Source organism: Myxocyprinus asiaticus, chromosome 30 (genome assembly GCF_019703515.2).
Source record: "Myxocyprinus asiaticus isolate MX2 ecotype Aquarium Trade chromosome 30, UBuf_Myxa_2, whole genome shotgun sequence".
Classification (NCBI taxonomy): domain Eukaryota; kingdom Metazoa; phylum Chordata; class Actinopteri; order Cypriniformes; family Catostomidae; genus Myxocyprinus; species Myxocyprinus asiaticus.
The window spans coordinates 29,316,600-29,460,778 of NC_059373.1; the positions used below are offsets into that span (position 1 = coordinate 29,316,600).

General features: G+C 39.9%; 4 protein-coding genes and 1 pseudogene across 6 annotated transcripts; 2 read left to right on the top strand and 3 right to left on the bottom strand.

The window, feature by feature from the left end:
• Positions 1-26,926: 26,926 nt before the first annotated feature.
• LOC127421151 (sclerostin domain-containing protein 1-like) lies at positions 26,927-29,427 on the bottom strand. The gene is made up of 2 exons (XM_051663960.1): positions 29,199-29,427; positions 26,927-28,101 (listed from the first exon to the last, which is right to left on the bottom strand). The coding sequence occupies exons 1-2, from the start codon at positions 29,401-29,403 to the stop codon at positions 27,692-27,694; spliced, it is 615 nt and encodes a 204-aa protein (XP_051519920.1). The 5' UTR covers positions 29,404-29,427; the 3' UTR covers positions 26,927-27,691.
• Positions 29,428-29,750: 323 nt separating this feature from the next.
• LOC127421035 (ankyrin repeat and MYND domain-containing protein 2-like) lies at positions 29,751-55,316 on the bottom strand (annotated as a pseudogene).
• Positions 55,317-55,748: 432 nt separating this feature from the next.
• On the top strand, positions 55,749-84,691 carry LOC127421131 (eIF5-mimic protein 1). 2 transcript variants are annotated; one of them, XM_051663922.1, is made up of 12 exons: positions 55,749-55,801; positions 59,367-59,437; positions 63,915-64,091; positions 70,036-70,139; positions 71,701-71,766; positions 72,004-72,139; positions 77,089-77,198; positions 79,094-79,264; positions 83,023-83,169; positions 83,860-83,998; positions 84,095-84,217; positions 84,306-84,691. In XM_051663922.1, the coding sequence occupies exons 2-12, from the start codon at positions 59,374-59,376 to the stop codon at positions 84,332-84,334; spliced, it is 1,266 nt and encodes a 421-aa protein (XP_051519882.1). In that variant the 5' UTR covers positions 55,749-55,801; positions 59,367-59,373; the 3' UTR covers positions 84,335-84,691. The 2 variants fall into 2 exon arrangements, with proteins under 2 accessions (XP_051519882.1, XP_051519881.1); XM_051663921.1 differs by lacking the exon at positions 55,749-55,801 and adding an exon at positions 59,029-59,157.
• A 1,465-nt stretch (positions 84,692-86,156) lies between these two features.
• Positions 86,157-90,944, top strand: LOC127421130 (histone-binding protein RBBP4). Its single transcript, XM_051663920.1, has 12 exons — positions 86,157-86,318; positions 86,956-87,103; positions 87,368-87,513; positions 88,108-88,281; positions 88,455-88,570; positions 88,743-88,903; positions 89,041-89,167; positions 89,279-89,356; positions 89,443-89,519; positions 89,655-89,712; positions 89,962-90,072; positions 90,298-90,944. Exons 1-12 carry the CDS (start codon positions 86,303-86,305, stop codon positions 90,358-90,360), a joined length of 1,275 nt encoding a protein of 424 aa, XP_051519880.1. The 5' UTR covers positions 86,157-86,302; the 3' UTR covers positions 90,361-90,944.
• Positions 90,945-99,511: 8,567 nt separating this feature from the next.
• LOC127421128 (syncoilin-like) lies at positions 99,512-116,978 on the bottom strand. Of its 2 annotated transcripts, none has more exons than XM_051663918.1 (5): positions 116,776-116,978; positions 113,509-114,253; positions 102,176-102,598; positions 101,940-102,064; positions 99,512-100,978 (listed from the first exon to the last, which is right to left on the bottom strand). In XM_051663918.1, the coding sequence occupies exons 2-5, from the start codon at positions 114,238-114,240 to the stop codon at positions 100,921-100,923; spliced, it is 1,338 nt and encodes a 445-aa protein (XP_051519878.1). In that variant the 5' UTR covers positions 114,241-114,253; positions 116,776-116,978; the 3' UTR covers positions 99,512-100,920. The 2 variants fall into 2 exon arrangements, with proteins under 2 accessions (XP_051519878.1, XP_051519877.1); XM_051663917.1 differs by having other exon boundaries at positions 99,512-101,713.
• Between the last annotated feature and the right edge of the window lie 27,201 nt (positions 116,979-144,179).

Below are 144,179 nucleotides of genomic sequence, written 5' to 3' on the forward strand. Positions count from 1 at the left end.
GCTCGTGCAAGAATAAAAATTGTATTGCTGATAACACTTGCTAAATATGTGGTGGTTAAAAGTGAGGAGACTTGTTGTCACTTGCTCAATTTCATTTGTATGTTCTCTTGGCTGTTTTTGATACTTGGGTGGTCAAATTCAGACCAGTTTATTTACAAATTTTTTCAATCAAAAATGTTTGCTGCATGTTGTTATCATTTAAAAAACAACATCTGGATGTTTGCAGTGACTTGGAGGGCAACAATTGGAAGACATCCTCCATTGTTGTTCTGTCCCAACATTCTGGTATACAGTACAAAAAAGCAAACTTTTTAACCCCACACTCTGATTACTAGTGATTAGTGGAATGATTAAGGCATCATTACAGCTATGCAAACAATCATGTCACCACTAGTAGAAGAGTTTTTCTCACTGGAAGTGTTCACCTTGTTTCAGAAGTGTTGTCTAGGGCATACGCAGGCATATGCCATATGCCCACCTATCTTTCTTAGGATTTTGCGTATGCCCACCTAAAATTAGTGATGATACGTATGGCCACCAGAACAACGACTAGTCTTTTGACCTGAAACTTTTCAATCTACTAACGTGATGCCGCAGCACCATTGAGCTAATGTTTTTTTTTTTTTTAAGTGCACAGAGATTCTCTTTAAATGCACACGGAGCTGCGAAAGGCGGTAGCACAACGGATGGCACGGGCAAGATAGACAGTCCGACTAAGCTGATCCAGCAATCAGAACCTTCATTTCAGACGTGACTGGATATTTGCTAACCAATCATATTTTCCGTTTCAGTAAGGGGCAGGACATTTCCAGTGTCTAATGATGATGCACAAGCATCCCTGAAGTAACCATAATTTGCTCTGTAAATGTATTTCCCTGCTAAATGTATATATACTATATATATATATATATGTATATATATATATATATATATATATATATATATATATATATATATATGGTAGCCAAAAGTTTGGAATAATGTATAGATTTTGCTCTTACCGAAAGAAATTGGTTCTTTTATTCACCAAAGTGGCACTTAACTGATCACAATGTATAGTCAGGACATTAATAATGTGAAAAATTACTAATACAATTTGAAAAAAAAATTCAGAACTACCTCAAAGAGTTCACATCAAAAATCCTCCACGTGCAGCAATGAAATAAAATAGTGATGGTGCTGTATTTTACATCAGTAATGCCTTGACTATACTTTGTGATCAGTTGAATGCCAGTTTGGTGAATTAAAGTACCACATTCCTTCGTAAACAGCTAAATCTGTATATTATTCCACACTTTTAACTGCCAGTGTATACTGTATATTTAAATTGAACTTATGCAGGTAAACCTTTTGAAAATACTGCATGTTACTGCACCCATGCTAGTTTTTGATGCTCTTTGCTGGACAACTGTGTCCTGTAATTATATAAAATGTATTTTTCTTGTCTCTTTTTTGTCTTTATTTTTTTGCCTTTTACTGCTGTTGGTGGTGCCTTTTCTCATGATATCAAATCATTTCAGTTTATATTTCTAAGTAGGAAAACAATTTCACTATACACAGAAACTCAAATTATAGTACACAAATAAAACAAATATCCATTAATTCTTATATAGGCTATATATGGTAATACAAGACAATGTGTTAAGTTAATGTGGACATTACTACACTCATTATTATCTATACAATGCTTATAATAGTTTATTGCATATTATGAATGTATAAGTTTATTAATTAAAGCACTTGTTAAGTATTAACTGTACTGTACACCATACCAGCAAGAAACTTACCCTGATATACATTTTGTAAGTTCATGTGGGACTGAAATTACAACAGTCTTTTTTTTTTTTTTTTTCATGTAAAAGAATATATTTCTTACACATTTTACATATGTACTTTATATAAATGTAAATATATGAATTTTAGAGACCAGGTGCATGTTTTATTTTTATTTTATTTATTTTTTTGGTTCTGTTCAGTGATATTTTGTTATGTGATGCATAAAGCTATTATGTCCATAAGTCCTGCAAACACAGAGTCTGATATTCATTTGTTAACAGCTATGAGCTGCTAGTAAATTCTGCTCTTGTGCCTTGCTTGGATCTCGCAAAGGATCCAAGGACAGCGTTTCCACTGCCAGTTGAAAATAATACACGCATCACCTCAAAATACTCTCAAAGGAAACCAATATATTAATGTGATATTTTCTTTTCTCTCAGTATTACTGCCAACTGCCATACAGCACTGCATGCTAAATTTCTCTTAATGCTACTGCCAGCTGCCATACCAAACTCCAAGTCATATTTTTTCAAATGATGTGACAGAACCAACACATCTTCTAATGATGGAAAAATACACTGTAATGCCAGAAAAGCATCAATCAAGACATCAAAGGAACTGATCATAAACTCTGCATTAATAACACGAATTAAGTGTGCACACAGTCTCAGCTGTCACAAAAAAATGATGAATAAAACACGAATATGCTAAGAAATAGTAGTTGGTCTTGGGCTGACAGTACAGTGACTGTTGTGCCCAGCAGTAACAAAATAAGACATTATGAACTTAAGAAACATTATTTGCCAAGTACAGAAAGTATTAAGTATATTTCTTGGTGCAGCGTAATCGCACTGTGATTCTGGCAACAGTAAGTCGAAAGTTCTGCTGCTGAAATTGGTCTTTGGTGTTTACTGAAATTCAAACCACTGCCCCCCACTGGACGAAAATGGAAGTTTTGATGGGCACATGTGAGCTTCAGTTTCCAGGTTAATGTTCAAAGAGTGGCACCAGAAGCAAGCTGTTTTTTTTTTTTTTGTTTGTTTTCTTTTTTTTGTAAATTATGTAATACAGTAAACAGGAATGCATGTTTTATTAACTCTACACTCTAAACCTAACCATCAGTGGAGTCAAATTTAATTTGAGAGGGAAAATGCAACCTCTGAATCGCGCTCATCATTGTGAATGTCTGTGAACAGAATTACTTTCTGATTTCCATTGGACCAAAACCAGAGTCTTTATATGCTGCTCATGCAATACATTATCAGCAGCACCACAGGAAAAGGTAAACACATTTAATTTCATGCAAAAATTACTTATTGGGGATGGTGGTTGTCAGTGATTTGGCCGAATGGGATTTCAGAGCACATGAACATTTGGAACATGTTGATTTCCCGTGTGATCATGTACTGTAACTTGGTGCAGGTGTCAAAAAAGCAAATGGGAGAGAAACAAAAGTGAAGACCACATTGATTAAAAAATATATATATTTTACCTGGAAATAAACAGCTTTGGGATTTTAAAAACAAAGAAGTTCCCTTTCAAGTATGGTAACTTTGACACTGCATCAGAAGCTGAGGCTATGGGAGAGCCCATCAGGGTTAATGTTGGGCATTAAATTGCCGTGACTTCATCACGGCAATTTAATTGGCTGGTGAAGCTTATTTCACCGAGCCATCGCAACGAAGTACCACTCTGCCCGAGGCTGTTTTTCCCCGAGCTGCATGACCAGCTGGTTCAAGACGGCCTTTAAATTTCAAATATTACTAAAAGTGTAGCCCTTTGCAGACGATACTCCCTTTTATACAAGAGCATTTGGATGCAGAACTCACTCCATCAACACTCAAAATATATGTTGCTACCATAGCAGCTTTCATAACCTCATTGAGGGCTTGTCAGTAGGCAAGCACCCTCTAGTCAGTAGATTCTTGCGAGGTGCAAGACGTCTGAGAACTCATCCCACTTCTGTCCCAGTATGGGACTTAGCGCTGGTACTAAATGCACTTACAGGTCCCCCGTTTGAGCCATTAGAGGTGGTTAGCTAGCGCATATTCTCACTAGTGACTGTGCTGCTACTAATTAGTCTAATCAGTCAAACTTATTGGGGACCTTCAGGCCCTTTCGGTCAATAACTCCTGTGTAGTGTTCAGACCTGGCCTGTCGAAGGCCATTCTTAAGCCCAAGGAAATTTATGCGCCCAAAGTGCAGGCAACCCCCTTTAGGGCTCAGTTTGTTACCCTACAAGCATTATCTCCTCATCCCTTTGAGTTGGAAGAGAATAATAGATTGCACAAGTGAGGGCATTACGCATGCACATTGACCAAACAAGAGAATTCAGGGTATCAGAACAACTGTTTGTTTTCTTTGGAACCGGCACAAGGGGTTTGGCTGTGTCCAAGCAAAGAATATCCCACTGGGTTGTGGATGCTATTGTGCTTGTATATGACTCACAAGGTATACAATACCTCATGGGCATAAAAGATCATTCAGAAAGGAGTATGGGCTCCTCCTGAGCATGGGCAAAGGGTGTGTTTTAGAAGACAAATGTCTGGCTGCAGGTTGGGCTTCCCTTAACACCTTTGCCAGGTTTTATAACCTGCCTGTATCTTCACTCTCCTCCCACTTATTCATGAAGGTACAGGTTTTATCACTGACCAATAAAAATGGTTTATAATTGTGTTAGACTTAAAGCTATGGTCTCTCTATTCCCACTGGTGTGAATGAGAGAACATGTACAATGTTTCACTACCCTGTAGGCTAGTGTCATTATGCCAAAGCCAATGTTTCAGCACCCAGTCGGCTAGTGTCATTGTGCCAATGCTTTGGCCAGGCGATCGCTCTGCTCTCCTCCTTCCCACTAACCAGAAATATGTGTTGAGACATTGCTCTGCTACCTAGCATGGCTAGTGTCTCTGTCTTGGCATTGAGCTGTTGGTTTATTGTTCCACCTCCCTTCCTATTTCTTAATACGAAGGTGTGGCTACAGCAATACTTTTGACTACCCTGTAATGGCTAGTAGGCAATCAGTGCTACAGCATTATTATCTGACTCAGCATCAAAGTTACCTTCTTGAAAGGAAACTACATAACCTTGGTTCCCTGAAAGGAGGGAGTGACACGCTGCATAGCTGTGCCATAGCTACTGATTTTTCACTGTCATGGGTATATGAGATATGATCTCCTTCCCTTCAGTTGAAAAAATCCTGAGTATCTGAAGCTGGCTTCCGCTTATGTTTCATGATGATATAAGCATAGGCAGAGTGCTAAGCTTCACCAGCCAGTCAAATTGGAGTGATGGTATAGAGTGTTATAGTTCCGCCACCTGACGGGTTCTCCCATAGCATGGATGCTGGGCCGCCTTCCCCTCACACTCGCCATGGCCCTCGGAAAGACAGGCTGCCAGAGAGTCAGCCCCTCGCACCACAGACCACTGAGGGGAGCGCGTGCAACCGTCAGACACACCCACATCCTGGACCATTCCTGTGGACACTACCCCTTCCTATGCCATTGCCTTTGTGTTTCTCAATAAGGTAAACATTGTTTAATGTTTTGAATTCAGGTAAACAGTCATAATATTAAAGAAGTAGCCTGAGTATAAAGTAAACTGAGAACAAAGTAGGCTTATAAAAAAGAAATAAATAAAGAGCAGTCAGTGGCTTTCTTTCAGACTTTGTTGTTTGAGATCTATTTGCCTGCAAATCTACCTTGCCTGTTTGCATTCACGTAAGACATAAGCAACTATTTATGTTAATCAATCGCGGGACGGGCTTTAAACATGAAGAACATCTAACCATTCTGGCAATTCCGCATTCACAAATAGTGCTCCTCACAGTAAATGTGGTTATATGTATATGTTGTTTCTGGTGCAGCCAAAACAACCTTGAGCTGAAAATGCTCAAAACGGTGGAGATGACCCCCCAACACTGACCCCCCTCACCATTCTAAACAGCACTGTGGAAGCAGTGGAGTCATTCAGGTTCCTGGGCACTACCATCTCACAGGACCTGAAGTGGGAGACACACATTGACTCCATTGTGAAAAAGGCCCAGCAGAGGTTGTACTTCCTTCGCCAGCTGAGGAAGTCCAACCTGCCACAGGCGCTGCTGATACAGTTCTACTCAGCAGTCATTGAGTCTGTCCACTGCACTTCAATAACTGTCTGGTTTGGTTCAGCTACGAAATCAGACATCAGAAGACTAGAAAGGACAGTTCAGACTGCTGAGAGGATTATTGGTTGCCCCCTGCCCCCCCTTCAAGAACTATACACTTCCAGAGTGAGGAAAAAGGCTGGAAAAATCACTCTGGACCCCACTCACCCTGCCCATTATTTTTTTGAACTGTTGCCTTCTGGCTGACGCTTCAGAGCTCTGAGCACCAGAACCATCAGGCACAGGAACAGTTTTTTTCCCTCAGGCTATCCATCTCATGAACAGTTAAATTGCCCCATTGAGCAATAACTATTTGCAATACACAGTTTTGTCTTTTTTATATTTATCCAACACATCCAACCTCTTCTGCAATTTCATTCCTCTTAAAAAAAAGAAAGAAAAAAAAGAAAAAAACATTTGCAATGTACATAATGGATTGTATTTGCACTGTACATAACAGATTACAGATTTGTATTAGATTTGCACTAAGTATGTGTGTGTATATGTATGTATGTGAGTGTCTGTGTATGTATGTACGTATGTGTATAATTATTTTTTACTTTTTATTATTATCTATGTCTTGCTGCTGTTTTTGTATTGTTGTATGGAAGCTCCTGTCACCAAGACAAATTCCTTGTATGTGTAAGCATACTTGGCAATAAAGCTGATTCTGATTCTGATTAGTGTGGACGTGGCCTGTGTCTGTCTCTTGCTCACCCCGCCACAGTGTGTATAACTTTTTCAGAAAGTGCAAGCATTATTCATGATAACTGAAGTTGTCTTTATGTCCTGTTCTAAGATGATTTTACCTAAAAAATTATAAGACTCTGTTCTACTGGTGTGGAATAATATATTTGCAGATAAACCAAAGGTAATATATACAAACCTGCATTATTTGTTTTATTGTAAAATAAGGCTGTTTTCCAGACAGCTTGCATTTTAAGTATGTCCATCTGTGCATGCCAAATTAAATAATATTTCTTTACACAATACAGAAATCTGTTCTTGTTTCTTTTCTAAGTGAATTCTCCAGAACTGCTGATCTCAGATAACTGTTTTAGATGTTTGATTTAAATAGGATGTTTTACATGGTAGCTTATTATTATTTACTCTTCTAAATTTATATTATGATTTAAAGGAGAGCAACAATGTTTTTATGTGTAGTGCTAATATTTTACTTCAGAGGACAATAAAGTATTTCAATTTCGATTCATTCATTACAAGTCTCCATCCAAAACAAAATACAATATTTCTCAGACCAGTCCAGCTTGCAGTTCATTGTTTCATCATATTCTGCATCTCAGTGCTTAGCATTCCAAATGTCATTTTTACTTCATACTGTTTCTGCTCCTGTGAGGTCCAAACTCAAATAACAGTAACAGTTTATAATTGGATGTATTAAAATAGGAACCAGGGGCCCCTGAAACACTGAGGGTCTTTGTTTTACAAAAGATGGGGTTTAGCTGGAGGATGAAGCCATCTATCAACAGCATTTTGGTTGAAAGAGAAACAGGTGTGGCTGCATTCAGACACATTTATTCCATTAGCCAGATGCCTTCAACACCCATCATAAGGGCCTTTTCGTGTCAGGGCTTCAACGCACGGCGGCTTTGACCTCCACATGAAAAATGTTGCAGATAGCGTCATGGAAGGAATTTAATGAGGTTGCTCTGATAGCAAGAAAACAGGAAGTGGACACAATAAACACTGCAAACATGTATTAGAGCTTAGAAAAGAAGGAAAGTTCTGATGATGGTTTTGATAAATCACAGAAAGAATAAAAAAACATGGATTCATGAAGCTTCAAAGTCTTGAGATGCTCATGGTGAATTTAAACTAGTTCAAGAACTGAGGCACCATGACTAAAAATAAACAAAAGATAATACCGTTACATTTAACACATTTAACACCTCTTCATAAAGTTTAACAGTTTTTAAATATTTGAAAGCAATCAATTTTAAATATGGAAGTCAACTGCTATTGATGACATACAGTATATAATTTGCATCTTTGCATGCTTTCTTCGGTCACGCTTCTTTGAATAATTGCCTTCAGAGAGCAGCTTACATTCATCACATCTCTTGCAGTACATCCCTGGCAGACAAATGGAAATTTGCATGTAAATCATAAATGTAGGTGCAAAGCTGGCCTTATCATTGCAACACCTGTTGGTAACGCTGTACCTGACATTACTGAGGTCATTACTTCGGGCAAATGTGATGAGTCATGTGAAAGGACCTTTAGAAGATACATATTTATGGCTCATATCCGTGTGAAGTTCATTTTGTGTGAATAAACTTTTAGTACCCAGCCTCAGTGTAATGCAGGATGGTGCAGTTGGTAGTGGGTAAAATCATTTTAACATTGTCTTGTGTTGTTTTAAATGAAGCACATTTGCTTGTCTTATTCGATCCAGTTCTCTGTTACAGCCTTTTGTCTGCACAATCACATTCATACAAAAAAATACATTGTGGTATGGGGGGCATTTTCATGTGTCGGTCTGTGGGAGAGGGAGAGCGGTAAGGCTCGTCACCTGCGTCGTAGTTATCTCTAACACCTGTCTCTCATTATAGTGATGGCAGAGGGAGACTTGAAAAGGCACGGCTGAGCATCAGAGAGGAGAGATAGTGACCAGAGAGAACGACAGCCCTGAACCGAGAGAGTGGTTATTATTTGGAATGCTTTCATTTATTTAAAAACTATTCCTTTGTTATCGATGTTTACCGTCGATTGTGTGTGCAGGAAGAATAAAAGGACTGACCTTGAACCTGCTTCGTTGCCTCCTGACTCCTCCATTTCCCACGAACTAAGATCTTTTACAGTGGTGCCAAAACCCGGCTTTGGAGGAGAACGCCGTTATGGAGTGCTCACCGCTGGGCGAAGTCTTCAAGACTCTCACCAGCATCCAGCAAAACCAGCATCAAGCCCTCATGGACGTACACAAGCGGAGGACCGGCAGGTGCTCCGGAGCCTGATCGCCAGGGAGGGGGCTGGCGCTGCGACCTCCCTGGAGCCTACCTCACCGGTGGTCCTAATGAAGATGCGACCAAATGATGATCCAGAAGCCTTCCTCGACCTGTTCGAGAAGACAGCAGCGGTTTGGAGGTGGCCTCCCGATCAGTGGGCGGCCCGCCTGTTGCCCTTATTCTCCGGGGAGGCACAGCTAGCGGCACAGCAACTTCCCGCTGCCAGCCACCTTGATTACAGCCACCTGAAGAAGGCCATCCAGCAACGGGTCAGTCAGACCCTGGAGCAGAGTCGGCAGCTTTTCCGGTCCCTGAGCTTCAGGAAGCACGGCCGCCCATTCGCTTTTGCGCAGCAGCTCCATGATGCCTGCTGGAAATGGTTGCTGGTGGGGGGAACCCACGGCGTCGTGGAAGTCGTCGATCTGGTGGTACTGGAGCAGTTCATCTCCCAACTTCCTGAGGCATGTCCGAGTGGGTCCAGTGCCACCGCCCGGCATCACTGGAGGAGGCCATCCAGCTGGTAGAGGACTACATGGCAGCATTTCTAGGAGGCAGCGAAGCAGTGTTTTCTTCTCTCTCTCCTCTCTCTTCTCTCTCTCCACCCCCTGTGTCTCATGTTCCCCCCCTCCCGTTCCCCTCAGCCCCACCCAGTTCCGGCTCCTCAGAGGTGGGGAGGAGCCCCGCCCAAACCCCACCCATGGTCGAAAGGACCCTTCTCCTTGTCTGTCCCTCCTACTCCCTCTGTCTCCCTCTGCTATCCACCCCAGGTTGGTGAGACCGCCCCCATGAGTGCGGAAGGAAGACCTGGTTCAGTCTGCTGGAGCTGTGGGGAAGCCGGACACAGTCAGGATCGGTGTCCAGTGATGGAGGTGGGGACACTGGTCCGGAATCCCGACGCTCTACAGGCCGCCCCCGATTGGGCGGTGGTGTATCGGATACCAGTAAGAGTAAAGGGGATACACATCAAGCTTTGGTGGATACAGGTTGTTCTCAAACCACAATCCACCAACACTTGGTGCAAGGTGGGGCATTGGATAAGAATAAATGGGTGAGGGTGAGGTGTGTGCATGGTGACATTCACAAGTATCCAGTGGTTACCATTGAGATACAATTCAGGGGAAAAAGGCATAGAGTCAAGGCTGTGGTTAATTCCCGCCTCACCTATCCACTAATTCTGGGAACCAATTGGCCTGGCTTTAAAAATCTGTTGAGGGTAATGTGTGTTGATGTGTCCTGCAAAGTAGTGTCATGGTGTGTGTCGTGTGACGCTATGGCTGGAGAGGTGGTGCCAGGGCTGTCAATGTCGGCTCCACGTCAAGATGATGCAGACGAGGAAATTCCTGTTCTCAGGGGCTTCCCTGAGGGTGATTTCCCTCTGGAGCAGTCATGTGATGAGTCTCTCAAGCACGCCTTTGACCAAGTGAAAGTAATTGATGGTCAACAGCTCCAGCCTAATGTTGCGCTCACATACCTGTACTTTTCTATTATCAAAGGGCGGTTGTATCTAGTGATGCAGGACACAACTCAGCTGTTAGTACCAAAGAGCTGTCAGGAAACACTCTTCCAGGCGGCTCACTATAACACAATGGCTGGCCACTTATGTCACGAAAAGACTGTGAACCTTATAATGGTCTGTTTCTTTTGGCCGGGCATTCACGGTGACCTATGCAAATGGTGTGCGGCATGCCGTGAATGTCAATTGGTGAATCCACCAGCCACCTCAAAAGCTCCATTGCGCCCTCTGCCGTTGATTGAGGTCCCCATCGACAGAATTGGCACGGACCTCGTCAGGCCATTAAAACAGACTGCATGCGGCCATCGCTGTGTATTTGTTCTGGTGGACTATGCAACGCGATATCCGGAAGCAGTGCCTCTATGCAACATCTCAGCACATAGTGTTGCGGAGGCACTCTTTGGAATTATCTCCTGAGTGGGGATTCCAAAGGAAATCCTCACTGATCAAGGCACAAAATTCATGCCACGTACACTTCACGAACTATACGAATTATTAAGCATTAAATCGATTCGCACCAGTGTTTATCACCCACAAACCGACGGGTTGGTCGAACGATTTAATAAGACCTTAAAAAACATGATTCGTAAGTTCGTACACGAAGATGCTAAGAACTGGGATAAGTGGCTCGAACCCCTGCTGTTTGCAGTATGAGAGGTCCCGCAAGCCTCCACAGGGTTTTCCCCATTTGAGCTACTGTATGGGCGCCGGCCGCGCGGCATGCTTGATGTCATACGGGAAGCTTGGGAGGAAGGACCTTTGAATAGTGAAAACCAAATTCAATACGTTCTTGACCTTAGAGTAAAACTCCACACTTTGGGGCAGGTAACACAGGAGAATTTGCTCCGACTGTACGACAGGGTCACTCGACTACGGGAATTCGCACAGGGAGATAAAGTGCTTGTATTGCTGCCCACCTCAAGCTCCAATTACTCACCAAGTGGCAAGGACCCTTTGAGGTCACACGACGAATCGGAGATCTCGATTATGAGGTTAGGCGAACAGATAGGAGAGGGGCACGTCAAATCTACCACCTCAACCTCCTCAAACCATGGAGGGAGGTGGTGCCTGTAGCCCTGGCGACGGTAGTTCCGGAGAGGGCAGAGCTCGGGCCAGAGGTGTCTCCCAAATCAAGTTTATTCACCGACAGCCCCGAACCGAGAGAGTGGTTATTATTTGGAGTGCTTTCATTTATTTAAAAACTATTCCTTTGTTATCAATGGTTATCGTCGATTGTGTGTGCAAGAAGAATAAAAGGACTGACCTTGAACCTGCTTTATTGTCTCCTGACTTCTCCATTGCCCATGAACTAAGATAATAATTGGACCTCTTGTTTGGGGCCTTGTTAAAAAAAGATTAGTATTGTGCCTGAACTTTACTTCCTAAGATCCCACTCTGGCCCTCTGCCTGGTTATAATTAGAGAGTGTATTATGATTAATTGTGAATCTTTACTGTGAGACTTAGAGTTGGGGTACTCGAGTTTGGACTCAGACTCAAGTCTGAGTCACGAGTCCAATTTTAATGGACTTGGACTTGTCACAGACTCGGATGTATTTTTACTTGGACTTGACTCGGACTCGAGCCTTTGAAATTTTTGAGTCCATGACATTTTATGATTCAATGAAAAAAATAAAATAAATAACAAAACAGAAATTAATGAAGGTATCTCTGTCTGCATGCAGCTGTATTAGCCCCTGAAGTTGTAGATGTAGCCAGAGTTGTTTCACTGTGTTTAAGCAAACACAGGCACACTCATACCAATACGCTTGAATGTTACTACAGAGACTACTGTATAACATCGACTACCGAGGTGGCTGGCAGGACGAAAACATAAAGACGGGTATGTATCCAATGTAATAGAAACTGGTAAAATTGCGTGTGCTGTTTGTGCAGCCAAGACGGTGCTCACATTGCTGTTTCATTGTGGTTAAAAACTTAAAATCAAGAACTTCATTGTGTCAAGTTACCCACATCATGTCTCTCACAGTTTACTAAAAACAGCATATCGAAATAAAAATACATTAAAATAGTATTATTATTGGATATGAAGTCTTTTTAGGCATAATGTATCTACACATGTAGGCTTCTGTAGTCTCTTGTGGTCCACGCAGTGTTGTCAGCTTGAACTGGTCCATAATAGCTTGATGAATTAACTGTGTAACTTTTTAAATAGTCGAGGGGGAAAAAGCATTATTGCTAAAGCAGACAGCGACTCTAAACAGATAAACAGCACCTAATTATTATTGATTGACTATTTTCAAAACATTGACAAGCTGCTTAAAATACAGTCTTTTACAGCATTTGTCCACCATTCACAACATTCAATAAAATATTAGGATATTTTGGGCAGTGAAATGTTTTGTTTATAATTTAATTATAGACTATAGAATAAATCTATTATTCGATGACAGAGTTTGTGTATGAAGCTAAACTTCATGTTACGAGTTGAATTTATTTGGTTATGAAGTTTTCATTTTAAATGTTTATTTTATTTTTATTGTAAACCACCGGGTAACTTATGCACATCTTCTTTTAGCCAACATCTCTGACACATTTGGCCCTAATATTATCAGTGGGCTTTTCCAGTGTTTTTGGATGTAGCATTTGCAGTCAAATTGTGAGATGTAACTTCTCAGCGAGTGCTAATTACTACTATGTTGACTCATTTGTATGTACTGTATTTTCCCAAATCAGTCGGCAAATAGAGAAAAAAGAAATATTCAGAAAGAAATCTCAGTATAGACTATTATTTCTTTAGATAGATATAATTTTAAATAAAACATTTAAATTGAATTGACAAATTGAAAATAAAGCTGAAATAAAAACTAAATTCAAATTTGAACATAATAACCTTGGTTGTAATTACTAACGCAGCTTTCACTTTCTTTATTCTATGTTTGAGTGGAGGGGAAAAAGCAACAAATAATTGAAATGCCAACAGAACTTACTAAGAATTGTGTTGAAGGACAGTTTTGTCTTCATACACCTAAAGCATATGCTTTCATCCACTTTGAAGTTTGTTCAGCAGGATACTAATCATAAAATGTATATATGAAATACAACAGAGGTGTATTTGTTACATTTATATTGAAAAACTGTTTTTCTTAGTAGTGAAGTTTAAAATAAGCTTAACATATTTATGTTGAGTTTAAGGTTACAATTTTAATTTAGATTCTTGAACAGATTCATTCGGACTCGACTCGGCCTTTTATGGACTTGGTTTTGAGTCTGACTCGGCCCCTTTTGGACTCGGACTCAACTCGGACTCGACTGTTTAAAGACTCGGACTTGACTTGGACTTGACTATGTGGACTCGAACCCAACACTAGTGAGAATTGTTACCACATGTACACGTCTAACACATGTGTGCAGACCTGAGAGGAACAAATCAAATACAGTATACCCTCATTAGTGCATTTCACAGGTGTGCTACACTGATTTACAACATGAAAACATGAATTTTGAAGAAGTTGCTTTCTAACAAAAAAATCGCTATTCTAAAATATAAAATAAGGCAGGTGACAGGATGTAAAATAATGAAGTTCATTGGCTTCTAGAGATCGTCATGTTACTGAGGATGTTGAATTTTTTATGGTAATGGTCAAAGCAATAAGGGTGGCAGAGTTACGGAGCAGCAGGCATTTTTGGCACATTGTACTGCGCTGACATAGTGAGTTATAAATTGCTTGCTTCAGGACTTAGCTGGAGCTAAATGTTGCCCAGGACTGTATAGCGTATGGTTATAAATGGATGGTTTAAACAATGAGAGTTTGTTGAGAGCTACCAATTGCTGTGAAATTATACACAGCTGCATGAAACTATTGGAGTGATTAAACCCTTTGAGGAAAAACAAAATAAATGGTTTACAAAGTTCCTACGGGCCTGTAATGGATTTTTACTCAAGCAAAACAAATTGCTTTAGGTATGTAATTTCTGTGCCATTAGTGGCACCAAATGTAATTGCAAAAATTAAACATATTTTTACTGGGGCTGTCAATCTATTAAAATTAGTATGTTAATCAATTACATGACATGCTGATTAACTATTATATAATCACAATTAATATACTGTATCAATGTCTGCAAAGAAAGGCCCCCAAGTTAAGATAATTAAATATTAATAATACACAATAACTCATATATATAATAATTATACATTTTATAATATAATAATTAAAATATATATAATAATTATAAATGTAATATATATGTAGCCAGCTGGTTGAAAATAATCACCACAGGATACAAAAATATCTTTTGGGGTTTTATATTCGGCTGTTAAACAAAGAAAAAAAAGTGGTCAATGGGGATGTATAGAAAAAGAGAATTAAAAAGTAAATAAAATATTAAATATGTTTTTGTACTTATTTGAAGACTTAAAAATTGGATTACAATCCAGGAGTTTTCTGACAATTTCTGACTCAAAAAGAACAATGCCCCAAATGAGAGCAAAAAATAAATAAATAAATAAATAAATAAATAATTATTATGCAGTGAATTTCAGCACAATTAAAATCAGTACAATGAAATGAGGTACAGTGAAATGGGGTACAATGAAATACGGTAGAGGCTAATGTCCAAATCAAAGGAAAAACAGGGCATTAGCTTACCCATAGACTTCAGCATACATCATCTTAATACTTGCTTATATCATTCACAGCATTTTATACATTTTACACGTTTAAACACTCACAGTATTTTATGCATTTAAAACATGCTTAAATCTCTCAAAGCATTTTATGCATTTCAAACCAGACTTTAAGGACATGCATAACAGTTTAAAATAATAAAATTCTCATTATACATGTTCTCATTACACATTTTCATTCTGGACTATAAATCGTTAGATAAGATATGATTAATACAAAATTTACATACCCAGTCCTCACTCACATGTGTAGCAAACATGGTCAAACTCCATATGCATCCTTCAAAAATAACCCATGACAAACACTCAGTTTTAACACACAGCTCTTCTGAACACATTTTCAATGCAATTTAACAACATTTTGTGTAGAATTTTATATTTAACCAAAGAATTCTCAACCGATGAACAAAACCTGGAGCTCTCTTGCACCATGCATATTCTCACGTCTCCAACATGAGAGTGTGCTGGAAAGCAGATGAATATAACACATCATAAGAAAGTGTTTCACCACTGTTCAAATGCACTTTGGATTGCATCATTTATATGTATAAATGTTTTCCATCTGAAAGGACTAAATATTAAATGAAACAAATGACAATAAAATGCAAAGTAATCTCTTCAGTAATCAAAATACTTTTTGAATGTAATTGTATTCTAATTACCAATGATTTAAATTGTAACTGTAGTGGAATACAGTTCCCTATCTGTCACTCACTCGACGTTGGTGTCAATGTAGTGACACTAGGGGTCACTCTTGGGAGCCCGAGACACCTCTGGTCTTTGATAAAAGGCCAATGAAAATTGGCGAGTGGTATTTGCATGCCACTCCCCCGAACATACGGGTATAAAAGGAGCTGGTATGCAACCACTCATTCAGATTTTCTCTTCGGAGCCGAACGGTCATGCTCACTGAGCTGAATACTACTGTTCATTCACCTCTGCTGGATCTGACGGCGCATTTCAGCGGCTTCTCCCTCCTCTACACTGGTGCACTGCAGAGAATGCCCCTGGGCACTTCGGCAGAAAAACTAGAGAGTATATTTTCTGAAAGAGCATTTTTCCCCTCTAAAAGAGTATATATTTCTCTAAAAGAGCGCACACACTGAACGTCTTTTTTAAAGACGCGTCTTTTTAAAGATGCTTTTCCGATTGTGTGTTATTCCTGGTTGTGCTCGTTATCTCTCGCCTTCTAATGGTCACGATCACTGTCTTTCGTGTCTTGGCACTGCTCACGCGGAGACAGCGTTCGTGGATTGTCATGTTCTCATTGCCAGAATATGTCCATGGCAACATTGCGGTCGCGGCTCGCCTTCGTAAGAAAGCGAGACACCCCAGAGGCTCCCGCCTCGGTCCTTTTACCCACGGGGTTGAGGCCAGCGCGACTTGCACTGGGGGCGATTTGGGGACCCCAATGGGACCGCCTCCGCCGGGTATCCCCCGCGGACCTCCCATTCCCCAGCACGCTCGTCTGCCCCGATCGGGCTTCCGGGTGAGTCCGCCGGCTTGTCTCACGGCGAGTTCGACCTCTTATTCGGAGCCCGCTAAAGTGATGAGCTCTCGAGCGCAGCATCGGAGAGCGGGCTCGTCCAGTCGGAAGCCTCAGCTGGGCTCCTCCCTTCGGGGTCGATCGCCCAGTCACAGGCTGACGCGGAGATGACGACATGCTTTCCCGGGCAGCCGCGAGCGTCGGTTAGAGTGGATTTCACCGCTCTTCCCTGAACCCTCGCGGCTCGGTGATTGGTTCCTGGGCTCGCAGCGCCGCTCAAAGCCACGACCCGCCCCGTTCCTTTCTTCCCGGAAGTGCATGAAGAGCTGACAAGGTCGCGGGAGGCACTTTTTTACTGCCCAGTCCCGATCTTTTCAGCTTCCCCGCTCTCACTACCCTCGATGGTGGGGCGGCCAAGGGTTATTCGGCAATCCCCCGGTGGATAAAGGCGCTCGCGGTGCACCTATGCCCGCAGAGCGCCGCCACCTGGCGCGGGTGCCCAAAGCCCCCATCCAAGGCCTTTAGGTTTACGTCGTCTCTGACAGCCAAGGCCTACGGTGCCGCTGGACAAGCCGCCTCCACCCTGCACGCCATGGCTCTCCTGCAAGTCCGCCAAGGCACTAAAGGAACTGCACGAGGGTAGTTCCGCCCCGGGATTGATGCAGGAACTGCGCTCGGTGACCGACCTTGCTCTCCGAGCGACGGAGGTCACAGCGCGATCTCTCGGGTGGATGATGGCCGCACTAGTGGTCCAGGAGCGCCACCTTGGGCTCAACCTGGTCGAGATGGGTGAGGCCGACAAGACACGATTCCTTGCTGCCCCCATTTCCCTGACTTTGCCCAGCAGTTCTCGATGGTAGAGCACTAGATGGATGCTAGTCGGCATATCCTGCCCCGGCGTGGCTCAAGATCCCGCACCCCATCTACTCATCGCCAAGGGCGTCCCCCTTCTGGGACTGCACCGGCTCCACCGCAGCCCGCCCCTTCGGCCTGGCCCCGGCGTGGAGCCCACCGCAGGAAGCAGACGCCACCCGTCTCGCGGCCGCCCAGAACCCGTGAAAGGTTTCAAAGCGCCCTTGAGACGGGCGACCCAGGGACAACGAAACCCGCTGCTCTGTAGCTGGTAAGCAGATCTTCATCTTTTTGTTACCTTTTGCATTTAATTGCGCTGCATGCCCAAGTGGCTGCAGTACTCAAGAGCTCAGCAAGAGTGGTTTCCTTGTTCCCTGGGTCACGTATCCGGTGTGTACGGCTGGCATCACGACCACCGTCCACCACTCCATTTGGCAGGATGGTGCTCCAGCGGCGGTCTCCTGCCCTGAGCGCCCAGCTGTGGCACAAATCTGCCCACGATGTGACAGTCTCCACGGGTCACGAGGACAGGCCTCTTCCTCCCCCGTCGCAGGCTGTTCTGGGGGTGGTCACAAGGAGCCAGGTAAGTGCTTCGATGTCCTCGGACTCAGCACGGCCACGATGGTGGTGTGGCACCTCAAGCTCTGCCCCGCCATGAGGCCCCACCTGCCGGTACATCCGATGACGTTGCCCCTTTGGTCCCCCTTGCGCGGAACTTGGACACATGGCTTGCACCTTCCAGTCCGTCACGAGGGCTGGTCCGGACCGTCCGACTCGGCTGCCCGATTCACTTCACCGGGCATCCGCCCAGGTTCAGCGGTGTCCTCTTCACCTTGATGAAAGATGAAAACGCTGCTACCTTGCACGGAGATCGCAACCCTCCTACGGAAGGACGCGATAGAACCTGTCCCTCCAGCCGAGATGAAGAAAGGGTTTTACAGCCCCTACTTCATTGTACCGAAAAAAGGCAGTGGGTTGCGGCCAATCTTGGACCTGCGAGTACTGAACCGGGCTTTACACAGACTCCCGTTCAAGATGCTGACGCAAAGATACATTCTAGCGAGTGTCCGGCATCAAGATTGGTTTGCGGCGGTAGACCCGAAGGATGCGGACTTTCACGTCTCGATCCTTCCTCGACACAGACCCTTCCTGCGGTTCACGTTCGAGGGTCAGGCGTATCAGTACAAGTCCTCCCTTTCGGCCTGTCCCTGTCTCCTCGCGTCTTTACGAAGATCGCAGAGGCTGCCCTTGCCCCGTTAAGGGAGGTGGGCATTCGCATTCTCAACTATCTCGAGGACTGGCTAATCTTAGCTCACTCTCAAGACGTGTTCTGCGCACACAGGTACCTGGTGCTCTCACACCTCAGCCGACAAGGGCTTCGGTCAACTGTGAAAAGAGCAAGCTCCTCCCGGTTCAGAGCATCTCTTTTCTCGGTTTGGAGTTGGACTCAGTCTCCTTGATGGCGCACCTTATGAATGAGCATGCCCAGTCGGTGCTGGCCTGTTTGAAGGCGTTCAAATAGAAAACGGCGGTTCCACTGAAATTTTTCAGAAGCTCCTGGGGCATATGGCATCCTCGGCGGTGGCCACCCCGCTCGGGTTGATGCATATGAGGCCGCTTCAGCACTGGCTCAAGACTCGAGTCCCGAGACAGGTATGGCACCATGGGACACACCGCGTGGCCATTACGTTGGTCTGTCACCGTCTTTTCAGCCCTTGGACTGACCTCTCGTTTCTACGAGCAGGTGTTCCCCTAGAACTGGTCTCCAGGTGCGTCGTGGTCACGACAGATACCTCCAAAACGGGCTGGGGCACTGTTGGCAACGGGCATGCAGCCGCCGGCCTCTGGACGGGTCCGCGGCTGCGTTGGCACATCAACTGCCTCGAGTTACTGGCAATTCTGCTCACCCTGTGGAGGTTCCGGCTGTTGATCCAGGGCAAGCACGTGCTAGTTCGGACAGACAGCACGGCAGCGGTAGCATACGTCAACCGCCAAGGCGGTCTGCGCTCCCGCTGTATGTCACAACTCGCCCGCCGTCTCCTCCAACAGAGTCAGCAGCACCTCAAGTCGCTGCAAGCCACTCACATCCCGGGCAACCTCAACACTTCGGCGGATGCGCCGTCACAACAGGTTACCCTCAAGGGAGAGTGGAGACTCCACCTTCAGGTGGTCCAACTTATTTGGAGTCGATTCGACAGGCACAGGTGCACCTGTTCACCTCCCAAGAATCCTCCCCACTGCCCGCTCTGGTACGCCCTGACCGAGGCCTTCCTCAGCATAGACGCACTGGCACACAGCTGGCCCCCTGGCATTCGCAAATATGCGTTTTCCCCCAGTGAGCCTGCTCGCACAGACCCTGTGCAAGGTCAGGGAGGACGAGGAGAAGGTCGTCCTGGTAAGCACCCTACTGGCCCACCCAGACGTGGTGCTCGGACCTCACGCTCCTTGCGACAGCTCCCCCCGGGCAAATTCCCCTGAGGAAGGACCTTCTTTCTCAGGGAAGGGACACCATCCGGCACCCGCACCCAGACCTCTGGAATCTCCATTTCTGGCCCCTGGACAGGACGTGGAAGACCTAAGCTGTCTCCCACCTGCGATGGTAGACACGTTCACTCAGGCTAGGGCTCCCTCTACGAGGCGCCTGTATGCCTTTAAGTGGCGTGTGTTCGCTAAGTGGTGTTCTTCCCGTCGGGAAGACCCCCAGATATGCGCAGTCAGATCAGTGCTTTCCTTCCTGCAAGAGAGGTTGGAAGGGAGGCTGTCCCCTTCCACTTTGAAGGTGTACGTTGCTGCCATAGCAGCACACCATGACGCAGTCGACGGTAAGTCCTTAGGGAAGCATGATCTGATCATCAGGCTCCTAAGAGGCGCCAGGAGGCTGAATCCCTCCAGGCCACGCCTCGTTCCCTCAGCGGACCTCTGTAGTTTTTCAGGGTCTACAGAGAGCCCCCTTTGAGCTTTGCAGTCAGCCGAGCTTAAGGCACTCTCCTTGAAGACTGCCCTCCTGACTGCGCTCACTTCCATCAAGAGGGTAGGTGACCTGCAAGCGTTCTCTGTCAGCGAAACGTGCCTGGAGTTCGGTCTGGGCTATTCTCACGTGATCCTGAGACCCCGACCGGGCTATGTGCCCAAGGTTCCCACCACTCCTTTTAGGGACCAGGTGGTGAACCTGCAAGCGCTGCCTCAGGAGGAGGCAGACCCAGCCCTGTCGTTGCTGTGTCCGGTGCGCACTTTACGCATCTATTTGGATCGCATGTAGAGCTTTAGGATCTCTGAGCAGCTCTTTGTCTGCTTTTGGTGCACAGCGGAAAGGAAGCACTGTCTCCAAGCAGAGGATCGCCCACTGGCTCATTGACGCCATAACTATGGCTTATCTCGCCCAAAACATGCCGCCCCCGGTAGGGCTACGAGCCCATTCTACCCGTGGTGTAGCGGCTTCTTGGGCCCTGGCCAGGGGTGCCTCTTTAACAGACATTTGCAGAGCAGCAGGCTGGGCAACACCCAACACCTTTGCAAGGTTCTACAACCTCCGGATGGAACCGGTTTCGTCCCAGGTAGTGGCACGCAACACAAGCGGATAAGCCCGGGATAGCTGGCCGGGTGTATCGCTTGCACATAGCGCCTTCCACCTCCTTTTGAGCTGAAGACGTGCGCTGTTAATTCCCAGTAGTGTTCACAAAAGTTGTTCCCTGGTTGACTTCCTCCGAGCCCTGTGGCAGTCGAGTTTTCGGAGAGACTCGCTGCCGGCCCAGTACACGCGCTAACTAAGAGTCCGGTTCTGGGGTAGGTGCTCTGCATGTGGCGGTTCCCTGTAAGGCTAAACCCATGCGATCTATATCTTCCGCTAGTTCATTTCCCTGCTGGCAAACTGCATCTTCCTTGGGCAGAGCCCCTCTGCCCCAGTCTCCATGTTGTAGTAACTCCTCCCCCATTGGGCAGGATCTATCTTGAAGGCTCTCCACATGGTTGGAAAGACCATGTGATGTATTCTTCCACTTAAATATCCCCCCTCTCTTGGGGCGAGGTGTGGTCTCCGCGGTGTCCTCCCCTTGGGAGGGACACCCCCCGACTAGACCTGGCGGCCCAGTCGGATAATCCCCCTTCTTTTTAGGGAGTGGAAAAAGAGAAGGGGAAAGAGGCCACGACTGGGTTAAGCCTGTCTCTATCTCTGGGAAGTCGACTTGTCCCCAAAAAGGGCCGTTCGACACTCATAACTGTGTTGGGGGAGGTTACGTGTCGACCTGGTGTGCTGGCTATGAGGCACACAGCAAGTCTGCCCACCACACACCGCCAGTTCACGTAACACAGTTCAGCCTTGTGGCGTTTTGTATAGGGACCCCTAGTGTCACTACATCGACACCAACGTCGAGTGAGTGACAGATAGGGAACGTCATGGTTACTGGTGTAACCTCCGATCCCTGATGGAGGGAATGAGATGTTGGTCCCTCCTGCCACAACGCTGAACTACCCGCTGAAATGGCCGGACCTTATATCGGCTCCTCAGCGTAAAACCTGAATGAGTGGTTGCATACCAGCTCCTTTTATACCCGTATGTTCGGGGGAGTGGCATGCAAATACCACTCGCCAATTTTCATTGGCCTTTTATCAAAGACCAGAGGTGTCTCGGGCTCCCAAGAGTGACCCCTAGTGTCACTACATCGACACCAACGTCTTGTTCCCTCCATCAGGGAATGGAGGTTACACCAGTAACCATGACGTTACTTATATTTTGTATTTTAAATTCATATTCCCGTTACATGTATTTCGTTACTCCCCAACCCTGTACGCATGCTGCTGCTGCTTGACATTAGTCAATATGCTGCTGCTGTTAGCACGGAAACATGATGCTGCTGAGACAGAAGAGACATTCTGCTGCTACTGTACAAACATCAAGATAAAGCCCCCATAAAGCAAATCAAGGCAGGTAGTGCTGGGGAGGTGGAGTGAGAATGCTAACTGCAACGGCGCTGCTGTAGCCGGTTGCCGGTGTATTGCTTGAGGTAAGTACCAGTTTTATATATATTTTTACTGGAGGGAAAAAGCTTCTGATTGGGTGCATAGAGAGATGTGTGCCTGTTCGATCTCTCAGCCCTCGCCATGGAGAGTTTCCTAACTGAACTTAATGGTCATTTCAGTTAGGACAACTCTCAGAAATGAATTAAAGATTTTTATTGATGGTAATGACAGTGGAGTAGGTTTGGTTTTGGTGGACTAGATCTGCTTTACGCATGCTGATGCTGCTGCTGCTGCTGCTGCTTGACATGAGTCAATATGCTGCTGCTGTTGGCTCAGAAACATGCTGCTGCTGAGACAGAAGAGACCCCCACCCCCAACCCAAGCAGATCTGACCTCCAGACATGTGAGCTGGATGTGAGGTGGATTTCAGTTGTGTGTAGCTGGCCATGTATCCCTAAACGTGTTGATTATGTGTTCCCGATGGGTTTATCTAGTGACCCGAATAACTAAGTGTATGAGTGATTAAAAAACTAGGTGACTACGCTAACTATAAGCAACAGTAGTCATGTAGAGTTTTCTAACTGAACTTAATTGTCACTTCATTTAGGTCAACTCTCAAATTATTTTAAAGATTTCAATTGATGGTAATGACAGTGCAGTGGGTTTGGTCTTGGCAGACTAGATCTGCTTTATGCAGTCTGCTGTTTTTGCTGCTGCTGCTGCTTGATATGAGTCAATATTCTGCTGCTGATGAGACAATACAAGCTAAACAATTCCCCCCTAACAAAGCAGATCTTACCGCCAGACGTGAGCTGCAATTACGTGAATTTCAGTGGTGTTTAGCTGGCCATGTATCCCTAAATGTGTTGATTATGTGTTACCGATGGGTATATCTAGTGGCTTGAATAACAATGTGCACAAGGAGCCCTGCTGAGAGCAAGGGTTTAGACGACGGACCATCACATGTGGCCAACAGCATGATCCGGCAACCACCTGAGCAACTGTGTAAGTGACTGAGTCAAGACTCGTGAGCATAATGTTACGTTCGTAAGCTGCTTAAGACCAGTGACCCATTTATTTTAAGGTGGCCAGGTAACCCTGGGTGCTGCAGTAGTAGAAAAAGTGGCTTGTGTATGCCTAAAAGTAACTGATTACTTTGTAATCCAATTACACCCAACACTGCTGGAAGCACATATTATGGACAAGTTTGATGGTAGAGGGAGAACAGAAAAAATCACAGAAAGATAATTAGCTATAAATAAGCTCACGCAGAGTCATAGATTTGAGTTCAGATTTGCCATTCCTGACCTCATATTTGCTGGTGGTAGTCATGAATAAAAAAGAGGTGTCAGAGATCTTATTTTATAAAACTGGAGTTTAGGTAGCATTTAGAATTACATTTAAATGATACAAGTCTAGCTGAGTCTACAAACTAAACGACGAAACGAGAATGACCTTTAATAATAATATTAACCGAAGCTTGGTTGTCACATAAGAAAGTGATCCGTTACCTTGCCATACCTCACCCCACATAAGGCACGTGGTTAGGATGGGGTAGAGATCAAAGAGCACAATGATTTAGACTCTTTCGGATGGCCAATTTCTGCAAACCACCTTTTCCGAATATTACACAGTAGAGGGAGCTGCATCTGTCAAATTTAGAGTACATTTAGTTTCGAATTCATCATAGATCCCATTTACATGCACATCAATGCACAGACTACTTCCAAAAATCAGAGGCGAGCCCAGAAAAGCATGTTTGACTGGCAGCCCTGATCGAGAATTACGAGGTCCTGAAGATCTGGAACTGATTTAAACAGCTTGAGAAGTCTGAATCTAAAAGTGCGCCCGTTGGTAATAATTTGCGTGCAAATTTTAGGTGCCTTAATGAGAAAGTAGTCGCACTTATACAGATTTGCAGAAACAAAAGAGGACATGCACTGATGAATGCGGCAAGTTTCTTGGGAGGAAGAGAGGCTACCGTACGCTGATTTCTAGGTTAATTCTTAGGAACTCTTATGAAGTGGTGGGGCTGTTGTTGTTTTTTTTTTGTTTTTGTTTTTTTTTTTTGCTTTTGTATTTTTCTTCAGAGAGGGGCAATACTGCAGTCTGCCAGGGAACCAGGAAAATCAACTGCTTGATAAAAGTTGTGCTCAGCAGTTTACATTATGATAGATATGCTCAGTTATCATTAGTGGAGAAACACTCTGCATTGCTGAAGTTTCTTAGTAGAATTGTAGACAAGCACATTTTAATAAAGGTTAATTAGACTTGTTTCATTAGTAAATGACTCTGTGCTTTTGGTTTATTAAAAATGTACTTGTTCAAAACTTAAAAGAAGGTAATTTGCCGCCAACTATTGGCACAAAGGCGGAATTTGCAGAACTGGTCAATGACCGTATCTGAACGAGTCTCCAGTCACTGAGATTAATTAATTTCACCACCACTACTCTCCACCTCCTTTTGAATTAGGTTATTTGCATCTAACATCATGCTCCTTAAGTACTGTCAGCTTGTATCCCTATATGAAAAATGAAATTCTGCTAAGATAAGACTTTAGAAAACCTGGGGTTACACTCTTTAAGAATGACAGAAACATGCCACAATCCACTATGTGCCTGTCTATGAAACCAGAACAGCACAGAAAGATTTTAATTAAATTGATGTCGTTACCTGCTAATACCTGGCTGTGGAGGCTAGGTTGTATTGCTGCTGCAGAAGGGATGGATGGTGCACCACTGACGAAGCCTGGATAGCTGAAGCCAGAGAAAAACGCTGAGTGACCTCATTTGTGACATCACGGGTGTCCGTTGGGGAAGCCTAAGCGGCAATGTGGTCCCCCTCAATAGTGATCTTGATTGCCTGACAAAGTTGAGAAAAGTTCAACTTTATGCAATTGATGAGCGACATTTGGGTGCGACTACCAATAAAAGGGAAGACAGCGGAGCTCACATCATTCGTCTCCTGTGACATACTTGTGTTGAGTGCAGGCAAGACAGAGAAGTAAAATATGTTGTGAGGGATTTCACTGTTCTATATAATTTCCCTGTAACCAAATGCATGGATATAATAAAAGAATGATGCGTGGAAAACCGTGTCAGAAACTGGTGGCTGTATTTTATTTTGACGTCAATAAAAATGAGGCTGTGAAGGATAAACTTACAGTCTCTTCAGTGTCATCCACTGACTAAAACTGTATCTCCTACATCACATTTCATTTTTACCAACTCATGTTTTCTGGAGTTTTTGTCAACTGAAATTTCTTGGAAAGATGTTTTTTCAACGTTTCATCAGTGGAACGATCCAAAACAACATTACAACCTATCCCTCACAGCCTCGTTGTCATTCCCATAAAAAATGGCACTATTGTGAACAAGGCCCATGGGGGTTATTTCAGGGTACAAAAACATGTCAATTTCCTATGTGATCATGTTGGTGAACCAGTGTTTATACTGTAAGGGTCAGTCAACTTACAAATGGTTATAGTTGTTACACAGTATTTAATTGTATCTGCACAGTAAACTGGGTTCGGAGAGGGTATTTTAACATCAAATAAATTACACACTTCACCTTTAAAGTGTTTGGGTTACACTGATGTTTATGCTATCAGTTCAGAATCTTGAGTAAACACATAAAACATTACCAAGCAGGAACTTGTGTTTGAAATACCGTAGTATGTGGGAGTAGGTTGATTTTTTTTTTGTGCAACAGAGCAACCCTTTCTTTAGGGAATGTATTTAGTAATTGAGCTTATAAATAACAGCAGGTGGTCCTTGTACTGTATCTCAAGCTCTCTGGAGGCAAATGTGTTGTCAAGTATAATTATAAAGACAGAGAATCAGATTGTGCTTGCTGTGACCACATCTGACTGTACATGTCAACACTCCATAAACACAACTAGACATCTTTTAAATGCTTCCTCTCTTTGACTCATGGTCTGACCTACCTTAGTTTGTCAGTGATATTTACACTCTTTTCGTAAAACTGTACTCAATGCATTATGACAGAGATGGAAACTTGATTTGAGACTTGACTTAGACTTGTAAACAATTCATTTGAGACTTGAATTTGACTACATATTATTACAATAGGGCAAGTAAAAAGTTTTTTTTTTTTTTTCCCCACATGATTGCCTCTGATTCTCCAATGACTAGCAGTGCAATCTGTGAGGTGTCACCTTCCTCTTTCTGGATTCCTGGATTAATAACATAAGGAATCTGATTCATAACTTCAAAATATAACCTGAGGCACAGCAACATGACTTTTAGAATGGCAAAATGAAAGGATACAGGATACAATAACGTAGCTTTAACATGTTGCCGCCAAAAAATTGCTGATGTGCCTGCAGGTGAGGGCAGCCCTTCACAACAATGCAGTGTAGAATTACGAACACAGTGAGAAAAGATTCACTTCTTGAACTAATTCCTCATTTGTTGCATAGTTACTGTCTGTCCATGTAATTCTACAACTTTGCCTTCAGCTACAGTCAGTGGTCTCCACTTAATAAACATTGCCAAAATAATGATACAAACCAGCTTATGTCAACAACTTGATTTATTGTACTCTGTACATGAAAGTTGCAGCTTTATATATGAGAACTTAAAATGTTCATCAACTAACTATTATATAAAAATATATATATAGATGTAATTCTTTAAAAGAAAAGTACTGAATATGAAATGCAAATATTCACAAACAGTGGCTCCAAAAAGATTTTGGACACCAGTAACACATCAAAATATCAATTATCACAAATGACATAAGACATTTCCTCAGAACTAACTTCACTTTTCTTCACTTGACTTTATTTTTAACCAACTGATCCCATTTGTTTTGTGGATGTTTCTATAATTTACCCTTAGGTGCTCTAGCAGAGTAACCACAAGTGTAGTTCATCACATTAACTACAGACATAATATAAATTATTTAAAACCCAACAAACCTTTTTGTTTTGTTATCAAATGCAAAGACATTGATACAATTTTAAGAATGACTTAAATGTTCAAATACTTTTAGGGCAGCTGTAGTAATAATGGTTCATTTGTAATATTGCTAATATGATGGAGATTTAACTTTTTTCTGTCACATGTAATCATTGTTTATATATTTTGATAATTTTTCATAAATCATAAATCATTTTAGACTTACAAAGTGCACATCCCAATTTACACTCAAAAATGCTTTTGCATATATGTATGCACAGTAACACAAGAGTCCACATCTGAAACCAAGGAAAAACAGCTGTACATCTTGTCGCAATCCAAGTCGCTGTCATTGTAGTTCAAAGTCACTTTCCTTCAAGGAGCAGTGTTGTTTTGGTCAAGTCTGAATCGTTATGGCTCAGATCTGTTAATTTTTAGGCTTAAGCTTTGCATTTTTATTTTTGCTCTTTTTCTTCCCAGGGTCCTGGAGAGAATGCTCTTTTGAGGGACTCTCGGATGCATGAGTGGACTCGTTATGTTGGCGCATGTATCTTTTGCATTTGCAGGATGTAACAGCAGTGATCTTATAGGTGCGAGTGCTGCCGTCCTGGCACTGGAGTTTAATGCGCTGGGTGCGTGTGCGGTCTGTGACGCAGCGCCACTCCTGTGCATCCCGTCTGCTCCAGTAAAGACCTCCACCGATCCAGTTGGGCAACAGGTGGGTGGGGAGACATTCCCCGGCACAGACTAGCTCCTTCACAGGATTCAGGCTAGTGCATTGGCCATCTGATATGTATTTAGTGGATCTCAGCTCCCTGCAACCGACCTGGTGCTGTTCTGCAAAAGAAATGTCACGCTTTAAAAAACTGTGGATGGACAAGAAGTTACATTTTACACAACATGTGCACTGTAAAAAAAATTCCCGGCAGCTGTTGTTGCCAGAACAATTATGTAAAAAATACAGTAAAAATGTAAACATCTTTACAGAACAACTTGTACATTTTACAGTTTAAAACTGTTGTAATTTACATGACCACAGTGGCACTGTAAAAAAAAATAAAATAAAATAAAATTAAAAAAAATTCTGTTAACTTGATATTGTCCGTCTAAAACTGTAGAGACAGTGCTCAGTGTCACACACAAACACTAAACACCGTCAGGGTAACACATGTGAAATTAAAATTATGCAGTAAACATTAACTAAACTACATCAGATATAACACAGAACACCCCAAAGTACATAACTGATATTAAAAATAAGAAGAAACATAACTATTACCATTAAATATAATCAAATATGATGGGCCATGCAGGGAATTGTGGGAATGCCCAATTATTGTTTTTTACTGTAATTTTAACAATAATTTACTGTAAAAAGTACATGTACTCTCTTGTTAAACATAATGTAAATTTTTACTATTAATTATACAGAAAATCATACTTTTTACATCTAAAAACATTAATTTTTACAACATTTATTGTCTTTTAAAATATATTTTTTACAGTATGTTTTGCAGTTAATATTTGTTAATCAATTAACGTTTTATTTCTGCATTTTTACAGTCTTTTACAGTTAAAATTACAGACATTTTTTACAGTGTGCACATTGCACAAATTACATATCACTATAATTAATTACAAACGTGATGACATTTGAACAAAATTTACAAATTACACAATTATGTAAATGTATTAGATTATTAGTAAGCTTTTAAATGTATTTTTTGTATTTATTAGACATATATTTAGTGTAATTTATTAGTAGGCTATTACGCAGTACTTACATGTGTAATAACATATGAACAAAGGTAAAGTGCGAATGGAGATAACTGCGCGATTTGGATCATTGGTTGGACAAAAGTATCATTGGATCATTGGTTTTTACAAAATAAAAGCAGTAGCATAAACATAATGTGAACTTGTCAGATACGCACCGGTTGGGTCTCGGGTGTCGGCACGTCTTCCCCCATTGCGCGCTCGATTTAAAGAGGCATTATTCGGAGTCTCGTCGGATGATGATGATGATGACACCATATGCCCGCTAAACACTTCAGTGCCGTCGTTTCTGAAAGCATGACAGCTTTTCAGCAGAAAACAGATCAGAAAGAGCAGCTGGTATTCGCATGTGTTCAGGGGCATTGCAGATGAGTTTGGTTCAGAGTCCCTTTGAAAATTCAGGGAATGATAATATTAGCCTACCTGTTACACATCTATGTTTATATACCCGCCCACTCTTTGAACAGCAGCAGCGCGTGGAATGAGTGTGTGCTGGAAATGTGTGTGCGCTTCGGCACGGATACACGTTATTCTGCACTATGTAAACAATACTACTACTACTTTTAATATGAGGTAATTGTTGATGAAATATTAATGATTATTCTCCTCAACAAAACTAATTTCGTGGTATGATTTATTTTTTTAGTTCTTTTTTATTGCTCTTTATCTTTTTCTCATGCATTGAAATGCAATTTAAATCTTGATTTGTGTTACCCTATTGGGCTTTTTTTTTTTTTTTTTTACTTTCCCAGCAATACAATTGTTTTATTTTTGTTTTTCTTTAAATGTAATTTATTTTTGTGTAAAAATGTATAAATAAATAAAAATAATATAGCACAAATAAATAATGTCATTCCTGCAGGTACATCTGAAAAAAGTATTTATCGACAATGATGAAAATGATTACATTTTTAATATTTTACTATATTATATTATTTTAACTAGAAATTTGAATTGAATTTTAAATTTGGGTTATTACTGCTACTGTCACACAAAATAGAAGAAACAGGACACACCAACATCCTCTTTGAAAAAAAAAACAATTTATTTAAATTAACCACATGAGGCACATTTTTAAGTTATATAACAAATAAATTTGTCAGTATACTGAGATGGGAAATAATCAAAACTTGAATAAATAGTATTTGAAGCAACTCACGTCACAAACGGAAAATATTCTGGCATTAATATAGGAATTTGTCATTTATACAAATACAAAGGATGTTTCATCATATGATCATTGTATTATAGTGCTGGTTTTGGAGCCATCACCTTTTGTGTACCCCATGAGATACATGTTTCTGTTCATGGAAAAAGTTTAATCTTATTAGAGAAACACTGTACTGCAATGCACTTATTAATACACATTGCATTGAGGATGTTGCAGTCTTCAAAATGACTTTCAATGCAGAATTATGAGTTTTCAAGTACATTTGAGCCTGATGCATTCAGCTCCATGCATTCAGTCTGTGCTGTATGGGCATGCATGGCAAAACCCATGAAACGGGATATACCTGGATTGTTTTACCCCAAAATTATCCAAACAGGTGCCTCCGATGAGCTCACCAAATGAATGTGCATAACACAAATGACATGGAGGAAACACAAAAGCCCAATGCTCACTTTCTTCAACCGAAAATGTGTGGCTCTCCCAAAAAGTGTCCAGTTTCACTCTCTCCTCGGGCATTTACGATTAATTCAATTCACTTGTCCACAGGTACATTTTCCTTTGATTCAGGCAAAAAAAAAAAAAAAAACTTTAATATTGTGCAGGACTTGCCTTACTGTGCAAGTTTTTTTTTTTTTTTTTTTAGTTTTTTTATGTGTTTTCAAAAGCCACTGCTGTTAAAATGATCTCTTATTACCTAAAAAGCACTGTTAGTCATATTGGTAAGGTGGGGGGGGGGGGGGGTTATTGGGGATCACTGAATATGCAACCTTAGGGCTTGAAAGACAAATATCAAAGTCATGCGATACGATGCGGCATTCGCTAATTTCTGCATCTGAAAACCGGATATTTGAGATAGTCCTTTTATGCACCTGTAATGACTGTGACATGCTCATAGATGGAGACAGGAGAGGGATGAATCTCAGGGGAAACAGAGAGGTTATGGCACTGAGTTATGGGTAAATTGACATGCGACGTGACAAGTGTGTGCTAAATAGACCCTCATTTGGCCTACAGGGTGTGATAGTCCCCTGGGATGAGGGGATGTGGAGACAGGGAACAAAGCGCTCAAGAACAGACAGAAGCCTCTATAGAATTCTGAGCGAGTGCCTTAGGATGTGTGCAAGAGGACCAAGTGTGGGAAAGTCCACAGAGGAGATCCCTGCTTTCACAAAACTGACGATACTGTGTCACACAGCCTTCTTTTTAAATGGGAGATTCTCCAAATATTTCTGAACAAATGTTGAAATACAAGCCTACTGATTATGGTGATGATGATTACGATGATGATCCATACTCATTTAAAATGTTTAAACTTTTTCCCTTCATACATTGTATGTCACCTATTTGGACATTTGACTCTAATAGTGCCACCAAAGCTTCACCTAAAAAAGGCTTATGTGTGCATTGAACTGCAATGCTGTTACAGTAGAATAAAGCATGCATGATTTGATACACATTCAAAGAAGTAAACAGTACACAGTCTCAGTCTGCTGACAGAGTATACAGTAGGTCACATCTGACCCTAAAAAGATGGACGCTGCCCTCTAGTGGCAATACTGAATCTCTTTATTCAGGGTTCCCACCCTTTTTGACCAATGAATTTCATGACTTTTCAATGATTTTTCCAGATGTTTGTGATTTCTGGAAACCATTTTTTTAAATTATTATTACTATTCAGAATGATTGGCTAATGAATCATTCAGACCGATTTGTGAACCATTTCGACCAATGAACTTAAAAAACAACCTTCTCAAAAGAAGAATTCGCTCACAAATCAGATGTCACTTTGGCTTGCGAGCAGGTTCTACACTACACAAGGTGTAAACAAGAGCAATATTTAGACTATTATTTCAAAGCAGAGCATAACTATAAAAACATATATTCACTAAAGAAATTTTCTAGGCCTGGAAAACACAATTTTGAAATTCCCTAATATTGCCAGGTTTTTTATGACCGTAGGAACCCTGTTTATTTCAAGGGTTCTTAATTAACAGTTGGTCCTGCCTCAAACAAATGAAATAAACAATAAAATAAACAAAAAATTAAATAAGCATTAAAAAAATCTGTAACCAAAGATAAAGTTAAAAAGCTTAAGGTTAGCTTAGTTTTTATTGTGCCATATAGAAATCTATTAAGTAAATTTAAAATGTACTGTAAAACTATAAGTCTCTGTACATTAATGGTAATTTTCATGATTATTCTAATCTTAATACATTAATAATATGGTATTATACACTAGACCTGACTTAAAATGCAACACTCAATTTAATACCCTATGTAACAGAGGTTCCCTGCTCTGTCTCCCTATCCACTAAGAGGTCCTTGGTCTGTAAAGGGCTTAAGACCCCTTCTTTATTCAGTCAATGCTCAATGTTTAGACAGACTTAAGCTTTCAGAAGATTATGGACTAATCAAGATTCTTTTATTTTAAAGTAAACTATCATAAATTATGCAGGATGAATAATAAAATGAAAGTAATTAAACACTAAAATAAATCTTATGAAAAGAAAAATAGTAAATAAAATATGGGCTCATCTTGAACAAATGTTTGACGTTTGATCTCTGAGCACCCAATGTGAAGCCACAGCAAAGGAACATTTTCAATGCCTTCCTCTATGAGCATAAAACATCTGCTCAGTATCCAAAAAGGACATCCTTCATTTAGCATGCTTGCTTGCTTGCACTCAACAATACTTGTCCTGTTGTCTGTGTGGCACTCACACAGCTGAGAATGGGTTGAAAGTGTGACACTGTTGTACACTCAGCAATGGCTCACAAAAAACAGAGCACCAATCACATCACAAGCATGCTAAACCTGAACTGGATGCTCATGGACATTCAGTTATCAGCAGATCTTTATGTGCTTCAGTCCTGCCCAGCACAAGGAGCCTTTTCAGAGGTATCATGGTGATCATCAGAAGAATGCCGTGGAAGTGCACACCCTGAAAAGCCCAGACAGAGAGCCAGCATTGCGCTGGCAGTCTCTTCTGCATCACTGCCATCAGCTGGGAGGAAACACAAAAGCACAAATAATAGTCACATAAGAAGATCATAGTAAAACTGTCATAATTTCAAACAAGGCTGATGAAAAATCTAGTTCCCTAAAATTAAAGGAATAGTTCACGCAAAAATGAAAATTCTCTCATCATTTACTCACCCTCATGCCATTCCAGATGTGTATAACTTTCTTTGTTCTGTAGAATACAAACATAGATTTTTAGATGAATATTTCAGCTCTGAAGGTCCTCACAATGCAAGTTAGTGGTTAAAAAAACATTTAAGCTCCAAACAGCACATATGGGCAGCATAAAAGTAGTCCATAAGACTCCAGTGGTTTAATCCATATCTTTAGAAGCGATCCATTCGGTTTTGGGTGAGAACAGACAAATATATAACTCCTTATTCACTATAAATCTTGACATCAGCAGTCTCTAGGCATGATCATGATTTCAGGCTCGATTACACTTCCAAGCGCCATCTAGCGCCCTGCGCATGCATCAAGCACTAGGAAGTGTAAACGAGTTTGAATTCATGATCATGCCTAGAGACTGCAATGGCAAGATGTACAGTGAAAAAGGAATTATATTTTGGTCTGTTCTCACTCAAAACCGAATGGATCGCTTCTGAAGACATTGAGTAATCTTACGGATTAATTTTATGCTGCCTTTATGTCTATTTTTTGTCACCATTCACTTGCATTTTTTAACCCACAGAGCTGAGATATTCTTCTAAAAATTTTAATAAGTGTTCAACAGTAGAAAGAAAGTCCTACACATCTGGGATGGCATGAGGGTGAATAAATGATGAGAGGATTTTTGTTTTTAGGTGAACTATTCTTTTATTATGCTTCCACGAATAGGGTACAAATAAGGGCCTGAAATTATTTTTCAAAAGATGGTCAGTGAAAGGAGTTGCTAAACCTTAAACCCCAGTAGGTTAAAAAAAAAGAAAAAAAAGAGCTATTTTATTTTCAATTAATTTACTGTAAGGTTTGAAATCTTGCAACCCTGTAACCAAAATTTGGGAAATGTCTAAAAAGTTGTTAGATTTATGAAGAAAAAGAAATATTTTAATATTTTTTTCTTACAATAACTTGGATAGCAGGGTTGAATAGCTGAGCTTGATGAATGCAGTCAACATGGAAAGTGCCAATTTTTCATATTAAAGGACTTTGTTTCGTCATCAAGCAAGACTTCTTCTCAGACCTTCAATGCCATTGGTGAGTTAATAAAGAAAGCAATTCGATACAAATTACTAATAACTACTCTAAAATTGTAATCATATTACTGACTTAATGGATTACTTTATAAAAAGGAATCACATTACTAATTACTTTTACATTATTTTCTACATCACTTTTCACAGAAAAGTTTGTTTTTACAACACTATTTCAGAAATATGTGTACTGTAAACCAAGTAATTAAAAGTAATCAACTTATTTGAAATTCAGTAACTGTAATCTGATTACAAGAATTTGAGAATGTAATGCACTATACTACTTTAACTTTTTTAGTACTAAAAAGTTTTTAGATTACAGTAACTAATTACTTTGCAATTAGATTACACCCATGACCAAAAGCACCAGTGAGAAGATCTAACTCCTTTAGAAATCTGCCAACCAAGGATGTCTTGAACTTTACCATTGCTAGAGAGTTCTCCGAGTCTGGGTGGACTGTTGTGTCGAGCTTCTCTATGTTGCACAATGGCTCTGCATTGCCTCTTATGGGTGAACCAGTGGAGCCTCTGACACACTTGCCCACAGTAGACCACCTGCAAACAAATAATAATGAGAAATTATGAAATTGAGTTTGGTTGAGCCAATGTTGCTTTATCAGACTGGCAGGGATGCTCATACAAACAGCAATGATTTCAAAGCAGTTAAGGTACTTAATCACTGAACATATATTTAAAAATTCATAGCAAACAGTGATTCAGAACTGTGAAGAATAATCCCTGCATTGATAGTACAACATATAGTAAAGTGTTTCTTAACTGGGTCGCAGGTCTGTTCGGAATGGGTTGTGCTTTATTCGCGCTAAATATGCTTCTGATCTGAAAACGAGATGCGATTGATGCCTGGTTTAACAGTGAGTGTGCAGCGTGAGCCATCACTGAACCACTTGTGCCAATTAAATGGTCTGCTCCATCCTATTGTATCTCTGGAGTATGAGCCTCAACCGGGCTTTCCTTGATATCACAGGCAGGGTGCAGACCACAACACAAATGCAACTCAGTTGAATTCTTCTTTGAATTTTCTAGTTTAAAGCACTATGGAGGACCTCAAACCCAGGGGTGTAAAGTAACTGAGTAAAAATATTATTTTTTTGGATTTGTACTTTACTTGATTGCAATTTAAACGGAATACTTGCACTTTTACTTAATTATGTTTCCAAATACTGTTTTTTCACTTTTTACTCCTTACAATTTTGTTTAAACTTAAAAAGTACTCATTACATTTTTGCAGATCATTTTCTTTTGTCTTTCTGGACTGATGCTGCCTTTTTACTGCATCCGACAAATGACAGATGACAGACCAGATTTCAGTCATTTTCAAATAGAGTGTCACACAGTGGCTGTGTGGCGTTCCGACCATCTGCAGAGGTGGAATTTCGGATCTGATTTGAGCTTCGGATAATTTGAAATATTTGTGCGACTAGGCCGTATGTGAAAGCCTGACTGAATGTGATGTATTCATTCAAAACTATGAGCACGAAGTGAGAAACGCTGACAGTTTTTGGCCTGCTACTTCTACAGATTGGACAGTTACGAAGTCAAAAATTATCATTCACGTTGCATATATATATATATATATATATGTATATATAAACAAAAGGCCTTTGTAATTAAATGTGTACATGTCATTAATTTCTACACTTGCCTTCATTTTAAATCATATCTATGAATTTCTATTCCCGATTTGCTGAATTATTATTGTTGTCGTTGTTGAGCAACTATTAATTATAATAATAACTATAGAACCAGCAATGATAATGATAAAAATAATAATGATAATAAAAATAATGGAATCTCAGCAAATAATAATTATGAATTTTAGTGAATTTATCCATCTGCTCAACAGCAAGGTTTGGCAGCAAACCTCAGAAAACAATTCACAATACCAATAACATTACTAACTTTCTTCAAAGCTTATTTTTTATTTAATTATTTAAAAAAAAAAAATTTATCTTTCTCTGTGTCTCAAGGGGCTGGGTGCTCTGACATCGCAATTCGTGAGTGCCTTCTCCCATGCAACGAATATTGTGTGACTGTGGCAACGTTGTTGCAAAATAAAATTATGTGATTCATTACACGTCTCAGGGCAGTTCCGAAGTGAAAAGTCCACTGTGTGGCGCTAAAAGCGAGTGAAATGTTCTCCCGAACAGATGAAGTTTTAAAGGTTAATGTTTTATCGAGATTTAAATCAACAAAACCGACCTCCCTACCCTAAACCTTAAACCTAAACCTAACTGATAGTGTCATAAAAAGCAAATGTGACGTGAAAAAACACAATTTCTGAAGCAACCATGTCATTTTGTAGTGCTTCTATGACACTTTTGGCTCACATATCGTCTCGCATGCTCTTCAGGACTTGTACCCCAGTCCTTTGTATTGCAAATGCAACACTCTATCAGTTGAGCTACCGAGAAATTTGATTACACTCAAATAAGCTTGTAAATCTAGTTGGTTATGTGATGCAAATGTTAAAATTAGTCATCCACTATAGTAAAAGTGTTTATATGCAATAAGACAGCACTGTAGGAAGAACAGGGCAATAAGTACGTGTTTATGAACTAATAATCTGTTGTTTTACTCATGATTTGAGTGAAAGGGGATAAAAGTCATTGTTGTTTTAGCGCCTCTAGTGTTCATTCCTGCACCAGGAAACTTCTGTGTTATGTACAACAGGCCACATAAAAATCATTTAGCAAAAATGTAGTTATTGTAACATGATTCTATGACCAGGTTGTGAATGCCACTGGGGGAGTAATATGACAGTCGTCAGAGACAGTAAAAAGGTGACTTAACAAACCAATTGAATTTAACAACATCTCTTAACTTGATTTCATTCTAGCTAGGGAAAAAGTTACTTTTTACTTTTTTAATACTTAAGTACAATTTAATGTAAATAATTTTTTACTTTCACTCAATTATGTTTTTGGCTAGATACTAGAACTTTTAATTGAGTAAAATTTTCACTATCCATACTTTCACTTCAGTATAATTTCGGAGTACTTTTTACACCCCTGGTCAAACCTCTCAAACAGAAGACAGCCCGACAGGACTGAGGAGGAAAAGCGTAACACTGTGCATGCGCCAAAATAATGATTTTTTTAATTTTTTTTTTTCATCCTTATTAAAATGCATCACAAATTAACAATTGTAACATTAACTGTGGTATTTTGACAAAAATGTTATAGTAAATAATCTATGAGGTGGAATCTATTGGACCTAATTTTTTTTTTATTACAACTGAGTCATTTGTAGTTTACATTTTTAAATGTGTTTATTTTTATAACACAATACTACATACTGTATATATTTGTACATATTTACACTACACACACACACATATATATATATATATATATATATATATATATATATACACACACTATATTGCCAAAAGTATTCGCTCACCCATCCAAATAATTGAATTCAGGTGTTCCAGTCACTTCCATGGCCACAGGTGTATAAAATGAAGCACCTAGGCATGCAGACTGCTTCTACAAACATTTGTGAAAGAATGGGCCGCTCTCAGGAGCTCAGTGAATTCCAGCGAGGTACTGTGATAGGATGCCACCTGTGCAACAAGTCCAGTCGTGAAATTTCCTCGCTATTAAATATTCCACAGTCAACTGTCAGTGGTATTATAACAAAGTGGAAGCAATTGGGAATGATAGCAACTCAGCCACGAAGTGGTAGGCCACGTAAAATGACAGAGCGGGGTCAGCGGATGCTGAGGTGCATGGTGCGCAGAGGTCGCCAACTTTCTGCAGAGTCAATCGCTACAGACCTCCAAAGTTCATATGGCCTTCAGATTAGCTCAAGAACAGTGCGTAGAGAGCTTCATGGAATGGGTTTCCATGGCCGAGCAGCTGCATCCAAGCCATACATCACCAAGTGCAATGCAAAGCGTTGGATGCAGTGGTGTAAAGCACGCCGACACTGGACTCTAGAGCAGTGGAGACGCGTTCTCTGGAGTGACGAATCACGCTTCTCCATCTGGCAATCTGATGGACGAGTCTGGGTTTGGCGGTTGCCAGGAGAATGGTACTTGTCTGACTGCATTGTGCCAACTGTGAAGTTTGGTGGAGGGGGGATTATGGTGTGGGGTAGTTTTTCAGGAGCTGGGCTTGGCCCCTTAGTTCCAGTGAAAGGAACTCTGAATGCTTCAGCATACCAAGAGATTTTGGACAATTCCATGCTCCCAACTTTGTGGGAACAGTTTGGGGATGGCCCCTTCCTGTTCCAACATGACTGCACACCAGTGCACAAAGCAAGGTCCATAAAGACATGGATGAGCGAGTTTGGTGTGGAAGAACTTGACTGGCCTGCACAGAGTCCTGACCTCAACCCGATAGAGCACCTTTGGGATGAATTAGAGTGAAGACTGAGAGCCAGGCCTTCTCGTCCAACATCAGTGTCTGACCTCACAAATGCGCTTCTGGAAGAATGGTCAAAAATTCCCATAAACACACTCCTAAACCTTGTGGAAAGCCTTCCCAGAAGAGTTGAAGCTGTTATAGCTGCAAAGCCGACGTCATATTAAACCCTATGGATTAAGAATGGGATGTCACTTAAGTTCATATGCGTATAAAGGCAGATGAGCGTATACTTTTGGCAATATAGTGTATATATATACTGTGTAACATCTGAGGTTGTTACCCATCCTACCAACCACCAGAGGCCCTCTCCCAAATAGTGATCTTCACCCATTTCTTCACTGCTCATTTCCTGTTTACCACATGTATATATAGCCATGCAGTTCCATTGTTCACTGTGAAGTATTGCCAGTTTACCCTGCTTTACTGAGTGTTTTGCCATTGCATCTTGAGTCATGTTATGACCATTGCCTGTTTTTCTGGATTTACTGCTTTTTGGATTACTCTTTGTTTTGTTTGCCTGGGTGCACTGTCTATTTGGTTTATTGGATTTATCTGCCTGCTTTACGACTGCCTGATGTTTTGGATTGTTTGCTTGTCTCTTTTAATTAACTTCCTGCACATGGATCCTAACACCATCTCCATGGCCAGTTCGTTACAGAATACTTTGCCTACCATGGATCCAGCGGAAGTCTCACAGCTCCAGGCTGCATTTGCACACCAGTGCGAGGTTGTAAAGGGTTATTAAGACCAGCTGAATAACATACGAGCCACCAACGAATGTCTGGCTCGCTACATTCACTCACTGCTAACTCCCCATGCTGAACTGGTAAACTTTGCTCTTCCTGACAAGTTTGATGGTTCTGTTGAGAAATGCTGGGGTTTTTTATGACAGTGTAAAGTCTATTTCTCTAATTAACCTGAATCATTTTATCAAGACGCCAAGAAATGTACCTTTTTATGATGTCTCTGCTTACTGGTAAAGCCCTCAATTGGGCCGCTGCTGTTTGGGACAAAGATCCTCGTTTGACTACTTCATTCAACAGATCCACGAACTCTTCAAGTATCCATCGGGTGGTCAAGATATCTCTGTTCAGCTGCTTCATTTATGCCAGGGCCATCGATCTGCAGCAGACTACACAATTCTGTTCAGGACGCTAGCGGCTCAAAGTGGGTGGAACGATGTCACTCTGAAAACTGTTTTCCGTGAGGGGCTTCACCAAGAACTCAAGGTGAAACTGACATGCAAGGGGGTGAGGGTTCTACTCTGTCAGAATTCATTACCATGGCTATCAAGATGGATAACCTGCTTTGTAATGCTCCACGGCCCCAGTTTTAACTCTGCTTCTAAGTCTACAGTCTCAGTATAGGCACAGGCATCCACTGAATCACCCGAACCTATGCAAGTTGTTTACACCTGTGTTTCTATGGAGGAACGCCAACGTCGACGTAACAAAAAACGTTTCTATTACTGTGGTGAACCAAATCATCTCCAATGCTGCATGCCCACACAAGAAATAAAAGTTCCCATGAATCAAAGCTGAAAGTGAGTACCACAAACTTTATCACCTATCCTTCACAGTTTTTTGTTGCCTGTAGATATCTCCACTGGTGATCATATTTTTTTTTTTTTACAGCTTTAGTGGATTCTGGGGCTGCTGGTAAATATTTATTGATGTATGATCTCTTTATTTGAGAGATCATAAAAGAACTCAATATACCCACCATTCAGTGCATTCCAACAATTAATATCACCACAGTTGACCACGCTCCCATTGGTACTGGTATAACCCAACAGAGTGTTCCCATAACCATCAAGATTGGACTATTTCATGTGGAGAACATTTCACTATATGTCTCACTCGCTCAATCCTGGGTCATTCTTGGCTGGCCATCCACAAACCTTCCATATCCTGGAACCAGGATGAGCTCACGCAATGGTCAAGTTTCTGTCATGAACATTGTCTCCATGTTGCTGTCTCCATGCCTTGTCTTACCACCAGCACTGAAAGCCCTGAATTCCAAACAGTAACCATGATTCCCGAGAAGTATGCAGAATTCAATTAAGTTTAGTAAAGTCAAAGCTACACATCCTCCCTGTCCATGGGACTGCACCATTGAACTTCTGTCTAATACAGCTCTACCGAGAAGCAAGGCTTCTCCGTTGTCATGCCCCGAGACCCTAGCTATGGAAACTTACATTGAGGAAGCCCTTGCCTCTGGTTACATCCATCCCTCCACCTCTCCAGCAGCTGCAGGTTCCTCCTTTGTGGAGAAAAACGATGGGAGGTCTATGTATCGACTATCGAGGCCTGAACTCTGTCACCCTGAAATACCGTTACCCACTGCCACTTATCCCCTCAGCTCTTGAACAACTCTGTGAGGCTAAGATTTATACTAAACTCGATCTAAGAAGCACTTATAACCTCATCAGAATCAGAGGAGATGAGTGGAAAACTGTTTCACCACCAGGGGGCACTATGAATATCTGGTCATATTGTATGGACTTGCTAACACCCCCTCTGTTTTCCAGTCTTTTGTCAATGAGATTTTCAGAGACCTACTGAATCAGTGTGTGGTGGCCTACATTGACGACATCCTCATCTACTTCCAAAACAAAGAACAACATATCCATGTCAGGACAGCCCCATCACGTCTTCAGGAACACCAGCTATTTGTCAAGGCAGAAAAATGTGAGTTTCATATCTCCCATATCACGTATCTAGGATACAATATCAGCCACCAAGGTGTAGAAATAGATGTCTCTAAAATCACAGCAGTTACCGAATGGCCTCGACCTTCCACAATCAAAGAACTACAGCGGTTTCTGGGCTTTTCCCATTTCTACCGCCGCTTCATCAGAAACTACAGTAGCATTGCAGCACCATTCACATCATTGCTCAAGGGAAAACCCAACAAGTTGCCACTGAATGATGCCGCATACCAAGCCTTGGTCTCCCTCTAATCAAGCTTCACGACCGCTCCTATACTGAAACACCCTGACCCCAATCTTCCTTTTGTCACTGAAGTAGATGCCTCTGATTGTGGGATTGGAGTGGTCCTGTCACAACGTCACGGAACCCCAGGCAAGGCTTACCCTTGTGCATTTTTCTCCAGAAAGTTAAATTCTGTTGAATGAAACTATGATGTGGGGAACAAGGAATTACTTTCTATGAAGGCAGCACTCAAAGAGTGGAATCACTTGTTAGAGGGGGAAGTCCAGCCGTTCCAAGTTATCACTGATCACAAGAACCTTGAATACATCAAGGCAGCCAAGAGACTGAATCCACGTCAAGCCCGATGGTCATTGTTCTTCACCAGGTTCAATTTTACCGTCACTTACTGCCCTGGCAGCAAGAACAGCAAAGCAGATGTGCTTTCATACAGGCATAATCCACCCCACATCCAACCTCATCCTGGATCAATCCTACCACCTGTCATCATTGCACCGATTAGTTGGGATATCATGGAAGAAATACAACGAGCACAACAACACAAACCATCACCACCTGACTGCCCCCCAACCAAGCTCTTTGTACCACAAGCTCTACGTCTGAGAACCATCCAATGGGTCCACACTTCATTGAGCACAGGACATCCTGGCATCCAAAGAATAATCACTCTGGTACGTAATTCCTTCTGGTGGCCATCTGTAATTCGTGATGTTACTAACTATGTGAAGTCTTGTCAAGTGTGTGCACAATCCAAGACCCCCAGGGAACTGCTTACGGGATTATTCCAACCACTGCCAATACCCCAAAGACCATGGTCCCACCTGTCCATCGATTTCATCACTGACATGCCAAACTCCAATGGATACACCACCATACTGGTAATTATCGACCGTTTTTCAAAATCATGCAGAATTGTCCCTCTCAAGGGTTTACCCATGGCTATGGAAACGGCTAATGCTCTATTCCACCAAGTATTCAGAGTCTATGGATTACTAGAAGACATCGTATCCGATCGAGGTTCATGTCCCGAGTTTGGCAGGCGTTCTTTAAGCAACTGGACATCAATGTGAGTCTCACCTAAAGGCTATCACCCCCAAGCCAACGGACGGGTGGAATGTTTAAACCAGGAGATTGGCAGATATCTTCGGAGCTACTGTAGCCGTGAAGAGAAGTGGAGTGACTTCTTGCCCTGGGCCGAATACGCACAGAATTCCCTCACTCCTACCTCTACAGGGCTAACCCCCTTCCAATGCGTACTGGGCTACCAACCCCTGATGTTTCCTTGGTCAGGAGAACCATCTAGAGTGCCAGCGGTGGATGATTGGATTAGGCAGAGCGAGAGGGTGTGGGACAGCGCACGTGTCCGGCTACAGCGAGCAGTCAGAGCGCAACGCTTTTAGGCTGACTGGCGGAGGTGCCCTCACCCCAACTATCAGCCTGAACAGAGGGTCTGGTTATCCACAAGGGATCTTAAGCTGTGGTTACCCTGCAGGAAGCTCAGTCCAAGATTTGTGGGTCCTTTCAGAATTATCCATCAAATAAACCCAGTTACTTACCGATTAGAGCTTCCTGCTAACTACCTCATCTCTCATTCCATGTGTCCTTGCTGAAACCGGTCCACCCGGCATCTGGCCCTGGAATCATCTGAGGTTGTTACCCATCCTACCAACCACCAGAGAGAGCCCTCTCGTGTGTGTCCGTGTCCGTGTCCGGCCGTGTGGCCGGCCATGCAGTTCCATTGTTCATTGCGAACTATTGCCAGTTTACCCTGCTTTACTGAGCATTTTTCCATTTGCAATTGTTTCTTGATTCATGTTATGACCATTGCCTTTTTTTCTGGATTTACTGCTTTTTGGATTGCCCATTGTTTTGTTTGCCTGATTGGACTGTCTATTTGGTTTATTGGATTTATCTGGCTGCTTTACGACTACGTCTCTCTACCTGCTGTTTTGGATTGTTTGCTTGTGTCTCTCTTAACAAACTTCCTGCACATGGATCCTAACACCGTCTCCATGGCCAGTTCATTTTATATAAATTGGACTAAATACATTGACCTAACCTCAATAATGAGGAGCCATCCATGGTCTTACCTGTGATTCTATGGCATTGTACTGTAAATATTAGGGCAAGTACATGAAGTCTGGACCTCCAAGATTTATGGACAAATTATAGACAGTTTTCCTCCAGTGTAATATGTTCTGTGTGAATGATGTTTAATATTAGAAAATAAACTGGAAAATAAATATAATAGGCTCATATAAATACATTGGCTCATCAAGTTTTAAAAGGGGGTAAAGAAAACATTCTGTATCTTTTGACAATGATATCAAAAACAAATGTCACTTGAAAGGGACATGTATGCCCTTAAACTTAACCTTGAACAAACCTCTTTTAAACATCTTCTCTTATGCAAGATAAAAGAATGCGACACCAGCTACATTAAATACAGGTTACATTTTTTACTATGTTGGTCGCTACTTGATTTCCAATGTAAAATCTGGGTCTGGAAGCAAAACCAGTTGGGAACCACTGTTATAGTACATGATATCTCATGATAACATGGAAACACATGGTACCATTTTGCAGAAGGAGCACTTCTTGTCGGCACCCTTCTCCCCACATGTAGCACAGTACTCTGTGCCCATAAGCACCATCTGGCCCGTCACTGCCTGGGTCAGAACCGAGAAGGCTGTTGTGTCGTTCCTCTGGAAACATGAGAGAGACTGTGAGACATGTTGCATTGAACCATTTTAATTTTCCCTGGTTTGCATCATGTTATGTGCATATAAACAAAAACATATGTTTGCTTTGTTTTTTGTTTTTTTGAAGAAACGTTAATATTTTTGTAGGGTAATTATCAATATACAGTACTGTGCAAAAGTTTTAGGCACTTGTGAAAAATGTTGCATAGTGAGGATGTCTTCAAAAATAATGACATAGTTTTCATTTATCACTTAATGTCTTAAGTCCAGTAAACATAAAAAAAAAGCTAAATCAATATTCGGTGTGACCACCTTTGCCTTTAAAACAGCACCAATTCTCCTAGGTACACCTGGACACAGTTTTCTTGGTTGTTGGCAGATAGGATGTTCCAAGCTTCTTGGAGAATTTACCACAGTTCTTCTGTTTAGGCTGTCTCAATTGCTTCTGTCTCTTTATGTAATCTCAGACTGACACGATGTTCAGTGGGGGGCTTTGTGGGGCCATGACATCTGCTGCAGGGCTCCCTGTTCTTCTATTCTAATAATTTCTATTTGCAAAAGTAATGTTTGGGAGTCTAACAATTATATTTCCTTTTGACACACTAAAGCTGAAGATATAAATAACCATCTTAAGGCCATTGCTTTTGTGAAACATCTTATCTGCTTAAGACTTTTGCACAGTACTGTATTTATGCAACACTTTAATTATTTGTAACGTCTGAAATTGGACTGCAATGAGACAAATAGATATATTTCCCCAAGAGTAGCTCACAAATGCAACCTTTTTACAAATTAAGTAAAATAAGAATACAATTATAAAAGAAAAAAAAATATCTATACTATAATTTTTATTTTATTTTATATATCTTTAAATCAATATTTTCTTTGGTAGTTCACAAAGGCTATACTGAGGGTAATTAAGTTTGTTAAAGACCTATGAAATCAAAATGTGTGTCGTAGTCTGTATGTTCGCTTTGAGTTCATCTATATGCTAGTGCACTCAAAAGTTGTCTACATTTACTTTTTGCAGATGTGCACATTTAAAATATACAGTTTTTTCTCTTTCAGAAAACTCACAAAAATATTGATGACTCATCTAGCAATACACAGAATTTTGTCCAATTAAATGCTCTCTAGAATGAGTATGTCCTTCCCCTAATACCAGCTGCAACTGACCACCAACAGCAAGAAGCAAATCATGGCTCATGGCTGTACGAAAAGCCTATGGCTATTAAAAAATAAAAGAGAGAGAGGACTCCTTGATATGTTCCACCCTAACTTCCCATTTCAAAAGGAAATATGGTAAAAAAAAAAAAAAAAAAACTGTGCTCATCTAGTGATTTCATGGCATCTTCAAAAAATAAAGCATGTTATGTATTTTATAAAGGTGTACTAACAATCTCCACAGGTGCTATGCTTCGGACAAGCTGTTGCAGCAGTGTTGCCTCACAATAAGGAAATTTCAGGATACAATCTCGGATGAACTTCTCCTGGTACTGAGGGAAGCCATCACCATCTCTTCCTTTCAGAAGGCTTGGGAAGAGTAAACAAAATAAAAGTTGTTTTAACTGCATTTGCAGGACCATATAAGAAGCCTAACGATGATGTCACCTCTTCAAGAGGGCGTCCAATTTGTCATCACGTTCCTGCAAGAAGGCCAGACACTTCTGCAGCACGCAACTGATGTAGTGCATCTTCATGGCCAGAACTTCATTTATGTCCTGCTGTTTCACACACTGCTCACACAGCAGATCCATCACACGGTAGCACTTCTCCAGGGCAGCTATATCTACCAGTAAAGGGTTCTCCTTTACCAGCATCACCATCTGAAAATACATAGAAGATGGAAAAAGTTCCCCGAAAATGGGAAGTTAATACAGCAGAGACACCAGCTTTCCTCACAATGCAAGTTTCACGGAGGAAACATGTTTATTACACTGCAAGATTCTGTTAACTGAACCCTGCTGAGTGTGGAGTCAGACACCTTACTCATCAGAAATCTGTGTATGTGAGACAGCCGAGATAGCGCACATAGATGCCATTCGGGATCTGCCACAAAGCACACATGCAAGTGTACCCAGTGGGACTAAATATCATATTACTCTCTGCTCCCATTAACATTCAGCTTTATTTATGTACTTCAGTGGTTATAGCGATACAGTTATAAGCTGTAAGAGGCAACAAAGATTGTTAATCAGGGATAAACAGTGGGGTCCACTAGACCACTATAGTGAAAATGCTTCTATTTTTCATTTTTGTAATTTAACATTTTCTCATTAAAAATTACCCTATCAGCATAATCCTATATTTTCAGTGTGGTCTCAGACTTTAGGACCTCACTGTCAGTGTAAGAGATATGCAGAACACTGAATTCCAGGGCTGTATTCAAAGGGAGGCCATGTTACTGCTCTGTTCTGTAATATAACAAGGATATATTTAGATGGAATAAAAGCAGGACGAGTGTTGGTTAGTGCAAACCGATTCTTACCCTAGTCATGTTACCTTGTATGGTATTCTTATGGGTCAGTGCTATAAAACCATAGACCACTGTATTCCAGTAACATTGTTAGGGTCAATCTGGCGATTTATTGATGCTTGAGTTGTTCCACTGTAATAAGAGTTATATAAACACGCTTGTTTGTTCACTTGGAACATCCTACCTTGACAGGGTTGAGGTTAGTACTCATAATGATTTTATGTAAAGGTCCCGCTAGTTTAGGGGGTAGTTTGGGCTCTCTTTCTGAGCCCTGGGGTCTGGTATAGTATTCCAGCCTCGCAATAGAGAAGAAATTGTTAATCACTGTCACACAGTCATGCTGACCTGCATGGACAGGAAAGAGAAGTAGAAAAATTGAGTTTAAGTGTTCATTTATTAGAAAAGAAAGGGTGAGGATGTGAGTATAGTATGTATCTCTCACCCACAAAGGCAGCCATCTGAGCGGCAGTCCGTCCTACAGAGTTGACAATGTCTGTCTCTGCCCCTGCGTCCAATATCATCTCCGTAATTTCCACATTACCTGTGGGATTATTGCAGATGAGCTGTAAAATTTTTGTGAATGAATTTGGACTGGTTCACCTAAAAAATGAAAATTCTGTCATAATTACTTTCCAACATGGTGTTCAAAATCTGAAAGACTTGACAGCTTGGTGAATGTCCAAGCTGTTCTTTTTCATTCAATGAATGTGACCACAGCTATCCCCATTCTTCTAAATATCTCCTTATGTGTGTGTTTAAACACTTTTTTGTTGTTGTTGTTGTTTAACTGTATACTACAGATGTGCCATTCTAAGGTTCCCTTGAGTGACATTATGCTCTATAAAATGCTGCCATCAAACTGCAGAATGTTTCACGCACATCTTCAATGCCGTTACCAGATTCATAATCTTCATGTTTTGTTATTTAATGCCGGTTGGCATAGGCGCCACCAAATATGCCGATATGTGTAGCAGGAGCGATATCCCAGCTAACAATTTTATGTTCTAATCTGTGACCCAAGATCAAATCTTTTTGGTTGCGCGTTTTCATGGCTAGACAAATAATTCGACAAATATTGGTTTGTTGTCCAAATCTTGTTAACATTTGGTGTGAAAGGTCCTTAAAACTTACAAATATATGTGTTATCAGTGCTGGGTAGATTACTTTGGAATTGTAATCAAATACTGATTAATAATTACATGACTAAAATTAAATTAGTAACATAATCTCTTGGATTACTGTTTTTAGTAATCTAATTGGATTATTTTTTGATGACTTTTGGAATATTTCTGACCAAATTTTTGTTAATTTGATGCCACATGCATTTGAGTAGGATAACATTGTACCATTTTCACAAAATGTTGTTTAAATGCATTTAAGAAAACTTAACTAATGAATGAAAATATGAGAATTGATATGATTTTTTGGGTATCACTCACTATTTGTCTGTTAATGAGTGAAATAAAAAGGTAGTTAAAGGGGCATGAAATACAAAAACATATTTTAACTGATCTGAATAATTCACCAACATACATATATAGAAGAAGAAAAACATGCATTTCTCATGGGAGAGTTTCTAGTATTATAGAAAGGTTATCCAGGGCTTGTTTAACAAATGTGGTCCTAATCCAGCAATTTCAGCATTACAAACACCATCCATGTGAGGTAACAACACAAATGTAATTTACTCCAATTACAAGTACTTGATTATTTAAATTTGATTACGTAATCCAGAGTACATGACATCAGTTACTACCCAGCACTATGTGTATTTTACCTATCTGTGCTATCTGAGCTTATATTTTCTTCCATTTACGCCTCATCCCACCAAGAATTGATTTACCTCATGCCAGGCCATCGTTGAAAATACATATTCATTCTTAAGTGACCTTCCTAGTTAAATAAAGGCTGGATAAAATGAAACTTTCTCACATCACTATTTTCATGAGTAAGGTTACCTGAGAGGCTAGCAAACATGAGGGCAGTATAACCGTAATCATGCTTATTGCAGTTGACATCAGCTCCGTGCTGCAGTAGAAGTCTGCACATGTCTTCTTTACCCTTATAGGCAGCGTGCATTAGTGGGGTCATGCCATACTGAGAAGACAAAGGAAAAAGTTTTTTTATAATGGCTTTACAGCTGCATCACTCAAATCTACCCTTGTACAAATTTCTCACAAATTGTGGATATCCAGGAAATTTGTCCGCAAAATGGCAATTTTGACAAAACACTGGCACTTGTTGAGAGTGACATGAGCTGGTGAGTCATAATCTTTGTTGTTCCTTGGCTGAAGTTGAAAGACTGCGTTGGTGGGACAATGAACGTACAGCACATCTGATTTTGACAGGCTGGATACACTTCTCAACTGCTGTTTCTAACCATTCTAGCCCCAGATGACCTCAAGTAGTCTGTAGGTTACATCTAGTGGCAAGTCTCCATTGTTACACCTCTTTAAGTACCACATACACTACTTAAAAGCCTCTGCCATATGCCTGAATAACAATGAGAAACATATGCTGTTTTTGTTTTATTTTGTTCCAGCTTGGTAAATCCCAATCAGCCGTAGCAGGAGTTTAAATGGCCTGTAAATTACTGCACAGATTTGTCATCTTTATGTTCTTACCTCATCCAGACAGTTAACTCTCACATTTGAATTGCCGAGCAGCTGAGACGCCTCCTGCACATCACCTATTGGCAGAGCACAATCTCAAGTTTATTAGTATTGTATTAGGCATCATGCACATCTCTTGATAATCTGCTAACCACAATTTTATCTCCTGAGTCTGTCTCCATGCAATCTATTCTATATAACAGCACATTGTAAGTAAAACACTGCACGCACAGAAGGGTATTTTCAAGCCACCTTTTTCAAATTATGAGAGGATGTAGTACATATCCTAGCAGAAAAGTTAATTTATGTGTTATGTGATCAAGGCAGATTTGTCAGGGTCCTGTCACTCCGGTTCCACCCTGGCCTTATGTGTCAACCTGGACTAAGCCATCCCTCTGGTTTCCCCCACCCTCCCTCCCTTGGGTGGTACCTTTTGTTCCTCTGCTCCTGCCCTGGTCTGTGCCTCCAGCCCCACCCTAGTTTGTGTTTTTGTCTGTTATGTTTTGTTTTCTGTTTGATGTTCCACTCATGTTTTGTGTTTTCATGTTTGGAGCGTGGTGTCTGAGTCCTGACTCAACATAGTTCCGTTTCTGTTCTGGCTCAGGATCCGTACACTCATGCTCCATGTCTCGTCTTTTGTGAGCGCATGGCTTCAGGTTCGGTCCTCTTGCCATGTGCTTTTCTGTCTTGTGTGTTGTGTGAGCGCACATGGCTGTGTTTGGTCCTTCATCACCATGTGCACTCGTGTCTGTTTTAGTCTCGTGTGTTAGCACATGGCTTTGTGTTTGTCTGCCATGTGCTTCACTGACTCCGTCTCCTCGTTACCCTCATCACTCTGCCTCATTTAGTCCTTGTTATGTTAAATGTCTTCACCTGTTCCGCAACTCATGACATAATGATCCAATCAGCATGGACCCAGCAGGAATTAGTTTTTCTTTTTGTTCACCACTTACCACATGTCGCAGAGCCAAGCAGGCCATGAAACTCCTCAGACTCCAGCAGGAGGAGAAGTTGTGGGGGGGCTGTGTGGGTATGCATTGGAGTTTTTGGCACTGTCCTTGGGTCTGGGGCACAATCAGGCAAGCTTTATGCAATTCTTTAGGGCTGGTCTAAGGGAGCCCATCAGATCTTGTGTCCCAGAAACAGGTGAAGGGGGAAGTCTTGCCGCTACGATCAAGTTTGCATTGAAATGGGAGGAGTTTATCTCCGTCTGTGCCTCAGAGGACTTCCTTCCTTCATCCCAGCCCGAGGTCAACAATACTCCCTCACCGGCAGCAGACACGGCTGACCGGCAGGAGGCGGAGGAGGCTGCTGCTGACCGGCAGCAGGCAGAGGAGGTGCCTGCTGTTGACCGGCAGGAGGTGGAGGAGAAGCCTGCTGTTGACCACCAGGAGGTGGAGGAGGAGCCTGCTGTTGACCGCCAAGAGGTAGAGGTGGAGCTTGCTGTTGACCGCTAGGAGGTGGAGGAGGCTGCTGCTGACCGCCTGGAGGCGGCAGTCATTCCCGTGGTCGACCCCCAGGAGGTGGCGGCCATTCCTATTGCAGTGTTTCCGACTGTCCAGAGGAGGAGGAGAGGGAAGCCGAGTAAGATGCCCGATCCCCAGTCACTGCCAGCGCTCCCAACCACGGCAGCTGTCAAGTTCCCTGAGGCCATTGACAAGCCTGTCTTGTTCCCTGAGGCTGTCGACGAGCCCGTCCTACTCCCTGTGGCCATTGACAAGTCTGTCCAGTTCCCCGTGGCTGCTGATAAGTCTGTCCAGTTCCCTGAGGCTGTTGATAAGCCTGTCCAGTTCCCCGTGGCTGTTGACAATTCTGTCCAGTCCCCAGTGACTGTTGACAAACCAGTCCAATCCCCTGTGACCACTGATGCACCGGTCCAGTCCCCTGTGACTTGATGATCCTGTTCAGTCCCCTGTGACTGCTGACAATCCTGTTCAGTCCCTTGTGACTGCTGACGATGCTGTTCAGTCCCCTTTGACGATCCTGTTCAGTCCCCTTTGACCGTTGACGATCCTGTCCAGTGCCCTGTGATAGTTGACGATCCTGTCCAGTCCCCTGTGACCATCGACGATCCTGTCCAGTTTCACTATCCAGTCTGCCCAGCCTCCTGCGGCCATCAAAGACCAGCTTGCTCTGTCCGCTGTGGACCGCCAGGAGGCGGAGGAGCCCGCTGCTCTTTCCAACCACAAGAGGAGAAGGAGGAGGAAGAGGAGAGTGGTCCCCGCATCAGGGTCTGCTGCAACATTCTAGGAGGGGTCCGAGCCCACTGCAGCTACTGCCCAGCCTGACCCTTTGCCTGCAGCCGTCCAGTCTGACCCCTGTCCAGTGGCCGCCCAAGTCAGACCCTAGTCCGGTGGTTGTCCATGTCCAGTCAGACCCTACGCCAGCGACCGCCGCCCATTCTGATCCCATGCCAGCAGCCGCCACAGACCTGACCCTCTGCCCAGCGGCCACCATGGACATCACCCTATGCCCAGCTGCCAACGAACAGTCTGCCCAGTCTGTCCAGCCCTCTGGGCTCCTTGCCCAATCTTTCCAGCCCTCTGGGGTCCCTGCCCAGTCTGTCCTGTGCAGCCACTGACATAATCTGCCCAGTGGTCAAGGATTATCCGTTGCTGAACCCAGCTGCTCAGACCTTGCCTCAGGCTCCAAGTTCTCCTCTGGCTTCGTCCTGGCCTCCCGGTCCATCCAGGCCTCCGGGTCCTTCTCCGGCTCCGCAATGGCCTTCCAGGCTATCTAGGCATCTGGATGCTCTTCCGGTTCCACACTGGCCTTATGTGTCACCCTGGACTAAGCCATCCCCCTGGTTTCCCCCACCCACCCTCCCTGGTCTGTCATCTGCCCCTCTGCCTGACCCATTCCATTTCCCCAGCCTCCCGACTCTGCCCCTTACTTGGAGCCATCCCCCTGGTTTCCCCCACCCTCCCTCGGGTGGTACCTTTTGTTCCTCCGGTCCTGCCCTGGTCTTTGCCTCCAGCCCTGCCTTATTGTGTGTTTTTGTCTGTTATATTTTGTTTTCTATTTGATGTTCCCCTTGATGGGATGACAGGTGGCGTCCCTTTGAGGGGGGTAGGGTCAGGGTCCTGTCTCATTGTCAGTCATGTTTTAAGTGGTGACAGGATCCTGACACTCATTTTCTGTGTTTGTGTTTTCATGTTCAGAGTGTGGAGTCTGGGTCCTGACTCAGCCTAGTTCGGTTTATGTTCTGCTTTGGGATCCGTACACTCATGCTCCATGTCTCGTCTTTTGTGAGCGCATGGCTTTGGGTTCAGTCCTGAGTGTTGTGTGAGTGCACATGGCTGTGTTTGATCCTTCATCACCATGTGCACTTGTGTCTGTTTTAGTCTCGTGTGTTAGCACATGTCTTTGTGTTTGTCTGCCATGTGCTTCCCTGACTCCGTCTCCTTGTTACCATCACCACTCTCCCTCGTTTAGTCCTTGTTTTGTTAATTGTCTTCACCTGTTCCTCATGTGCCCTACCGGTACATATTGTGCTCCTTTTCCTTTTGTGTTTATCGGATCATTTTGTTCTCATGTTCAGTCTGTGTTTTGCTGCTGTCCAGTCCGGTTTGTAATTTGTTTTTCAGTAAGTCCTTTGTTGTTTTTTCTTCTTTAGTTGTTTTCTCCCTTGAGAGTGTTTTGTTTTCCCTGTTTGTATTGCATATTTAATAAATCTTTTTCCACATTCCTGCCTTTGGGTCCTCATTCCTGATGCAATTTGTGACAATATTATGTGACTGAACCACACATCAGCATCCCTATTATATCAAACTTAAGTCTTTATCACTTGAAACAATAACTTTTTTACATCTAACCCCCCCCCCCCCCACACACACACACACACACAAGTACATATTAAATGTCACAATGCTGAATATAGAATGAATGAATGAATGAACACCTTTCATTCATCCATTCATTCAAGTTCAACTGGAATTGTGTTCCTAGTGTTTCTCAATCCTTTCCTGGAGTACCACTAACACTACATATTTTGGATGTCTCCTTTATCCTACACACCTGATTAGCTCATTAGTAGAATGCTCCTTGATCTGAATTGAATGTGTCAAATAAGGGAGACCTCGGAAATGTGTAGTGTTAGGGGGCTTTCACACTGGGCACGTTTGCTGCCATCCGATTCCGAGTGTGATTGTTCCCGGTGCCCCCCGCAGTATTGGTCTGGTTTCACACTCACTTGATTCTATTGAACCCTGGTCCATTTGCGTTCATTTATGTCATCACAAACACGCATGGAGAACACAACGCGACTCATCATACTTTTTGTTTTTTGTTTTTTTGGTGCCATTATGCACAGCGTAACTCATCAGATGTCCAGGGAAGGGGGCTTGCTGCTGCTCGCAAATGGCGTTTTTTGAGGAGACAGCTGATTGCAAGGAATTCATTTACATCTTTGTTTACACTGCACGCTTACTCACGCTCGTGTCCAAGGTGAAGTTATCGCCACTGTCATCTCCTATTATACCCTATATTTATAACCTATAATAGTATTTATATATAGTATTTATAAGGTGTATAGATAGATAGACAGACAGTATTTATAGTGTTGATTGTACTTGTATGTCATTGTGGTGTCATTACTTTTTTGGGACTTTCAGGAATGTGTGGATCCTCGTGTGTTGTCGAAACTAATGATGTCGTCATCGGTTAAAACGCATGCGCAGGTTACTTTACTTCCTGAACGAGTGCGCATCCGAGTCCGAGTTGCTTTCACATTCACGCGAATCGCACTACAGGTCCAGTGCAACCGAACTCAGACCACCTTCTACAGATAGTCTTGGGTTCGGTACCGCGGTGCGCTCCCCGGTCCGCATGACAGCTTTCACATTACCAATTTTTCATGCGAACCGTTCTCTGTTTCTAACTAAACTGCCCTTAGGGGGCTTTCACACTGGGCATGTTTGCTGCGGTCCAATTCCGAATGCGATTGTTCCCGGTGCCCCCTGCAGCGTTGGTCTGGTTTCACACTCACTTGATTCTATCGAACCCCGGTCCATTTGCGTTCATCTTACATCATCACATACATGCATGGAGAACACAATGTGACTCATCATACTTTTTGTTTTTTTGTTATTTTGGTGCCATTATGCACAGCAGAGTGAATGACAACTGCGTATATGTGCGCTTCATGGTGTAACTCATCAAATGTCCAGGGGAAGGGGGCTTGCTGCTGCTCCCAAATGGCATTTTTTGAGGAGACATTTTTGCAGGGAATTCATAGGCATCTTTGTTTACACTGCACGCTTACTCACGCTCGTGTCCAAGGTTATCGCCACTGTCATCTCCTATTATACCCTGTATTTATAACCTATAATAGTATTTATATATAGTATTTATAAGGTGTATAGATAGATAGATAGATGTCGTCATCGGCTAAAACGCATGCGCAGGTTACTTTACTTCCTGAAGGTGTGCACCCGAGTCCGAGTTGCTTTCACATTCACGCGAATCGCGCTACAGGTCCATTGCAACCGAACTCAGACCACCTCCTACATGTAATCTCGGGTTCGGCACCGCGGTGCGCTCCCGGTCCTCATGACAGCTTTCACATTACCAATTTTTCACCCTTTAGTGGTACTCCAGAACAGGATTGAGAAACACTGTTTTAGAACATTTAAACAAGATGCACTGAATGTAGAACTGAAAAACAGTAAACTAAACAGTGATTTCTAATACCTGCAGCAGCCACCTGTAGCATCTGTCTCTCTTCAGGTGCCAGTTCACCTTTCTTCGGATGGGACATACTATGCGTCGTCATGTTCATAACAATCATTTATTATTAATTATTTACGATATTTATTTAGAATATTTATAAGAAATGTGCTTCCTCAGAACACAGGGTACCTTGATCGGTAAATGTAACTGCAGGGAAATCTGACCAATTTATAACACTAAAGCGCTCAACATTTTTAGTTGATACCACTTGGAAATCAAAAGGGGGGATGGGGCGGATATCAGAGTGGCAAGATGTGAAGGAGTCATGAAAATGTTACAATTTCAATCTTCCCTTTTATTATTAATGCATTATAAGTAAAAAAAAAAATAAAAAAAAATTTTCATTAAAATAAACTTAATAGCAAGGTCCATTATTACCATCATTATTATGTCGCACGAATTACCCCTCTTGAAGATAGACTCGTCCAGTCTTATTTAACTTGCCTGTTCAATTGGTGGTGTGAGATACTGCGCAGCGGTGCTCTAACTCGTTACTGAGTGAATCACAGACAGGTAAATACAATCACATGACGGACTGTTAGGATGCAAAGATTACTCATTTTAATAACAAGGTTTTGATTCGAGTCTCATCCGGTTTTTTTTTTTTTTCATACCTATGTATGTTAATTAGTTTCATACAAAAAAAAAAAAATGTACATTTGTAAGGATACGGAAGATTTTAACTGGTGGAGCAGAGACACGTCAGATTGCCGGCTTTCTATAAAAGTGGACTGGATCCTTATGACTTGAAACTTTTGACGTGTCCAGTGACATTTCTGTAATTTGCAATAATGTTTTTATGTACAAGTAATATAGAAACAAGTTGACAACAAAATCTCCTGTTCTTCAGGTACAAGTGGATCAACATTTTTAATTTTGCCATAGTCACTGATCTTCTCTGTTTGCTAAAATCAGACATGTATTAGTGCCTCATCCATATTATTGAAAATATATACTGAAAGTGTACTGCATTCAATAGACATATTTGTTTTTATTTTGAACAGTATATTTATTGTTTTATCTATATTGTATATCCAAATATAACAAATGTCTTTTGTGGGATGTTTTGCTTTGACAAAGTGTGCTTTTGATATCTTTCCTTAAAATAAGTGGTACTTGGTTTGATATTTTGCTGTTATGTGTTATGATGTAATAATCTTATAATGAAAGTTACTTTAAAGTATTTATTTATGAATTGACTGATTGATTGGTTTACTGTAATATGTTTATTAATATTTGAACAGTAATATTTATATCCTTTCAAAACTTTTTGCCCTGTGCAGTGTCCCAACACCTCATTCCGGCTTTGAATCCAGGTTCTCTTCCTGGAATGCCACAGCTGGTGTGTTATTCTTGGCTATGAAGCACTAATAAATTGGGACCGGCAACAGATAAAGAGTGTGTGTTATGGAACATAAACATTCAGCTATGTGACAGCTCACACAAGTCTCATCTGGCGGCCTAGAAAGAATATCATTTGTGGTCGGCAGAGATTTAAGGTGATGTTGGTCCATAGTTTAATTAGACCGTGTTTTATGACTGGGAATGTCACCTACATATTGGCAGCAAATGCAAGAATGGTGAGGTTAAAAAGAACTTGAATGCGTATTGTGAGCAAAGAGCTGAGTTGCATGGTGTAATGCATTAATTGGAGGGTGATTTCGAATGTGAGAGGACGGAATGGCCAAGTTCGGAATGACATACTACTATACTCTTACTATTTCTGTCATATACAGATATGGCAGAAGTAGTAAGAGTAGTATGGGTGGTGCTGATTCGAACTCAGCCAGTGAGTCTGATGTAAGCCCCTCTCGCTCCACTGGGACTCCCGCCTGCTGTAATCTAATTAAGACCCGATTCTGACTTCTGACTTGCATCAGCGACTCTCTCACTCTCTCCTCCTCACTGTGTTTCCAGTCACACTGGTACTAACTGGTCCTGTCTGGACTCGTGCTCTAGACATCATCCTTCTGAGCTGATCTAAGGGCAGTTTGCTATGTTGTCTAGTGTAATGGTTTAGTGTTGTGTGACATTCTGCTTAATCATTCCCTTTTGTGGGCTATTCCCTAGTGAGTGTGGTTGTTGATATTATTTATAATATAACATGGGACTTGCACATGAGTACATATTCTTCAAATCTGCAAGAAAGGATTCAGGACTCTATTCGTGACCACGCTATTCGCAGTGCAATGCTCAACGACCGTGCACAATGCCTTATTTGATTTTTGTGATAGCATTAATTCTAAGGGCAATTTTCGTGCCAGGGCAAAGTGCAAGGGGGTAGCGTATAAACAGCTGTGAATGCTTCACATAAACCCCTACTCTGGCGCTGCAAGAGAGTTTGGCTCGCGAACATTTCAGCATTTTTGAATGTGGAGCTTATTAAAAACTATTGCCAAATACACACAGGAACGCAAAGGTCTTCACTCCGTGTTCTGCCAAAATAATAGCTCGATTCAACTGAATGCATGGAATTGAAAATTATAACATAAATATATTACTACTGTATAGAAAAATTTACTATTCAATTTAGTGAATTTAGTTTTTAAGCAATAACACACAAGCAAGAGTGTACCGAATCAGCACGATGTGATTCAGCCATATAGCAACCTGGCTCGTGCCAAAGGTAATCACACATTTTTTCATCAATGTTTTTACATTTTATTTTTATTTATATTGTACATCTGATGTGCAGCCCTTTATTTGAGCAAAAATAACTGCAATCTTTTGTTTGAAAATTAATGATTATATTTTCATTTGATTTAAAGTTTGATCAGTTAACTTGATTAGACACAGTTTTGATTATTACATTTAATTAAAAATTAAAACAGATTTCATGGGGCCCTAAATTAGAGAGAATCTCTTAAAACCATATTAAGCAACTCTGTGTTCTTTTAATCTCCAAACATACTGTAATAGTGACACCAAATCGAAAATGATATCATTATTTGTTATTTAGGGAGTTGACATGCCCTGTGGTGTGACATGCTATACGTCTTCTAAAACTATTTTAAACGTCATTTTGCTAATTATTTTATTATTATTGTGCATGCACCTTTTGTGACATAATAATTCAGTAATTACATGGGGTATTTGTATGGAAAAATGTAGAAAAATACATGGAAACAATTATTAGTCACACTGTAGGACCATTTAAAATAAAAATAAATAAAATAAAACTACTCAAGGTAAAAAGGCTTATATAAATATTTTATATGTATACTGGATAATATAAATAATATAGAATAATTTACAAGATATGTTTAGCATTTCAGGTCCTAAGATATAGAGTTTCCCTTATACATTCATACAGTATACATTTGAACCTAAAATCTTGATTTTGACTATAAAAAAGTCCATGGACACGTTATGCATAAACTATGCAGGTACAGTATGCCAATAATAGCCATCATGTGACATCTTTTAGTTTGCTGTTTATGCTGGGCTCAACTGCCTTCATTGACCTCACACTGTTCTGTAGAAGAAGTGTACAAAATCTTGACCTGCACAACAACATTCTGAGGATCAGAGCCAGCTGATGGAAAACTATGTATTTGTTTGTGTATGTGTACTTTGCACATGTACACACTTGCTTTGGGAGTCTGCATGTATCTATACACACAGAGGGCTGTAAGCTGTGATCAGACATGCCCTTGCTGTAATACGACACGTGGCCTGGGCTTGGGTGACTGAAGTTTACACAGTCAGGGATGAGCCCCTCTATATTTAGCACAGGCCAGCGAAAGGCTCGCCAGAGCACTCGCTTTCTGCTGGAGCACTCACTCTGTGCTGGAGAGGACCTCTCAGCTGCTGAGCATTTAGATCGCAAGCTTTTTCTTCTCTTAGTACGGTGCACGATTATCAATAAGGTGTGTGATTGGGGAGGGTGTTGTGCTGGGTGAAGAGTACAGATTACTGAGTCAGGAGTTGCTGGACTATTTTCGTAATGTGTCTCTTTTAATGATGCATCTGTTTTCATGGCACACATTTCATTGGCTTGAATGTACTCTTTGTTTGTGAATTTGCATTTGGTTGCTCATTTTAAGGTGCCTTGTTTCTTGTTTCTTTGCATATGAAGGACTTTTATGAATACCGGTAAGCAACAGAAGCCAGTGCTTACAGGCCAGCGGTTTAAGACCAGGAAAAGGGGTGAGTCTCTTTTATCCCTAAATTAAACAAATTTATCAGTTTAAACACATTGTCAGCATCACAAAGAATGGTTTAATTTACTAAGATTGGCATGAATACTTTTACAACATTTATTAATCTTTGTTAATGTTAACTAAAAAAAAGTTGTATATCTTAACATTAGTTATTGCATTATTAACTAACAGGGCTCCAGATTAACATTTGAGAGCGGTGGCACCGGTGCCATCAAGTTTCACGGTTGGTGTCACCAGCACCTCATTTGGTAGCACCGGTGGGGCATGGGGATCTGGGGCCTTTAAAATGAAAAATATAAAGACAGAAACTAATAATAAAAGTGATAGTATTATATTACATTAAGAAAACAAGTCCAATTACCGATAATATTGTATATTTTGCCCCTCTGAAATGCTCATTGGATGGTAAGGCACTGATTTTGAGTTAGGATGCAGATGTGAATTTACTGGTATTATCAACAAGGTTATCTATAACATCGATAAAAAGTAAAAAAAAAACAAAAAAAAACACCTAATTTAAATAGCGCTAAATTATTCTGACAGTGTGACTAATTTTGGACTCCTTTCATCAGGTTTTTGTTGATTCTTGGAAATTTGAAGGCCATTATATTTTTCTATAATAAAGCATTTGAGGAGAACAGATTTTTACACAGAAGGAAAACTAACTTTGTCCATAATTCACAAAGGTCCAGATTTTAAAGCCCTTGATTATATTTTGCATATGAAAATGTACCATAGTTTTTTTTTTTTTTTTTTAAATATATAGGGTGAGATGGGGAAGATGCCCCTGGGGTTAGATGACCCCCTGAAGGTTTTAAAGTTAAAGGTGCATGATTGAATATATTACTGTTGTACTAAGTCAATAATAATAATAATAATGTATTGTTATAATCATTATTATTTGTTTAAAAATGATAAAAATATTTAAGTTGAATGGGTTCCAAAAAATAATGATATGAATGAAAAGTGGACTGATATCTTACAACTAAATTGAACAAAAAAGAGATCTGAATCCTTTAAAGTTCAGATACCAGTTGAAAAAGTTTTGCAAAGAAAATGGCTTCTTTTCTACTGAAGACTTAGACTGGAATTCCTGTTAATTTTGCTGCTACATTATCCAGTAAACTAGTTAACAATAAAAATTTTCTTAATAGGCTACTGCATACATTTATATTGAAATAATGTGTAGTTAGATGTTTGTGTTTCTTTTCATATTACAGAGTACCCCCAATTAGTTCCACACAATAATGTAAAGATATTCTAAACTGATTATGCAAAAAAACAACAACACTGGTATCGGATCGGTATCGGTATCGGACGATACTGAGATTTCTGATATCTGAATCGGATCGGAAGAGAAAAAGTGGTATCGGTGCATCCCTAATTGGATGTATTTTATACATTCTGTAAAAATCGGAGGACACCTGGGACAAGTTTACCCTGGGGGGGCTTCTTGCCTCAGGTGGGGTGTCATCTTGTCTCAGTTGTTGGGTAAGATGGCCCCTATTCATAATTTTTTATTTTGTGCTATGACAACAAAATTAGCAAATGTTTCTATTTATTTCCCTCGATAATATGTTGGATGATGCATCATCATCCTGTACATACTAAAAGATTATATATGTTATAATTAAAAAGTAAATGAACATTATTCTTACCCTATATAGTTTTAACAGTGGTTAACAAGACCGTGGTAACTTCAGGTAAAACCAAGCATATCTTCACTACCATGGTTAGATGTAACATGATTTTTATAAAAAAAAAAAAAAAAAACTATGGCATTTTTGGAATGAAAAAACAGTTCTCTAAACAATTTTAAAAACTATTAATACTAAATATAAACATTTATAAACTGCCTTAGTTGTAACAAAAATGAATGATATTTTCTCTCCGCCTAATGTAAAATGCATTTGATGCATTTGCCATTTGATATTGCTTAATAGAAAACGGCAGCACATAAACGGATAGAAAGAAAGAGGGAGAGTTGACCAACGTTGTAGTTGCACCAGTGGAAAAAAAACAGTTGCAAAATACGACCATTTAGTCACAGTCTGGAGTCCTGACTAACATTAACTAACAATGAAGAATTGTATTTTTTTATAATGTTACATTAACCAAGACTAATACATGCTGTCATAAAATACTGTTAATTGTTAGTTCATGATACCTATGCATTTACTAATGTTAACAAATAGAAACTTATTGTAAAGTCTAACCAAAAATGCGTTCATTTCAACCTTTTTCAGTGGTTAAAAACCACTCTGTTCTGTCTTACAGTGTTGCTGAAGATCAACTTTGTTGAAACAAACTTTGAGGAACATTTTGAGTTAAATGTGCTGTAAACAATCTTTAATACCACATGTTACATAAAAGACATAATAATGTCTGATTAAAATATGTGAGACATCAAACCTGTCTCTTACAGTTCTAGGCGATAATAGCAACAACAACAAAAAAGAGAGTCAGGGGAGTTGCCCACCCTATTTTGGTGAATCAGAAAAGTTAGCCAAACTTATCAGAAATGTGCTCTGCCTGTCAATAATTCTGTGCATTCGGGTTTGTCTTTGATGGGCAGCGTTAAGGAGAGGGGGGATGTAGTTGAAGGTAAATGTATCTGGGGATAGTTAGCAAAAAAGGCTGAAATCACTTACAACAACTTTAACTTGCTAAGATCAACTTTTGGTTATAGTGTTAGCAGAGCATTGGTGCTGAAAGTTTAACCAGGAGCCTTTGTTGTTAAAACAGACCTCCTAATACACATACTGAAACACACACACCTTTGGCATGCACCTACACACATGTGCTGCAGGCACTCACTCAGCACTCTGGGCTCAATCCTTGTTCCATTTATAGCCTGTTTGTGTACTCCTGTGTGCTTCATGTTTTACACACTACTGGAACCAGTGCAGGCTCTCTGCTGTTTCACTAGCTCTCTTCTAGTGGTCTTTAGATGCAAACTCAAACGTTAACAAATGACCTCAAAAGCAAAAAAGTCCATTGTAAATTCAGATTTCAGTTCCATTTGACGTTAACAAAATGTTTTATATGTATGGTTATATGCAGTAAATATACTGTATGTAACTTATTTTCCCCAATCATTGTGCAATTTGATTATGTACATAAATGCCCAAATATATGAAGTATAGTTTCAGATGTTTATGGCCATAAAACAGATTTCATTATTTGAAGGTATATGGAATATGCTTAATAGTATACTATTGACAAGCATGCAATAGCTATAATATTTTGTATGCTCATATTAACAGACTATTTATTAAACCAAGTCAAATCAAAGACTCATCAAGTTTATGCATTTTATAATTTTTTCACCTTATTTTCGGATCAATGGTCGTCTGCTCCTCGGTAAACACTGCAGGTATCATTATGGCACGGAGGTGTACCTTTAAGAACGAGTGTTAAGTAAAAACCAGTTCACTCACAGACACTTTCATGTTTTAAGTCATTTCAAAAATATTTTGATTTCGGACATGACCAAAAGTGGTGTTGTCTGTGTGGTTTAGTTTTTGACTGTTATTAGTCTGTTCAGTTCTATTGGTTTGCTCCATTTATAGCAATCTGCGTCGTCCTATTTCAAACATGAGTTGTGGGTATTATCATATTGAGAGAATGACAGCGTATTAAACCAATGAGAGCCAAGTGGGGGACATTGCCTTATCTCATGTGACTTTTCGCCTGTATTTTGCATTAACCCCCCCCCAACCCCCAAACTCACACCATGCTTTAGAAGCTCAATGAGAACACAGTGAGCTCAAGGAAGACGAGAGATGCTGCCTCCCTCTGAAACTTTATAAAAAATGTTACTTTGTAAATGTGACTGCTTTACACACTATTTAAGCTCTAATATCGCATCCTGTTTTTTCATGTGCTGTCGATTATTTATTTTTTTATACAACACTGCGTCCCTTTCAAAGCGCAGCTGTCATACACTAAACTGAATCTTCCATATCATGGTTTGATATGGGTGAAAGTTGAGAACCATTTTAGATGCTACGGATAGCTTGCAAGTGTAACTTAATAGCTATAATAGCAAATGCGAGGGCGTTTTTCAACAAGGCATTAGATTTCAGCTTCACTGGCTTGTGTGGTAGGTGCAACTGACTCTTCAAAATGTGAGTTCTCGCAGGAAGACACTTAAAGTGCTCTCGAGTGTATGCTATAATCAGAATCCCTAGCTAGTAGCTAGGCTAGGGAAATCATTTACATAATATTACAGTAGGTACGAGTTCAGCTGTATGCCATTACATAGTTCTGTGTGTGACCGTACTCTCCACTATCAAGTACACTACATAGAAAAATCCAAATATTTTTTCAGTATTATATTGTGAGGGTACTGTACTTTTAGAAGCACTAGTTCTGTGAAGTTCTATTGTGATGGATTGAAAGAAAGGAAACAATGACCGACCCTGACTGTGATGTCAATCTTTGTGTTTTTTCTCCTACAGATGAAAAGGAGAAGTTTGAGCCTACGGTTTTCCGAGACACTATTGTTCAAGGCCTCAACGAAGCAGGTGGTGATCTTGATGCTGTAGCCAAGTTTTTGGATGTCACTGGGTCGAGACTAGACTACCGTCGCTATGCTGACACCCTGTTTGACATCCTCATCGCTGGGAGCATGCTCGGTAAGATGGTTCAAAAGCTGCACATCATTTATGTTATTTTACAGTTATTTAGTCTACTTTTGCTCCGCTAAGGAATGTCTTTCCTAACAAAGGCAGCTGGTCTTGAACGCTGCAAACAGGAAAGAGGTGAAGCGTCCCAGTGCTGTTATACTAAATGTGAGAACTCTTGGAACAACGCTTATCCAGTCTTATTAGAGGACTGGAACTAATTGTTGTATACCTAGCATCTTGTGCACACTTTGGCCCTGTGATATTTGGCCCCCTTAGCCGAGGATTGGCTGAACCTACCTTTGAGACGCCATCTCATGCAAGGGCAAAGTGAGCACTGCACTGCTATCTTTAATGGATTATCAGAATAAGAGGTCATTAGTTTACTCCCCCGTGCCAACAGGCTGTTGTTCCAATATTCACCACACTTCTCTGGATCAAAGTGTTCAGTGCAGTACCTCTAGGCCATCATCTTAAAATCCCATTGATCATTAAAGATGAAGACACTGGTTTGAATTTGTTTCTGGCTGATACTCTGTTGGGAACCCAGTGTAGAGACCAGAGAAAAGGCATATCTTATGAATTTTAGGATACTGAATATGTGTTGAGAAGCAGCATTTTGCATCTCTGCAAGGAGTTCTGTAGTTCTGTAGTTATGCAGGCAAAATGTTTATCTACATACTACCATACAATACCATACTATTATGTACTGTACCGTACAATACCGTACAATACCATACCTTACCTTAACTTACCATACTATACTATACTGTACCATACCATACCATAATGTAACGTACCATAATATAATATACTATACTACTGTATACTATGCAATACCATATCATGCTATGCTATGCTATACAATACAATACCACATTGTACTATACCGTACATTATATTAATGTGGCTAGAGGGTGTTGTTTGGCATGACATGAAGCAGAATGCCTTATTGTTTTTTTAAACCGATGCTATTTTTATTAAAACATTACTTTTATTAAGCAGATTCATGAATTGCCTTTTGCATTTTGCATCTCTGCAAGGAGTTCTGTTGCAGATATACAGGCAAAATGTTTATCTACATACTACCATACTATACAATACTGTACCATACTGGATTATACCATACCATGCTATACATACCATACTATGCTATACCATACTATACCATACTATACTATACTATACTATACTGTACTATACTATACTGTGTTGTGCTGTACCATAACATACAATGCCATACCATACCATACTATACTACTGTATACTGTACTATACTAGACTGTACAATAGTATGCTATGCAAAACCACACTGTACTATACCGTACATTATATTAAAGTGGCCAGAGGGCGTTGTTAGGCATGACACAAAGCAGAATGCCTTATCGCTTTATATAAACAATTACTATTTTCATTAAAACATTACTTGTGACATGTAAACAAAAGTTAATAGTTGACCTCTATGGGTGCTGCGTATGGTGAACAGGTGTTTCGCGTCAAAGGTGTTACTATGATGTGTTATTATTTTAGCAGAGCTGGATTACCCAATCAGTATCCAAGACCGGGACTCAATAACTATACTATAAAACTCTAAATATAGTCTTTGGAAACGGCCACACTTATATGTTTTCATTTAAAAATGCATTATGTTGCTACACTGTAAAAAATTGCTGTAAATTTACGGCCAAATTCCTACAGCAATATACTGTGATTCTTAAATACAGTAGTTTGCTGTTAAAAATTTTGCATTCTGGGAGATCAAGAGCAGTCTCACTATGAAGTGACTAGTTTTACGGTAAATAGCTGTTCTATGCAAGGCATTAGGGGAAAATGAACATTTAAAATCATGATATCATCTTGGTGAAAGCTGTAGTGACATTTTGAAACTTATATTTTAATGATATTAGCAAAATGAATGTTTGATGTTTCTGATGAACTTATAGCATAACTCGAGTTTTTATCAAGACACACAGATATCAACTCTCGGCATACAAAACACAACAATGGTGACAATTAACAAACATACTTTTATGTAAAAAAAGTAAAAGCTGAACATTAAAATACAAGTAACTTAGACTACAACAAAAACAACGTCAAAATAAACCAGTAAATAGTAAGAAAAAACGAAGTAATTTCTTCATGCCACAGTGCATACTGGGAACATAGCTGTTAATTTCAACAACAGTAGATAGTGTGTAATTTGACAGCTATATGCTGCTAAATTACAGTTGTATACTGTAGCTGTAAAAACAGTATCTAGCTGTTAATTTCAGCAACAGCAAGACACCATTAATTTTACAGTAACATGCTGGCAACCCTGCTGCCAGTTCTTTACTGTTTTTTCACGGGAACATTTTTAATAGTGTATGTTTACTTCTCTTATCCACACTAGAATGCTGTTTTCCTCCACAGAAAGTGAAGATTTTTGAAAACACTCTCCATAACCACATACTTTGGAAAACTGTGACGTTAACTGAAAACGGAGGTTTCAAACTTCAAATTTTCAAACGGATTTGTGTGGACATGGGCCCAGTTGCAAGAAACCCCTTAAGTTAAGAAAACTCTAGTTCTAATTGTAAGACTATTTTCATTGCATAGTTCTGATTTAAATCTAGCCTTTAAATAAGTTGTTTCTTGTATTAATTGTAGGCCCTATCAATTTGTCTTTCTTAATGTAGCACAACTTAGCTGTAGCTTGCCTTATGCTGACTTTTTTTTAATTAGATAGGAGTATTCTCTTTAGGATTAATTTCACTGCATTTTAATTTACATTTTCACTCACATGTTTCACATTTTCTTTGTAATCTGTCTTGAATCTGTTCAGTTTCTGGCACTGGCAGAGATGTCCTTAGGATGAGTCTGTCTCTGTCAACCCAATTACAGTTAAAAGGTTTACTCTGGGTCTATATATAGCCCCTAGAGCAGTGCTCTAATCAGAGCCAGCTCATGAGAGAGGAAAAAGAGCATCCTGGCCAAGCATCCAGTCAACAATCAGATTACTCCATCTACAGTATTGTGCCCTGGTGTGCAGAAGACTGCCTTTGACTCAGTTAAAGCCCAAATCCTCTATTGTTGATCACTGGATCATGTTACCTCTTTGATAGTGTGATGACACTAAAAGACAAAATTCTTTTGAAAAGTACATTTCTTAATACACTTCTCTGGGTGTACAAAATTCGGTGCATGTTATTCATCAAAATCACTTTCATCAAAATGTAATAAGCCCATTTAATTTCAACCCCTCCCCACCTGACATTTAGAGACCTGATACAATCAATTCCTGATGCATAAAATCACAGCTAACTTTATTTTTTCTCATGCAGTTTCAGAAAAATGTCCCATTACAGAAGTAAAATGGGTTATGAATGCCATTTCACAAAGGCAAATTAAAAATGTTGTACCATATTGCATTTAGTGAAAGTGTTCAATCAATATAACTATAACAGAATATACTCTGCTAAACTGAAAAAGAGAAAAGCAATGTTCCAATTTCATCTCATATGTTTCTCATTTCTGCCTGAAAAGCCAGTTGCTGTAGCTGAATGTACAATATGGTAAACTAGGAGATATTGCATTGGCCAATCCATGCATCACTGGCTCAACCTTGTAATCTTTAGCAGATCTCCAAAAGGGGATCTGAAGTCAACTATGTGTACTGTATTAACCCAGACACCAGTGGATTAGACCATAAGGCAATACATTGTTGTATGTACAGAGCAGATTGAGAAACCATGCCTTATACTGGAACAGAAGCAAAGATATTTTGACAATTGTGTTGTAACAAGGTTAACCCTCTGGGGTCTGAGGGTGTTTTGGGCCCAGGAGAAGTTATGACATGACTTGACATTTGTGCTTTTTTCAGTTGCTTAAAAACATATTAATGGCTAAAGTCTGATAACACTGTATTCAGCACAAACTGGGCTACAGTAATATGTGAACAACATGTATGTACATGTTTGTATTTTTGAGGAAATGTTTATGCATGTTTTCTTTTTTAAAACAACAATTTAAAGTCACTGAAATAAGGCCATATAACACATACTAAACATTTGTTCACAAGACTTTTGAGAACTGGATCTTGTAGCCTAGAGGTTTTGCTACAGAAATGATGTGAAACCCATCCTGATCTCTCATTCATACAAAACAATATAGTCATTTAACTTTTGTAAGACACTTTTAGTGTTAGAAAGGCCATATGCGAGGAGGTGTGGATGATCATGAATATTGATGTGATTCACACCTGAGGAGACAAAGACCTCATCCCCTGAGAGAGAATGAATGTGAGGAGACTTAATAATTGAATGTATTGTTTGTAGCTTATTCACAAAATCAAGTTTAAGTTTAAAAGAAGTAATCTGACTATACATTTCCTTTACATAAAGACTTTACTTTAGATCTACACTACCATTTAAAAGTTTATAGATCTGTAAGATTTTTTAATGTTTTTAAAAAAGTCTCTTCTGCTCACCAAGGCTGCATTTATTTGATCCAATATACAGCTAAAACAGTGATATTGTGAAATATTTTTACAATTTAAAATAACTTTTCTATTTGAATATATTGTAAAATGCAATTTATTCCTGTGATCAAAGCTAAATTTTCAGCATCATTATTGCAGTCTTCAGTGTCACATGATCCTTCAGAAATCATTCTGATATGCTGATTTTCTAATATGGGCATATTTATAGCACATTTTACACATTTACACCCGAACAGATATTTGCAAACACAAGCTTCGTTGATGATAATGAGGCAGCATAAACACTAGTTAAAATATAATGCTTGCTTAGACAGAGATGGCTGAAAGCGCACCCTGTTTATTTTCTTTATTTTACAAAAGCACATGGTTTTGTTGTTATTGTGAGTGTACACAAATAAAAGTAGACCCTTTATAGTCTCTAATGATGTCTTTCACTTATCTGTATGCCCAAAAATGAAGGAGTATTTTAAGTTGTTTCCGCTGTTATGAGGAAAAAATCCAGCAGGATGTGCTGGTGCGTCCGTCGACCCCAGAGGGTTAAAATGGGAAAGGAGGAGGCGGGAACCGACTGAACGGTCAAAATAATATTTAATGAAACAAAAAGACACACAACACAAACGCACACACGACAGCTGCGTGTGGCTCTCTCTCTCTCTCTCGAACTGCCACATCCCGCTGCATTTATCTCTCTCCTCAGCTGATTAGCCCGATTGTGGGCCGGGCATGTCCTCATCACGTGTATATTTCACTGCAAAAATAATAATCTTAATTTGTATTTTCTTTCTTTTTTTTTTTTTGTACCGTACAAATATCTCAATATCCTTAAAGCAAGATATATATATATATATTTTAGAAGCAGTATGTGTTAAGATAATAAGAGAATATACTGTCTTGATCTATGCTTATTAACATCACTTTTTTAATTGTAAATCTTATTATCGAATGCAGTTTTGCTTTTCAAGTAAATTTATCTTATTTTAATTATGTTTTTAGATGTTTTTTTTTTTATTTATTGGAAAACAAGACAAAAATACTGATTAAGATTTTATTTTAATTTTTTTGCAGTTTACTGCTCTAATTTAGTTGATTAAATGATTGTGAAATGCATCCATTCTGTAGCTTGAAATAAATTCTCTTTGAACTCTTTAACTAGATCTTAACTGCATCACTTCCTTTATAATCAACAATGCTGTCTATAGTGCAAGTCAAATCTTTATTTAATACAGCAGGAAACAATCTAGCATTCTAGTCATCTTGTTTTGTTGATGCATATCTGCAAAGAGTGTTACAGACTTTCTAAAATGTTAAACCTTACTATGGAAAGCCTTGTTGTCCATGGTTGCATTGGCCTCTGTCCATCTCAATTATAAGTGTGCAGTAGGCAGTGACATTTTCTCAGCAGGGGTTAACAATGACAGCACAGTGCTCTCCAAGGATTTACTGCATTAACCTGTGACCTCACTTTCCCTCTCTAAGCTCCTGGGGGAACACGCATTGACGACGGGGACAAGACCAAGCTAACGGAGCACTGTGTGTTCAAGACAGAGGAAAACCACACTGCTGTTCGCAGCTATGCTCAGGTGAATACCCCACTTTACCTTGTTCAGTGAGCTGGTTTATTCCATTGTTATATGAAAAATGAGCAGCTGATACCATGTGGCAGGACGATTGGGAAATCCTGCTTCAAAATTGCATAAGATGTACTTACTGTAGGCTCCAAATCCCCCTGGTAGAGCCAGTATGTCAATCATACTGTGTCATTTCAAAATAATCCCTTGGATTACAGTGTCTCTCCATCACTAGTCACTGTGAATTTAAAAGTGTGGTATCTGGTCTCCAACAATTTGTGTTTGTCCAGTTGTTATAAAGAGGTTAAAACATGAGGAATCTCACGTTCATTGTTCTTTTGAAATGAAAGAGTTAATTGTACTATGAAAACAACTTTCAGAACTCAAAAACGGCTCATTTAGAAATCCTTGAATTTCTGATGTCAGAAATCCACAATATTGACACATAGTAGACATTTCCATGTCTACAATACCATTTGGGTGTTCTGAAGCTTGCAGCCTGATCTCATGAAAATTACATGACCGTGGCAAAACATTTCAGAATGAAATTACGTGCATTATTACACGTTTGGCTGCAGTTTCCCAGTGAAATGTCCAGCAGTGGGCGCCAAAAGCGAGTGAAATTGTGTCATAATAAGATGAGATTTTTAAGGTGAATATTAGATGGAGGTTTTAATGAGTAAAATGTACCTCCGTAACCAAAAACTAACCAATAGTGATTTAAAATTAAATGAGAGGTAGACACAAAATAGACATTATTATCCTTACCAATGCCTAAACCTAACCGATAGTGTCCAAAAACAAAATGAGAAATGAAAAGCACATTTTTTTGAAGCAAACACATCATCTCTTGATGCTTCTATGACACTTTCGTCTCACGTGTCAGCTTGTGTGCTTGACTGGACTCGAACCACGTACTTCAGAGTCCAACACTCTATGAGGTGAGCTACTGCAGAAGCTAATCACATTGTAATAGGTTTGTAAATGTAGGTGAGTCTATAATACACGCATTAAAATGTATAATTTTTCAAGTGATGCGTTATAGTAGAAGTGTTTCGATATCATAACTTATAGTAGCCGTGTGTGAGTAATAGTGTGAAAAATACGTGTTTACAAAGTCATAATCAGCCGTTGTGATTTGTGTAAAAGTGAATAAAACACAGTTGGTGTAGCGCCTCTAGTTTTAATTTCACCAAGAAACAGCTATGAAACTTAGAATTCAGCACATAAAAGTCAGTTTGTAAATATTTTGGTATAGAAACGTTCATTCTATGAGACTAGGTTGCAAACTTGGGCTGCCCAGTTAAAAAACCAATTTGAGCTGATGCTGGCTCTAGAGGGTTTGACTGGGAGACCCGTAAATTGGTCGGGGGACTTTTCAGACCCATCCTAATTAGTGTGCCAAATTTCACAACTTTCATCCAAATGGTTCTTTGGGCTGCCATAGACTCCCATGGCAAGGTACAATTTTGCTAACAAAAACAATAGAGCTGTCACACCAACGCAAATGTATGATATGACCCTTTTAAAGACACGTTGATGCAGAGACTGATGGAACTGTGTCTACACGCAGGTGTTCAATAAACTAATAAGAAGGTACAAATATCTGGAGAAGGCCTTTGAAGAGGAAATCAAAAAGGTAACTAATGTTCACATCACGTTCCTGCTATTAATGCAATCACATCATTAAGAGATGTGCGTTACTGGAGGATGTGTTCTCTCACCCACATGTGTAGAATATATCTTTTCAGGACAAAAAATACAAAAAACAATTCTACCATGGTGTTTCCATTAATATTTATTCAATGGTAATCAGTGTCTCTGTGAGCCGAACAGACTAATATATTTCTGATCCATATTTCATATCCCTATGTAGCTGCTTCTCTTCCTGAAGGCCTTCACTGAGTCAGAGCAGACCAAACTGGCCATGCTAACAGGAATCCTGCTGGCCAATGGCACACTGCTGCCACCTATCCTTACCAGCCTCTTCAGCGATAACATTGTCAAAGAAGGTTGGTGTTTATTACTGGTCATGTCTACTTCTAAAAGAAAAGTAAGAAAAAGTTAAAGATTTGAAAATCAAACAATAGTTTCTCCATGTAGAGTAAAAGTCAAGTATTCATCCAGTTCAGTGGGTCACGTGACGTCATGCAAGACGCAGACGTGTGAGCGACGAGCTCTGCGCACTTTTAATTATTTTCATGTTATAATCTGGTGAAATTCGATACACCCAGTTACACGTTTGCTCTTTGAGGCAAAACATGGCAAAGAAGTCAAAATCCTCGGGCTCTGGAGACATTAAAAGACACTTACGTGTTCAGGATGAAAGCCCCGACAGGCCTACAGACCGGGGACTCGATTTGGATGGCACTGTGGGAGAGGTGATCCAGCGTCAGTTGTCCAACATGTCTGTGATGCTGACGAAGGTTCTTGCTGACTTGGAGGACCTCGCTGTAATACGTCGATCGATTATGGCGATGGAAATAAAACTCTCTGAGTTAGTTACAAGAGTGACTGATGTTGAGAGATGAATCGATTGTCTGGAGTCTTCGGAGAGGGAATTAACCACTAATCCGCCCGCGACCAAAGTTGATTTGGAACATCTCCTTGAAAAGCTCGAAGATCTTGAGAATAGAAGCCGCAGGAATAATGTTCAAATTGTTGGAATTCCTGAGCATAAGGAGGGCAGAGATATGGTGAAATTCCTAGACGAGCTTTACCCGAGTCTGCTCGACATAACAGGCCATAAACTGGAAATCGAGCGAGCTCACAGAGTCCCAGCTCACAGATTTGCTGAGGGAGAAAGGCCCCGATCGATTCTGGCCAAATTTCTGAGATCATCCGATAAAGATCTTGTGTTGCACCAGGCGAGGAGCAAAGGGAAGCTTTCTTGGAAGAACCATAATATTTTCTTGTTCCCGGACTTTGCGAGTTCGACAAGAGAGAACCGCGATCTGTTCAAGGAATGTAAGAAACTCTTTCATCAGCGAAAGATCACTTTTGCTCTGAAGTTTCCGGCCAAACTCAGAATAGAAAAGAAGGATGGTCGCAAAGTATTTACATGTCCCAATCAGGCAATGTCTTTTATAGAATCAATGGGTGAGTAAACCATTGGGTGTTTCTCATGTGAGTGGGTCGACTCGCTGTACTTACTCTGGCTTTTGAGGAAGCTGGGCGTCATTTTGGTTTCTTTTACTTTTTGCGTTGGCTCCGCCGAGCGGCTGGAGTTTGTTTTGTGAATAACATTTTTCCTTAAAGAAACTTTTGCATTGACGAAAGATTACTTTTGCATTGAAGTTTCCGGCCAGTTTGAGTGTGGACACTATACGGATGACCGCAAAATATCTACATGCTCACACAAAGGATGTCTTTTATAAAGTTGACAGATTGTGTAAGTCATGGTATATACTTTTATGCAGCCTCCGAGTGAATTGACTCGACCATCCGAGTCGATTTTGTTTCTTTTTGTATTGGTTTCGCCTAGTGGCTGGAACTTGTTCTATTGAATAAAATTCCTTTAGAACAGCTGTGGATTAATCTGTTTGTTCTTCATGCTTATTCCTCCTGCTGGCTGGAGTTTGTTTTGTTGAGTATTTTTACGGGTCATTGGAATGATTACATCATCCTCTGAACTCATAACAGCTGGCTCACTGAACATTCGTTTGTCTGTCCGAGGAATCTGAACGGTTTTATATCAGCTGGAATTTGTTTTGTGGAAGATCACACCTTTGAGACAGTCATACTTTGAGTCAGGGGACAAAGCAAGAAAACTTTTGGCTAGATATATAAAGCACAGAGAGTCTTTTTCTACCATTTCCTCAGTGAAATCTATGGGTGGTGAAATTTTTACCTCGGCCATTGATATTAATAATGCTTTTAAACAATTCTACTTTGATCTCTATAGTTCCATGTCTTCGTCTACTGATGAAGATATTGGGAACTTTGTGGAACCATTAGATCTTACTAAACTGACGACTGAGCAAAAAAATTCTCTTGAATCTGAGATAACCTTGGAGGAGCTTGATGAGGTAATTAAAGCCTTGCCTACAGGCAAGGCTCTGGGGCATGAGTTTTTCAAATCTTATGCTACAGAACTGGCTCCACTTTTGTTAGAGGTTTATATGGAATCATTAAAGAATGGAAAGTTTCCGCCAACCATGACACAAGCCCGGATCAGTCTGATTCTTAAAAAGGACAAAGATCCAAGTGAGTGTAAAAGTTACCGCCCAATTTTTCTGATCCAGTTAGATGTAAAAAAAAATTGTCAAAAATTCTGGCTAATCGATTAAGTAAAGTTATGACATCACTTATACATATAGATCAGGTGGGGTTTATTCGAGGCCGTAGCTCTTCTGATAATATTAGTCGTCTCATCAATATCATGTGGTCAGTAGCAAATGATCAATCTCCGGTCGCTGCCATCTCACTTGACACCGGAAAGGTGTTTGATATGGTAGAATGGGATTATCTTTTTAAGATTTTGGAAATGTATGGGTTCAGGAGTACATTTATTGGTTGGATTAAGTTACTTTATAGACACCCTATAGCAGCGGTACAAAAAACTGATTAATTTCAGATTATTTTACTCTGGATAGGGGCACCCGGCAGGGTTGCCCTCTTTCCCCATTATTGTTCTGTCTTGCCCTGGAACCATTAGCAGCCGTGATAAGAAAGGAGGATGATTTTCCAGGGGTGATTGCGGGAGGTGTGGCACATAAGCTTCTGCTTTACACAGATGATATTTTATTATTCGTCTCCGACCCTACTAGGTCTATGCTTTGCCTCCACAGAATTATTAACTTCTTTTCCAAGTTCTCAGGATACAAAGTCAATTGGTCTAAATCCGAAGCTTTGGCTTTGACAGCATACTGTCCAGTAATGGCCTTCCAGCTGGGTGCCTTCCAGTGGCCCAAACAGGGAATTAAGTATTTGGGAATTTTATTCCCAGCAAATTTGTCTGATTTATTCAGAGTTAATATTGATCCCTTAATAAAAAGGTTTTCAAATGATGTGGACAGGGGAGCTTCATTACATTTATCGATGATTGAGAAGGTTAATGTTATTAAAATGAATTGTATTCCAAAATTCAACTACCTGCTACAGTCTCTCCCTGTAGATGTCCCCCTCTCTTATTTCAAGCAATTTGATAACATAGCGAAGTCCTTCATTTGGAATGGTAAGCATCCCAGGTTAAATTTCAATAAGTTACATAGGCCGTTGACAAAGGTGGGTTAGGCCTACCCAAGATTTTGTTTTATTATTATGCATTCGGTCTTAGACATTTGGCTCATTGGTCGCTTCCACCTGAGAGAGCCCCTCCCTGGTTTTGTATTGAAAAGGAAGTTCTTGGCCCTATCTCGCCACTGCAAAGCCTTTTGATTAAACTAGCCGGAGAGGTTAAGTCGCACCCCGTTATTTTGCATTTACACTCGATATGGACAAAAGTGCCCAGAGTGTTTATTTCTGATATTTATTTAAACGTAGCCTCGAGCATATGGCTGAACCCTAAACTATGTATTAATAAATCCCCTTTTTGTTGGTCAGATTGGATTGTGAGGGGGGTTAATACACTTGGTGACCTATATGAGAGTGGAGTATTGAGACCTTTTGAAAATTTGGTTCAACATTTTGGCATTCCCAGATCTCAGTTTTATAAGTATTTACAGCTGCGCCACCTACTCTGCACTGTTTTTGTGCGGCAGAAACTCTGGGAGTGGTGATTGCTGCTTTTGGGAAGGGTCATGAGGCATCAGTGTATTACTCCCTGCTAATTCAGAGTCTGGGGGATGGAACTTTGAATTCTCTCAAAAGATTATGGGAGAAAGATCTAAACTTGACATTGGAGGAGGGGGTGTGGGCTAGGATCCTAAAAAATGTCAAGTCTGCATCTAGAGATGCAAGGGTTTGCCTTATGCAATTTAAGATTTTACATCGATTTTATTGGACCCCCTCCAGATTTTATAGGCTTGGTCTTAAAGACACCTGCTGGCGATGTCAATCAGAAGTTGGAGACATGACTCATGTCTTTGGGGGTGTGTTGAGATCCAGGAGTTCTGGTTGAAAGTTCAGAGTCTTATATGTGATATATTGGGCACTCGGCTTTCACTTTGCCCCAGGCTCTGTATTTTGGGCGATGGGGTGGTCATCGACGTTGAGAATTGGCACAGAAAGAGTTGGGTCATAACGAGCGTCATGATCGCCAGACAGGTTATTTTAAGGGGTTAGTGGTCGGTTGGAGTGCCCTCATTTCATGAGTGGTGAAGAACCTCCCTTTGAAGAAGGGATGTAAGGGAAGAAGGCTGGGAAATCTGGGGTTATTTGGGAAGGGTTTAATTGTACATAATTTGATTCCGCATTTTCTCCAATGTTTATTTAATTTGTTGAATGGAATCAATAAAAATTGTTAATATAAAAAGTATTCATCCAGTTCATACCTGATCATCTCCTTTTTAAAGTCAAGGTTTATTGCACATTTGCTTTGTTTTGGTCTTCCCTTTTTCCCAATTAAAGCCATTTACAAACTATGCTTTGGCCAACATTGTACTTTTGTATACCATTGTATATTAAAATGTGACAAATTTCAGTAGGGCATACTTATCTTTTTTTTTCTTTTTTTTTTTTTTTTAATGAAAGTGTTACCTATACTTATTTAAATTAAATCAGTTATACTAGCTAGAAGTAGACATATAGATTAGTCTCTCTGAAAAGTACAGCATAAGGTTCAGGTATTTTTGTTGGTTAAATACAGTGGCCCCAAAAAGTATTTGGACACTTCAGCCTCACTCATACTAAAAATGTATTAATTCCATTGCATTCGATCAGATAACAAAACATCAAACAAGTGGCACTTATTTTAAAGAGAGAAAGCACAGGCAGACTGTTAAAGCAAATTTCTCAAAATGCTTATTTGTTTCAAAGTTGTTGATCAGTTGGTGCTTTTCCCTTCTGTCTTTTTTTGTAGGAATATCTGCCTCCTTTGCAGTGAAGATGTTTAAAGCATGGATAGCAGAGAAGGATGCCAATGCAGTGACATCTGCTCTTAGGAAAGCCAACCTGGATAAGAAACTGCTGGTATGGTGAATGATCATGTGTTGTGTGATGGCTTGCAGTGCATTTCCATTTTGATACTGAATTTATTAACCTCTGAAAATGATGAGGAAATTATGAGCTGTCATGCTGATGAGTTGTGTTTCCATGGAGAAGTTCATCACCTGGCAATATGGTTGGGATTGATGCCTTTTCCATGTGTCAAACAGAAAATTTTCCAGATGATTATCGATTTATATCTGCAATTTTTTCAGATATAAATAGGGCTACTTGTTGCACAATAGTTTCATTCATATTTCTCAACACAACTTTGGTAAAGTGTGAATGGCAGGGTAACTTAAAGGGGGTTGCATACGTGGTTGACACATGATGTGTGTTCTAAAATTAGAAACAGTTATTTTACGCACATCGCCGCCACTGCTTGGCGTCTGTCAGCGCTATCCAGCTACGACTCCGGATGCTGCACAAAATTCTGTAGCTCCACTGAGCGCAACTTTCATAGTTTTCCATTAAATTTAACCTAAATCATAATCAGAGGACATATAGTAGATTATTTACTCTAGCCATCACTGGAGGATGTATTGTGTACATGTATTTTTCATATAGCCTACACAATGTATTTTAAATTACAAGTATGTCTTTTTGTGGTTTGACAGCTTGAATTAATTTTGTACTTCTTCAAAAGTGAACAAAGTTAGGTTAATGAGTTTGTAAGTTAGTGATGAAACTGGTTTAACTACACAACTGAATGATTAGAAATGCAGACATATATTATGCAATTTCTCTTTATTTAGCCTAAAAGAGGTTACAAAATTTTTTTGTAAAAACCTCTTTTAGGCTAAATAAAGAGAAATTGCATAATATATGTCTGCATTTCTAATCATTCAGTTGTGTAGTTAAACCAGTTTCATCACTAACTTACAAACTCATTAACCTAACTTTGTTCACTTTTGAAGAAGTACAAAATTTTGTATGTATGGTGACTAGATTCAAAACTTTAAACTGCCACCTGCACCACATCCACACGTCCTGTGTGTGTGCTTCTCGTTCGGTGTGCTACCGGCTTCAGTGTTAAGTACAGTTAATGATATCACCCCCTTGTGGTCTCCCAAAGCTATTATGGCAGACTACATTAAAGGGAAGTCCAACTGATAGTGAATTGGAAAGCACACAAATTAGTTATTTAAATGTTGGCTAATGTTAAATTATTGAGGCCTCAAAAACATATCAAGACAATAACTTGTTGATTAATAATCGAGGTATCAATATTGTTTGACATTCCTACCTGGCAGACATGTGCTCTAACACCTCTAAACTCCCTCATGACCTTGAAGCACATTGTGCCACAGAATCTATATTGATTTTTTTTTTTTACAATATGATTTTGGGATGTAATCCCGGTGAATAAACATGACGTGCAAATTCATGTTTGCAAATTCAAAAATTTACACTGATGTATTTCCATGTCTAAATTCATCAAAGTTTGCTAAACTGGTGATGTGTGTAATTTTTCAATGTCAAAATGCTTTGTCTTATCCAAGCTTAATGGGCATAGAGAACTATAAGGAAGTTAATCTTATTATCATTCTGCTTTGCTATCAAAACTCTGCTTTATCAGCAGCCATACCAGTCTGACTATTTTTTTTCTTTTTTTTTTTTCTTTTTTTTATAATTCAAGAAATTCAATCTCTTATATATTAAATATCCTTCAAGGCATTTTTGGCTAATCAGAATCTGTTGACGATGATATGGTGTTGATATAACTTATTAACATTATTAACATTGTTGTTTTTGCATGTTGTTGTTTTTTTGTTTTTTTTATATATATTGAGACTTCATCATGGAACACTCAGGAGTTCCCAAAAGTCTCCCCAAAATCTTTAGCTTACTAAGACTTGTGTAATCTGCTCTTATTTCAGGAACTCTTCCCTGCCAATAAGCAGAATGTAGAGCACTTCACAAAGTACTTCACTGAGGCAGGACTGAAAGAGCTGTCAGACTTCCTGCGTACACAACAGTCTCTGGGCACACGCAAGGAACTCCAGAAAGAGCTGCAGGAGCGCCTGTCCCAGCAGTGTCCCATTAGAGAGGTGAATCCTACTGCTCACATACACACAAGAAACATATTTGCATCTCATTCCTTGTAGTGCTTGTATAAAATGTTTTACTGCTGTCTCTCCTTATGTTCTGAAAAACAATATAGGGGTATACTTATTTAGAGAGAGTGTAATACATACAGTATGTTGCATAACTATAAACTGCTTGGCCCAATGCAGGGCGGAACGCTACAATAGACAGTTCCCATGGTGTTACACTTACTGATGCCATTGTATACTACCCCCGACTCAAACTTCATAATAACAGCGAAATACCACATTGTTTTTTATTTAGTACAGTTGTATGTAGAGTAGTAATATTCACAGATAGCAGTGGTATTCAGCTGAACTCAGTGGTGAAGCAGCTTAGACTATGAGCCCAGTCCAGGGGCTGTTCAAACAGAATGGAACAGCCTTTTTTAGCGTAAGAATTTCGGGATTTCATAGAAATCCCGAAATAGTGTATGGAATCAACTGCTCACCCATTTCTGAGATCAGTATGCAGTAGCGATTTTGCTTAGTTTATTTCAAAGCTGTATACCCCTTAAGAATGTGCATTTACTTTTAAATAGTAAAATAATTAGATCGTTTATCATGTTCAAAGGCAGAACCGTTTGGACCTGCATACGCCGTTAAAAGTGTTCCCACACCTATGACATGCAGTTGAATTAAATTTTGGAAGTTAAGATCAAATCCAGTGGAGAGAGTCTTCTTCTCAAGCTTAAGGAACGATGATGAATTTATTTTCAGTCATCTCCATGCTGGATTGTTTAGAGTTTGATTGGATGCTTATTGATTTAAATGTTGAATGGATGCAATTAAAAAGGAATGTTACAAATGTGGATACATTCGTTTCAGTGCTAACATAATCTAATAAATATGTATTAATGTAAGAATTGCACTACGTTATTTTATATTTGTTTTAAAATGTTAAATTCTTTCAGAAATAAAGACATTCTCCATGCACGCAGTGACTCAAGACATTAACGTTTTAAGATGAATTTGGCCACGGCCACTGATCTAGAGTCAGCTTGCCCTTTACACTAGTAATTAAAGTTTGTATATGAGATGGGGAAACTGATCATAGACAGTTTATTGGTGCAGCTATGAGCAGTGTTATCCAGGAGAGGCAACAAGAATTTCTGATCAATACCTAATAAGCATTAATACAAACATCATGGCCAGGGGAAGGCTACATTTTTTTCTCTCTAAAATTTCTTCTTTATTCACACAATATACTACTTTATTCTCACTATGCTAAGACTTTATTCTAATAATTTTGACTTTATTCTTATGCGAAATTTAACAAAGCAAAGTTTCAACACTTGATAAAGGGTAAGAATGTTTTTTTTCCCCTTTTGCTCTGGTTTGCAGACTTAAGTACAATAATTTGACAAGTTCAATGTAATTAGAAAATTTGAACGAGAGTTAGGTTGTAATTTGAAAAAATCAAAGCACCTCAAAGAGGCTATTTAAACGCAGCAGTTTAACTCCACGCACATGACATAGAAATGTGAACCAGCACAGGCAGAGCGCATATACAGTCAGTCATTTCTGTTTGACTTTAGTGAGATTTTATCAAGTCAAGTAATTTTAATTTGTATAGCGCTTTTCACAACACACATCGTTTCAAAGCAGCTTTACAGAAAATGAAACTGTATCTTATCTATAAAGTCTTAGAGTGATCATTGTGTAATTTGATTAAATATGATTGTAAATTGTATATAAAAATAGAACATTAAATAAGTAAATAATAACTGTATTTAGAACCCCAGTGAGCAAGCCGAAGGCGACTGAGGTAAGGAGCACAAAACTCCATAAGATGTTGGTTAATGAAGAAAAATAACCTTGGGAGAAACCAGGCTCACTGTGGGGGCCAGTTCCCCTCTGGCTAACAGCATGAATATAATGGCAATATTAGTTATTTATGTGCAGTGCAAGTCATGGTTTAAAATTTGTAAACTAAGTAAGTGTTCAGGTCCAGTGTTTACAAAGTGTTTTATATGAACTGTAAGCTTAATGACTAATGTCTTTGAAGTCCATCCTGGATTAACTGCAGAAGTTCAAATTGATGCAGTGTCCTTTGTTAGTTGGCTGATGAAGGCTTTTGTTGGCAATTAAATGATCGTCTATGCATTCCATTTCAAGAGTGAATTCAGTCCATCAATAGACAATGGTGATGCAGGCAGAGATCAATGAGGTGCATCGCAGTTCAACCTGCAGGGCATTTCGATGAGGTTCGGTGGGGTCCATCCTAAGTCCAAGGTTCAGGCTGTGGCATATGAAGTATCCCATGTCTTACAGCTGGAATTGGCTCCTCTGAAGTCCATCATAAAAGACTGAAGTGATGTCCGGCTGTAGTTTGTCATCATCACTCAGCGACACTTAGCAGTGGAGTCCGACACCAAGCAGGAACAGAGCTGGATCTGGCCGGCTCTGGTAACCTCGGGATATGAATCCCAAGGTTGAGACAGGGAAACAAATAGAATAATGTTAGCGTAGATGCCATTCAATTTATTGCAGAATTATAGATCATGATCATTGTTTCTAGTTCCGGCAGACCTAACTAAAGCAGCCTAATTGTAATTATCTGAAGGATAAATTAGGTGTGTGCTTTGCTGAATAGGTGAATCTTTAGTCTAGACTTAAACTGAGTGAGTGTGTCTGCATCCCGTACAGTGTTAGGGAGACTATTCCATAGTTTAGGAGCCAAATAGGAAAAGGATCTACCTCCTTTTGTGGATTTTGGTATGCTAGGAACTAGAATGAATGAGATTTTATCATTTTAAGACCTATGTATTGTGCTACTTAGACTTATAGCTCACTGTGCTACTACTTTTCTTCATTCCTACGTACCGACTCCCGACTAAACCCAAATAACCAAACAAGATGACTGGTGCATGCATTAAAATCTACATGGTGTGTGGATTGTTAAAAACAAATGAAGATTAGAAATGAGGCTTATATATTATATATTTAGAAATAAGGCTTGCATAATAAAACCTCAGTGCCTCTGATACAGAAATGCTGAAATCCTGTGAGACAAAATAGAAAGCTCCCACAAGAGGCATTCATATCATGTCTGATGAACTTGAGCACGAACAGCAGGTAAAAGTCAAAGTGCGAAATGTCAATTAATGCAAGCTGGGCTCACTGATCAGAATTAATTTACATTTGAAGCCAGAATTGAAGCCTGCCTTGTTGCTTTTGTACCCTGATGTAATGAACATTAAGCCTTACTACATTTTTTTTTTCTTTTTTTTCTCATCACAAAAAAACATTCGGGACTATTAACAAAAGGGGCTTCAGCCCTATCAGCCAGGGTCTAACTACACCGCTGGTTGACCGATATTGATTTTTCAATGGCCAATACGAAATCTAGAGCACAGGGAGGCCAATGGCCTGTACCAGAAATTATACATAATAATAAGGCAAATGAGGTGTACACAAAATTGCTGGAATTGCATATTTCTAAACATATTTTACGTAATATTTACTCAACGCTTAAATAAGTTTGAACATTACATAAGGGGGAACTACCAAGTCTTTTGTTCGGCCAAGCAGGCAGATCAGTAATCAGCTAATGCTGATGATCTCTGATTATATTATCTGATTAATTGGCTTGGTACATCCAGTATATCAGTCTGTCAGTACAATGGACTAGAGTATAAGAAAAAAGAAGATTGTTTGTAACCTAGGCAGTACCACTAAGCCTTATACTACTATTTAACAGGCTTGTGAATTATGTTCAGATCGTGTTGTATGTGAAAGAAGAGATGAAGAAGAATGATCTGCAGGAGCAGGCTGTGATTGGCTTACTGTGGACCTGCCTCATGAATGCTGTTGAGTGGAATAAAAAGGAAGAACTGGTCACCGAGCAGGCTCTCAAACATCTGAAGGTATTGTATCAGCACCCATCACTCCACAGCCATGCACCTCATTTCTTAATGCTATTTCTATTATAATTTATTATGCTAAGTTAATAACAATAACTATCAACAGTTATAACTAGGGCGGTTTAATGCTGTTAATGCATTTATTCAGTCTGACATTATAACTGTTTCATTCTGTTCTGTGTAAGGTCTAAAAAATGATACAATTATCATATCACCTATGATACAAACACACCATAGTTTGTACAAACATGCATAAAAAAGGGAATGAGAAAACTGGCGGTCAGTGGCAAAACTGAATGTAAGATTGTGTCCATAAAGTGTGGGAAAATATTTATATTTAATTATTGCAGATTTGCATTGTTTTCAGTGCATTTCTGGTGCATTTTAATACAGTTTCTGTGTGTATATATATAACCAATAATAACACCATATATTTTTTCTTTTCTTAAAAGAGAGCTGAGTGTGGCAACATGTTAAATCCAAAATAAACCGAGATAAAGTAAATATATTCATATTTTTTACAGTCCTATAGTTACAATGGAACATCTTCTCTATAGAGCAACTAACTTCTAAATTATAATAATTCAGTTGTATTTATGGCTGTGCTCTATTTTCTTAGTGATTAATGAATTCCAAAGCTTCAACATTGGTGCTGGGTTGCTGACGAATAACAATGCTGTGCTTTCCCCATAGAACTATGCACCTCTCCTGGCTGTGTTCAGTACTCAGGGCCAATCAGAGCTGGTCTTGCTGCTCAAGATTCAAGAGTACTGCTACGACAACATCCACTTCATGAAGTCCTTCTGCAAAATAGTGGTGCTTTTCTACAAAAGTACCTATTGACAGCATCCTACACTAACTGACTATTTTACTAATATAATGCACAGTAGACATGACAGGTAAGATATGTTTGTCTGTCATTCCACAGCTGATGTCCTTGGTGAAGAAGCTATTTTAAAATGGTACAAAGATGCCCATGCTGCCAAAGGGAAAAGTGTTTTTCTGGAGCAAATGAAGAAATTTGTGGAGTGGCTTCAGAATGCAGAGGAAGGTGAGGAATTCTACTACATACAAATAACAGCCTCTACCATACAAGCTGTAAATCTCAACCACACTAATTTTTTAATTCTCTCCTACAGAGTCTGAGTCAGAGGGGGAAGAAGACTAAAGATCATGTGGATCCTGAAGATTGTAGGGTTTTACACTTTCAACTCTGCGGCCAGCTTTTTAGTGCACATATACTGTAGGGTCCATGTCATTACATTTGTGCCCAGAGAGACGAGTCATAGACACAGAAGCACAATCCAGGGAAAATCTTCTGAGCTCTATGTGAAAAGTGCAAGGGACTAAATATAGACAGCATTTAATAACAATCACTTTAACATGGATTTTACATGAAGTCTCTTCAGGTACTGTGTTAAAAGACATCAGTTTCCTGCAGCCAATTTTTATTTGACAAATGTGTATATGTCATGGGACTGCTTTTAATCTTTTTATGAATAAAAGGTGTTTTATATGTACTCTATTGCAAGAATGTGCCTCTTTCATTTGTCGGACAACTCTTCTTTACACCCATGAAACTCAGGTGCCCTCAGTAATGGTGAATCGAGACTTTGGTTGCGTCTGAAATCTCATACTGTCAGAGTATGTACTGCATTTAATGAAGGACGCACTTCTCGAATGGTAAAAAGTGTGTGCTTTAGGTATGCAGGTGAGTAATATTAATACATTCCCGGAAATACTTCATCTTGGAACGTGGGTATTGTCCCATGACCCGAATGTATAGATGTTATAACAACAACCGTGGAAAATAATCTACTCTGGTTTTGTTAAACATGTACAATTTAAGCCCAAAGGTTTTTTTAATGATGTTTCTGAAAAACATAAAATATGTATTCACTTAAAGGGATAGTTCACCCAAAAATGAAGATTCTCTCATTTTTTAATCAATTGCATCACTTCTGAAGACATGGATTTAACCACTCAAGTCATATGGATTACTTTTATGCTGCCTTTCTCTGCTTTTTGGAGCTTAAACGTTCGGTCACCATTCACTTGCATTGTATGGACCTACAGAGCTGAGATATTCTTCTAAAAATATTTTCTTATGTTCTGCAGAAGAAAGAAAGTCACACACATCTGGGATGGCATGAGGGTGAGTAAATGATGAGAGAATTTTCATTTTTGGATGAACTGTTCCTTTAACTTATCAACTTAAAGGAATAGTTCACCCAAAAATGAAAATTTGCTGATAATTTACTCGCATTCCATCCAAGATGTATGTGACCTTCTTTCTTCATCAGAACAGGAAAGTATCCTAGGTTTTTAGCTTCATCCAATGCAAGTGAATGGACACCAATTTTTGACGGTCCAAAAAGCACACTTTGTCAGCATCAAAGTAATCCACATGACTCCCGCCAATCAAGTAATGTCTGTGTGAAGTGAATCTATATGTTTATGTGAAAAAAGAATCGCTAATTAAAACATTATTAACTTTTTTTAAATCGCTGTCGCGTGACGCCATCACGTTGGCGCGTTCACATGAGAATTCAGAAGTTCCGCTCTGTTTACCACAGAGGAACGTACTTCACGCGAGAGTTAGGTCAATTCAAACAGCTACAGAGAGCTGCCGGAATCGCCGATTTAAAGTTAAAAACGTTTTAATTAGCGGTTTGTTTTTTACGCAAACGTATCGATTCACTTCACAAGACATTCCTTAATCGACTGGAGTCGTGTGGATTACTTTGATGCTGATTACCTGTGCCTTTAATCCTGTTCTAATGAAGAAAGAAGGTCATATACATCTTGCATGGCCTGAGGGCGAGTAAATTATCAGCAAATATTCATTTTTGGGTGAACTATTCCTTTAATTTGGTCCAAATGAGCACTATAGACACATTGTGTCAATAGAGGGCAGTATGCTTTTCTTAGTGCGGAAACATCATTCTCTGCAGAAGAAGCTGCTCTTTTTCTCCTCGCCGTTCATTGGTGGCGCGTGCTCTGCTGTGTCTGTCGGAGTTGGCGCGAACGTGCACGCCGGCGCGAGACAAAGAGTATCCTGCTGCGCTCCCGTGAAACTTCACCGGTATCCCGCTATCGGTTCAGTCTGTGTGGGAGAGCTGTTCGTTGAGGCGTTATGGCTGATAAAGAAGGTTAGTGTGGTTCCTTGCCAGTCATTTTACTTTCTTTTAGCGGCAGCGGGTAATATGAAGCCGGTAGCGGCTGCTGAGGTGTTTGTTAGCTGAATGAACTGTGTTCAGCGCAGGCCGAATCCCGCCATAACGACACTACACTGCTACATCATTACGGCTTTACGCTGCTGCACGTATTAATCCCTAAACAACTGGTTATTCGGCGCAAATTCCTTTTAATCATTCTTTATATGATGGGAACGTGATCGGAAGTAATCTATGAAGCTATGTGGCAGAATTGGCGCTAAATTATCTCCGGCTAGTCTGTTTGCCTTTAAAGTTGAATTGAATTCAGTACATTCAGTAGATGTATCACTATGTACCTGGACGCTTTCATTGTTGTTTTGAATCAGTGTATCGAGATGATAAGTGCATAATATTGTGCTCTGTGCTTTAAGTCGTTTATTAGAGAGTTCATGATTGGACAACATCTAGTGAAGATGCATGTAGATTAGATTAACATATATTATTGTCGAACATCCATTGAAAAAAAATGAGACCTAAAGAACTTGTATATTCAACTTGAGCTTCTTTAAAGTTGCCCCGTTACAGCCGTTTGACAGATCTCTTGTCGTTCTCCCGCCCCCTTGTGTTACAGCTGCATTCGATGACGCGGTGGAGGAGAGGGTGATAAATGAAGAATACAAAATATGGAAGAAAAACACCCCTTTTCTCTACGATCTGGTAATGACCCATGCACTGGAGTGGCCAAGTCTTACTGCTCAGTGGTTGCCCGATGTCACCAGGTACCCCATTCACACCTACTGACATTAGACTTGAAACAGCTAATACTTTGTGATTACTGTATAGATAGTGGCAAAATGATCGTTTGGACTTTTTTGTTGGACCCTTTTTGACTCCATGATGTGTTGTGTGATTCATTGTTAAGTGTAGTGCTTAAAGGTAGCCGGTAGTCAATATCAGTCCCTTGGTGGTCCTATTTTATTACTGTTGCGCATGATAAAAGTGTTGATCCTTTCATATGCATGTCTGTGTTATTTATTTTACAGACCTGAAGGGAAGGATTTTAGTGTGCATCGTCTGGTTCTTGGCACACATACCTCTGATGAGCAGAACCATCTGGTTATTGCCAGCGTCCAGCTGCCCAATGATGATGCCCAGTTTGATGCCTCACATTATGACAGTGAAAAAGGAGGTGAGGGCCTTTACCATGGATTGTCCTGATACCAATTTATTTATTTTTTTTTTAAAGATTTTTTTAATCATGAAAATGCTGTCTAAATAAACAAATTCATTAAAGCTCTAATCAAATGAAAATAGTACAATCAGTTTTCAACATAATATTGTATTATTTAATGAAGTGCTTTTATACAGAACCTCACAGCACAAAATACAAAATTGGAGTTATTTTTGTCAAATAAAGTGCTGCAAAACGGAGCATCACAGATGTGTGATATTGCTTAAATATAATACAATTACTATTAGTGGAAGTTGTAGTTGTTGTAGTAGTAATAGTAGTATTAAAGTGAATATTACGTAACTGTACTGTAGTCATCTATTTCTGTCGTGCTTTTTCCATTTGAGTTGAGCATTTATTTTGGATTGAAGCCCTTTCTGTGTCTTTTGATGATGGTTTCTCACCGTCAACAAAAAGCACCACGTCACCCAATGTGAATATTAAACCGTAAAAGGCAGCAATTTGATTAAATATGTAGTCTGTGTGTGCATCTCTCCACTAATGCACTTGTCAATGTCATGTCATCACATCCATTTCTCTCTCCGTTTACAGAGTTTGGTGGTTTTGGCTCTGTGAGTGGCAAAATAGAGATTGAGATTAAAATTAATCATGAGGGAGAGGTGAATAGGGCTCGCTACATGCCACAGAACCCCTGCATCATTGCCACCAAGACCCCCACAAGTGATGTGCTGGTCTTTGACTACACCAAGCACCCCTCCAAACCTGGTATGGGCACTTTTGGAAACATTGTTCTGGTCTGGGGTTCTTTGATTACCATATTCATATATCATAATATGTTAGACAAGATGATTATGGGAATCTTGAGGCATATTATTGATTTGCGCTTGAATTTGTATACTTGTACGTTCATAAACACTCTTCCTCCTGTTCTCCTGGAGACCCCTCCGGAGAGTGCACTCCTGACCTGCGTCTTAGGGGGCATCAGAAGGAGGGTTATGGTCTGTCCTGGAACCCCAACCTGAGTGGCTGCCTGCTGAGTGCATCTGATGATCATGTAAGACACATTTGTACAGTCTCTTTAACTTACTTATATGGTGACAACACCTGTTGGTTTTCAGCAGGAAAACCTAATGTTTCAGGTGTTTTGCTGCTATTATGGTTTATACATTAATTGTAGATAGCATGAATTGTATCCATGTTTCTACAAGGAGTTTTTTTCTCTGCAGACTATCTGTTTGTGGGACATCAGCACAGTGCCTAAGGAAGGAAAGATAGTGGACGCCAAGACCATTTTCACTGGGCACACTGCTGTGGTGGAGGATGTGTCCTGGCACCTGCTACACGAGTCGCTCTTTGGGTCTGTGGCTGACGACCAGAAGCTTATGATGCAAGTTCTTCTTCTGTTTGTTTCTTGTAATGAATCTTTATAACTTCAGTACAAAACAGTGTAATATTGTCAAAGCTGTAACAGTAGTGTGCTATTAGTATCTGTTTAAAAAATCTTGACATCTCTTCTTTCTTCAGCTGGGACACGCGCTCCAATAACACATCCAAGCCCAGTCATGCAGTGGATGCCCACACTGCAGAGGTCAACTGCTTATCCTTCAACCCTTACAGCGAGTTCATTCTGGCAACTGGTTCTGCTGACAAAGTGAGAACTATATTCAGCCTTCAAGTTCTGTTGCCTCTGTGAACATTCATTAAATGTGGTTCTTTATGTGGGCCTCTGGCTGAAAGAGATATTGCTTTTTCTCTGTCACAGACTGTTGCATTGTGGGATCTGCGAAACCTCAAGCTGAAACTTCACTCATTTGAGTCACACAAAGATGAAATCTTCCAGGTATTGACACCTCCCTTACCATGAGTGCAAATGACATGTTTCGACCTGTTGATTGTGTGACTCTGAATGACTGAGTGCATCCACAGGTTCAGTGGTCGCCCCATAATGAGACCATCCTGGCCTCCAGTGGAACAGACAGGAGACTCAATGTGTGGGACCTCAGGTGGGTTTTCTCAGTTTTATCATTTTTACACACTACTTGTGGCACTAAAAATTTACCTAAAATTACTTCATTGTAGGTTTGTAATATTTTATCAGTGTTAATGATTATTGACTCCCCCGCCCCCACCCCCCGCAGTAAAATCGGTGAGGAACAGTCACCCGAAGATGCAGAGGATGGACCTCCTGAGCTACTGGTGAGTACTGATGGTCTACAGGATTTTGTTTTTCAGTTGCATATGCTGATATATATAATATACAGTATGTACAGTATATACATATACGCACACAAGTACGGGTTGCATAAATATTATTTGAGCTATTGAATGAATGTGCTCAGTATGAACTTATTTGAAATATTTAATGCAATCTTACACTTGTTTTCATGAAAAGCAAAATTTCATTATCCTGTTATTATTGCTCATCTATTATTATTATTATTTTAGTTTATTCACGGAGGCCATACAGCTAAGATTTCAGACTTCTCTTGGAATCCAAATGAACCGTGGGTTATTTGTTCTGTATCTGAGGACAACATCATGCAAGTCTGGCAGATGGTGAGAACGTTATCTGCTTTTTTTTTAATCTGCCTTTTTTTTTTTTTTTTTTTTTTTTTTACTCCACATGATTGCATCAGTGACTCATCAACAACCTATTCCCTCTGATAGTGTATGCCACCTGCAAATGTGTTTGGATTTTAGAGGAGAACTTTTGCCTGTCTAACAGAATTAAATTCCTCATATTTGTTGCACAACTTTGTTTTATGTATTTTATTTATTCAGGCGGAGAACATCTACAATGATGAGGACCCAGAGGGGGCAGCAGATACTGAGGTCCAGGGATAAAAAAATAATACAACAGCTCTCAATCTTCACACCAACCCACTCTCAGCATAAGATGTCTTTTTTCAAAACTCTGTCACATCTACACAGTAGTGAAGATCAAGTGCTTGACCCTACATAATAAAATAGGAACAGTTGATTATAACTTCAAACACTTTTCTACTATGTTAATAGAGTATTTTTCTAAGATATGTCAGTTGATTGATCATCGGCATTGACCAGAATGTGAGCTAAATAACCCTTTTCACCCTATTCAACCCGGTTTCTCATTGGGATTTTAAGTATGCTTTAAAAGTATTACTTAAAATATAAAAATGTATACAGATATGTAGTATATTGTTTTGACATGCGTGCAGTGGTTCATTGGTAATGTTCAGTAGATTTTTTAAGTTGAAAATCAATTTTTTGAAGCATCCATTTAAATACATGACTAGATATATTGATAACTTAAGCTCTTGTGTACTCTTTTGAGCTTCACGTAATGTTAAGGTGGTATGTTGTTTAATGTCTTTTTAATATTGTGACTTTTTTCAGTGACTTTGTCCATTCTGTTGTACAGAACATTATGAATAAACTTTTTGTTGTTACAGTTTAGTTGGATTCATGCACACTTGCAGTTTTGAATGTAAAATAAGTGTTTTGCTTTTGATAATACCACGTAAAATATTCCTACTACTAGGTGGCTGTTATTGAATTAGGTGTCTTGATAACACTTGCTTTAAGCTGAAATATGTACAAATTTCAACAAGTGAGTTTGGTGCATCCAAACAATGAAAACCCAAGAGTGGGTAATGTACGCTTGGTGTTACAGCACCTTTAAGGAAACTGCAATGTTCAGGCATTGACAGGAATGGTGCGTTTTCTAAAATAAGGTGCTTTTACTATACGACCAAGTATATCAAGGACTTTTGAAAAGTTATTGAAAATAACAATAATAAAATGTATCTTGTAATAAGTCATTTAAAAAAAAGATGTAAGAAAGAAAATTTATTTGATAAATTGTACATAAAGTTGTACTTTAAAGTCCAAAAATGAAATTGTAATAAAAAAAAAAGTATGATTTTTGCTGTGGAAATGAAATTGAGTATAATTACAAATATTCTGCTTCAGTAGTGATTGAATAAAGCACAAATTCCCCCATATAATATTTAAGTGTATTTTAATGAAATACAATTACTCCTTCCCATCCCTGCAGGTAGCAGTTCTATAATGTGTGTTTAAAGACGAAGATAGGGATCATGATAATTCAATTTTATTCAGTAATAAAGTTAATACAGTATGAATTTTCTGGAGTTACTCAAGATTCAAGTATGTAGAAAGATGTCATGATAAAAGAAAGCAGGGACATCAAGACAGGCCTGTCCCATGTCCTGACATTGAATCTCTCGCTATCTCTCAATTTCAATTTTAAAGTACTTTATTAGCATGATTGTGGTTACATACAATATTTCCAAAGCATTAATACACAAAACAGATAATGACAAGACAAAAAAATAATTTAAAAAACTTGCAAATAATATGAATAGTATTAAAATAAAGTGGTAGGTAATGAATAAAATAATAACAATATACACTATACAATATAAAATAAGCATTTAGCAAGACATTATGAACATAAAAAAAAAATACTGTGACCGAAGTACATTAAGGCAGTGATTGTTTTCTGAGGGTGTGCTCTTCAAAAATGAATTTTGCTGCAACTGATGCATGATTGTCCTCCCCCAGTAACACCTGCATTTGATCTGTTTCTGCTGAACTGGAAAACTGTGGCATGAGGTTTGAGAGTTTGTCAAAGTATTTCTCTCTCACCTCTCACCAGACTTGTTCTTCCTTTGTTTGTCTGTGTCTGCCTTTTTCTATGGCCAGACTGTGATCACTGAGCCTGTATTTGGTGAGGATCCGTCTCTGTTTTGGATCTCTTACAGTGTAGAGATATTCTGCCAGATTATACTTTCTGTTTAGGGTCCAATAACATTCCAGTTTGCTTTGGTTTTTAATTTAATTTCCCCAATGGTCCAAATATGAATATTTGCTTTCTTTTATGATTTGGTTTATTCTGATTTGGTTTTGTTCAGCAGTGCTGGTCTGAAACTGGTGTTTGTTAGTTGTTAGTGGGTTTGTGAGTTTCAGAGCCAGCTGACAAAGGGGACTGGTTTTAGGCTTCAACTCTTGGGTTTTAAGGGCTTCATGTTGCAGTGTGTTAGGGGAACTTGAATTTAGATGTGTCCAAAATTTTAGGGATCGTTTTTCAATTTGTATAATTAGGGGGTATCTGCCTAGTTCGGCCTGGCGTGCATTAGTAGGTGTTCTTCTCTGAACTCTTAGAATGTTTCTACAGAATTCTGCATGCAGGGATTCTATGGGGTGTTTGCCCATCTAGAGTAATCTACCAGACAGATTGGACCCCAAACCTCACATCCGTAGAGAGCAATAGGCATAATAAAAAAAAAAAAAAAAAAAAAAATTAAAAAATAAGATTTTACACCAAATTGTTACAGGAATGTCTATTTGGGTAAATTTTCGTGTAATAGTATAGAATGCTCTTCTAGCTTTCTCTTTTAGTGCATTCACGGCCAGACCAAAACTCCCTGAAGCACTGATTTTTAGACCGAGGTAGTCGTAGTGTAGGGTGTGTTCTATTGCAGTGTTTCCCAGAGTGAATGTGTATCTGGTTTCCTGTAATCTGACTTTTTTCTAGAAGATCATATTTTTTTATTTTTTTTTTATTTTATTTTTTTCAAATTGACTGTCAGGGCCCAGTTCTGACAGTAGTTCTCCAGAAGGTCCAGGTGCTGCTGTAGCCTTTGTGCAGTAGCGGACAGCAGCACCAGATCATCTGCATGGAGAAGAAATTTAACTTCAGAATTATTTAGAGTATGACTGGGTGTTGCAGATTGTTCCAGTAGCGCTGCTAACTCTTTAATGTAAAAGTTGAACAGAGTTGGACTCAAACTGCAGCCTTGTCTCAGTCCACACCCTTGAGTGAAGAATTCTGTTCTTTTATTGCCAATTTTAACTCCGCACCTGTTGTCCGAATACATAGATTTGATAGTGTCGTACATTTTACCCCCAAATGTCGGATTGTAGAATTTTATAATATAGACCATTATGCCAAATGGAATCAAATGCTTTTTTTAAATCAACAAAACATGCATAAATTTTGCCTTTGCTTTTTTGATGAATGTGCTGGCTGACAATAGTGTATAGCATGTGAATGTGGTCGGTGGTGTAGTGGTTTGGTAGAAATCCAATCTGACTCTTACTCAAGACATTGTGTTTGGTAAGGAAGGCCTGTATCTGGGCATTCAGGATACAACAGAAAGTCTTCACCAGATTACTGTTCACACAAATACCTCGGTAGTCATTAGGGTCAAATTTGTCTCCACTCTTTTATAATGGGTGTATTGAGCCCATACTCCAGGTATAAGGAAAGTAGCCAGTTTGCAGAACCAGTTTGAACAGTTTCAACAAGGCCTCCTGCATTACTGCAGGGCAGTGCTTCAGCAGTTCTGTTCTAATGTGGTCTAAACCACATGCCTTTCTGGGTTTTAGTTTCTTAAGTGCATCTGTCAATTCTTCTCTGATAGTCTAAAGGGTTTTTTTGTAGATTCCAATTGACTCATTGCATGTATGTTTTTCTGGTCAGGTGTGAGATTTTCTGGAGAAATTTCTTTGACTAAGTTTTTTAAATAAATTTTGTCTGGTTTCAGCTTTGTGTGGCTCTCTGAGTTTTTGGTGGAAGAGCTGTCTGAGTAGTTTTCGTTTAATCTTAATCTTAAACTTTTTAGTTTAGTTTTCTTGTTTGAATGGAGTAGGTTTGCTTTGAGCACCTTTGATAAATATAATTTATTTGTTGTATTTACGTCAATCTTGTAAGCCATAAACTGTTTTACTTTAAATCTATTGATTAGGTTGAGCATTTCTTTGGAGCTAATTGCACTAAGGAATTCGGACAAAAATAATTTTGGGGACCATTTGTATGTTGGGTTTAGTTTGAACAGGTTGCTGGGCCCTTGGTCTGTTCTGTGGTGTTGAATATTCTTTAGGAACACATTAATTTGACAGAGGTCTGATAAGGAAGACTGTGGTCTGACAGTGAATGCATGTATGTAGGAGGGGTCCATGTCTGTAATGGCATAGTCGACTACACTAGCCCCAAGAGCTGAGCAGTATGTGAATCGACCTAAAGAGTCCCCTTGGATCCTACCATTAAGCATATACAGACCCAGGTCTCGACAGAGACACACTAACTCCTTACTGTTTTTGTTGACTGTACTGTCCGGATTGTTCTGTTGTTGTGGCGGGGGTTAGATGTGTGTTGGCTTTCAGTATGTGGTTATTCCCATGGGTATCTATAATGTCCGATTCTGAACCTGTCCTTGCATTTAGGTCCCCACATAACATCACACTCCCCTGGGGGTGCAGAGGACAGACTCAATGACTGCTGAGTAGAACTGTATCAGCAGCGCCTATGGCAGGTTGAACTTCCTCAGCTGGTGAAGGAAGTGCTGGGGTTGGGGTTGCCATATTTCAACATCTCATTGCATATTCCATCTGAGCCGCAAGATTTTTTATTTTTCCTTCAGTGATTATGGGGGTGTCCAAATTATTTAATTGACCCTTTATTGTGCATTCCAGATTATATAGTTGGGAATTCAAAATTTTTTGGGTTGGGTTTTGTTCATTTTGTATATAAAGTTTTCCAAAATGTTCTGTCCAGGTGTTTGGGTCACAGATGGGAATTTGTTCTTCTTTTTTGGACTTTAAATTGTTCTATAATTCCCAGAATTAATTTTTATTAACTGTTCCTTCTATTTTGTTGAGCTTTGTTGTGTGTTCAGCTCTTTTGCTTTTAAGCAGTGGCTTGTTACGTGTTAGTTGATTTGCAGGAACTCTGTGTTTTTTATTTGATAACAATCGTAGTTCTTTTCTTGACATTTGACATTCTTTATCAAACCAGTCAGCTTTCGTGATTTCCTTTTTTCTCCTTTTCAGTTTTAATTAATTCAATGATTGGCTGGCAACTGTGAATAAAATGTTAGTCAATTGTTTTGTTGCCAAATTGATGCTTTTCTCGTCTTCTCCAAATGTGAGGAGAAAGGCATCTATCATGTTCTCAACCTGAGTGCTTTGGAGTTCAGATTCATACTGGGCTGGGCTATCTTTTCTCCAGAAGAATCTGGTTGGGAGGGGATACAGTTTAGACTTCTGATCTGAAGATGGTAGAAGACTGGCTCAGAGCTGTTCAGTGTTACATCCTTGATTGTTTTAGCAAATATTCTCATGCCCTCTCGATGAATGTGGATACAGTCATAAAGGTGCTCATTCAGAATGAGTGCACACACATCAGTTATCTCTGCATTAATGGCATTGATGACGTTTTGTGGAACATCTCTGCGAGGCAGCAGTGTAGAGATGATGACTGTGGCACTGGGGTAGATTCCTCTAGCTGATTTCTCCACGTTGATTAGAGCTTTGGTGACATCCACTCTCCTGGTGCCGAGGTCGTTCATCTCAGTGTGCGGTATAATGTGTGATGGTGTTCCCAAAACATCCTCTCTCAGCAGCTTCAAAGCAGAGTGAGTGGGACACCAGAGTTTCCTTACAGTTCTCCTGGAGAACAGTTATCTCTGGTTGAGGTGGTTGCCGTTAGAGTCACAGAGGATGATGATGTTGTGCTGTCTCTTCTGTTATCTGTTGGATGTTGTTGTGGTCTGTAGATATCTCTGTCTGGTGCTGATGTCTTTTCTCTTGGAGTTCTGAGAAGCTTGAGAGACCTGAGAAACCTGCAGGGTTGCAGGGGATGGTATGGTGTGTATTTGTGTGTTGACACACTGCTGGTGTTGCGTTGTATTTCTGATGTGTTCAGGAGGAGAGGTGTTGAGTGTTTGTGTCCTGGCACGGTGTTGCTATTGTTCTGTGGTTGTGATGTTTCAGGGTTTGTGTGTAGCTGTTGTCTCATCTCCTCCAGTTGTTTATCCAGCATATTGCTGTGTTGATCTCTCTTGATCAGCTCCTCTCTCACCCTCTTCAGCTCCTTTTGCAGCTCCTGGTTGTTCTCCTCCAGCTGTCTGACAGCAGAGCAGAGCTGTTGAAGTTGTTGTGTGCTGAGGTGGCTAGTCTGGTTTTGGAGCTGGCAGAGGTTGTTGGTAGTTTCCTCTTTAAACATGAAGTAGTCCTCCTCCAGCTCAGCAATGTTGTCTCTCAAGGCCTTGATCTTTGGAGATGCAGGAGAGACAGGGTGTCTGTGTGCTACAGGGGTGCTCTAGCTGAGGGCTCCGTTTATGACTATTGTGGAGCAGGACTCTACACTGCTCTTCACCTCAGTATCTTTCTGTAACTTCTGAACCTCCATTTTAAAGTTAATAAAATTCTTCTGGAATTCATCAAGGCTGGGTTCTGACCCCTGCACCATGACTATACTGTTGTGATACAAGTTTACAGTCAGCTTTTTGTCTCTTTTTCACCTTCCAGATTGATTTGTCTACCTTTACTGATGCCACCTTTTCTGCTGCAGTTCATGGCAGTTATGAGAGTGCTGTGCCAGGCTGATGACTGATCAGTGAAGAACAGCAGGTTACACCAGACTCTGTTGAGTTCTGGTCCACTGTAGTCAGACAGCAGCATCTCTGGGTTCTCCCTCAGGATCATCTCTTTCATCTTCTTATCTTTCTTTGATTTAACTTCTGCTGGATATACAGTACTGTGCAAAAGTCTTAGGCACATAATATTTTTCACAAAAACATTTGTCTTTACATGGTTATTTTTATCTTCTGCTTTAGTGTGTTAATAAAAAATATAGATATTAGATTCCCAAACATTTCTTTTGTGAATAGAACAGAATAGAATAGAGGAACAGGGAGCCCTGCAGCAGATGGCATGGACCCCCACAGAGCCCCCCACTGAACATTGAGTGAGCCTGAGATTACATGAAGAGACAGAAGCAACTGAGACAGCCTAATCACATAGAAGATCTGTGGTGAATTATCAAAGATGCTTGAAACATCCTATCTGCCAAGAACCTTAAAAAACTGTGTCCAGGTGTAATTGGCACTGTTTTGATGACAAGGGTGGTCACACAAAATATTAATTTAGCTTTTTTCATGTTTACTGCACTTTGTACGACGTTACTTGATCAATCAAAACTATTTATGACATTACTTTTGAAAATATTCTCACTATACAACATTTTTCACAAGTGCCTAAAACTTTTGCACAGTACTGTATTATCTCCAGCTCCTCTTCATTTTTGGAAACTGCCATGGAATGTTAGCTTTGCTAGCAGTTAGCTTGTTTTAATTGTATGATGTATTAGATGTTAGATGTATTAATTATATGTATTTTTTAATGTGATCTTCAAGTTTCTTAGAGGTCTTACATTAAAAATCTTCTGCCTCTTTTGTTCTTATTTTAGTTTCCAATCATTTAAGTAGTGTTTGAGTCATAAAAACATACATTCTCTGGCAATAATATAAGTTACAGCAGGAGCTGATATTTTGTACTGCAACTGCCATCGGAACACTCTCTCTCTCTCTCTCTCTCTCTCTCTCTCTCTCTCATCAGATTGAATGGTTAAAAAAAAAAAAAAATTAAAATTAAAACATGCCCCCAGAATGAAGTATAACCAAAATTTCTCTAGCAAGTCAGTCCGCTATCAGCCATCTTTGGAACGCTCTTGGGATTCTATTTCCAGTCATGTCAGTGCAGCTCCTATCTACTTGAATGGAAAAAGACCAAAATCTCAAAAACGGTTGGTCAAGATTACGATCAAAGAACATATTTCAAATCAGCAATAAAATACGTGAATCATAAATTGTGATTCTTAACCTCATATTATGCAAAAAAACACAATTTTCCCAGGTTGTATAGCTAATGTGCATGCGCATTCTGGAGTTGATTGACAGTTCATTGTCTGTATCTAAAAGGTGATTGACTCTTTTAACTGTTAGGCGGGACTGCCTTTCTACATCTGTTGACCGTTGGGCACTCAGAGCTGATTGGTTGAGCATTCCAGTTTCTCCCATTAATTTTAATAGAAGTGGTCCGTCTCTGCTAAATAATCTCTGGTATAGGTCTCTGCAGAACAATAATGGGCGTTTCTCAATCTGTGGTTGTTTTCAAATCAGAATGGGCATTTTTCAACTATCCAATGAATGTAGGGAATCTCAATGCAGTAATCAGTGGGCGTTTCCAAACTAGGCTGGGCATTTCTGAACTATCCAATGAAAGTAGGGAATCTCAGTGTAGTAGGCAAATTTTGTAAAGCGGTTGAAAAACGCCCATTCTAGTTTGAAAACGCCCACTGATTGGAAAACGCCTATTTTTGTTCTGCAGAGACACAAGTCTCCCCGGAATACCTGTCACTGATTCTGAGTTTGTATCCCTGTAATCTATCTGCACTCAGGTTTATCACAGACCTTTGAACAAGACATGTTACACCCAAAAAATTGCTTAATCTTCTTATAATCCCTCATCCACCCAAAGGAGCAGCCGCGGCCATCCACCGGGGGATGGAGGAGTTGCTGCCGACCTCATGAACACGGAGGAATGGCCGCCGTCCACAAGGGGAGGAGGGACTCGCTGCCGGCCGCCTGGAACGGTGGGGCATCCGCCAGGGGTCGGAGGACTGGCTCCGGTCTGCCCAGGGAGGAGCGGCTGTCATCCGCAAGAGGGTGGAGGAGTGATCGAGGACCAGGCAACGGCGTGTCTGGGAACCAGTGAGCAAGTTTTCTTTCTCTCCTCTCCTCTCTCTCTCTTTTGCTCCACCTTGCCCTTTCCCTCTCCTCTAAACCTAACCCCCCCCCCCCGGAAAGGAGTGTGACGAGAAGGAGGGCAGGGCCGGGCTGTGACTACGCACGCCTAGCCCCCAATCGGGCTAATCAGCAGAGGAGAGAGATAAGTGCAGCGGAATGCGGCAGTTCGGGAGAGAGAGAGCCACATGCAGCTGCCATGTGTGCGTTTATATTTTTTCTGTCTTTTTGTTTCAGTTCGTATTAAAATATTACTTGGATTGTTCAGCAGGTTCCCGCCTCCTCCTTTCCCATTTTAACCTTGTTTCAGTATATTTAGAGAGTTTTATTACAGTGCCCAAATATGTCCCATAACAGAAAACACTCAGTTCTCTAGCACCACTGGATATAAAAGTTTTTTTTATTTTCCACTGGCTGACACACAACTCGGTAACACTTTACAATAAGGTTCCATTCGTTAACAGTAGACCCTTTTCCACCTACAGTCCTGATACTTTTCCCTTAGTAACTTTCTAGATGAGAACTCTTAGGAGGAACGGAACACTCGAGGAGACTTTTCCCCTTTTGCAGTCATACTCACAAACGTAGGCAGCTGCCTTATCAATTAATGGTTTAAACAACAGTGTTTTTGGATGAATGGAACTTTCTGAACAGTTTAAAAGGCACCTTATTTCATCCTAACTTCATCCATCCTTAGACAGCCTCCGAAGGCAACATTTTCCAGTTTATGGGTGCAGACTGTGTCTTCAGTTTACAGTTAAACTGAGCTCGTGAGATGCGCACGCGGTGCTTCATGTTGTCTGTCGCCGGCGAGATGAGACTAGGCGGCGAAAAGCGCTCTTTAATCACATTACACATGCTGAACTCAGCAGACAACATGATGAAAATGCACTATAAACCTAATTATCAACACGATCTTTAACAATAAAGGCTTTTATGACTCAACATACATTACTGTACAGAAATACTCACTCATTGATTTAAAAAAGACATCTTGATGCAAATTAACCATGCAGTAACAGTCACACAATACTTCCCTCATGTAAACTAGATTTAATGATGGTTTAGTGTATAATAAAGTTCAATTACCCACTCTTGATAAACATATTATTATTTATATCCGTCATCCCAGGAAAAAAGTCGATGTAGTCAGAATTCACTTTATTTACTTTATAATCACACAGTACAGATGCGATGAAAACTCAAATCATGTCTCCCCATGAAGTCACACACATAAACACATGTGAAATGGGCAATTCTCTTTGGATATTTTGTTTGTTATATGTTATATCTGTTAAGGGAATTATAAAATGAGTGCAGTCCTCTCAGTAGCAGGCTAGCAGCTAGTTGTTTACTATTGGTGGCTGTGGAGCACCTCTCCTTTCTCAATGCAGGGTTTGTCCAATCACAGACTGCAGCACCTCCCACAGTCCCACAGTTCCTATATGCCCCAAAAGTATCTACCCCAGAGTAGGAGCTAAAAATGTCCCCTAAAACGGCTTAGAGGAACTATAGTTCCTTAGGTGTGAAAGCAAAGAAAAGCACTAGACCAGGGGAAAAGTACCTAAAACGGGCTTTAGTACTGCCAGTGGAAAAGGCCCTATTAGTTAATGCATAATGCACAATTTTATTTCTATTAATCTGCCTTGAAGTCTGTGCAATACATCAACATGCATGTCTGTGCATTCGATATATTGTGATTATTGTTGATTATAAATAATAAGACAGGCAGCTCGGATTTATCAATGAAAACTATTTATCAAAAGCATTTTTAGCAACTTTTAAGATCATCAATAACACAAATATTTGATAATTAGATTTTTTCCACCACCAGAGTCTTCTCTTGCTTGCAGAGGCCCTTTACGCTCTCTCTATAAAACAATAAGGGTGTAAATTATAGATATGCCACCTAACAACATTTCCAAACAAGTGCAAAGAGACAAGGTTCTCTGCACTTTCCAGCATTCATACAATAAGAAATTCATCCGCATTACCGAAAATGTTTTGCGACACAACAGTCAGCCAATCAAAACATATTTGATGTTTAATAGAGCGCAACAGTTTCCGCCCACTTTTTCAGCAATCTGATTATTTGCATAGGCTTTTCATAAAATCCTATATAAAAAAGTTGTAAGCCATGAACCAAAGCAGCCAGCTCCAAGATGAATCACAACATTACAAACTTTGTTTTGAGGTAAAAAAAACAAAAAAAAAAACTATTTGAAAATCGGACAAAAAGACAAAGGAACAAGACTGTGTAATTACCGTCTTTCATGAGGGCATAAAATACAATCCCATGAAGCATTGCGAATTATGTCATTGAATAAAAAACTATGAGAATATATAAAACAATTGATTTTAGGTGGTTAATTCTAAGTATAGAAACAATATAGTGCACATTTATTGCTAAATATTCTGATATATACAATTAGATATGCAGTTTAAGGGTGAAGGGAGACCGACTCGTTTGCATCATTCACAGTGCATCATTAATTTGGGAGGTTGCCCCTGGGCTAGTTTTGCGGGCTTCGTTGGCTGCGGTCCTCTGATTGGTGAAGCTTTCTCTGCTGGACCATGGGTAATGTAGTTGTTCAGCAGGAATTTTGCTATCAAACAAGATTTTTAAACAGTGAAGTTGAAATAATGCAGACTGATGGCTTCAACGAAAGAATACTCCATCATTGAACAACCTCAAAGCACAAGGTAGGTCTGTCTTGAAATGTTTATAAGTTATCTTTGAAAATCAATTAGTCTATGGAAAAAATAAATGGGATTTTCTCTTATATTGCTTTACAGAATGCAATGAGTAAAAATAATTTGCAAAGCACTTGCCTGTAGAGAAGCAGCTCTTTGTACATGCTGTTTTTCACCATTTCCAATTCTTCTGTTTTCTTCATCTGGATCTGAAGCTCAGTTTTTATTTCACGGCTGTTCTCCTCGAGAAGGTCAACTGTTTCCTGAATAAAGGACCTGAAACTTTCAATACCATGCAAACTATACACATATGTAATGCAAATTAAAAATTGTAGAAGCTCAGCAACAATCCCAACTTTAACTCCATTACACACCTGATATTGTTCCACATTTTCCATCCTCTGCTCCTCCATTAGTCTGATCCTCTCCTCTAGACGAGTCCTGTGCAGTCTCAGCAGTTGCTCCTCTTCTCTCAGTGGCCCTAGCTGGGCCTTCAGCTCCTGGCACTGCTCTTTAGCCATACTGAGGGCATCCACCGTGGCCTCTCGTCTCTTCAGTAGGGACACTAACCGGGGCTCGTAAAACTCCTCCAGAGCTTTGATCCCTCCTTGCAGGTATTGCTGTAGGTCACAAGAGGCCCTTCTTCCTTGTGTCACATAAGAGTGGGTTTTCTTTTTGCTGGACTCTTGAGTGATGTTGCTCTGCTGCTTTTGCAGGGCCTGCAGGTCATTTTGGTGATCTGCATGAAGTTTGGTGATCTCCTCGGTCAGCTTAACAACAAAGGCGTTCAGCTCCTCCTGAGTCAGAGATTTGTTGAATATATTTAAAGTTGATTGGACACTCATTTTTCATAATAGAAAGCAACAGTGCCTGCCCACTTTGGTTCCAGAAGTGTTTTTCCAATCATTTTTTTTAAGGATTTCATAAAGTATTTCATGAAAGAGTTCCAAGCCATGAACCAAATCAACCAGCTCTAAGGTGAATCACAAGATAGCAAGCTTGATTTGAAGCAAATACTGAACGTATTTGGAAAAAAAGACAAAACTGTACAAAACTGTGTACTGAGCGACTTTAATAAAGGTATGAACTACAAACCCATGAAGCATTGTTGAGGGCACAAATGTAATAAAGAGCCCTAAATGTAATACAAAGTTATTCCTAAATGTAATAAAGGCCCTAAATGCAAACACTTTTAGTCCTAGTTGTAATAACAACCCTAAATGTAAAAATGTTTGTTGCTAAATGTCATAAAGATCCGGAATGTATTAATTGTTGTTACATGTTTTGTTAATATACAATTATCTTTACCTTCAACTGTTGCTTTTTTTTTTTTTTTTTAACGATTTTTACTTGAACGTGTTGTTTTGAGGCAACTTAATGAAATAACTGTTAGCAATGCACAAAGTAGATGTACAAGTAGCCTTCAGATTTCTATATTTCTGAGTGTGAACGAAACACCATGAGGACATACAGTGAGTAGACAGAGATATAGGATCGCTCAAGAGATAGAGGTAGGATTATGCGCCAATGCAAAGCCATTGAACAGTAGCCTGTTATAAATGTATAAACTCACCTAAACTCAAATGTAATAATGTTATGAAGGCCATAATTGTAATAATTATTTAATTTTACACCAAAAAACCATTTATCAGTTAGTTATAAATGTTTACATCTCCTTTATTATTATTTTTTATGAGACTTCTTTTAGCAGCTGAGATCACAATTGGAGCAGCCTGTTCTTTTGACACCTGTGGCAAAATGGCATACTCCCACTTTTAATCTCACTATAATAGTCTGTTGTTGCAGCAACATGAATAATGGCATTTAATGTTTTTGATTAAAAGAGGTATGAATAACTGTTTATTAAACATTAACAACATTTGAGATAAAAATTTCTTACTATATGTCAAATATTGCATGCAAGTCTGCCTTACTATTCCTCTTGTTGTGACTGCAAGTGAATATATATTTTTAACCCCTTAACAAAGGGAATTAAGGGGAAAAATGAGTTATCACATTTACACCCTTTTATGCCCAACTTGTATTATATTTAAACCCATTATTGCATTTAGGACCCAAAGGTTTTATATCTACAACCAAAATTAGCACTTTTATTAAATTTAGGACCAATACATTTAGCCTTTATTACATTTTGAACAAACAGTTATTTCATTAAGGGTGTTTATTACATGTACAACCATAAGTCATTACATTTAGATTCCTTAATTACATTTAGAACCAAAAGTGTTTGCGTTTAGGGCATTTATTAATTACAAGACCAAAAGTTATTACATTTAGGGCCTATGTTACATGTAGGACTAGTTTTCACATTTGTGCCCTCTACACAGTGCGTCATGGAGGTGGGCGGTTGCTGCAGTGCTCTTTTGGCATGCTTTGTTCGCCGCAACTCTCTGATTGATGTATCTTTCATTTCAGGATTCATGGGTAGTGTAGTTCCTCATTAGGAATTCTGCTATTAAACATGATTTCTTTTAAAAAATGAAGTTAAAGTAACACAAACTTAAAGCTTTAAGAAGCATCAGTTATCAATCCTTGAGCTCATGGTAGGTCTGTCTTTAAATGTTTATAAATTATTGTTAATGAACAGTTCCACTATGGAAAAAATAGTTGGGAATTAGGGTACGTTTACACAACAATGATGTACTAAAAACGGAAAAGTTTTTCCTTTGGGTTTTTGAAAAGTTTTGCGTACAGACAACAACATTGTCAAAACAATCCCTGTTCACGTGGATCCACGAAAACTACTAAAAATGCTGTATTATGCATGCCAGGCCAGTAGTTTGTAGCTTTACTTTGTAAAGAAACACTATGCGCCTGCGCACATAAGCATTCTTCCACAGAGCGGTGAAAACAAACAATGAAGATCTACACTTTGCTGGAGAAGCGTCAATAAACTCAAAATCCTGAGCAGCACAAACACAGTCCTGTAGTCCACCATTGAAGTTTTGAATGTCTCGCATGTTTTTTTGAAGTACTCGCGCGCATGCCTGTAGACTGAACACGTAATACGCGTGCGCATGACGTCATCGGTTTCACAAATTCGCGTTTTTGTTTGTTTGCACGGAGACGATAACGGCATCGTTTTCAAAAACTTGCATTTTGAAACCCGTTTTCAAAAGTTTGCGTTTTCAGGTCCCAAAATGCCGTTTTCATGTAAACGAACAGCCAAAACGCATAAAAAGTTTTCCGTTTTTAGTTGAAAACATTGTCATGCAAACGGCCCCTTATACTTCTGGAACCCAGCTGTTGCATTCTATTTATGTGACATTATGTAACGAATGAGGCTGGTATCACTTCAGCCAACCACCAGAGGGAGACCCCTCCCGAATACTGACACTGTACCATTTCTTCTATGGTTACTTCCTGTTTGAACCATATAAATAGCCATGCTCTTCCATTATGACTTTGCGAAGTATTGCCAGTTTCACTGCCTTACCAAGTGTTGTTCTCACTGCCTGTTTATTGCCTACTTGTTATGACCATTGTGCCTGCTTTACTGGATTACCGATTTTGGATTACTGTTTTGCTCTGTTTGCCTAGTTGGACTGGTTACCTGTGTAACAACTATTTTGCCTGTTTCAACGATTACGTCTCTGCCTTGTGTCTTGGATTTGTCTGCTGATTGTAATAAACTTCTTACATATGGATTCTACCTTCGCCTCCATGTCGAGTCCATTACAGAATACTTCGCCACCAATGAATCCAGTGGAAGTTTCTCAGCTCCAGGCTGCATTCGCTCACTAGAGCGAACTGCTCAAAAGTAAGAGCTGAAAATGAGAACCTCACCCACTATATCTGTTCTCTTCCATCTCCACAAGCTACACCGGTAAGATTCGCTCTTCCTGATAAGTTTGATGGCTCGCTAGAGAAATGTAAGGGATTTTTATGTCAATGTAAAGTATATTTCTCCAATCAACAAGAGTCATTCAGTCAGGAGTCCAAGAAAAGTGCATTTATGATGAAATTACTTACTGGATTACATTGGACTCAAGATGGCACCGAGCATGGCTGCTGCGTTGCAAGCTCCTACACAACACTGCAGTTTTTTGTTTATTTTGTTTACAATTCTATGTTTTTTTTTCTTGGATGTTGTCTGCCTTATTGTCTACGACAGACAAACACTTTTGGACATTGGTTCTGCAATAGCACACCGAAAACCAGACTTTAAATACCTCAATGCCGACCTGCTGTTTACAAACACGCCAGCGGAGCCCTTTGTCTGGGCAGCCCGGCCGCAGAAACGCAGAAGGAAAAGGGGAAATAGAGCCGACGTTCTCATCAGAGTAAGACATTGTGCATATTGACCCCTGCTACCCAGTATTCTACTGGCAAATGTTCAGTCTCTGGACAACAAGCTCTGCGAGCTGAGAGCGTGGATCTCTTTCCAACGAGAGACGAGGGACTGCTGCATTATCTGCCTTACAGAAATTTGGATGTCTGCAGAGATTCCAGATTCAGCCATCGAACCCACGGGGTTCTCCGTGCACCAAGCGGACAGAGTGAAAGTCCTCTTAGGTAAAAGCAGAGGTGGTTGTGTATGTTTTATGATCAACAAATCCTGGTGTGATCAGAGGAACGTACATTCTATCAAGTCTTTCTGCTCTCCTGATCTGGAATTTATCATGCTTCTGTGTTGACCATTCTGGCTACCAAGGGAATACACAGCAGTCATTATCACAGCTGTGTACATCCCCCCACAAGCCAACACAGACCGGGCACTCAAGGAAATGTATGGAAGTATAAGCAAGCAGAAAACCGTGCACCCTGAAGCAGCGTTCATTGTGACCGGGGACTTTAACAAAGCCAATTTGAAATCAATTGCACCAAAATACCACCAACACATCAGTTTCAACACACGAGGGGACCGGGTTTTGTACCATTGCTACTCTCCCTTCCGGGATGGCTACAAATCCCTCCCCCACCCACCATTTGGCAAATCGGACCACTCTTCCATTCTGCTTCTGCCCGCTTACAGGTAGAAACTGAAAGAGGAAGCACCCACCCTCAGAACGATCCAGTGCTGCTCGGACCAATCAGACTCTACGCTACAAGACTGTTTTGATCACGTGAACTGGGAGATGTTCCGGTCCGCCTCTGTTGACGACATCGAGATTTACGCTGATAGCGTAACGTGTTTCATCAGAAAGTACGTAGAGGATGTTGTTCCAACCAAAACTATATGGATCTACCCCAACCAGAAGCCATAGATAAATAGCAATGTTCACGCTGCACTTGATGCGCGGACCTCCGCTTTTAATTCAGGGAACGCGGAGGAGCATAAACAAACCAGTTATGCACTCCGCAAAACTATCAGAGCAGCCAAACGCCAGTACAGGGACAAGATTGAAGGACAGTTTAACACCACCAACTCTAGAAGCATGTGGCAGGGAATTAATATCATCACGGACTTCAAAGGGAATAAAAACTCCGCCGTGAACACCGCTACCTCTCTCCCGGATGAGCTAAATACTATTTATGCTCGTTTCGAGGGAAATAACACCACCCTCGCAGAGAGAGCTCTTGCGGCCGAAGCTACAGAGGTTAGTTCACTCTCCATCTCTGTAGCGGATGTAACCTGATCCTTCCAACAGGTGAATATCCGTAAAGCCGCGGGTCCAGATGGCATTCCGGGCCGTGTCATCAGAGCATGGCGCGAACCAACTGGCTGGTGTTTTTACGGATATTTTCATCCTTTCCCTCTTCTTGTCTGTGGTCCCCACATGCTTTAAAACGTCCACCATTGTGCCTGTACCAAAGCAATCCAAAATCACTTGCTTAAATGATTGGTGTCCTGTTGCTCTGACCCCCATCATCAGCAAATGCTTTGAGAGACTAATCAGAGATTACATCTGCTCTGTGCTGCCTCCATCACTGGACCCATTGCAGTTTGCTTACCGCAACAACCACTCCACTGATGATGCCATTGCATCTACAATACACACTGCTCTCTCCCACCTGGAAAAAAGGAACACTTATGTGAGAATGCTGTTTGTAGACTACAGCTCAGCATTCAACACCATAGTGCCCTCCAAGCTTTATGTGAAACTCCAGGCTCTAGGCTTAAACAGCTTGCTGTGCAGCTGGATCCTGGACTTCCTGACAAGCAGACGCCAGGTGGTTAGAATGGGCAACAACATCTCCTCATCACTGACCCTCAACACTGGAGCCCCAAAGGGCTGTGTTCTCAGCCCACTCCTGTATTCCCTGAACACACATGACTGTGTGGCAACACACAGCTCCAATGCCATCATTACGTTTGCTGATGATACAACGGTGGTAGGTCTGATCACTGACAATGATGAAACAGCCTACAGAGAGGAGGTGCACACTCTGACACACTGTTGTCAGGAGCACAACCTCTCCCTCAACATCAGCAAGACAAAGGAGCTTGTGGTGGACTTCAGGAGAAAAGACAGAGAACACAGTCCCATCACCATCAATGGAGCACAGGTGGAGAGAGTCAGCAGCTTCAAGTTCCTCAGTGTCCACATTACTGAGGAACTCACATGGTCCGTCCACACTGAGGCCGTTGTGAAGAAGGCTCATCAGCACCTCTTCTTCCTGAGACAGCTGAGGAAGTTTGGAATGAACAGACACATCCTCATATGGTTCTACATCAGCACTGTAGAGAGCATCCTGACTGGCTGCATCACTGCCTGGTATGGCAATAGCACCGCCCACAACCGCAAAGCCCTGCAAAGGGTGGTGCGAACTGCCAAACACATCATTGGAGGTGAGCTTTCCTCCCTCCAGGACATATATACCAGGCGGTGTGTGAAAAAAGCTCGGAGGATCATCAGAGACTCCAGGCCAACCAAGCCATGGGCTGCTCTCACTACTACCATAAGGCAGGTGGTATCACAGTATCAATTATAATTTATAATTAATTAATTATAATTTTATTTATTTATCACACATTATACATTTGCACATATACAGTGAAATTCTTCTTTTTCACATATCCCAGCTAGGCTGGGGTCAGAGTATCAGGACCCACACCAGCCGACTTCATGACAGCTTCTTCCCCCAAGCAATCAGACTTTTGAACTCTTGATCTGTCACGATCAATATACATCAGCACTGCACTTTATTAATCTTATTGTCTCACACTGGACTGTCATAAATTATTTTCTCTTAACAACACAGGAGCAACTGACTATCAACCGACAGCCTGAATGTCAATACAGTACAATACAACCTACTGTATATTTTATATATACTATATATACTATTTTTATTGTATAAAGTGTATTCTATATTGTGTGTATGTGTATTCTATATTGTGTGTATCGTATACTGTACAATACTCTATATTGTGTGTATTGTATACTGTACATTGTATATTATTATTTGTATATTTGTATACTGTAATTATGTGTATATTAGATATGTAAATTGTGATGTGTACATCTGTTTATTGTAAATTGGTATATGTCTCATCACTGTCATGACTGCTATGTTGATTGGAACTGCACCCAAGACTTTCACTCACTTTTACACTTGTGTATATGGTTGTGTGACAATAAAAGTGATTTTATTTTATTTTATTTGGTAAAGTACTAGACTGGGCCTCAGCTGTTTGGGAGAGTGATAATCAGCTTCAAACGTCATTTGATTACTTCACTTCCCAGACCCATGAAGTATCTGAATACCCAGAGGGAGGTAAAGATGTCTCTGTTCAGCTGCTTCATGTACACCAGGGTTAACGTTCTGCAGGTGACTTTGCCATACACTTCAGGATATTAGCAGCCCAAAATGGATGGAATGAGACTGCCCTCAAGACTGTGTTCAGAGAGGGACTGAACTACAATCTGCAGGCCGAACTTGCATGTAAGAATGAGGATTCAACACTCACTGAATTCATTTCATTGGCAGTAAGGATTGATAATTTACTGCGTAATTTGCCACGCTTAAGGATTAGCTCCAAGTCACAACCATCAATCCAAAGTCAAGTCCAGGCATGCCCCGAAGCTCCTGAACCGATGCAGATCACCTATACCAGAGTTTCTGATGAAGAACACGGTCATCGTCATAAAGAGCGACTGTGTTATTACTGTGGTGAAAGAAGTCATCGAAACCCCACATGCCCTCACAAAGGCAAGAAATATCAAGAGTCCAGGACTATTGTGAATACCATGAATATTTAATCTCCCACACAACACAGTTTCACTCTTCCCATTGAGCTCTCCTTTGGTGATACACTGAAATGTGTCGACTCATCGACTCAGGGGCTGCCGGGAATTTAATTCACCAAGGTCTAGTATGGGAACTCCATATCCCTGCAGTACCTTGTATACCCACCATTAACATTACTGCTGTGAATAATGCACCTATAGGCACAGGCATCACTCACCAAACAGTTCCAGTGACACTACAGATTTGATTGTTTCATACAGAGATCACATCTCTTTATATCATCAACTCACCCAAGTATCCTCTCATCCTGGGTCATCCATGGCTGGCTATCCATGATCCCATCATCTCCTGGAACCAGAGTGAGTTAAAACAATGGTCAGATTATTGTCAGTCTAATTGTCTTTATGTCACAGTCACCATGCCATGTTTGACTACCAGCGTCGAAAGTCCTGAGAACCAAGCTCAAGTCCAGGTCCATACAACCTGATTCGTATCAGAGAGGGAGACGAGTGGAAAAACCGAATTTATCACCACTAGGGGGCACTATGAATACCAGGTGATGCCTTATAGCCTGGCCAACGCACCAGCTGTGTTCCAGTCATTCATCAATGAGATCTTCAGACACCTCCTCAACAGATTTGTCATTGCCTATATTGACGACATACTCATTTACTCTCAAGATAAAGCACAACACATCAAAGACGTTAAAATGGTCCTCTCCCACCTGCTGAAACACCAACTCTACGTGAAAGCAGAGAAATGTGAGTTCCATGTTACCCATACATCCTTCTTAGGGTATATCATTAGCCATAGAGGTGTTGAGATGGATGACTCCAAGATCAATGCAGTCACGGAGCAGCCAAGACCCAATACTGATAAGGAGCTCCGATGTTTCCTGGGTTTTGCGAACTTCTACAGGAGGTTTATCCACAACTACATCTCATCTCTACCCCCTTAACGTCTTTGCTCAAAGGAAAACCATCCAAGCTACCATGGAGTGACTCTACTCAAAAAGCCTTCGACACCCTCAAGACAAGTTTCACGACCGCACCCATTCTCAAGCACTCAGATCCTAACCAATCGTTCACTGTGTATGTGGATGCCTCAGACTGCGGCATAGGGGTGGTTCTCTCTCAATGCCACGGTAACCCTGGAAAACTTTATCCTTGTGCCTTCTTTTCCCGTAAACTGAACTCAGCTGAAAGGAACTATGATGTTGGAAACAAAGAACTACTCTCCATGAAGGCTGCGCTAGAAGAGTGGTGCCATTGGCTTGAAGGTTCTGTCCATCCATTCCAAGTACTCACAGACCATAAGAACCTCGAATACATCAAGGGAGCAAAACGTCTTAATCCACGACAAGCCCGATGGTCTCTCTTCTTCACAAGATTCCAATTCACAGTCACCTACCTCCCTTGCAGTAAGAACTACAAAGCTGATGCTCTCTCCCGTCATCATGATCCCCTTCACAACACACCTCAAAACGAATCTATACTCCCACCTACTTTCATCATCGCACCCATAAGCTGGGACATCATGGAAGAGATCCAAAGAGCCCAACAAGCAGACCCTGCACCACCTGAATGCCCTCCAACAAAACAGTACGTACCACGCACTCTACGCCAAACAAAATCCAATGGATCCATACCTCCCTCAGCACTGGACACCCTGGCATCCAGAAAACAATAAGCCTGGTTCGTAACTCATTTTGATGGCCTTCAATTATTAATGATGTCACTGCATATGTTAAAGCATGTCCCAGAGAACTGCCAGCCGGCCTGCTACAGCCACTGCCTATCCCTCAGAGACCCTGGTCCCAACTGTCCATCGACTTCATCACCGATCTACCAAACTCCAATGGGTATACCACCATATTTGTTATCATTGATCATTTCTCTAAGTCATGCAGACTAATCCCCATGAAAGGTCTACCCACTGCTATGGAAACCACTAAAACTCTGTTCCACCAAGTTTTCAGGATCTATGGTCTGCCAGAAGACATAGTGTCTGACCGGGGACCACAGTTCACTTCCAGAGTCTGGCAGGCTTTCTGTAAACAGCTGGACATCAACATCAGCCTCGCGTCTGGTTATCATCCTCAGGCAAATGGACAGGTGGAGAGACTAAACCAGGAAATCGGCAGATACCTCAGGTCTTACTGCAGTCGAGAACAACAGAGGTGGAGTGACTTCCTCCCATGGGCTGAATACGCCCAGAACTCCCTCACGCACTCATCTACTGGACTCACTCCCTTCCAGTGTGTACTGGGCTACTAACCTCCTATGTTCCCTTGGTCGGGTGAACCCTCTATGGTGCCAGCGGTGGATGATTGGACCAGGCGGAGCGATCAAGTGTGGGACAGTGCACACGTCCAATTGCAGTGGGCCATTTGGGCCCAACAGATCCGAGCTGATCGACGGAGGCGTCCCCACCCCGACTATCAACCTGGCCAGAGAGTCTGGCTATCTACACGAGACCTCAAGTTGCGGCTACCCTGCAGGAAACTTAGCCCCAAGTATGTTGGTCCATTCAGAATCAATACTGTAACTTACCGACTGGAGCTACCAGCTAACTACCGCATCTCTCCTTCCTTTTATGTGTCATTGTTGAAACCTGTCCACCCGACATCTGACCCCGGAACCACATATCCTGAGCCTCCTCCTCCATTGGAGATAGACGGATCACCTACTTACATAGTCAGAGAGATCATAGACTCGTGTCGTCGAGGGGGCAAGATGCAGTACCTGGTAGACCGGTAAGGTTATGGACCAGAGGAGAGATCTTGAGTAGCCACCAAGGACATTTTGGACCCATCATTGATCCATGACTTCCACCGAGCGCACCCGAATCGTCCTGCACCACGATCAAGGGGATGACCCAGAAGAAGAACTGGGGTGGGGGTGGTGGTTCTGTAACGAATGAGGCTGGTATCCCTTCAGCCGATCACCAGAGGGAGCCCTCTCCCAAATACTGACACTGTACCATTTCTTTTATTGTTACTTCCTGTTTGAACCATATAAATAGCCATGCTCTTCCATTATGACTTTGCGAGGTATTGCCAGTTTCACTGCCTTACCAAGCGTTATTCTCATTGCCTGTTAATTGCCTGTTAATTGCCTACTTGTTATGACCATTGTGCCTGCTTTACTGGATTACTGATTTTGGATTACTGTTTTGCTCTGTTTGCCTGGTTGGACTGATTAACTGTGTAACGAATACTTTGCCTGTTTCAACGATTACGTCTATGCCTTGTGTCTCGGATTTGTCTGCTGATTGTAATAAACTTCTTGCATATGGATTCTACCTTCGCCTCCATGTCGAGTCCATTACACATTATGAGTGACAGGAATTTAGTTACACTTAAAAAACAGATAAAGAGGACTTTAATAAAAACTCCTCCTTGTAGTGCTTACGAAGATTCTGATTCAGTTGAACTGAACAAACCTTGAGCAGAATCTTAAATCTTTTCTGGAGAAGTTTAAAAATACAGTATCAATAAACATGCACCAATCTGCATGAAATCTAGACCTTATGGTTCATGCAACACTACCTGAGCTTGGTTGAGCTGCTCCACCTCTTTCTGTTGTATTTCAAGCTCTACTTGTTTCTGTGTACAGTCTCGGGCAGCTATGAACAGGTGTCTCTTTGTCATTTGAGTCTCCTCTTGCAGGTTCTGTTTCTGTAGTCTGACTTTGGACAGGAGGCCTTGTTCCTTCCCCAAAGCTTCCCTCACAGTCTGCAGCTCCTGGGCCATGGGCTCCTCAAGCTCTAGCAGCTCCTGTACCAACTCATCCCTTCTGTGCTCCAACTGGCCTACCTCCTCAATACAGCTCTCAAATGCTGCTCGCAGCTTTTTTATTTCCATGGTAGTACACAAATCAGGCCATGGCTCAAGTGGAAAGCTCAGAGCTTCATCTTTAGCCAAATACACAGTTTTCTCTTTCTCTGGAATGCACGTCTCTCCAAACGTGAGTCCATTTGTGTTCTTTTTCTCTATTTCTGAAATTAAAGGCAGTGGTGTAGATGTATTTGAATGGGTTGCATCAAAAATATCTAACTGTGCCAACATCTGTTGCATAAGTCCATTAAACTCAGCTTGTAAAGCTTCTCTGCAGTGTTGTGAGGAAGGCAAGGACTCTCCAGGCAGAGCTAGGGCAGCCTCTTCCAAGCAATCTTCAAAGTAGTCTTCGTCTTCCTCATCAATAAATAAGGGCTCATATTTTCCCTCTGTCTCTGATAGAGACCCATAAACTTGCTCAAAGTCAACCTCCTGGTCCTCCATTGTATATCTTGCCCTACCAAGACCAAATGTGAAATTGGGTTAATGGTTTTTGAATACCAGTTAAATCTAGATCAGACAAAGACTTGGAGAGTTCTGAATTGCTCGAAAGACTTGATACATTGGTCGAATCATTAACATTTTTGTGGTTAGCAAGAAAGTTAATTTTAGACATCTGTAAACAAATGTATGCACAATTGATGTGTACATATGTGATTTGTGATGCAAAAAAAGAAAGAACAATGATGCAGTGGCAATTATTTTGGACTACATATGAAATACAGTTTCCCCTAAAATGTCATAAGAAATGCTGCAATGATGAGTATAATATAAGTACAAATAAATCTATATAAGTTGCATTTTACTCTTTGTGCATTTCAATATTTTAGCGAATAAAGTTATTGAAGCTGTGCTTCAGCGGGTGTCTATGGCAAATACCTGTACCTTTTAGATTTCAAGGAGGAAATATTGATGTTCATTGGATGAGAGGCTCTAAACACGTCATTTTGAGTCCCAACTGTATGCCGTGCTTCTCTAGAACTGCATTCCAATTGCAAGGTCCCTGTGCAGTGTTCACTGCTCTCTACTAACTCAGCATGGGATATCGGTTTAAAGTTACTTCATTTGACAAAATTAGTTCATTTGGAATACCATGCAATGTCATCGGACTCAGACAATGCTTGAGTCATACAGATTTTGGCTATCCAGTAGGATGACACAATATACTTGTGTGAACCAATATAAATGTAATATAAATAACCTTACATCTTTATACTGTATATATGTTATAAATACTTCCAAGTGTATTATTGTTAAAAACAAATTTTTTATATTTCAAATTAATATATTTCTCCAGACTTGTAACCCATAGGTAAAATGACTGTTGCTTTTTAATATAAATATTAAATATTGTTTGATTATTTTATAATCTGCATATCTTCTTAACCGTTACATGACCTATGTTATAAAAATAGATGTAACGGCCGCTTTGCTCTCACGCACAACCCATAGAAAGCACACCTAAGGTAAATTAGGCTAATTAAAATGCCATGCAGTGTCTCAAACCCCTTTTGTTTTTTTTATTTTAGCGTTTATTTTAGCCACACCATGTTAGTACTCTGATGGTTTGCAATGACTGGTGGGTAAATTTCCCTCTCCATCTATGTACACTTATTTCCTATGCCATGTAGAGTGCCATTCCAACTTAACATTTATGCTCCCTTCCGACTGGAATCTCACTTAAGATGGCTGAATACTGTGTGATGTCCACTTCGCAGGACACTGTCGGCCTATTGGAACACACCTTAGGAGTCTACAGGAACTTCATGAGCGTTATTTGCATTAGATATGCATCTGAAAGCCTTTTGGAAATTGGACTTTCAATCAGCATATTTTTGTCCTGCCTGGAAGTCCGGCTTCTCTATGATTGGTCGAGCTCTCAAATGGGCGGGACAAATGGAAAATAATTGAAACGGTGATTGACAGCGCATGGCATGTTAAAATACTTCTGTCAAGCGCAGAGTCTTGTTGGGCAGTTTAGAGATACACGCACAGTTATTTGCTATCTGACGTTTCACATATATTTCAGCTTTCATAATCAGATATTTTATTACAAAAGCAGTTTTGAACTTAGTTAATTATTTTTGAGCAATGTCACTACCTGAAGAGTAGTTTGAGCAGCTTTGAGGAGCAACATTGCAGACACCAAAAATAATAGTGTGTGCTTCCCCACTTTTAAAAAAGCACCTGCTGCCCCAGCAATGATGGTGAGGGGAAATCTGAAGCTAATACGTCATTTCAGGACATCTGCATAAACTTGACGAACAGCTGACTGATAATGAAACACACTTATACACTGTGTGACCATATGAAGAGCTTAGATTGACATGTGAAAATGGACCACTGATCAGTGATGAAGAACATGTACATGCATGATCTTTCATCTGCAGACATGATATAACCAGGAAGTGAATAAAATGTCAACATACACATAACTTCAACAAAAGACTGTCAATCACTGGCAGTAGACCTCTGAAAAACATTGAACTTCCTCATCTTGATAGACATTCATGCATCTTGATAGACAGGGCTGGCATTTCTCATGCAAGTCTTGGTGGGGCACAGAGAGCAGCTGCTGACAGCATGAACAGACAGAGCGCATTCCACCAGTGCCTCGAAATTCCCATTCCGAACAACTGCTCATCATGTTTACACATGCACGGTATACAATATACAATATACAATTTTCTTTGCCTTCAACTGTTGCTTGTTTTTGTTTTTTTTTAACGATTTTTACTTGAACGTGTTGTTTTGAGGCGACTTAATTAAATAACTGTTATCAATGCACAAAGTAGATACAAGTAACCTTCAGCTTTGTATATTTTTGAGTGTGAAAGAAACACCATGAGGACACTGTGCAGTGAGTAGGCAGAGATATAGGATCGCTCAAGAGATAGAGGCAGAAATAGAAATAGAGGTAGGATAATGTGCCAAGGCAAAGCCGTTGAACAGTAGCCTGTTATAAATGTATAAACTCACCTAAACTCAAATAACAAAGTTCCAGGACAATAACCATGAAGCGGACCCAAAGTTTAGAGCTGGTAGCCAACTGAACAAGAAAACAGGACAGACTGGCCTCTCTCTGTCTGAGCTAAAACATATGCTGCAGGTCTCCAAGGCAACTTTTAATCTGTTTACATTTATTAATAAACACTAGGAGAAAGAAACATGAGCTTGTACAGCCCGGGTTCCAACTCAAGCTAATCAGTAACCACTGGGTCCTCTGGGAGGTGACCTGCTCTCAAGAACCAATAAGAAACTAAGGGGAAAAATGTATGCAAAAAATAAGATCAGTACCTTACGGGCAGCAAGTGCAGGGTCTGCACATGACATGCACAAAAAAAAAAAAGAAAAAAAAAAAAGAAGAAAAAGAATTCAAGAGGGGTGGCTACACAAGAGAGACAAGTCTCCAATAGGGACCAATCTGTGAAAACTGACATCACTTTAGTGGTTTCCAAAACAGCACTGACCTACATTCACTCTGATCTGAAAGCCTGGCGATCATTAAGCATGGAGAGGACTGAAATCAACTGGGAACAGAAAGCTCCAAGAGAGTCATTTTAGACAAAAAGTGAGGTATCAAGGAGTGAGTGTTTGTTTAGAAGGGCTAGCGGTGCCAAATTCCTTCCATGCCTGCTGATTACCCCATCTGCTTTTAATAGATGTAACCGATCTAAATAGATGTTTCGGAGATCAGTGAAGCCTTACTTATTGGCTTGTTTGATACAAGATAGATATTTTGAGGCAGTCCGTTTCAACAAAAAGGGTAATTCCTAGAATTTGGTAATATTTCAGTCCCCCAGACATTTTAAAATAATGGTCCACTATAGTGAAATGTTAACAGCTTTTACAAGATTTTGTAATGTCCATTATTGTAATATCTGAGTTTGTTACCCCTCCTACCAACCACCAGAGGGAGCCCTCTCCCGAAAACTGATCTCTCGCATTTCTTCTCTGCTCATTTCCTGTTTTCATCAGCTATACAGTAAATAGTCATTCACCTCCATTGTTTCTTTGCGAAGTATTGCCAGTTTACCCTGCCTTACCAAGCGTTTTTCCATTGCCTTTACTGGATTTACTGCTTTTGGGGTTATCCTTTGTTTTGTTTGCCTGATTGGACTGATTGTTTGGTATATTGGATTTATCTGACTGCCGATTTGGATTGTTTGCTTGTGTACTTTAATAAACTTCCTGCACATGGATCCTAACACTGTCTCCATGGCCAGTTCATTACTGTTATAATGAATGAAAATAATTATTGCATCCTGAGGCAATTCACTGAATTTATACCTAGAAAAAATAAAAATAAAATGTGCACACTATATATAATTTGTCATTAATGTGACATTTATTTGTGTTCATTTGCTGAGAAAGATATTTTACCAAAAATGCATGTTTTTTTTTTTTTTTTTTTTTTTTTTAAAGAAAAGCCCCATCATACCAACCATTTTCAGCCCATAACAATTTGGTCTTCTGTCCTACTTCACACAAGGAACAGTGGCCATTTTGAGCAACAACAACAAATAAAAACACAACCCCGTCACACACAACCCTTTCACATTTGTCACTGTCAACATGTGATGGGGTTGAGTTATTCACATCATTTGTGAATACTGCAAGAAAAATATAGAATAGTCAATAAATTATTGTGGCCGGGCCGTGATTCTGCACACATGGTCGCCTTTATCCCGCTCGGGCTTGACCCGCACTCCGCCCTGCCACAATTATACATTACAAATTATATATATATACTTGAATAAAACATGGTGTTAAAAATATGTGGGTGTAAGTAGCCTAGTGATTGGAGAGTTGAGATGGGATTGAGACGAGTGTGACAATATTTGATAATTGTAATGGAAACACATTTAAAAATCAATGTATTGTTTGCTAAGCACAGCTTGACATGTTAAGAGCTAGCACAAAAAAAAGTTGGGGTTTTAGTTAAAATATGAATTTAAAAGATTTTTAATAAAACAATAGACACACAATTTGTCTAGCTTCATCACATTAAAATGAGAAAACTGTTATAATTGTTATATTTGTAGTCATTCAGTTGGTTTAAGGGACACATGAGCATTAGGTAGATGTTTATTTGAAAACCAATGTTGTGTAAAATCATTTTCAAGCCACTTTGATTTTGTCTGGGATGGAGTTGAGAAAAAAGGTATTAAAAAACAAAAAAGGAAAAAGAAAGAAATAATAAAAGGGCTTTAATATCTGAGGTGGAAAAATATGATTTGTTGGAGGGTTAATGTGTGCCTAATGTTGTCAAGCATTCATAAAATTAATAAAATGTAGTAAAAAATAAATAAATAAATAAAACATTCAAGTAGAAATATTACCAAATCCCAGGAATGACCGATTGATCATTTATATGTGAAAACATGCCTTAAAAGATGAAAGTGAAAGAGATAGTTCACCCCAAAAAAATGAAAATATAGATTTTAGCAGGTGTGGCCCATCTATATGGGCAGGTAGGGCAGAGTCCCACCTAAATATTCATCCATTTGAAAACATAGATGCATACTATAAACTACTCATAATGTAATTTGTTAACCTGTAAATGTGTTCAAAATGCTGACATATGTATTTAAAAGCAGGCCTTGAATAAGTTTTTATTCTATTTTTAAGTCGTAATTTAGCTGAAACTTCTGTAACACTTTATTCGATATAGAACTAAGGCATGTGGGGCAGAGAATCTGCTGCCCTTCCGAACTCCACAGCGCCCCTTTATTTTTCCACTGGAAATCTGTGGTCAAATATGGTACTGCAACGAGCCCTCATTGAGACATTGGGGTAGAAATTAATCTGCCCATGAACGTAGAGCCAAAGCAAACATAATGTTAGTATTAATGCGAACATGGCTAGCGCTATAGATGAACGTGTGTGTAAAAGCATGTCATTTCTATTGCAAATTCAAACAACTTTGTCCTGACAAGCCAGACATAAAAATAGTTTGGCAATCAAAAGACAAGGGTAGGTGACAAGACATTGTATTTATTGTATGCTGAAAAATTTTATGTATGTCAAAAAGCTTTGGCTCTTTTGGCTCTTGATTTAGATTTTGAACACGTCAAAATTCCAAAGTTATGCGTTTTTATTTAAAATATTAGAATCAACATTATGTTCAATGAGTGTCGCCTTGTGGTGGAATAATGCAAGGACACCACATATTGTGTCATCATGTTTGTTGTTTGAAGAATGAGTTGAGTTGAATAATGGTGGGAAAAAAGAAAAAGAAAAAAAAACCCCATAGCGCTCAAGAGCAAGATCTGCCAGCCTATATCTGTGATCACAAGACGCTAATGAATTTTAGTATAATAGTTCAGCTCTGAACATCCTCACAATGCAAGTGAATAGGTACCAAAGTTTTGAAGCTCCAAAAAGCACATAAAGGCAGCATAAAAGTAATCCATAAGAGAGTGGTTAAATCCATATCTTCAGAAGCGATATGATAGGTGCAATTTTTTATTATAAATTATTTTCCCTGCCCAGGTGGCGATATGCACAAAGAAAGCAAATGAAAAAAAATTAAATAAATTAAAAAAATTTAAAAAATGTGAACGTGAACATGGATATTTATAGTAAAAAAAAGGACTTAAATATTTATCTGTTTCTCACACACACCTATCATATCCCTTTTGAAGATATGGATTTATCCACTCGAGTCATATGGATTACTTGGATGGATATGGATTGCTTTTATGTGCTTTTTGGAGCTTCAAAATGTTGGCACCCATTCACTTGCATTGTGTGGACCAACAGAGCTGAAATATTCTTCTACAAATCTTTGTTTGTATTCTGCAGAAGAAAGTCATACACATCTGGGATGGCATGAGGGTGAGTAAATGATGAGAATTTTCATTTTGGGGTGAACTATCCCTTAAACATTGGCTATACAAACCAGGATAGGGTGGGAATCAATCAATCAATCAATCAATCAATCAATCAATCAATCAATCAATCAGTCAGTCTGTCTGTCTGTCTGTCTATCTGTCTGTCTGTCTGTCTGTCTATCTATCTATCTATGTAAAGTAAGAGGAGAAATTACCATTTTTGATTGACTTTTCACACTTGAAATTTACCCAGTGTCATTCAAAAAAGTTTTTAACCGAGGGATAAACAATTAGTATGAAAATCCCCTGATAGATTGAAATAAGAGATCTTGGAGTGGTGGAAATTATTTATCTGGCGACTGGTCATTCATCTTTATATTGCAATGGGATGCAATCACTGTGGGTCAACATTTTAAGGGTTTTCCTGTAAATGCACAAGAACCACTTGGTGGTGCTGTACAACCGCATTTGCTATGGTCATGTTGTCTTGGAAAATGTGTGTGATATGCGTTTTACCAAGCTAGAAAAACAGGTTGATAAAACCCATGCCAGTGAACTTGGAATAAACTTGACATTCTGCAAACTTCCCCAGTATCTGAGGCTGAGCTGTCATCTACAACTAAATCTCAAGCCTGTTCTTTTTGTCCATCTCCGTGGTGCAGCATACATGGGCGTATTCCCATTTTCTTTATTAATGTAATCTCGTCTAAATTAGGCTTGTGTAGACCTCATGTAATAGAGACCCGAAAGAACCTTTTCCAAAGATTGCATCTAGACTACTCAACACAAGTACAAGAATATTAAATATTTTCTCCCTTTTTCTAAGTGTTTTGATCAGCCAAAGTAGATGTCTCACTCTGTTGGAAGACAGGATACTAATCTCCGCTGTGGAATGCCGAGCAGTTTGAGGTGCATAATAAACCAGTGATGAGTGATGGCTGTGCAGAATGAACTTAGTAATGACCATTTTAAGCACAGTATGTAAAAGCTTCATTTACTCTGATTAGATCCGCTTGTTACATTTATTTAGACACATTCATGGTCTGCTCCTCCAACAATGATGAATCAAAGCCTTTTTTTTTTATTTATTTATTTTTTTGGAAAAAGTAATTTCCTCCTCCATCTTTTGCTTTAAGAACAAGATTGTTTCTGTCACATCACAAATCACAGTTGTTTTAATTTTTATTATTTTTTATTTATTTATTGTGCCACATGGCTCAGTGATTTAACAAAAAATGCAATATTCATCTGGGTAGAGTTGCACCAGCTATGCGTAAGGTCTCACGTAAATTGGGACGTAAAGTTCACACTAAAGGCTTAGTAACTACTAGTTAGTTTGTAATTAAGTCAGTGCTTAATTTGGTTGCACCACCTGTTCTTAAGGCAAGGCTTAACTAGTAGGTCGTAAACTCTCCGTAATGTAATGTGTAGTCGCATAATATGACGTTTACCTGTATTGATCCAATAAGCAGCCTTCAAATTTGTACACAGAAGTGTTAAAAAGCCATGCATTTCAGTTTATCTAGCTACGGTTGATGTTCAAACCTTGTTTGCTCACGTAACTGTCAGCTGTAATAAATTATATCCCCATTAAAATACGATACGTAATAAAATTAGATTTAATAAATAGTATATTTGCCCTGTGTAAATAACAATATATAGGAACTGTATCTAAAATAAACGAGGGGTGATAAATAAATACTAATACAACAGGCTGGAAAAATAGACATTTATTCATTTTAATATCATATATATATATATGAATATGTTGAAACATGACACCGGGCGACGTATCTTGGAAAACTGCATCTTTTGATCGATTTCATTCTGAAGAGCTGTTTAAAAGTACGTTTTTTTCTTTCTCTCGTAAATGTAAACGAGTGTAAATGCCAACACCATCATATAGGTCGAAAGGATTGATGCTTGTCAGCCAAAACATGAGCTCATTGATGTCATTAAATGAGTCTGCTTTTTTATTCCATCCGTTAGTCCTGGTCGGAGGCTTCCGTAAATATTTAGTTTATACTAGGGTTACGTCCTACCTAAGTTTAATGGTGCAAAGCTCAAATATTTAGTAGTGTGTAAATTGTGACTTAGGGGCCGTTAACTCGACAACGTTTTCAACTAAAAATGGAAAACTTTTTATGTGTTTTGGCTGTTCGTTTACACGACAACGGCGTTTTGGGGCCTGAAAACGCAAACTTTTGAAAACGGGTTTCAAAGTGCAAGTTTTTGAAAACAATGCCGTCATCGTCTCCGTGTAAACATACAAAAATGAGAATTTGTGAAAACGATGACGTCATGCGCACGCGTATTACGTGTTCAGTCTATAGGCATGCGCGCGAGTACTTCAAAACAACACGCGAGACATTCAAAACTACAAAGGCGGACTACAGGACTGTGTTTTTGCTGCTCAAGATTTTGAGTTTATTGACGCTTCTCCAGCAAAGTGTAGATCTTGATTGTTTTTATTCACCACTCTGTGGAAGAGTGCTTTTGTGCGCAGGCGCGTAGTGTTTCTTTACAATGTGACATCGCCAACTACTGGCCTGGCATGCATAATACAGCGTTTTTAGTCATTTTCGTGGATCTGTGTGAACGGGGATCATTTTGACAACGTTGTCATCTGTATGCGAAACTTTTCAAAAAAGCAAAGGAAAAACCTTTCAGTTTTTAGTACAGTGTTGTCGTGTAAACGTACCCTTAGTGCCCATTTACACCACAACTAGGCTAAGTTTTAACTTACGCACAGCTGATGCAACTGCCCCCTGGTCGGAGGCTTATATAAATATTTAGTTTATACGTAGGGTTACGTTCTACCTAAGTTTAATGGTGCACCGCTCAAATGTTTAGTTGTGTGTAAATTGTGACTTAGTGCCATTTACGGCACAACTAGGCTAAGTTGTAACTTACGTAGAGCTGGTGCAATCGGCCCCTGGTTTCCAAAAAATAAGTGAAGTAGTTTTTGCACACCTTTTTCTTTCACAAAGAAAAATGTTTTAGTAAAAATATATGAAGGTAAATAATATTTTTATTAAGCTTCCATATATGATTGTATGTTAAATATAAGTATAAATGTACAAATCAATGAAAATTATTTCATTTTACTCTCTCTTGTGTTAATTTAGTGAAAAACTGTGGAAAACATGCCTTCATTATTTTTAAATAGACATTTTTAATGCCTTTGAAATATTAATTCTACATATTTAGATGAAATTATGGTTCCTCTGATTAAAAACAAAACAAAACACTTTTATGCTATTTCAGAGCAAATATTGAGATATATATATATCGAATATCATCAATTTGCTGAAAAATATCAAGACATAAATTCTGAAGCCATATCGTCCAGCCCTAATATGAATTACAACAGATTAATAATGATGTGGAAATATAAACAAGCCCAAAGAGTAGATACTGTACAATACCGCCTCACAGGATACAATAAGCCACACCAAAAAAAAAAAAAAAAAAAAAAAAAATATATATATATATATATATATATATATATATATATACACATTTTTGTATGTACAAAATATTAAACATTAAATATTAGCAAACTATAGTTTTGGTAAGTCGTGTAGGACATCTACTTTGTGCATGACATGAGTAATTTTTCCAACAATTGTTTACAGACAGATTGTTTCACTTTTAATTGACTATATCACAATTCCAGTGGGTCAGAAGTTTATATACACTAAGTTAACTGTGCCTTTAAGCAGCTTGGAAAATTCCAGAAAATGATGTCAAGCCTTTAGGCAATTAGCCAATTAGCTTCTGATAGGAGGTGTACTGAATTGGAGGTGTACCTGTGGATGTATGTTAAGGCCTACCTTCAAACTCAGTGCCTCTTTGCTTGACATCATGGGAAAATCAAAAGAAATCAGCCAAGACCTCAGAAAATAAATGAGGACAACCACAAGTCTGGTTCATCCTTGGGAGCAATTTCCAAAGGCCTGAAGGGACCACCTTCATCTGTACAAACAATAGTATGCAGGTATAAACACCATGGGACCACGCAGCCATCATACCACTCAGGAAGGAGATGCATTCTGTCTCTTAGAGATGAACGTAGTTTGTTGTGAAAAGTGCAAATCAATCCCAGAACAACAGCAAAGGACCTTGTGAAGATGCTGGAGAAAACAAGTATCTATATCCACAGTAAAACGAGTCCTATATCAACATAACCTGAAAGGCTGCTCAGCAAGGAAAAAGCCACTGCTCCAAAACTGCCATGAAAAAGCCAGACTACAGTTTGCAAATGCACATAGGGACAAAGATTTTACTTTTTGGAGAAAGGTCCTCTGGTCTGATGAAACAAAAATTTAACTGTTTGGCCATAATGACCATTGTTATGTTTGGAGGAAAAAGGGTGAGGCTTGCAAGCAGAAGAATACCATCCCAACTGTGAAGCATGGGGGTGGTAGCATCATGTTGTGGGGGTGCTTTGCTGCAGGAGGGACTGGTGCACTTCACAAAATAGATGGCATCATGAGGAAGGAAAAGTATGTGGATATATTGAAGCAACATCTCAAGACATCGGCCAGGAAGTTAAAGCTCAGTCGCAAATGGGTCTTCCAAATGAACGATGACCGCAAGCATACCTCCAAAGTTGTGGCCAAATGGCTTAAGGACAACAAAGACAAGGTATTGGAGTAGCAAGTTATCACAAAACCCTGACCTCAATCCGACAGAAAATTTGTGGGCAGAACTGAAAAACGTGTGTGAGCAAGGAGGCCTAAAAACATGACTTAGTTACACCAGTTCTGTCTGGAGGAATGGGCCAAAATTCCAGCAGCTTATTGTGAGAGGCTTGTGGAAGGCTACCCAAAATGTTTGACCCAAATTAAACAATTTAAATGCAATTCTACCAAATACTAATAAAGTGTATGTAAACTTCTGACCCACTGAGAATGTGATGAAAGAAATAAAAGCTGAAAAAAATTATTCTCTCTACTATTATTCTGACATTTCACATTCTTAAAATAAAGTAGTGATCCTAACTGACCTAAGACAGGGAATATTTTCTATGATTAAATGTCAGGAATTGTGAAAAGTTTAAATGCATTTGGCAAAGGTGTATGTTAACTTCTGACTTTAACTCTGCATTATTTGAGATATAACTGGTGGAATGAGGTTGGCTAACATGCTAAATGTATCAGCAATTGTGTGCGTTTGAAACCTCACTTCTGTCAGATGAAAAACATCTCTGTTGCGTATATGTAACATTTGTTCCCTGAGATGAAGGGAATGAGACATTGTGTCACCAAGCTGATGCTATGGGGGAGTGTCCTTCTACATGACCTAGTTGAAACCCTTCTACAGTAATGCCAATTCTAAAATTTGCTATGGTTTTTAAGCCCCACCCTTTTAGGCACAAAGCTGTCCGGTATAAAAGCGGGCGCACAAGCACCATTCCTCAGAATTTTCTGACTGAGGGACAAAGAGCGCATCGTTCTGCACCTCAAAGAACTCTGAGTCTGTAGTGCGGCCAGCTTACACAATGTCTAGTTCCCTTCATCTCAGGGAACCGTGGTTACATACGTAACCGAGACGTTCCCTTATGATTAATTTCATTTGACATTGCATCACTAAGCTGACGCTATGGGGAACAGAGTCCCATCACGCCTCACTACACGGCATAACCCTCCCAGAGAGGAAACATGATGCCGCAGTCCCATGGGACAGCAACCGATGTGAGTATACCGCAAGTGAATGACCCTCATAGTGAGCCAGGAAGGGAACACTCAGAATGGATATATGAACTATAGCCATATAATATGAATTAACCCCTTCACGAACCCAGTCATGAAGGAAGTTTTATTTATAATGAAAGTACTTGTGACTTCATGGGAAATAACAACGGCCTGAATGCAGGTGGTTGTGTAAAATGATGGGGAGCACGTACTTATAAGGAGGGGCATGAGTATATGTTTGGCCAACGAAGTAGCAAGCACTCTAGACAGAGAGGACTTGCGATGAGAGAGACTTTACGTCTAGGTTGTAAAATCTTCCGAATGTGTTTTGAAAAAAACATTCTGCTGCAAAACATATGTCTTGAAGGACACACCATTTGTCCATGCCCATGAAGAGGCTATGCCTCTAGTTGAGAGTGCTTTAACATCAGGCATATGCCATGGGCATTGAGACTGGGCAAACATCAAAGATTTTTAATACACATTATTAAACGCTGTGCCCAAAACGTGTTATACGGGTGATGTTATTGATGTAAATTGTTGCCTTAGAACCCACCAGTCAATGGAAACATTTGTCACAGTGGCGAACTTCATGACCAAATTGTTTTAAATTCAGGACAGTAATATTGTTCATATCACACAAATTAAAGATTGTCATATACTGAGCTGAGCATGTTTATGTCCATTAAATCATACAATGAACCATAGTGCCAGAAGAGCTTGTTTTGACATACAACAAAAAGAAAAGAAAAGATTGCCAGTTAATACTGTAGTTTCAACGTCATAGGCCTCACACATCACTCTTCACAAAGTTTAGAACCACTGGAATGGACAGCGGCTATTAACTAATCTGACCACCAAAGACAACAATCCTAACCTGAATACACAAGGCTTTTTTTTTAAAACAGACACTGTACCCTAACGTTAGAACTATAAAATAGACATAACACAATAAGGACATGATTGCCAGATGACCACTTCATAGCCTCAGAATAACCAGAAACAATGACCTAGTATCTATGACCTAGTATCAATAACACAGATTTTTAATAAATACATTAACTTACCTTTAATTGAACACAAAATCCATGCCTCTCTCCTTGCAAATGAACATCTCCGTCACTTTGTTATAAAAGTCGCCCGCTTGTTGAAGTTTCGATAGCCTCTCTTTCCCGATTTTTATCTGAAATTAACTTTGCCAAATACGTGTAGGTCGCTGATGCTTTCACTGCAGATGTCCATTTTAGCGCTTAATAATGCATTAGTAATGTGAACTTGAATGTGTTGACACAAAACTGAAATCAGATAGCTTGACTGAAGGAAGGAGCTTCTGATTGGCTTACTCATTTTGGTAAGCATGCTTAACTTAGTCATTTGTAGTAGCGGGTATGATTCAGTTTGAATGAACATACAGTGTTGAAGGAAAGGGCAGTAAACAATGGAATCAGAGAAAGCATAACATAAAGTGCTTATACCTGTGGGTGGCACCAAAGCGAATAAATGAATAACTGCCTGTGCTGCTCAAGTGAGAGGAAAGATGACGAATTGAAATGAAAATAGTAGTTTATATTAACAATTATATTTAAATATTTCATATTGTAATTTTTCTTTTCACCCTTCTGTTAGGTAAGCACTGCTTACCTTGCTTATATGGACGGCATGTCCCTGTTTAACACCAATTGGGCAATTTGCACCCTGCAACTATTAAGCCAGGGCGATCACATCAACGATCCAGTGAGAAAGTCTTTGCTTGGAGATGGACATTTCTTTTGTGCGTTTCTTTCATTTTCTGGATTTGACAGTGGCTTTTCAAAAACCTGGACCAAATTCCAAACATGAATTGTCGACTTACAGTGCTTGCAAATCACCGACCCGTTTTACTGAGGCCAGAGCCAGCAGTAATGCGGTCTTAAGAGAAAACACACGCTATTCAACAGAGTCCAGAAGCTCAAAGGGCCCCGCAAGCACCTTTAGGACCAAAGTTAGGTCAGAAATGTAGCCGGGCGAGAGGGTTCAGCCGCCTTGTTGCCCTACAGAACTTTATGATTAAATCATGTTTGTCTATAGAGGTGCCAGCTTCGGGTGCGTGATATTTGGTATAGTCGCCACATAAACTTTGAGCGTTGATGGAGTTAGCCCTGCGTCCAATCTCTCTTGAAGAAATGTTAGAATTTCAGATATGGGGCAGTTCACTGGGTCTTTGCCATGTGAAAAGTACCAGTTAGCGAACACATTCCATTTCAGTGCATAAAGGCATCTCGTAGATGGAGCTCTAGCCTGTAAAATGGTGTTCATAACCAACCGAGTCAGTTCTGGCACGTTTAGCGCACTCTGTTCAGGGACCACATATGCAGGTTCCACAGCTTGGGCTGGGGATGCCAGATTGTGCCCTGTGCTTGAGAGAGGAGATCCCTCCTCAGCGGTATTTCCCATGGAGGGCCATCCAGAATCTCTATAATTTCTGGAAACCAGGACTGGTTGGGCCACTTCGGCACAACCAATAGAATTGTTTCTTTGTCCTCTCGGACTTTGCATATGACAGAGTGAAGGAGGCACACCAGGAGAAATGCATACTTGCATTTCACAGGCTATTTGTGGGCTATTGCGTCCACTCCTAGCGGAGCTTGGGACTTGGAGTACCAGAGGGAGGCAAATAGACCGATCTCAGCTTTGCCGAATATTTCCCAAATTCTCAGGACAGTCTGAGGATGAAGTCTCCATTAGCCCAGCATCGCTCCTGGGCGTGACAATAGGTCCACACTGTAATTCAGATGGCCTGGGACATATGTCGCCCACAGGGAGAGGAGATGAAGCACACTCCACAGGAGGAGGCAACACGTCAGTCTCAGCATTGGTAGGGAACAAATTCCACCTTGGCGGTTTATGTACGCAACAACTGTCGTATTGTCTGAGTGAATCGGAACATGATAATTCGCTATTTCGGACTGAAAAGCCTTCAAGGCTAGGAAAACAGCCTTCAGCTCCTGGTGGTTGATGTGCCACACCCTCTTCGCGCCTGTCCAGGTGCCGAAAGCCGGGCTTCCATTGCACACTGCCCCCGGCCTGTGTTGGGGTTATGGCTACTACAAAAGACATTGAACTGATTACCAGTATGTAATTTCTTATAGTGCACACACTTACAAAGTGAGTGAAAGATTAGGCTAGAGATGGACTCCACCTAGGATTTCCCCAAACTATAGGTATGCTTTTGATCCTATTGTATAGAGGAACAGACTTGGAACTCCTAACCTGTTTTCCATTTCCTTCTCTTTCTCTCAAACCGGATAGGACAGCCATAAGCTTCTGCTCTGGGGCTGCAATGGAAAATGTAATGTTTTGGTAAAGCGCTCCATGGCCAGTGTGAGATTAAAAGGTCACATTCTGAGAGATCAGAAGATATAGTCTCTCTCTACTGCATGGTGGGAAGTGCATCAGTGGCCAATAAAAGGCAAAAAGCCATTAATAATAATAAACATTACTTGGCCATAGGTTTTAGTACATACCAGGTGAATACAGCACAATTATACTGAAATAATCATCCATGATTTATTTTGCTTTTATAACCCAAACATTCTGTGCATGCAGCCTGAGTTGTGTTTTGCGATATCTGTTTTTTGAACAAAGTTGTATTGTGATGAAAATCTTTGGGGAACTATAACTCTTGAGAAATATTCTGCCTTTGGAGCAAGACTAGCGTTTTGATCTTTTATTGATAGCTGGCTGTAAATTTCTTCTAGTAACATATGGGCTTCCATTAACAACACATGCAAAGAGAATGACATAGCTGCTTATCACAAAGAACATCTTAAGTTTGATTGACATATTTTCCTATTGTGTGGTAAAACATACTTTCCACGAGCAGATTATTGTTCTGCAGCTCTTCAAAACAATGTTGAGGCATGAATGTCACATGAGAAGCAGTTGTGGCAGTGATAAGGTACCTTTATTGTCTGAAAATAACAATATGAACTACCATTACTACATTCTCAAACGTCTGATAACTCTCTCATGATATTGTTTGTGTGGGATACGACTGAAACATAGAGGAGGTGAACCACATCAACTTGCCAAGTAAATGGCACTCCCTAGTTTAAAACTGAATCTTCTAAGCTTCACATATCATTTTCTTTATCTACAAAATAAAGAAACAAAGCATGATCAAAAAGTATGTGCTGGGATTTTATCAAAGCCCTTTTTTAGTGCTATAATAAAATATCTCATGACAAGTAATGTCTTCTTTGCCATGATGATTGTGTAAGAGGAAATTCTGGAGAATGGACGGGCCAGATTTTGCCAGATCATCTCCCTGGCACCTGAATCAGAAAGAGGAATAGAAGATAAGATTGAAGATCTAAACTAAGAAGGAAAATAGATTAGAGTTGATGGAATATTTCTGAACAGCAGATGCTTAACATTTCATATATTCAAAATGATGTTGATAACAGTTTGTTTTTGAATGGAAAGTACTTGAAGAGGAATGTGTAACATATTAGGGTATGTGTAAATGTGAATTATAGCCGTTATACTGTAAGTGCTTAAGGGAGGTGAGCTCCACAATTTGAAAGAATTTGAGACGATATTGTATACACAGCTTTGCATGAGTGAGCACACTCATATCACTGGCTCAAACGGTACCAAAGGTCAAACAAACAGAAGGCAACCCCTGACAGTGATGATGGCAAAATATAGGTCAAAAAAATCAACTGAACAAATAAAAGCTCAGTAGCTGGTTGCTTCCCTGATGCTAAAGTTCAGACTGACACTCCTGATGAACTAAGAAGGGTCATGACTTCACATGAGTGATAGTTGCCAAATGGAGAATGAGGAAAATGTAATTTTGGCTTCTAAAAGTCCCCAAGCACCTTGTGACTTTCCACCCTCATTCTGACCCTTTTGTCAGAAACTCACATTTTTGTTGCGGCTTCTCATTTAAAGGATAGTTCAACTAAAAATTCTCTCATCATTTACTCACCCTCATGTTATCCCAGGTGTGTATGACTTTCTTTCTTCACCACATCTGAAGAAAAATAGAAAAATATCTCAGCTCAATAGGTCCTTAAAATGCAAGTGGATAGTGATCCGACTTTTGAAGCTCCAAAAATCACAGATAGTCTGCATAAACGTCACTGATACAACTCTGCGGTTAAATTAATGTCTTCTAAAGTGATATGATTGCTTTTGGTGCGAAAAAGATCAATATTTAAGTTCTTTTTAACTATAATCCAACACTTCCGGTAAGCTTCACGAGAGGGTGGAGATCATGCGGTCTCTCGTGTGAAGTATTTGCGTTGCCATGTTACGGATGTTATCTCACATTCTCCTCTTGGTTGAGACATCCAGGATGAGCACACAAATGCACCATTGTGAGTAAAGAAACAGATAAATACAGATCTAAACCAAAACCAACAAATCTTCTGAACAGCTTTCCTCCTACTCACTTGTATACAGCGCTGCTCTTCCGGAATTGATGCATGTGCCTCAGTTCTCGTGTGTCACATACCAACACGATTACTTCACACAGGCATACCGCTGCTGACCGGAAGCGATGATTTAGAGTTAAAAAAAAAAGTATTTACATATTGATCTCAATCGTATGTCGATCGTATCACATTAGAAGACATTAATTTAACCGCTAGAGTCATAAGGATGACATTTATGCTGACTGTGATTTTTGGAGCTTCAAAAGTCGGATCACCATCCACTTGCATTTTAAGGACCTACTGAGCTAAGATATTTTTCTAATTTTCTTCAAATGTGTTCTGGTGAAGAAAGAAAGTCATATACACCTGGGATATCATGAGGGTGAGTAAATGATGAGAGAGTCATTTTGGCAGCTTGGTTTCAACAAATGCTCTTTTTGCAGTGAGAAGAAAGTTTTAAGTTCTGAAACTTACAGTATGTTTTTAGATTACAATGTAAGGCGATACAATATAAGACTTGTAAGGCAATACATTTGAACCTTTGCACTGCACAACCTGCTTGTTCAAGTTCAATCAAATTGTGCTGTCACTCAACTGAGCCAACATGTGCCAAATATGTCAAAAAAATAATTGTGAAATTGTGTTTTACGTCTCACATTAGCTTTAAATGACACTATCAGGTTTAGGTTTATGTTTTAGGGAAAGGAGGTAGCTTTTATTCATTTAAAACTCAATACAGCATTAACCTTAAAAACCTTGGGAGAGAATTTAAATTGCTTGTAGTGCCACTCAGTGGACATTTCACCTTGGAACTGCCAGGATACGTGTAAGGAACCATGTAATATAATTTTACAAAAATGTCTCCGCAGTCATGTAATTTTCATGAGATCAGACTGTTACTGGGATAGGAGAAAGTATTTTTTTTTAAATGTACACACCTTTAGCTAAATCACGCAGAACTCTAATGACAGACAACCATTAAAGGGATAGTTCATCCAAAAATGAAAATTCTCTCATGATTTACTCACTCTCCTGAAATCCCAGATGTATATGAATTTCTTTCTTCTGCAGAACACAAATGAAGATTTTTAGAAGAATATTTCAGCTCTGTAGGTCCATACAATGCAAGTAAATGGGTGCCAATATTTTGAAGCTCCAAAATCCACATAAAGGCAGAATAAAAGTAATCCACATGACTCCATTGGTTAAATCCATGTATTCAGACATGAATAGGTGTGGATGAGAAACAGATCAATATCTAAGTCATTTTTTTATCATAAATTCTCCTCCCTGCCCAGTAGGGGGTGATATGCATGAAGAATGTGAATCACCAAAAACAGAACAAGGAGAAAGTGAAAGTGAGGAAAAAACAACATTAAATATTGATCTGCTTCTCACCCACACCTATCATATCACTTCAGAATACATGAATTTAACCACCAGAGTCGTCTGTAGTACTTTTGTGCTACCTTTATGTGGATTTTGGAGCTTCAAAATTTTGGCACCCATTCACTACAGAGCAGAAATTTTCTTATAAAAATCTTAGTTTGTGTTCAGCAGAAGACAGAAAGTCATACACATCTGCGATGGCATGATGGTGAGTAAATGATGAGAGAATTTTCATTTTTAAGTGAACTAACACTCTAATTAACATTGCCAGATGATCAAAAGTGTCCATACAAGTGCTGCTTCTCATGTTGTAAGTTATACTATACAGTATATTGTATATACAGTAAAAATGTAAGTTGCAGTTATAAATAGTGGTTTTCTGGGAATAGAAGCACATGAAAAGTAGATGAAAGATCATGTCCTTTAGCTAATGAGAAGTGTTTTCCACACCAGAAATTTTCTTTCCTTTTGTGTTGTAACCTACTGTTAAGGTAATAGCATAATTATGGTTCAGTACCAGATGCATCAGTAGACTCCAAACTTCTGCAAAGCATCCAAACACCCAGAGACCATATTTACACCATCCTGAGCTTAGCAAACAAACAGTCATGTTTTAAAGGCCACCCACCAGACTCCCACCAGTGTAACACTCAAAGATTGGGCAACTATCCTACAAATCAGCTCTCTGATAGCAGAGAACAGCATATAAAACCTAAATCTGATTTTCTTTTATGTCTACATATCCTCTTTTGTAAAATGGTTCTAAAAATTATTATATATTATATGGTCCATTTACGTTGTATGCCCAGTTCCCAGTGCAAATCATGGGAAGATGTTTGGCAAACAGCATCAAAGTATGGATTCAGTTATGGAGAAATTAATAACAGAATGGAAAGAGTGACAAACAAAACAGTGTCCATGAGTTTATTGGGATGCACAACCACATAATGCCCTGAGGAGCTATACTGAAAAGCCAAAGCCTGGGAATATTATGTCCATAAACCCACTTTCTTCCCGGATCTTGCACATCTGGATTATGTACTTCACAGAACAATCTCCAATGAGAGAGTTTCAGTTGCTGTGTTCCCATCCAAAATGTTTCACATTATTAAGCGCATTTATAAAAATTCAGTTTAAGAAAATACGAATTGTTGTGTGTTTCCATCCACTACGTAATGCGCATTATCATGAGGGAGCTGCCTCGTCATGATGGAGCAGCTGAATGACGTCTCGCTGCTTTGGGGACAGTTTTATTTGCAAGATTGGAGCATGTATCTCATTTTATTAAATGCATCCACGAGACACCGCAGAATAAGTGTAATATCTGATATAATGGGGCTGAAATAGCTGCGATGCCCACACACCGCTAGTCTCCGCTCTCAAAACTGTTCTGGCGGATTGTGAGGACCCACTTTATTGACCAGCTGTGGGTTAAACACTTCCGAATGACAAGCGCTATGTTCAAAGAATTGTGTTCCAAGGTTGGACCTTTCGGTGGGCTAGTCACATCAAGCTATTGCACACTCATAACACATGCACGAATGGTGAAAACACGTCATCGTTTTGCGAATAAACCGTTTCCATCACCTTAATGCACATTTATCTAATGCAAAACTCTAGAAAATCCACCTCCTCCTAGCGCATTAACTTGCGAATTTAGAAAGTTTATTCACATTTGAAGCGTTTCCATTCAGGATTTCTTATGCACAATTTCAAAATGTGCATTAAAATATTTAGATGGAAACCCAAATAGTGACCTCCAGTGTCTGAACCTATTGTGTGTTCAAGATGAGTAAGTGAATACAGTGAAGTCATAAGTGAAGTGGTTCTCAACTGGTTTTGCTTCCAGACCCAGATTTGACATTGGACATCAAGTGATGACCCAACACAGTTCCGAAATTTTTGCACACACAAGTAAACAAAAAAGTCCTTAAAATCAAGGGGGATTGGTAGGGGCCTCGAAGTAGGATTTTGCCATATTCTCAGAAACGGCCCTGGGTTAGCTGCATTTTATTATTTGTATTTAGCACTGTTTTTTCCCTGCAGTGTGCAACCCCATCAGAATAGATATGTGTCCCATTTTTGAGGCACGACCACCAGTTGAGAACCACTGCTTTTGTGTAGCCTGTAATTAAACCTTCCATAAACAGAATACTGAACTCCAGACATTAAAGCTTTCTAAATTTCTGTACTCGTTTCCAGTCTCCTATTTTTAGGCATGTGATGGAAAACTGACATACAAACAATGAGTTTTATCTTTTCCTGCTGTTTTGTGTGGTGCAAATGGAGCGAAGACCAGGAATTTCAGAACATTTGGCCTCTCAATGTGTCTCAAATGGAGTGGGGAAAGTGAGAGAGCGAGAGAGTGGGAGAGAGACCAAACATCATGCCTGGACCTGTGAACAGTGTCAACAAGAGGAAGGAATAATGAACTCAATTTTTACATTTTCTGAAGTAAATGTGAGTAGTGCTTGCCCATACAAAAATGTGATTATGGTGTTGCTATGTTGTTGCTAGGGTGTTATAGCTGGTTGCTAGGGCACTGCTAGAGTGTTCTTAAAGGAACAGTTCACCCAAAAACAAAAATTCTCTCAACATTTACTGTGTTTCTTTCTTCTTTCTTCTGCAAAAACAAATGAATATTTCAGCTCTGTAGGTCCATTCAATGCAAGTGAAAGGTGGACAAAACTTTGAAGCTCCAAAAAGCACATAAAGTCAGCATAAAATTAAACCATATGACTTGAGTGGTTTAATTCGTGACTTCTGAAGCAATCCAATCCATTTTGGGTAAACAGACCAAAATACAACTCCTTTTTCACTGTACACCTTGCCTTTGCAATCTCTAGGCACGATCATGATTTCAAGCTTGATTACACTTCCTGATGCATGCGCAGAGAGCTAGATGACACTAGAAAGAGTAATCAAGCTGGAAATCATGATCGCCAAGGAGACTGATGATGTCAAGGTTTTTAGATTTGTGCAGCCTTTATGTGCTTTTTGGAGTTTCAAAGTTTTGGTAGCCATTCACTTGCATTGTATGGACCAACAAAGCTGAGATGTTCTTCTAAAAATCTTTATTTGTGTTCTTCAGAAGAAAGTCATATACATCTGGGATGGCATGAGGGTAAGTAAATGATGAGGTGATATTCATTTTTGGGTGAGCTATTCCTTTAATACTTAGGGTGAGGTTCATTCAAATCCTTAACCCTAAATATAAGCAATACACAGTAAAAAGTGGTAACCAACAGTTGCTACCTTAAAGGGCTATTTCTACCTGATCTTATCCTTAAAATTTGTTTTGTTGGGGTAACCTAATGTTTTCAGTTTGAGTGTGTGATGTTATCCAATATTTTTGAGTTAACTAATATTTTTTACTTAAAACCATTTTATATATATGTTACCACATGAAGCACATTTTTTAGGCTAACAGTTTTTTCAGTGTAGTAATAGTGATGCTTGCCTTAATAATAGGGTGGCCAGACGTCCTGTTTTTCCAGGGACAGTCCCGTATTTAAGCACTTTTTCTAGTGTCCTGACTTATTCTGAAAAAATTGTGTTTTGTCCCATATTTCCCCTCTTCTAAAATTTCTCTATCACCTATGTGGCTTCCATGTTATTTGAAGTACATGACTGGATTAAACTATCCAATCACAATCCCCTATCAATAGACATCCAGTTAGTGAACTGACTGAAGTGTCAGTTTGAAAGAGCACACAGATAAAATTGTGGCTGGAAAAATGTCAAGGAAGTGTACATGTACATTTAATGAGGATCTTCAAAAAGAGTTTAAATTTCGAACAAAGGAGTCACAGACAGAGCCTAGTAAAGTGAGGTGTGAGATTTGTGGAGCTCGCTTTTCCATCACCCATGGAGGCCACACCGACATCGCACAGCATGTTCATACAAAAAAGCATGTGGATGCTGCTAAAAGTAAGTGTGCCACACCAAGTGTTAGTTTTTTTTTTTTTTTTGTGAAGCAAAGTTCAGAATCTGACAAGGAGCATGCAAGTGAAGGACTTTTTGCTTATCATTCTATTGTGCATGGCCATAGTTTGCACATTCATGACCAGAGAAAAGTCTTGCAGGCCAGGCTGGAGGAATCATTCATACCCTCTGACATTAAAAAGCATGCCCTGGTTGAAGCTGGTGACGTGAGCAGATGATTTCTTTTGTGCAGTGAGAAACTTTTATTCAGCATCAGTGGATTACCTCCAAAATTAGAGCCACTCATTGGAGAACACAGAAAAAATTGAGAGGGCCCTACTGAGAGACATTCCAGAGTGGAAAGATATTCAGAGCAGCCTTGAACACTTCTACTCCAGAATCCCCGCTCTCAGTTTGATTGATGAAGCCACACGCTTTGATGAGTGGGCTTGCGCAAAAAACATTGTTACTTGTCGCATCACTGAATGGAACATGAACAAGACGGCCGTGTCTGAGAGATGGACAGATGTTTTTTGTGAGCTGGAGAGCAAGACCATCAACTTCGGAGTCTTAGCCAAGGTCATGGAGTTTGTTTTATGCCTGCCTGGGACATCTGCATCTGTGGAGCTTGTGTTCCCATTAATGAACACATCATGGACACCGGATAAATCTCGACGAAGTGTAACAGTCATGAAGGCAATGCTTTCTATACATCTTAATTTTGGACTGGACTGCTCTGCATTTTATGATAAACTCTTTAAAGACAAGCGCACTGAGAAAAATTGCTGCCAGCGAAAAGTACAAAGTGACAACATTTACAGATGCGGGTGCACCCTCTACTTCGCATTGATCTGCGCCTAGGTAAGCATACGTCAATTTCATTTTTGCTGGGATGGGGCTGTCCCGTTTTCCACAAGCAGGAATCTGGTCACCCTACTTAAACACCAATAGCTAGCTTGCTATCTGTCTGATAGGGTGACCAGACATCCCCGTTTTCTGGGGACAGTCCCGGTTTTTAGTGGTCTGTCCCTGACTGGAGCTGTCCCCGGAAATGTCCCTGTTTTTCCCGAGCGTTCAAAACAGCCCCCATAGTGAATTATATTACATGGCAAGAAACTTAGCCCGAGCAGCAAAGCCTACCGTGTGCTGTTTATTTTGACCAACAGAGGGGGCTGCTCGCTAAAGCAGCTTCAATTCATTCGTCTTCCTTCACTGATTACTTGGTCGGGCCAGTTTTGCCATTAAGAACTGGACCAGGCAATTGAAGAGAATTATCATCATTGTTATAAACTTCAAGGTAAGGCACATACTAGCTATTTATGTTATAAAGTTATATTTTTATGTATTTTAAAATAGGTTCTGAATTCGGCGTGGAATTGTATTGAAAGTTTGGGCTTCATAATGTGGGAATTCCCACACAAACTATAACATGCTGGTTAAAAGTAGTCAAATTAATCCCCGCAGATGAACAAATAAAATCAATAATTGTATCTTAAATCAGTGTGTGTTGTGTACATCAGTGCTATCGGCCCACCATCCTCTCTCCCTCCCTCCCGCACTAGTAATATCACACACTGACTAAAGAAAGTGCCTTCTCACATATTTGCTCATTTGTTGTTTTAACATATACCCAAAATACATTTTAAAGAAGAATATGACATTAATAAAATGGAAAAATAAATAAAAATGTATAATAAAATATCTGCAAAGATATTTATAGTTAGTCAGTACATCACAGCATAGATTACATTGCGCCTTGCAGGGAAACAAGTGACTGAAAAGAAGCACCATAACGCATAAGACTTGATCAAAATGAAAGGTGGTAATTAAGAAAAACAGGTCCATATGAGATATGCAAACAGTTTGGTAAAATAGTACTATGATAATAATAATTATTATTATTAGACCACTAAAATGATCAATGTTACCTCCATGTTTGAAGGCTACAGTTTTCAAAAGAGCATGATTTCCATGATTTGCTAACTTTATATTTTTTGCCAGTTCAACTTAGATTCACTAATGTGTTCAAATAACATAAGAATTTGTTTTTTTATTGAGTAAACTAATGGCACAATGGCAATGCATGAAATATAATGTAAAAAAATAAATAATAATAATAATTCCACTAACTTATTTACTATACTTTTTTATTCAAATTATTATTTATTTATTTATTTTATTTTATTCTCAAATTGTATTTTAAATGAACTCAAAATTTTAAGGCAAACAGGTTACTTACTTTTTAAAGTTAAACCAAAATAATGTCTTACAGTGCATGTAGTTCAGCACATTACCACATTCACCATGTTCAAAATACATCAAATCCGATTTGTCCTCTTTTTTTATAACTAACATGAAATTTAAATGACCTACTGACCACTGAACTTGAAATGTCCCCATTTTCATTTCAGAAATCTGGTCACCTTACTGTCTGACCTCTCATAAAGACTTTAAACTGATTTAAAAAAGATTGACTAATGACTAATTTGCTAACTCTTTCCCTCTTTGGTAAACAATGTTTCAGCCACTTCTGACTGACTGTCTGCAGCAGATGTTATGAATAGGGAGGGGTAATAGTGCTGTTTTGTGTCCTGCCTTTCACATTTTTGTGAGTCATTGATTTGGCTACAGACATATACTGCCTCATAGCATCAAGCCAGATGTGCTCCTTTAACCTGGAAGTGGTCAGATGGGTCGGGTCCTTGGTCACACAAAACCAGTCTGGTGAACATGGAATTAGTTCCCAATATGGTTGCAGATCATTCTCCTGTTACAGATTTGGTCAGATTCATTTAATGTTTTGTATTCCTTCTTGTCGTCTTGCAGAGCCAGACATTTGACTTTTGACATTTGCAGCTTGTTCAGGCCTGGAATTGCCCACTTAGATAGGAACCGACTGCCTGATCGACATATAAGGCAGTGAACCACAGTTCTTTTTGTTTTTACATGACATCTAGGGATGCACAAATCTGAAATGAATGATACCACAATAATACACTGGCATTGAAAAAAAAAAAACTCAAATAATATGCAGCAGTCTCTGGGAATGGTTGTACTGCAAAATATATGTGTCAGCATTATATCACCCGGTCCCTTAAATACTTAAACACGACTTGGTTTCCAGGCGGACTGATACAAAACTCCAATAAGTTTAAAGGGATAGTTCACCCAAAAAATGAAAATTCTCTCATCATTTAGTCATGCTCATGCCATCAGATGAGACATCAGATGTGTATGACTTTCTTTCTTCACTAGAACATATTTGAAGAAAAATAGAAAAATATCTTAGCTCAGTAGGTCTTTAAGATATAAGTGAATGGACATTTCTCTTTTGAAGCTCCAAAAATCACAGATAGTCAGCATAAATGTCATCGATACGACTCCAGCGGTTAAATTAATGTCTTCTAAAGCAACACAATCAATTTTGATGTGAAAAAGATCAATATTTAAGTACTTTTAACTCTACTGATTTTGGAAAGTTTTTTGTGCAATGTACATCAGATTGTGTGCGATCTATGGGTGAGGCGTTTGAAGCTGAGACTTTACCTCTTGTGACAAGATTATTAAGATTAGGGAATTTAGATCCCTTTTCTCTTATTTCTCTTATCCTTTTTACTTATTAAAAAAGTTTAATAAGTGCAAAGCACAAGGTTCATTTCCCAAATCAAAGTTATAAGAGACATGTTTAAATAATAAAGGAGGGTCATGCATGCAGGACTGTTTAGGCAACATCTGAGCACCTCCAATGTCAAAACTTGAGGTCTGTTCACCTGATCTAACCAGGCGGTGGATGACTTTAGTGAATTAATGGACTAGCAGTATTAAAGCGTTAAATTTGTGATGCTTTGGGAGCTTGGCACATCAGTGCCTTATTAAAGACAGAGGCATGAATACAAAGAAGCCTCTAAACCAAAGTGTCTCATCACAGGCCAGAATCTTTAATTGAAACTCTCCATGCGTTTCATTCTGAGTTCTGCCCTGGTGGAGATTAAGAAAAAAAAAAAGGAGAATGCTTGCCAACATTTACTTTCTCCATGATTCTTGTGACAGAGTAATGAGTCTGTACTGAAACTATGTCTCATTAGGCCCAAAGCTTTGGTACTATAGAACCCATTTGCTGCCTCCTGGGGCTTGGCTGGACTGCATACTGTATGTGTAACAACAGATTGTAATGTATTAACTTTCTCTGTGTTAATGTCTGTAACGTTACTGTAGCTTTTGTTTTAAAGAAATAGTTCACCCAGAATGAAAATTCTGTTATCTTTAACCATTTACTCAACCTCATGTCATTCCAAACCAATATGACTTTGTTTATTCCGTGGACACAAAGCATATTTTGAAGATTTTCACACTGCTCTTTTCCATCCAAGAGCCAAAAAGGTAAAAAAAATAAAATAAAAAAGTGAATAAAATAAAATTCCATAAATGTATCATAAAATTAGTTTATATAACTTCTGCACTGTATTCCATGTCTTCTGAAGGTATACGGTAGTTTTGTGTGTAATTAAAGTCACTATTCACTGAAAATATTGCCCTCAACTGGTGCTTTCAAATCTCAATTGCACCGGTTACGAAACACAAGAACCATTGCCATCAAATACTTTGAATCTGACAATCCCAGGTCACTGTAAGATTTGCTGTTGTACAGATCAGCATGAATGTGGAAGAAGTACACAGGTTTGGAATTTCATGAGAGTAAGCAAAAGAGTTTGTATTGTTATTATACAGCTTAAAAAGTGAGTGTATATGTTATACCCTTTGTTGTTCACGTATGGTTGGTTTGGGCAGTTGTTTTTATTTGCAATTGTGTCATTGGTTGTGCAGATTGATGGCTCAAAAGGAAATCCAGTCTGCAGAGGACAAAGAGAGACAGAGAGGAATAATACTGCATTGCAAGAGGAGGGCTTAGTTCTGCCGGCAGGCTGGATTTCCTGCCTTTTGCCTCAGCTCTCATCACTGAGAGTGCTGGAGATTTACTGAAAGCACCTGCAACATGGGCTTGTAGTTGAGTTGAACTGCTCACAGGCTACAGGGATTTAGACAATATAAAAAAATAAATAAAAAAAAAAACAGTGGTTGATGAGTGGTATTGTATTAAAATAATAGTAATAATAATACGAATAAAGAAAATACAGAAACTGAAATACAAAAATGAAATACGGTAGAGGCCAGTCCTCACATGTGCACAAAATGTGGTCAAACTCCACACATGCAATCCATATGCACACCTAAGAATTCTCAAATGATGAACAAAACCGGGAGCTCTCCTGCACAAGGTATGTTTCCACACCTCTAACAAGAGAGAGTGCCAAAAAGCAGGTGTTACAAAACTCCGGTTTTTAAAGGGGCCATGCCCAATTTATGACTCGAGTTAAACGTCATGAAATTTCTCCGCTTGGCTACACGCAGGGCCGTAACCACAATATACATTGAGGGGGACAAGCCCCCTCCAATAATCAGATATGGCCAAATTGTCCCCCCCAATAATTTATATCCTTGTTGCTGTTCTGCTGCAGTCCATTATGCACTGCTGTCTAATTGTCCATTGTGACACCACTCGTCAGTGTCATTTGAGATAGCCAATCAAATTGGTGAAGGCGGGACTCAAGTTTAAAAAGCTAAGCAGGACCTCGTGGATTATCCCAGCGCCGCACATCAGCAAGCAGTTCAGGTTAAGAGTGTTAGTGTCATGTGAGATGTAAGTATCTAACTAAACATGCAATATTTGAGCACTGTTTTATGATTGAAATGTTGTACCGACCGACATTAATTTCCAATGGTGCAATCTATTCACCATTTGGCAAAATTTGCCGTTTTGAATTGAAAATATGTTATTACAGTATGTGATTTTTATGTCATTCATATCTGTGAATGTGAAAACATTAATGGAGCAGTTTTCAGTGAATCAGGCTTATGACAGAGTGAATGTGTGTATATTGAATAGGAATTGAATGAATGTTGTAATCTGGCAAGCTTTTGAAGGAGCTTTTTAGAAAATCCACATTGTCTAAGAAAATGATTAATAAAACACAAAGTAGAGCGTTTTCACCATCAGATTAGAACTAGAACATTAGACCTGTGACTTGTGGCTTCAACTGAGTTTTTAGGTTGTGGCAAGGACAGACTTATGTCATATATTTTTAGTGCAGATAGTATTAGGTAACAATTAACAATTAATTAAAGATTTTCTTAATAATTTCTTTGTCTTTAATTAATTCTGAATTTTGTACAGCATCTCCTAAGGGTCATCCTTTTATAAGTAATTTGAGTATGTCCTTGTCAGGTCTGTGCTCAAAAAATGAGCCACCACTTTGTTGAAGCACCTTTGGCACCAATTACAGCCTCAAGTCTTTTTGAGTATGATGCTACAAGCTTGGCACACCTATTTTTGGGCAGTTTTTCCCATTCTTCTTTGCAGGACCTCTCAAGCTCCATCAGGTTGGATGGGGAGCGTCGGTGCACAGCCATTTTCAGATCTCTCCAGAGATGTTCAATCGGGTTCAAGTCTGGGCTCTGGCTGGGCCACTTAGGGTCGTTGTCCTGTTGGAAGATGAACTTTCGCCCCAGTCTGAGGTCCCGAGCACTCTGGAGCAGGTTTTCAAAAAGGATGTCTCTGTACATTGCTGCATTCATCTTTCCCTCGATCCTGACTAGTCTCCCAGTTCCTGCCGCAGAAAAACATCCCCACAGCATGATGCTGCCACCACCATGCTTCACTGTAGGGATGGTATTGGCCAGGTGATGAGCGGTGCCTGGTTTCCTCCAGACATGACACTTGCCATTCAAGCCAAAGAGTTCAATCTTTGTTTCTCATGGTCTGAGAGTCCTTCAGGTGCCTTTTGGCAAACTCCAGGCGGGCTGTCATGTGCCTTTTACTGAGGAGTGGCTTCCGTCTGGCCACTTTCCCATACAGGCCTGATTGGTGGAGTGCTGCAGAGATGGTTGTTCTTCTGGAAGTTTCTCCTCTCTCCACAGAGAAATGCTGGAGCTCTGTCAGAGTGACCATCGGGTTCTTGGTCACCTCCCTGACTAAGGCCCTTCTCCCCCGATCGCTCAGTTTGGCCAGGCGTCCAGCTCTAGGAAGAGTCCTGGTGGTTCCAAACTTCTTCCATTTA

Coding starts and splice junctions, on each gene's coding strand:
- LOC127421131 (XM_051663922.1), top strand. CDS start 59,374: ATGAATACCGGTAAGCAACAGAAGCCAGTGCTTACAGGCCAGCGGTTT. Junction 70,140..71,700: donor CTGTTCGCAGCTATGCTCAG/GTGAATACCCCA, acceptor GTCTACACGCAG/GTGTTCAATAAACTAATAAG. Junction 83,999..84,094: donor AGTGGTGCTTTTCTACAAAA/GTACCTATTGAC, acceptor GTCATTCCACAG/CTGATGTCCTTGGTGAAGAA.
- LOC127421151 (XM_051663960.1), bottom strand. CDS start 29,403: ATGCCCCTGAACACATGCGAATACCAGCTGCTCTTTCTGATCTGTTTT. Junction 28,102..29,198: donor CGACACCCGAGACCCAACCG/GTGCGTATCTGA, acceptor TTTCTTTTGCAG/AACAGCACCAGGTCGGTTGC.
- LOC127421130 (XM_051663920.1), top strand. Junction 89,168..89,278: donor CAACTGGTTCTGCTGACAAA/GTGAGAACTATA, acceptor TCTCTGTCACAG/ACTGTTGCATTGTGGGATCT. Junction 89,520..89,654: donor CTCAATGTGTGGGACCTCAG/GTGGGTTTTCTC, acceptor CACCCCCCGCAG/TAAAATCGGTGAGGAACAGT.
- LOC127421128 (XM_051663917.1), bottom strand. CDS start 114,240: ATGGAGGACCAGGAGGTTGACTTTGAGCAAGTTTATGGGTCTCTATCA. Junction 102,599..113,508: donor AGCAGCTCAACCAAGCTCAG/GTAGTGTTGCAT, acceptor TCTCTGACTCAG/GAGGAGCTGAACGCCTTTGT. Junction 102,065..102,175: donor AAAATGTGGAACAATATCAG/GTGTGTAATGGA, acceptor TCCTTTATTCAG/GAAACAGTTGACCTTCTCGA.